Here is a 144,179-nt window from a genome sequence, read left to right on the forward strand (position 1 = left end):
AAGGCAGACCGTCGGACCTCAGGCAGGCAGGCAGGTAGCAAGTATACAGGCAGGAATCAGGCAGGTAACTAGCAGGAAACTGGCAGGAAACTGGCAGGTAACTGGCAGGTAACTGGCAACGGGACCTGAGGGCTGAAGCACAGGTGAGACACAGGTGCAAACAACATTGCTCGGGCACCTCCATTTTGGAGGAGGTGCCTTATATATGATGAAGTCCTCCGGCCATTGGCCGGGGACTCCTTAGGACGGCGCGCGCGGCCCCTTTAAGAGGGAGGGAGCGCGCGCGCGCCCTAAGCACAGGGGCCGGGAAGGAGCGCGCGCTGAGAGCAGAGCGGGAGGAGGACGCCGGGAAGGAGCGCGCGCTGACAGCAGAGCGGGGAGAGGACGCCGGGCACGGAGCAGAGCGGTGAGGGGAGCAGCGTCCCTGCCTAGCAGAGGGCAGGGACGCCAGCGCTACAACATTATTCCCATTATTGGGGAGTCGGTCTCCCAAAGTCTTTGCCTATGTCTTCCAAGCAAAAGCTGCCAAAAATTAGGATGGAGGAACTTGCAATGCTGGCAACACGGACCACGGTCACCCTGGTGGTATAGTGGTGGTGGAGGCTGAGGATAAGGAGAAGAGCAAAATACAGCCGAAATGAGGAAGCGTATACCCATGTGTGGGTGTGAACCGGTGCATGGGAATACACAGTGGATTTGACTTTATGTTACTCTGCTGTCATTTGGTGGTGATGAGAAGTCTGGCCCAATCCAGCCCTTGTTCATTTTGATAAGGGTCAGCTTGTCAGCATTGTCAGTTGACAGGCGAGTGCGCTTATCAGTTATAATTCCCGCAGTGGCACTAAAAACACGCTCCGATAACACGCTAGCGGCAGGGCAGGCCAGGACCTCCAAGGCGTACAGAGCGAGTTCATTCCAAGTGTGCAGCTTGGATACCCAATAATTAAAAGGCACAGAGGCATCATGGAGGACGCTGGTACAGTCGGCAAGGTACTCCCTCACCATCTTTTGAAACTTTCCACTCCTTGTGAGAGTACCCCGCGCCTCAGGGCCTGTAACCTGGACGGGTCTCAGAAAACTGTCCCAGAATGTTGACACTGTTCCCCTGCCTCTGCTGGATTGGAGTTGCCTCTCTCTCGCATGTACGCCTTGGTTGGTCAACGAACTGTGACCTCTGCCGCTAGCGTGTTCAGATGGGAATTTTTTTAACAGTTCTGCAGCAAGGGCCTTCTGGTACTGCCCCATTTTTGTAGACCTCTCCACCTCAGGAATAAGAGAGTGAAAGTTCTCCTTGTAGAGGGGGTCTAAAAGTGTCACCAACCAGTAGTGACTGTCACCCAACATTTTGACAACGCGAGGGTCACGGTTAAGGCAGCATAACATAAAGTCAGCCATGCGTGCCAGACTGGTAACGGGCAAGACTTCCGTGTCCTCACCAAGATGACGACTGACCATGCTCTCCTCCTCCTCTTCCCCCCTGTCCTCAAGCCACCCACGCTGAACCGACTGTATGACAGTTGTACAGGTACTACCGTCTACAGTGCATGATACCAGCTCCTGTTCTTCCTCCTCCTCCTCCTACTCCTCCTCTCCCTCATTGTCCCCCAATGCACGTTGGGATGAGATGAGGCTGGGCTGTGTGTAATCGCCCATTACAGGATCTTGATCCATCTCATCATACTCTGGCTGCAATGCCTCCTCTTTAATTCTCTGCAGAGAGCGTTGCAAAAGACAGACAAGTGGGATGCTGATGCTAATGATGGCGTCATCGCCACTCACCATCTTGGTGGACTCCTCAAAGTTTGTCAGGATGGTACATATGTCAGACATCCAGGTCCACTCCTGAGGTCTTATGTGTGGAGTATGACCTGAATATCGACGGCCTTGTTGTAGCTGGTACTCCACAACTGCTCTCTTCTGCTCACAAATCCTTTGCAACATGTGGAGGATAGAGTTTCAACGTGTGGGGACATCACACACCAGTCAGTGTGCCGGAAGCTGCAAACGCTGCTGCAACACAGCAAGGGCGGCAGAAGCTGTAGCCAACTCCCGTAAATGAGCTGACAGGCAGCGTACTTTGACGAGCAGATCTGGCAACTCGGGGTACGATTTAACAAACCGCTGAACCACGAGGTTAAGCACATGAGCCAGGCATGGTACGTGTGTGATCTCGCCTCGCCTCAGAGCCGCCACCAGGTTATGGCCATTGTCACACACGACCATGCCTGGATGTAGGTTCAACGGTCTCAGCCACAGATCTGCCTGCTCTTTCAAGCTGTCCACAACTCACAAGCAGTGTGAGGTTTATCACCTAAGCCTATGAGTTTCAGCACAGCCTGTTGCCGCTTGACTGAGGCAGTACTGCAGTGCTTCCAGCTTGTAACTGATGTGGTGATATCTGAGATGGAGGCTGAACATGAGGAGGAGGAGGAGGATGCGCAGGAGCTGTACACTGTGGGGGCAACTCTGACAGACATAGGGCCCGCAATCCTCGGTGTGGGGAGGATGTGTTCCGTCCCAAGGTCCGATTGGGTCCCTGCTTCCACTATGTTTTCCCAGTGTGCCGTCAGAGAGATGTACCGTCCCTGGCCACAAGCACTTGTCCACGTGTCCATTGTCAGGTGGACTCTCCCAGTAACTGCGTTGTTGAGGGCACGGAAGATGTTTTGGGACACGTGCTTGTGTAGTGCGGGGATGACACACCAGGCAAAATAGTGTCGGCTGGGGACCGATTACCGAGGGACGGCTACCGCCATAAGATTGCGGAAGGATTCTGTCTCCACCAGCCTAAAAGGCAACATTTCCAACGCAAGCAGTCGTCAAATGTGCGAATTTAGGACTGTGGCCTGTGGGGCGCTGGCTGCGAATTTGCGCTTTTGTTCAAAGCTCTGGGATATGGACAATTGAACGCTGCGGTGGGACGTGGACGGGGACATTGATGCTGTTTCTTGAGAAGATGCCATAACAAGTGAAGACTGAGAGGAGGGGGCATCTTTGCATGCAGTATGGACAGGGGATTGCCTTGCACACACAACAGGGAGTTCTATTGCACGCACAACAGCGGAAGAAGCAGTGGTGACACCCGCTGACACTGGTCGTGGACCCTGGGGTTCACCCCAAAAAATCGGGTGCTTTGCTGCCATGTGCCTGATCATGCTGGTGGTGGTCAGGCTGGTAGTTTTGTCACCCCTGCTGATGCTGGCATGGCAGGTGGTACAAATGGCCTTTTTGGGGTTATCAGCAGAGTCTTTAAAAAAATTCCAGACTCTGGAAGACCTACCAGTTGTACTGGCAACGTCCCTCGTGTTGTTGTTACGGGGAACTGTTGCCCGCCTTCTGTGTTCGGCCACCACACTGCTTCTTCCTGCCTGTTGGGGTACTCTGCCTCCCTCCCCCTGTGTGCTTTTGGCCTCGCTCTGCGTGCCCTCCTGCCACGTTGGGTCAGTTACTAGATCATCCACCACCTCCTCCTCTTCCACTTGCGCACCACGATCCTCCTCCTCACTTCGTGGCAATTGTGTCTCGTCATTGTTCACCTCTTGTGACAAATTGCCAGCGTCGACTTCCTGTGGCCTTGACTGTTCAAATACTTGGGCATCGGTACATGGCATCTCCTCTTCCACCACTTCAAGAGGGGCACAAATATGGAAATGGACCAGTGAACAGCTCTTCAGAGTGTCCAACTGTGGGATCAGTTGCTGTCTGACAACACTCGGCATGGTGGGAGGAAGGAGCATCAGGGTGAGGAGGAGTATGCCGTCAAGACTCACGGCTACTAAAACTTGACCGTGTGGAAGACAGACCGGAGGTGGTGGTGCCCAGGTAACTGGAAGTATTATCTGCTATCCAATTAATAACCTGTTCACACTAATCAGTTCGCAATACTGGTGTTGTAGTGTGGTTCCCTAGTAATTCAGTCAAGAAGTGGGAGTGAGAAGATGTGGCTGTTGGTTGTGGCACATTTTCACCTTGGCCACGGCCCCGTCTTCTGCACGCACCATCACCAGAACGTCCAGTTCCACGTCCCTTGCCATACGCCTTGCCCATTGTAAATGAAGTAAAATAGCTTACACTCGCACTATCAATGGAAAAAGGGTAATAAAAAGTAGATTAGAACCGTGGAAGAGGAAAACCACACTTCTAATTTTCTGGCCTACACCAGAGTCTTTTAACCCCTTAATAACATCTGACGTACTAATACGCGTCTGTGCCCTGGGACTTAAGAGCCAGACCCGTATTAGTACGTCATCGCGATCGCCACCGAGTGTCAGCTGATTGTGATAGCTGACACCCGGTACTATGTGCAGGGAGCGGTCCTGCGTAGAAATAAAGTCTATTTTATTATTACATCGATTTGGATTCCTCTGGCACATAATTCTGACAGGCGAGCAGCGCAGTTTGATGCCCCATTCTCTTCACCCAACAAAGGATCATTGTTTCGGGGTTTGCAGCAGCCGCCAATGCTAAGTACAGTGGTTGTGTCTTACACAACCCCCATAGGTGAGTGAATTTGATTAATCTTTCACATATATTTCCTTTATCTCGGATAAGACCCTATGTGCGCTCTATATTCCTTCTAGTTACCTTGTTACATGTCCAGGAGGTTCCTCGAGATCTCCTCTTATACGGGATTGAGCAGCAGCAGGGTATCATGGATTACTTCCCACACAGATTGTCATCCCGAGAGAGACTCATTGTACAAACCATCGGGTACAAGTCTCAGTCGCAAATTGACCTTAATGACACGACACCTTTCACGGAGGAGGATACTATGAGGATGAGGAAATTATTCCATCAACTAGAAGACTTATTAAGAGAGGAACTGCATTATTATATCGATGCACGGTTCCTCTCCATTTACCTGGATGAAAGAGGTCTGAGGATCAACCATCTATCTGCTTTCCCACAGGACCCGGTTTTTACAGAGGAGTGGGAGACTGTCCTAAATAACTGCACCCAAGGTATGTTGCACTGCCTGTTCAAAAGACGGACTACTGTTGCTGAAGCTGCAGCAGAAAAGATCAGTCTGGTGTCTATGGAATTGCTGCATTTTAGCACACACCCTGAATACAATAAATTGAATTCAGTTATCACCACAAAAATTCTACAACTAGAACAGGAAACTATTTTAAAAAAATCAAAAAAGCTTTATAGGGATAGGGAGGATTACAGCTCCAGTAGCAAGGGGGCCCCAAGGAACCCCTCAGCACCTAATCCCAATCTGATGACCCATCCTCCCAATGGCAACAGAGGGGTGGAATTCATTCACAAAAGGAGGCATTTTAAGAGAACTGGATCCCCTATAGGGACTGCCCCCCCCTAAGAAATCCCTTCCCTTTCATAAAGGTCATACACCTACTTCTAGTTTATTGACAAACATGCTCCTCAAACAACATAAAGGAACTGATAATACTGAGACAATGGTGGATCTGACCACCACTGAATCATCTGCAATCAATGAGAACACACCTAAGGGGGGTGAACTAATTATAAACAAACCAAAGGTCATTACAAGCTCCACTAGGTCTGAACAGGTCCCAGAGATCAATCCAACCAACACTGAGGAGTGCAATAATGACATGGATGGAACAAAAGGAAAAACCCTTTCTGACACCCAGGTCCATTTGAGGGCCATCATTGAACAGATAGAAAAAAATCAAAAAAAGATAAGAAATTGGCCACATCAACTAAAATTTTGTCTGACAATGAAAGAATTGATCAGACAAAAACTTCACCTGACAAAGGGAAAACCGATCAGGTGGAGATCAATCTCCTTGATTTCAGCATACATGAGACAGAAGAGGGAGCATCATGTCAAACAGCACCTTGTACCACAAATGAAATAGAAACAGATGGAAATAAGATTGTAATTGACAATACTGGTGGGGGAAGCTCTTTGGTGCCTTTTTCACCCAGGGCTTCCTTCCAGAACAATCTGATCATGAAGTACCTCTCAGTAAAATCAGCAAAACGAAAAAACGCCCCAGAGGGAAAAGAGGGGGTGGAAAACACAAACAAAAAAGGGAGGTCATCCCTGATGTAAAAGTAGTACCAACAAATGAAAGTGACATGGATACAGCTTCCATCGGTTCTGCCACTAAAAGTAACAATATTTTCAATTTATCCAGTTATAACCTTTCTTCTACAGAAATCTGTCTCCTACAGAAAGGACTTTCTTTTTGTCCCACCCATAACACTAGGGATATAGATCTGTTTATGGATTTCCAGTCATTCATAAGAAAACTAACACTTAAGGGACATTTCGCCAAGGAAAACCCCCTCCAGAGTAGTAAAAGAACAGAAGATCCCATTTATCACACAGGATTAAAAGGAACGTCTCATTTTTACCCCATCCAAAGTCAAGGCCACCATCTGAAAACTTTCTCTGATCTTGTTTCAAATGACCTGGACAAAATCAATTTGACACACAGCAAGGGGGAATCCAACCTTACCCCAAAAGAAAAAGAGGCATTAAAATCCCTAAAGAACAATCCAGACCTTGTCATCCGCATGGCAGACAAGGGGGGGGGATAGTGGTACAGCAACGGGGGGATTATTTGGCAGAAGCATTGAGATTATTGTCTGACCCCAATACTTACAAAAAGGTTAATAACACTCAATATAATAATGCAGTGATCACTTATAACGCTTTAATATCAAAAGCAGATAGGCAGAACATTCTGAACAAATCAGAGAAAAATTTTCTAAAAGTTGTTAATCCACCGATCGCTTTCTTCTATCACCTCCCCAAAATCCATAAGGATGCTGTAAGACCCCCTGGGAGACCCATAATTTCAGGGATAGGGTCCCTGACATCAAATCTTGCTAATTATGTGGATGTAGTAATGCACACACATGTAGACCAACTACACAGTTACTTGAGGGACTCCAGTCATTTAATCAGACTTACGAAGGGCATTCCATGGAAGAACACATTTGTTTTTATTTCCATGGATGTTTCTGCCCTTTATTCCAGTATCCCACATGATTTGGGACTGGTGTGTTTCAAAACGTTCATAGACATTGATCCACGGTTGACACCCATATAAAAAGATTTTCTGTATGAAAGCATGCAGTTTATACTTTATAACAATTTCTTTACTTTTCAAGATACCTTATACCATCAGATACTTGGGAACGCAATGGGCTCGAAGGTGGCACCAACTTATGCAAATTTGTTCATGGCCATCTTCGAGTCCATCTTCATATACAGTAGTATACATGCACCCAATATCATCATTTACAAACGTTACATAGATGATTTATTTTTTATTTATGATAATTCAAAGGATGATGTGGGGTCTTTCCTCAGGAGCATTGAAAATAATACCTGGGGTTTGGGTTTCACCCCTGTAGTAAACCCGGACAAAGTCGACTTCCTTGACCTCACTTTCTTTCATGACAATAAAGAAATTCACACAAGAACCTACTTTAAACCTGTAGATGCGAACAGTTATGTCCATTATCAAAGTGGACACTACACTAAATGGTTGAGGAATATCCCGCTCAACCAATACAAAAGAATTAAGAGGAACTGTAGTATGGACATAGATTTCATCAACCAATCAAAAGTTTTATCACATAGATTTCTTGAAAGAAGTTACCCGAAAAAATTGATCCAGAGAGCATTCTGTGAAAGCAAAAAAATAGAACAGATAGATTTAATCTCTAATAATACAAAAACAAAAAAATCAGCATCCAACACTACGTTTAATTTTAATTTTATCACCACTTTTTCAGCCCAGAACAAGAGAATTCGTTTAGTTCTGAAAAAACATTGGGGTATACTTCTCAATGATCCCATATTGGGGAGGCTTCTACCCAACAACCCCCTGATAACCTTCCGAAGGGCCCCGACATTAAAAAATATGTTGGCCCCAAGTCGGCTAAAGAAAAAAGAGGATTTTACTCCCTCTGTAGAAAAGCCCAGACAAGGCTCCTATAGATGTGGCATCCCGAGATGCCTATGCTGCTCCAGCATCATTCATAATGCGAAAAACTTTCCACCAGACAGTGAAAATCCCGGTGAGTTCCAAATCAAATATCATTGGACTTGCCAATCCAGTTTCGTCATCTATGTCATTATATGCGAATGTAAGAAATTATATGTGGGAAGGACAACACAACAGCTCCATAAAAGAATAAACTCACACAGGTATAATATAAAAGAAGGATCTTTACAACATGGCCTTTCTAGGCATTATGCGATATATCACAATAAAAGGATCTCATTTCGGGTGATCCCCATTGACCATGTCCCCCATGAGACCTCCAACCGAGTCCAGACTCTTAACAGGAAAGAGATCTTCTGGATTCACAAGCTGAACACGATAAATCCACATGGACTCAATGAAACAAATGATTTGTTCAATTAATTGAGATATATTTATGGACTCTGCTTTGTTCCTCTGTACAACCCACCTCCTTTTTTTCTTTGTATTTTGTAATAATGAATGTTACTGAAAAAAATCAGCTCTTTCTAGGAAGGGGTTCCATCCCTTTCAGTGTGGTTTGTCTTTGCTTCCTTTTATCTAACCCCTGTTTTTTCCATTATTTTTGACCCATCAATTGCTATGTGATTTTTATAAGGATCACCTAACTGCAATTTCTTATAAAATTGAATATCCTTTCTTTTAAACTAGTCTAAGAGCTTTGGAGCTCCTTTTATCCATTAGTATTATTATTATCATTAATATTATTATCATTTATTTTGATTCTTGTGAAATCATTACCAAATAAAGAGATCAAATCAAATTCACCCATGGCTCACTGGTTTAAAGCAGCAGTAGCAGCAGGGTGCTGACAAAGAACGAATGGGTCAACATCATAGGTTCAAGCACACCCCTAGCTTATAAAATTTATTTAATCATTTTTTTTTTAATATATTAAAAAAAAAAAAAAAAAAAACAGCAGTCATATTTTTAAATGTTTAAGCGATATATTCCATTCTGCTTTATGATTGTTTTGTGTGTGCTTTACGGTGTATACATTCATTTAGACTGATTCCCCGCCCACTGGGTGTGGTGATTTTTTGTAAGGGAGGCTTCTCCATGTGTATCCTTTTGCTATAAATAACAGACCCTGTATGTGTATGTGTATAGACTGTCCTGAGGAAGTGGTGTGATCACCACGAAACGCGTAGAAATAAAGTCTATTTTATTATTACATCGATTTGGATTCCTCTGGCACATAATTCTGACAGGCGAGCAGCGCAGTTTGATGCCCCATTCTCTTCACCCAACAAAGGATCATTGTTTCGGGGTTTGCAGCAGCCGCCAATGCTAAGTACAGTGGTTGTGTCTTACACAACCCCAATAGGTGAGTGAATTTGATTTATCTTTCACATATATTTCCTTTATCTCGGATAAGACCCTATGTGCGCTCTATATTCCTTCTAGTTACCTAGTTTCCAAAATGGGGTCACTTGTGGGGGAGCTCCAATGTTTGGGCACACAGGGGCTCTCCAAACACAACATGATGTCCGCTAACAATTTGAGCCGACAATTTGCTAGCGGATACCATGTTGCATTTGGAGAGTCCCAGTGTGCCCAAACATTGGAGCTCCCCCACAAGTGACCCCATTTTGGAAACTAGACCCCCCAAGGCACCTATCTAGATGCATAGTGAGCACTTGGAACCCCCAGGTGTTTCACAAATTGATTCATAAATATGAAAAAGTGTTTTTTTTTCACTTTTTCATTTTTACGAATCAATTTGTGAAGCACCTGGGGGTTCCAAGTGCTCACTATGCATCTAAATAGGTGCCTTGGGGTGTCTAGTTTCCAAAATGGGGTCACTTGTGGGGGAGCTCCAAAGTTTGGGCACACAGGGGCTCTCCAAACGCGACATGGTGTCCGCTAGCAAATTGAATGGAAAATCGGCTCAAATTGTTAGCGGACGTCATGTTGCGTTTGGAGAGCTACTGCGTGCACAAACATTGGAGCTCCCCCACAAGTGACCCCATTTTGGAAACTAGACCCCCCAAGGCACCTATCTAGATGCATAGTGAGCACTTGGAACCCCCAGATGCTTCACAAATTGATTCGTAAAAATGAAAAAGTGAAAAAAAAAACACTTTTTCATATTTATGAATCAATTTGTGAAGCACCTGGGGGTTCCAAGTGCTCACTATGCATCTAGATAGGTGCCTTGGGGGGTCTAGTTTCCAAAATGGGGTCACTTGTGGGGGAGCTCCAATGTTTGGGCACACAGGGACTCTCCAAATTCAACATGGTATCCGCTAACAAATTGTCGGCTCAAATTGTTAGCGGACACCAAGTTGCGTTTGGAGAGCCCCTGTGTGCCCAAACTTTGGAGCTCCCCCACAAGTGACCCCATTTTGGAAACTAGACCCCCCCAAGGCACCTATCTATTGTGGGGGAGCTCCAAAGTTTGGGCACACAGGGGCTCTACAAACGCAACTTGGTGTCCGCTAACAATTTGAGCCGATTTTCCATTCAATTTGTTAGCGGATACCATGTTGCATTTGGAGAGTCCCTGTGTGCCCAAACATTGGAGCTCTCCCACAAGTGACCCCATTTTGGAAACTAGACCCCCCAAGGCACCTATCTAGATGCATAGTGAGCACTTGGAACCCCCAGGTGCTTCACAAATTGATTCATAAAAATGAAAAAGTGTTTTTTTTTTCACTTTTTCATTTTTACGAATCAATTTGTGAAGCACCTGGGGGTTCCAAGTGCTTACTATGCATCTAGATAGGTGCCTTGGGGGTCTAGTTTCCAAAATCGGGTCAATTGTGGGGGAGCTCCAATGTTTGGGCACACAGGGGCTCTCCAAACACAACATGGCGTCTGCTAATTATTCAAGCAAATTTTACAATCAAAAAGTCAAATGGCGCTCCTTCCCTTCCGAGCCCTGCCGTGCACCCAAACAGTGTTTTTTCCCCACATATTGGGTATCTACGTGCCCAGGGGAAATTGCACAACAAATTTTGGGGTCCATTTTTTCTTGTTACCTCTGTGAAAATAAAAAAAATGGGTCTAAAGTAACATTTTTGTGAAAAAAGTTAAATGTTCATTTTTTTCTTCCACATTCAAAAAATTACTGTGAAGCACCTGAAGGGTTAATAAAGTTCTTGAATGTGGTTTTGAGCACCTTGAGGGGTGCAGTTTTTGGAATGGTGTCACTTTTGGGCATTTTCTGTCATAAAGACCTCTCAAAGTGACTTCAAATGTGATGTGGTCCCTAAAAAAATGGTTTTGTAAATTTTGTTGGAAAAATGAGAAATCGCTGGTCAACTTTTAACCCTTATAGCTCCCTAACAAAAAAAAATTTTGATTCCAAAATTGTGCTGATGTAAAGTAGACATGTGGAAAATGTTATTTATTAACTCTTTTGTGTGACATATCTCTCTGATTTAAGGGCATAAAAATTCAAATTTTGAAAATTGCCAAATTTTCAAAATTTTTGCCAAATTTTTGTTTTTTTCACAAATAAACGCAAGTGATATCGAATAAATTTTACCACAATCATGAAGTACAATATGTCACGAAAAAACAATCTCAGAATCAGGGGGATCCGTTGAAGCGTTCCAGAGTAATTACCTCATAAAGTGACAGTGGTCAGAATTGTAAAAATTGGCCTGGTCATTAACGTGCAAACCACCCTCGGGGCTTAAGGGGTTAAACAGATATATTGGTGTCTGACCAGTCAGGGATACACTATTACAGTTTTTTTATGGCAAAAAATGCCAAAAGCAGGATAGTACAGAGATTTGACTCGTGGAACTGCAAAACCACAGTTCTATTTCTCTGGCCTACACCAGACTCTTTTAAACAGATATATTGGTGTCTGACCAGTCAGGGAGACACTATTACAGTTTTATTTTACGGCAAAAAATGCCAAAAGCAGGATAATACAGAGATTTGACCCGTGGAACTGCAAAACCACAGTTATAGTTATGTGGCGTACACCAGACTCTTTTAAACAGATATATTGGTGTCTGACCAGTCAGGGAGACACTATTAGAGTTTTTTTTAATGGCAAAAAATGCCAAAAACAGGACAATACAGAGATTTGACCCGTGGAACTGCAAAACCACAGTTCTATTTTTCTGGCCCACACCAGACTCTTTTAAACAGATATATTGGTGTCTGAACAGTCAGGGAGACACTATTACAGTTTTTTTTATGGAAAAAAATGCAAAAAGCAGGATAATACAGAGATTTGACCCGTGGAACTGCAAAACCACAGTTATAGCTATGTGGCGTACACCAGACTCTTTTAAACAGATATATTCATGTCTGACCAGTCAGGGAGATACTATTACAGTTTTTTTAATGGCAAAAAATGCCAAAAACAGGATAATACAGAGATTTGACCCGTGGAACTGCAAAACCACAGTTCTATTTTTCTGGCCTACACCAGACTCTTTTAAACAGAAATATTGGTGTCTGACCAGTCAGGGAGACACTATTACAGTTTTTTTTTACGGCAAAAAATGCCAAAAACAAGATAATACAGAGATTTGACCCGTGGAACTGCAAAACCACAGTTCTATTTTTCTGGCCTACACCAGACTCTTTTAAACAGATATATTGGTGTCTGACCAGTCAGGGAGACACTATTACAGTTTTTTTAATGGCAAAAAATGCCAAAAGCAGGATAATCCAGAGATTTGACCCGTGGAACTGCAAAACCACAGTTCTATTTTTCTGGCCTACACCAGAATCTTTTAAACAGAAATATTGGTGTCTGACCAGTCTGGGAGACACTATTACAGTTTTTTTTACGGCAAAAAATGCCAAAAACAGGATAATACAGAGATTTGACAAGTGGAACTGCAAAACCACAGTTATAGTTATGTGGCGTACACCAGACTCTTTTAAACAGATATATTGGTGTCTGACCAGTCAGGGAGACACTATAACAGTTTTTTTAATGGCAAAAAATGCCAAAAACAGGATAATACAGAGATTTGACCCGTGGAACTGCAAAACCACAGTTCTATTTTTCTGGCCTACACCAGACTCTTTTAAACAGATATATTGGTGTCTGACCAGTCAGGGAGACACTATTACAGTTTTTTTTTACGGCAAAAAATGCCAAAAACAAGATAATACAGAGATTTGACCCGTGGAACTGCAAAACCACAGTTCTATTTTTCTGGCCTACACCAGACTCTTTTAAACAGATATATTGGTGTCTGACCAGTCAGGGAGACACTATTACAGTTTTTTTAATGGCAAAAAATGCCAAAAACAGGATAATACAGAGATTTGACTCGTGGAACTGCAAAACCACAGTTCTATTTCTCGGGCCTACACCAGACTCCTTTAAACAGATATATTGGTGTCTGACCAGTCAGTGAGACACTATTATAGTTTTATTTTATGGCAAAAAATGCCAAAAGCAGGATAATATAGAGATTTGACCCGTGGAACTGCAAAACCACAGTTCTATTTTTCTGGCCTACACCAGAATCTTTTAAACAGATATATTGGTGTCTGACCAGTCAGGGAGACACTATTACAGTTTTTTTTACGGCAAAAAATGCCAAAAACAGGATGATACAGAGATTTGACAAGTGGAACTTCAAAACCACAGTTATAGTTATGTGGCGTACACCAGACTCTTTTAAACAGATATATTGGTGTCTGACCAGTCAGGGAGACACTATTACAGTTTTTTTTTACGGCAAAAAATGCCAAAAACAAGATAATACAGAGATTTGACCCGTGGAACTGCAAAACCACAGTTCTATTTCTCGGGCCTACACCAGACTCCTTTAAACAGATATATTGGTGTCTGACCAGTCAGTGAGACACTATTACAGTTTTTTTTTACGGCAAAAAATGCCAAAAACAAGATAATACAGAGATTTGACCCGTGGAACTGCAAAACCACAGTTCTATTTTTCTGGCCTACACCAGACTCTTTTAAACAGATATATTGGTGTCTGAACAGTCACAGACACACTCAATTTTTTTTTTTTGGGGGGGGATACCAAAATGTTAATAAGACGGGTATTTGTACAGTCTGACTGAGGAAAAAAAAATACAGGATTTAGATGAAAAAAACATTTTTTTTCCTGGCCCCTGAGACCGGGGTGATAAGTCTAGCAATTTGTTTGTTTGATCTGGCAGCCTTTACAGACCCTACACTAACTATTTCGCAGTATAAATCTCTCCCTAGCTCAGCAGCACTGACCCTACACTGGCTGATCCGGAGCGACTGTGTCCAAGATGGCGGTGCCCGGTTTTAAATACTCGAGGTGACGCTGTGCGGCCAGCCAATCACTGTAATGCCCACAACCAACATGGCTGCAGCATTACAGTGACTGGCTGGCAATCCCTGCATGTTCATTGGCTCTGTAAAGAGCGCCAAACATGGAGGGAGGAGACCCGAGCTCCCGCCCGAGTAACCCGGAAATGCTCGGTGCTCGCCGAACATCCCGAGTAGTGAGATGCTCGGGTGAGTACCGAGCAGTGTCGAGCATGCTTGCTCCACACTAGTGTCCTGTATTTCATCTTTCTTCTCTGCTAAATTTGTAAAACTTAACATGGATAAAACCGAATGCATCGTCTTTCCACCATCTCATTCTCCCACCCCCCCAACTGACCTATTCATCAAAGTGAATGGCTGCCCACTCTCCCCAGTCCCGCAAGCTTGACTTTGATCTGTCCTTCAAACATCAGATCCAAGCCCTTTCCACTTGCTTCTGACTCCAACTCCAAAGTATCTCGAGGATCCGCACATTCCTCAACCATACATCTAGAAAAACACCAGTGCAGGCCCTCATCATCTCTTGCTTCTTTTACAACAACCTCCTGCTCTGTGGCCTCTCTTCTACCACTCTCGCACCCCTCCAATCTATCCTAAAGTGTGCTGGCCTATTAATCCATCTGTCACCCCACTATTCCCCAGCTTCTTCCCTCTGTCAATCAATGTGCTGGCTCCCTGTTGCCCGGACACTTGAGTTGAAAAGCCTAACTTTGGCATACCAAGCCATCGAAAACCTGTTTCCTCCATACATCTGTGACCTAGTCTCCCGGTACTTACCTGCACGCAGCCTCCCATCCTTCCAAGATCTCCTTTTCTACTTCCCTCTTATATCTTCTTGTCACAATCGCATACAAGATTTGTCCCGTGCATCTCCGCTACTGTGTAAATTTGTACCCCAACACATCAGACTGTCGCCTACCGTGGAAACCTTGAAAAGGAACCTGAAGACCCACTTCTTGTGACAAGCGTACAATCTGCGGTAAGCCTTGCTCCAGCATACTGCTACACGACTAGCTGTACCCTGACCTACTGTACCCTCACCCATCCCTTGTAGATTGCTTGTGCGTCCTCGCAGGCAGGGTCTTCTCTCCTGTTGTACCAGTCGGTGACCCCTTTTGACTTGTAAAGCGCCATGGAATAAATGTCGCTGTTACAGTAATAATAATTATAGTACTTGTACTCTGGGTCAATTGATGGCACTTCCCTGGTGTCTACACCTAATTTGATGTGTTTTGGCAGCTTTTGGGCCCATTTCTAGGTGTTGTATATGCATGTTTTTGGTCCCCTCATTGACTCCTATGGTGTTCGGGAATTTTCGTCGAATGTCTATTTCTTCAGCGAACTTTTTTGAACCGAACGTTGAAATGTTCTTTCATCTCTAGTGGTGACCAAATTCTATAGGGGACTGTGGTGGATATTATACTGTATATTGGAGGGCTGTGGTGGATATTATGCTGTGTGAGGTGCTTTTGTAGACATGATAGTGTATATTGGGGTGAGGACAGTGTGGTGGGCAGTATGAGGGCATAGTGTGAATAAGGGGCACAGAATGGCTATGGAGAGGGGGCAGCATCAAATAGGGGAATAGTATGTAGATAGTGTGGAGATATAGTGTGTAAGGAAAAACAGTGGAGAGGGGACAGCCATGTTATAGACCAGGGTTCATAAGGGCAGATGGTGCGGTGGTTATAGCTGATAATGGCAGACAGTGTGGAGGCCATGTACCATAGGAGACTTATTTAGGGCATGCTATGGACAGATATTTTTTTATGTAGAGACTAGTGATGGGCGAGCACTAAAATGCTCGGGTACTCGTTGCTCGGGTCGAGCACATTGGAATACTCGGGGGCTCGACCCGAGCAACGAGCCCAATGTAAGTCTATGGGAAACTCCAGCATTTTTCAGGCGGCTCCCACCGGCGGTCTGCAGAGGCCTAAAAATTACCCAAATCCATGGGAACAGTGCTCAAATGACATGGGGACAGCATGGGGAAGACCCCTGGAAGCATTTCTGATGCCCAGGTCACTGCTGTCAACAACTTTGTCAGAGTATTACGCCACTTTTACAGACTCACAATAAAACATACAAAGGAGCGTGGCTGAAGATCTTGGGCATGCAGGACATGTCTGCCTGAGCTCCTGCTCTACTACCTCAAAAGCAACGGAGATTTAGATCCTACCTGGACCAAAATCTCCATCTAAGGGTGGGAAACATCCTGGACCAACTTAGGAAACTCTGGACACCATCCAAGATTTCTATTTATCAATATTTTCAACTGGAATTTCTTCCATATTGAAGCTGAGCTAAACTGAGTGAAGCACAAAGCTGGGGATTCCCAGCATCAGGGACTCTCCTGCTATCAGTGCAGCTTCTAATCCAGTGCTGAAGTACAGAAGAGCCTTATTGAGGACCTCCGCACTTAGCATAAAGACCCTGAAACAAGTTTTGAAGATTACCAAACCCGGAATCTGTTATTGGACTTTACCCTGGCGGATTCCTATTATCTCCTCTGGAGACTCAACAACATTATCTACTGTGCTACTGTGGCGCCCCTGAGGGTTCGGTCGCCACAGAGGTACTGTATCTCACCCAGAGGTGTGGTATCTCACGCTCAGGTAAGGATGGAGTACTGCCCGGGACCCTAACACCTGCATCTAACACTACACTACTCTAGGCCTGCAGGAGGGGCAAGATACGCTGCTCTTCTGCTGAGCCCTGTCCCTGGCTGGAGTGGGGGGAACCAAAGTAGGGGGAACCATGTAGTGGGTGTGGGTGGAGGAGGAAGATCAGGGGAGCACTTACTTGAGAAGGAAGATATAAAAGGAGAAGCCATCTTGAAACGGGGGTTGAGTCTGACAGAGGAGTCAGAGAAGTCAATGAGTCAGAACAGACTGAGTGTTCAGTCAGAGAGGGCCCAGTGAGAGAGACCCAGGACAGACAGAGGAGAGGAGCAGGGAGAAAGGCTCCAGGAAGACAGAAAGGATCCTAGGGGCACGGGCAGTGCAGATGCCACCCGTGCGCCCGAGTCTGCAGAAACGTGGAAGGATCAGGTCGCAGAGAGGGGACCGGCCCCTAAACTAGCAGAGTTCTTCAAGTCTCAACTAGATAACCAGAGGGTGCAGCATTTCAGGTGCTGCAGCCAACAGCCACATCTATATTACCAAAAAGGAGGCCATAGAGGACCCAGGGGACAGAAAATACGTCGTCCGACAAGGTCCACGGTCACTGGCTTGGGACACTGGGTGTGAGGTGCAAGGAGACGGCCAGAAGGAACACACAGAAAGGGGTCCCGTTATGTACTTCAGAGGTACCTGGGAGTTCGCTGAACCCCTCCCTGAGTAAGCACAGGACGGCGTGGGAAACCTGGTCCTGGTAACTTGGAGTCTAAAAATCGTGAGTAAAACCCTGAAGACTGCACCCCACTGTCTCTGCGAATTATTACCGTGACTATCATCACTACGGCCAGCTTACTCTCGGCACCCTGTTTCCCCTGCCACCACCCTTAAAATTAGCTCTCTCAGTCCCTGGGGGCCCGCTTCGCCTGTGGGAAGTGTTTCATCTCAGCTGCTATACCATCTATCCCCCAGGGCCCACACAGCAGCGCTGGTCACCCCTGACCAGGCACCACAGGTGGCGTCACATAAAGACTACAAATCCCCTGTAAATATGTGGCACCCTGCTATTACAGGTACCACAGGACCCAAAAGGGGGAATGGACGGACTTCTCCACAAAAGGCCCTCATTACACAACAGACACCTCCACCCTTCCACCTCATACCACCAGAGGGAGCCCTGTTAGGGATATATATACTGGAGGGTGGAGTTAGGTAGTCAGAGTGTGCTGACGCTTTAGATCAGTGAAGGAGCAGCACGTCTGCTGCTGTGTTGAGGGCCCCGAGTGTGGCCGAGGCAAGGAGAGAGGAGAGAGGAGTTAAGGGGGCAGAAGAGCATCTGAAGGTCACCCCAGGACACAAGCCGGACACCGGGTCCGCGCCTACAGGGTCCTCTACACCCAGTAGGGACAACCGGCATACCAGGAGGATTCCAGATCCCTGGTCAACCGGAAGCTACCATCATTTTACAGAACTAGGAACCATGAAGGCCCCAGCGTCCAGGGATAGTGGTAGTCAAAGAAAAGTTCTACTACAAGCAGACAGGTGAGAGAGTGAAACATCATAGAAGCTAGGCCTAGTTCCAGGCTGGCCAGAAGCTTTAGAGAAAGGAAGAAACGGACCAGGAGGCCTACTACCCGCTCACTGGGGAGAGTGCAGAAGTGCACCCTCCTAATAGGTACCCTGAACCATACCTGCCGTTATACCAGTAAAGGTACTGAAGCGAATCCCCTGTGTGCGTGTCCGTCATTCCCCCCGACCCGACCGGGCCACCTCTCACTTGCATCCCTTTCATCAACCCTGCCCCGGGGGCCCACTCCGCCTGTGGGGAGCAGAAACATCCCAGCTGCCATCCCATCACTCCCGGAGGTCTGCAGCAGCGCCGGTACTCATTACCGGGAACCACAGATGGGGTCACGAGACAAAAACTGTTAACAAACCCCCTTTTAAAGAGTGACCGCAGGGTACGGGCCCGGGAGCCGACTGCCGTGACATCCCACAGAAGGTCAAGGCCCGGGTACCGAGTTTCCTCCATATCCCCCTGGGCGAGTCAAATACTCCCCTCATCTGCTCGGCCAGGGCCACAGTGCTGGGCCACTGCCACCGTGACCTCCCTGGAAGACTGCCGGCCCGGCTACCGAGTACCCCAGGCCCTCACGGCCGCTGCATTACCATGTGAAATCATATTTTCTAAAAGCAAGACTCCATGGACAGGATTTACATCTTTGGACTATAATCACCAACCTTGGATTCCTGTTATTTTTGGATATCTGCATAGGTGAGCAGAGAAGCAGGGCGATATTAAGAAGCATGGATCTCATAACCAAACACAGAGATTTGCAAGGTACGTCCTCTATTCTACAGCTTACTTACAGGAATCTGCCAAAACATATAACTCTGAGAAGATAGAAATATATTTATATAAATATTACAGCACATAATATTTGGAAACACCAGTATAACTGCCTGCAATCCTTTTTGCGCTGTCCTACCTACAACACCCTGCACAAAACAAGCAGATACATTGCAGATCAGAGTTGCTGTAACATTGTAAACCTGAAGGTGTATGTATAACTGCAGTGCCCTGATGGTGTATAAAAGACATTGTCTATAGTCTAATCTATCATTAAAAGCATAACTGTGCTGGGATGTGAAGTTCCTATTGGAGGATTCCCTGGTTGATCTGTGGCGCCCCTGAGGGTTCAGTCGCCACAGAGGTACTGCACTTCACCCAGATTTGTGGTGCCTCCTTCTCTCAGGTAAGGAGGGAGTGCTGCCCGGAACCCCAACACCTGCATCCAACACTACACTGCTCCAGGCCGGCTGGAAGGGCAAACTGCACTGTGTCTCCTGCTGAGCCCTGTCCCTGGCTGGAGTGGGGGGAACTAAAGGTAGGGGGAACCAGTAGTGGGTGTGGGTGGAGGATGTAGAGTAGGGGAGCACCATTGTAGGAGGTATATAAAGGGACGCCATCTTAGGGTGGCACGACAGTGAGGACAGAGGTCAGACCGTGAGAAGTGAGGAGAGGAGGGGAGCAGAGTCTCTTCAGTAGCTCTGCTCCATAAGTGGGTCCTAGCAAGAGAGGCCCAGGAGTGAGAGGGGAGTCAGGGAGGAAGGCTCCGGTAACAGAAGGGATCCCAGGGGGTATGGTGAGTGCAGGACGGCACCCGTACACCCCGAATCTGCCAGGTGTCAGAGGGATCAGGCCGCAAGAAGGGGACCGGCCCCTGGACGAGCCGTGTTACTCCAGGTCTCGGCTGGAAAAACTGGAGGCTTCTGCATTTCCATGGTGCAGTTGCCACAGTCTCACCTTAGTCACCGTGAAGGGCATCAAGTAGGACCGGGAACTCAAGGTTGCCCAGAGGGACTCCAGAGCACCCGATCGGGACTGAGTGTGTGGAAGCGCAGGGCAGGAGGGAGAAGACCCAGCGTGAGAAGTCGGTCTAGTATGGAACATAAAGAACGCGGGTTCCGTCAAGCACTCCTGATATATCTGAGAAAGTGCTGAACCCCTTATCTGGTAGACGCAGTGCGACGCGGAGGCAGACACCCGTACAGTGTACCTGAGAACCTTGAACAAGAACTGTGAGTAAACTCGGATGACTGCACTCCACTGCCTCCGTCAGTTATTTCAGCTGCGCCATCCCTACAAGCCCCAGCGTCACCACCCACCATCAAACTCTACACTGCCCTGAGGCCCGCTCCACCAGTGGGGAGCTGTTCCATCCTAGCTGCCCTATCAACCGCCTCAGAGGTCTGAAGCAGCGCTGGTACAAATTACCAGAAACCACAGGTGGCGTCACGATCAAACTACAAATCCCATATAAACTATCCCCTTTTTGTTGACCGCCCTGGGCCACTGACCGGGCCAGCCACTGTGACATATCCTCCCCCAGTATCTGTAGGCCCGGCACCAAGAACCCCACTTCCCTGGGGGCGCGCCAGATCCCTGAGTACGCTAATGCACTGTCAGTAGTGTTGGATGTAAGTGGGTGGGTCCCGGGTAGTGCTCCCTCCCTACCTGAGAATGGGGTACCACACCTCTGGCTGAGATGCAGTACCTCTGTGGCAACTGGACCCGCAGGGGCGCCACAGTAACTTACAGAAACATTGACCCGATAACAAGCAAACAGCAGTGTAAGTGAAACAGCTACTATCCTGGTGCAGAAACACAAAATAACTTTGCTCAGGACGCCCACAGCTAATACATCGATTTCCAAAGAAGATTTGACAACGGTCAAACCAGGAAATATTTCTTGGAGTTTTCCTTGGTAGATTCCTGGGGAGAACAAATCACCTTTGAATTACAAATACTGGGTTCGGATTCAACCACCTCTGACAAAAGGAGCGGTTTTCTGGATTACAGAGATGACAACTCAGAAAAATAAAGATAAACCCCAAATTAGCAAACTACCACAGCTAGAAAGAAAGTCAACCATACAGAGAGATCTTACTATCTCATCACAAACTAAACCCTGTGATTCGAGAACCCAACAAAAGGAGTTCCGCTGTTACAAGGCAAAAACGTAAAGGATTAACTGTCAAAAGGGACAAAGACTGTGACACTCCAGCTTTGTTATCGCAATCGGACACGGATACATCAACCCCAACTACTAGCCCAAATAAACAACGCCCCAGAAGGGATGGCGTAGATGAAACCCCCCAATGTCCCGACACTAATGCATCATTAGAAAAAGACGATCCACTCCTTAGTATTGGAGCCAGTGACCAACCCATCACGCAATCATATTTGAGAGAATTGATTATGGCATTAAAAAGCTCAGCCAAGATGGATATGAAAAAGGAATTCAATATGATACAACCTTCTATGGATGCGATAGCATACAGAATGGATTGTACAGAAGCAGAAGTCATGGACTTAGCAAAAGCAAATAAAACTATCTTGAAAGAACAAAATACCATGAAGGTAGAAATAAGAACACTCAAAGCAAAAATAGCAGATTTAGAGGATCGCAGCAGGCGAAATAATCTTAAAATCAGAGGAATAACCGAAGAAGTTCAAAATGAAGGATTACAACTTTACATCAAAAAGATATTGAAAAGATGTTGCCTGACTTAGCAGAACTTGACCTAATGATAGACCGTGCTCACCGTTTACCGAGACCAAAATTTATCTCCAATGATCTACCCAGGGACACAAGTCTCAGGTTTCATTTTTTTCATACAAAAGAACTGGTCACCAACTATCTAAGGAAAAATAAGACCTTACCATTAAGACCTTACCATCACCATATGAAAACATTAAAGCTTTCTCAGATCTATCAAGAGAAACAATACAACAAAGAAAATCACTCTTAAAAATTACACTCGCTCTTCGACAAAAAGGGTTGATTTACCGCTGGGGATTTCCTACAAAAATTCTTCTTAACTTTCAAGGCAAGACCATCCCAATTCTCAGCCTGGAGGAGGGACTGAAAATCTTGAAATACTTAGATATAGACATTCCTAAATGACTACACCTTTAATGGATACAATTCTAATGGTCCAAGAACAACCTTTGGATAAGATTGCATTTTGTTTATTTTGGATAACCCAACTTTAACCCTTGGATATAAAGTTCCCTGCATCTGACCTAAAAGAGGTTGTTTAGTAGGTATGCCATCAACTGTCACCGCAATGGAAGTGAAACAGAAGAACATCAAGAAAAGTTCCTTCCGAAGGAACGTAAGGCAGTGTGGTAGGACGGCTCGCTCGGCCACTTCCGGAAGCAGACTCAGGAACCCGGGTTTTCTTCGCAGGCTTTATTAACAGCATAAAGCCTTGCAGCTCCAGCAAAATAAATACAGCCTTACTTGGCTAAACAACAAAACAAAAGATAAACTATATCACAGTCCATATATGTGTGTCCGGGTCGCTCACCCAAGTTATGTCCAGCCTTCAGCTCCCTCCTGAGCTATAGCTGTCCAGTCTGGAGACCTTGCCTCTCCAAACACAACTCAGAGAAAAAAAACAGGACTGAACATTTAAACGTTGCTCAGCCACATCCGGGGGTGGAGGTATGGGGAATGACGTCCCTCCCATCTCTATATCATTCCCTTAAAACCACGCCCTTTAAGTGAGTTAACCCACCAGCATTTAACATGCTGGCAGAAAGTTATTGGTTTCAGTTCACACAGGCTAACAACCTGTGTGACACATACCTCCCCTCATAAATCATACCAGTGACTCTGTCACATATTCCCCTCCTCTGCCCAAAGCCGGGGGTTTGGGCACCTTCTGATACCAGACAGGGAATTCTAGAAAGGGCATCAGCATTCCCGCGTAACTTCCCGGGCCTATGCTTTATGTGAAAGTTGAAGTCCTGAAGAGCTAGGAACCATATAGTTACCCTGGCATTTTTACCCCTCTTTTCCCTCAACCATCTCAATGGGGCATAGTCTGACACCAACTTAAACTTCCAGCCTAGTAGGTAGTATCTTAGTGTATCTACGGCCCACTTTATGGCTAAACACTCTTTTTCTACTATTGCGGAGTTTTTCTCACAGGACGAAAGCTTCCAGCTCAGATAGAGAATGGGATGTTCTTCTCCATTTATCTCTTGAGAGAGCACGGCTCCTAGAACAACCTCTGAAGTGTCTGTCTGGACCACAAACTCTTTCTTGAAGTCTGGTGCGACCAGGACCGGCTGTTTATGTGTCACCCCAGGCCTCGATGCCACAAATATCAAAGGCTGTGTCTGAGAGCAGGAGGGAGGTTCCCTGGTTAGGGACCATTAGCATGCAGCACCTCCTGTCCCAGGCCAGTGGGGGGAGCAGGCTGCCCCTATAAAAGCTGGAACTGAGGGCAGGGTTAGAGAGACCAGGACCCACTTCTGAAGCATCCAGAAGGGTTCCCAGAGGAGAGGGACAGGTCAGCCGCAGCTGAGGAGTCCGGGAGGCATAGGAGGAACAGCAAGCCAGGGACAGAGGCGACGAGAGCCGGTCCTGGCTGAGAGAATCACACAACCGGACACTGGGGTCCGAGGCTGTCAGGGTTGCAAGCCCAGCAGCAGATAACCAACCTGCGAGGGATTTCAGGTCCCTTGGCCAGAGAAGCCTGGAGGCTCCGCCACACAGAGGGACCGGTACAGCACGGAGAAGCAACAGGTACCTAAGGCCCGAGTCGCAAGCCATACAGGCGTAGTACACGGCCAGCTAAGGGACGTGGGCTATCACACCACAAAAAGGGGGATAGTCAGCAAGGGCAGAGAGAGAACGGTAGGCCTACCCACTCACCCTGACTAGTGGGGCTCGCCCGAATGCCCTCAGACACCCAGGTCCATTCCTACCCTGTACTACTGGTGGGTCAGTGATAACATCTGCAGTAAAAGACCCTGTACTGCATTATTGGACTCTGTGTGGTTACTGCTGCGCCTGCACCATCATCCCCAGTATCCTATTACACTGCCCTGAGGCTACACTCTTCCCGTGGGGAGTTATCCTATCCTTGTGCTGCATACCAACATCAGCCTCAGCGGTCTGTCTAGCAGCGGCGGTCATCCCTGACCGAAATTCACGGGTGGCGTAGTCGGACATTCAAAACCCTACAAATAGACTGCCACAGCATTTGGTCTGACCACCCTGAGCCACGGGATCGGGTTGCCACTACTACCCCCATCATTGCGCAGAAGCCCGGTTCCGAGTGCCCCACGGTCCAGGGGGCGAGTCTCTTACACAGTGCTGACTTCAACAGTTGAAACGCGGTCTCTGTTTCCTCTGTCCACTTCACCATGGTTGATCTGGTGCCTTTTAGGAGATCCGTCAGTGGCGCGGTCATCATGGCAAAATTTGGGATAAACCGCCGGTAATATCCCACCATTCCCAGGAACGCTCTCACTTGCTTCTTGGAGAGCGGTTTCGGCCAGGTCTGGATTGCCTCCACTTTATTTACTTGCAGCGTTATTTCGCCTCTTCCAACGACTTAGCCCAAGTACTTGGCCTCCTCTTTTCCGACGGCAAATTTTTTTGGATTTACAGTAAATCCCTCTTTCCTTAGAGCATCCAGAACAGCCTGTAGCTTAGGTAGATTACTAGCCCAGCCTGGGCTAAAACTACAATGTCGTCAAGATAGGCTGTGGCATACTTCTTATGTTTGGCTAAAATCTGATCCATAGCCCTCTGGAAGGTGGCTGGGGCCCCCTGTAGTCCGAACGGCATCCGAGTATATTGAAAACACCCATCAGGTGTTGAGAAAGCCGTCTTCTCCTTGGCCGTCTGGGTCATGGGGATCTGCCAGTAGCCCTTCGTCAGGTCAAGAGTGGTGATGTACCTTGCCAGTCCAAGCCTCTCGATGAGTTTGTTGACGCGGGGCATCGGGTATGCGTCACATTTGGATGCCTCATTCAGCCGGCGGTAGTCATTACAAAACCTCCACTCTCCGTTGGGTTTTGGCACAAGGACGATTGTGTATGTACGTGTATATGTGTGTATGTGTATATGTGTGTGTATGTGTATATGTGTGAGTATATATATGTGTATATGTGTGTATATATATGTGTGTATATGTGTATATGTCTGTGTGTACGTGTATATGTGTGTGTACGTGTATATGTGTGTGTATGTGTGTGTATGTGTGTGTACGTGTATATGTGTGTGTACGTGTATATGTGTGTATATGTCTGTGTACGTGTATATGTGTGTGTACGTGTATATGTGTGTATATGTGTATATGTCTGTGTGTACGTGTATATGTGTATATGTCTGTGTGTACGTGTATATATGTGTGTACGTGTATATGTGTGTGTACGTGTATATGTGTGTGTATGTGTATATGTGTGTATGTGTATATGTGTGTGTACGTGTATATGTGTGTGTATGTGTATATGTGTGTACGTGTATATGTGTGTGTACGTGTATATGTGTGTGTATGTGTATATGTGTGTATGTGTATATGTGTGTGTACGTGTATATGTGTGTATGTGTATATGTGTGTGTACGTGTATATGTGTGTGTACGTGTATATGTGTGTGTACGTGTATATGTGTGTGTACATGTATATGTGTGTGTATGTGTATATGTGTGTGTATGTGTATATGTGTGTGTACGTGTATATGTGTGTGTACATGTATATGTGTGTGTATGTGTATATGTGTGTGTATGTGTATATGTGTGTATGTGTATATGTGTGTGTATGTGTATATGTGTGTACGTGTATATATGTGTGTACGTGTATATGTGTGTGTACGTGTATATGTGTGTATGTGTATGTGTGTGTGTATGTGTATATGTGTGTACGTGTATATGTGTGTACGTGTATATGTGTACGTGTATGTGCGTATGTGTATATGTGTTTGTACGTGTATATGTGTGTATATGTGTGTACGTGTATATGTCTGTGTGTACGTGTATATGTCTGTGTGTATGTGTATATGTGTGTATATGTGTGTATGTGTATATGTCTGTGTGTATGTGTATATGTGTGTATATGTGTGTATGTGTATATGTCTGTGTGTATGTGTATATGTGTGTATATGTGTGTATGTGTATATGTGTGTGTGTACGTGTATATGTGTGTACGTGTATATGTCTGTGTGTATGTGTATATGTCTGTGTGTACGTAAAATCAAACCCAAAAACATTATTGCTGGAGCCCTTTGGCCTCTTTCTCGGCCGAACTCCAGGGGATCCTTGTTGATGCCCTTGACCTAAATATTATAACTAGAGATGAGCGTTGTTCTACTCGAACTGTTCGCCAATCTCAAATTCGAGCTGTTTTGGGCGGTGTTCGAGCCGGTCGGCGAACACGAACAATTTGAGAAAAATTCGGCTGTTCGAGGTTATGTTCGATAACTGTTCGTGCACCAAAATCATAACTGGATTTTTTCTCAGTAATGATGAAAATTAATGTTAATCCGCAGTTTGAGTGTACAGCGGGGCGGGGGGAGGGGCAGGGGATGGTTCTCTGCAGGAACAATGAAGATCTCCATTTTTTTTTCTCTTTCCCGCATTTACAGTGGGGAGGTGCAATCTGTCAGCCTATCAGCAGCGCACACACGGAGCAAAGTGCTTTTTTTCACACAAGCAAGGGCATGTGTCATTGGCAGTGTATGTCACATGTCCTTGCCCTATAAGACCAAGCCATTTTCCCCGTCGCCACCATTTTCTCACTGCTGCAGCTGCGTGTTAGACGGCACCGCTGTTGCTGTGTGCGCTATACCTTGTTAATTTCAAGCCAATTTTTGCACAAATCTACAGATAGCTTGGGAGTAGGGAATAGTTGTGATTGCAGTCCTTTTAAGGACTAGGTTACAGCATTTCCTACGACTTTTATCAGGCAGGTCTGTGCTCTTAAATAGATAGATTGTGGGAGTAAAGACTAATTGTAATTGCAGTCCTTTTCAGGACTAGGTTACATCAGTTCCTATCAGTTTTTGCCAGGCAGGTCTGTGCCAGTGCTGTGCAAGTTTTTTTCACAGCATTTGGCTGAATCTAGCAAAGCTAATCCTTTTTGGCCTATTGCAGAGTGTGTTAGTCAGTGGAGTAGCCTATCTGTGTTGCAAGATATACCACCTGTGTATAGAATACCAATTTTTTTACTGCACCTAGTGAAGTAAAACCTTTTGGGCATAGCATCATTCTATTAGTCCATCTATACTGACCTCCATCAGGTTGCAAACTGAATATATTTTTTTCTGCATCTACCTCTGAAAAAATATTGGGCTTCTACCTGTGTGTGGGACTTGTTCTATTAGTCCATCTATACTGACCTCCATCAGGTTGCAAATTAAAAATAATTTTTTTCTGCATCTAACCCAGCCAATAGTTTTGGCCTAATACCACAGTTTGGCCACTCAGCTCTGCTCGGTTCCCATCCATTGTTTTTTTGTGCAAACAACTCCAGAGTTGTGAATTAGTTAACCACCAAAATGAGTGGAAAAAGGCCTGCTGCTGGTGGAAAGGGGAATAGGCGTGTTGGGAAGGGGAAAAAAGGTTGTGTCCGTGGGGTAGGTGCAGAAGAAAGACCATCTTCCAGCCAAACTAAAATGTCTACTTCTTTTAGCGGACAATGTGATAAGATCCCTTTCTTACGGCCACGCCAATCGCTACAAATTCCAGATGAGGCACAAAAACAGCAGGTGCTTCAACGGATATCAAGTGCTCCTTTAAGTGGGCTCTCCTCCACATCAACTTCAACATCACAAATACTCCAGTCCTCAAAGGTGTCACCCCAATCGCACTTGCTTCCTCACAGCTCCCAAATCTCCAGCTGCCCGTCTGAGTATGAGGTAGAACAGATGGTTGAGTCTGCAGAGCTGTTTACTCATACTATAGCCTGGGAATCAGAGGTCGACTCCAGCGCTTCTGTGAATCCAGACGAGGAAATGATCTGCACTGATGCCCAGAATCTTTATGAGTCGGATCCAGGACCAGACGCAGAAGGTTCTGACCATAATGTAGACCCTCATTCCCAAACTGTAACTCCTGTTGGTGGAGACAATGAGGAAGACGATGATAAGACTCAAATACCTGATTGGAGCGACAACTTTAGTTTTTTGTCAGGGCAGGAACAGGTTGGCTCTGAGGACGACGGGTGTGATAACGCACAGGGTGATGATGATGAGGTCGGAGATCCCACTTACTGTCAACCCACAGTCAGCCAAGAGATGAGGTCAGCAGAGGAGGTGGAGGAAGATGCTAGTGACGACGAGGTCAGGTTGCGCCTTCCTGGACAGAGACGTAGTACTGGAAGCACGTCAACAACTGCATCCTCAAACACAACTCTGCCTCTCACCACAAGTCGTGGTGGCTCTTCAGGTCGCATGGGTGCTAAGCCTTGCATAGCCTGGGCATTTTTTCAGATCGATAAAGATGACCCAACTCGTGTTATCTGTAACATTTGTCAGCAAAAGCTAAGTAGAGGCCAAAAAATACATAGTTTGAGTACTTCATGCATGAACCGGCACATGGACATGAAGCATAAGTTGCAGTGGGAAGCTCAGTGTGCTACAATGCGGTCTAGCCGGCCGGGCCAACCACCGTCTGCCATATCTTGTGCATCCGCGGCCTCTTCATCCTCTGTGACTGGGGGGACAGCAATCACACCTGTTTTGGGGCGCAGACCTGCCACCTCTTTACCCGCAACAGCCAGCGTGATTGGCAGGTCATCATTTTCTTTGGAGGTGGTAACACCAGCTGGTGTTGAGCGCTGTCCGACATCGATAGCACCACCTTTGGATCAAGGCAACCTAACATGTCCGCCTGCATCTTCCTCACAGACCGGCAGTTTGCCGGGGACACCCTTATCAACCCCGTCTAAGCACAATAGCCAGCCCTCGGTCCCTCAGATGTGGACAAGTAAAAGACCATTTCCTCCTAGCCATGAGAAAGCTAAGAGGTTGAATTTCACCATCTGCAAGCTCTTGGCTACAGAAATGCTGCCTTTCCGCCTGGTGGACACAGAGGATTTTCGAGACCTTATGTCCGTCGCAGTGCCCCAGTACCAGATGCCCAGTCGGCACTACTTCTCAAAGAAAGGTGTGCCTGCGCTCCACCAGCATGTCGCACATAACATCACCGCTTCTTTGAGAAACTCTGTGTGTGACAGGGTGCATTTCACCACAGACACTTGGACAAGTAGGCATGGACAGGGGCGTTACATGTCGCTGACTGGGCACTGGGTAACTATGGTGACAGCAGGACAAGGGGCTGCTGTCCAAGTCTTGCCGTCCCCACGAGTTGTGCGTCAATCCTCTTTATGTCAAAGTTCCTCCACTGCTTCTGCCTCCTCAACCTCCTCTCGGTCTTCCACCTGCACCCAAAGCCTGTCTGGTCATGCCACAAGCTTTCTAACTGCACAGAAGGGATCCTGCACACCTCCTTACTATGCTGGCAGTAGGGCTCAACGTCATCAGGCGGTTTTTACATTGAAATGTCTGGGAAATGTGAGTCACACAGCTGAGGAGTTGTGGTCAGCTCTGGAGAACCAATTTCATGAATGGTTGTCTCCACTGGACCTGAAACCAGGGAAGGCCGTGTGCGACAATGCTGCAAACCTGGGTGCGGCCCTTCGCCGGGGCAATGTCACACACGTGCCTTGTATGGCTCACGTGTTGAACCTGGTTGTCCAGCAATTTTTAGCCCACTATCCCAGACTAGATGGCCTTCTGCAGAGGGCACGGTCGCTGTGTGCTCACTTCCGCCGTTCGCATCCCGCAGCTCAGCGACTTACATCTCTACAGAAGTCGTTGGGCCTGCCACTTCACCGGCTAAAATGCGATGTGCCTACCCGGTGGAATTCAACTCTGCACATGTTGCAGCGACTGTGGCAGCACCGACAAGCCCTGGTGCAATACGTTCTGACGTATAGCCTGGGCCAACGAGATTCAGAGGTGGGGCAAATCACGCTGGAGGAGTGGTCTCAGATCAGGGACCTATGCACCCTTCTGCACAGTTTTGAAATGGCGACGAAGATGTTTAGTGCTGACGATGCCATTATCAGCATGACTATTCCGGTGATTTACATGCTGGAGCACATGTTAAACAGAATTCGGAGTCAGGTGGTGGCACAAGAGGAGGTGGAGGAAGTAGAGGAGGAGGAGTTGTATGCGGAAGGGCTAACATCTGCAAGGTCCAGACGGTCGGCAGCACCAGGGCGGCAGGCATGTGAGGGTGGGGGAGATGGTTTTACCAGGGCGCATGGTAGCAGCCAAACTAGTGAGGAAGGTGCAGGAGCCCAGGAAGAAGTGGAGGACGAACTGATGGAAGACTCATCAGATGAGGGAGACCTTGATCACATTTCTGTTGTGCGAGGTTGGGGGGAGAGGACAGAGGAAGGAAGCATGATTGTTACCTCGCCACCAACACAACAGGGACTTGGTGCTCCTGGATGCGCAACACACATGAGTGCCTTCTTGCTGCACTACCTGCAACATGACCCTCGAATTGTGAGAATTAGAAATAATCCTGACTACTGGGTTGCCACACTGTTAGATCCCCGGTACAAAAGTAAATTTGCCGAAATTATTCCTGCCATAGAAAGGGATGCACGCATGCAGGAGTATCAGCAGAGACTGTTGCAGAATCTTACATGTGCTTTTCCACAAAATACCAGTGGTGCACGTAGTGAATCTCACAGTTCCAACCTGCCAACCGTGGGACCGTCAAGTGTTCAGCACTCAAACCGTAACAGAACCACAGTATCTGCTGGTAACATCAATTTTGCGGAATCATTTCACCACTTTTTTAGCCCATCCTTTGCAAGGCCACAGGAGACAAGAAGTCTGACACATAGTCAACGCCTAGAGACGATGGTACAGGAGTATCTCCAAGTAAACATTGAAGCCACGACTGTGTCACTGGACCCTTGCTCTTTTTGGGCTTCCAATCTGGATAAATGGCCGGAGCTAGCCACTTACGCCTTGGAGATCTTGTCATGCCCCGCAGCCAGCGTTCTGTCTGAACGTGTGTTCAGCGCTGCTGGTGGTGTGCTGACAGATAAGCGCACGCGGCTCTCCACTGATAATGTAGACAGACTCACGTTCATAAAGATGAACAAATCATGGATCCGAAACGACTTTTCTACCCCTGTGTCATCCTGGGGAGAGTAAAAGCTTGATGATTGGTTAAAATCACCCTACCAACCGTTTTAAGCTTTCAAATTACTAATCATGTTTATCTGTATCTTGACTGGAAAATAATTTGGGCTTTGTAGCAGTGTGCAGCACTGATCCTATTAGGCCATCTATACTAAAGCTTCACCAGATTTAAAATTACTAATCATGTTTATCTGTATCTTGACTGGAAAATAATTTGGGCTTTGTAGCAGTGTGCAGCACTGATCCTATTAGGCCATCTATAATAAGCTCCACCAGATTTAAAATTAAAAATAATTTTTAGCTGCATCTAGCCCGGAAAATAATTTTGGGGCTCCGAGATGCGCAAGACACATAAGTGCCTTCTTGCTGCACTACCTGCAGCATGACCCTCATATTGTCAGAATTCGAAGTAATCATGACTACTGGGTTGCCACACTCTTAGATCCCCCAAACTTTTCGATCAACCTTTTCATTTTAATAAAGACCAAAAAAATGGTCATTTTTGAAATTATAAGCATTAGCAGGTTGTTAGAAACTGAAATCAAACAGTTTTCAACTCAAAACTTTATTCTAGGTGATGTTACATTTTCACATAGGACCCCTTGTTGGAAAGGAGCTTCTGAACTCTCTCGTCCATTGAATTTGTCAGGTTTTGGATGGTTTCTCCTTCAATTGTTTTGCATGAGGACAGAATACCCTCCCAGAGCTGTTGCTTAGATGTGAACTGCCTCCCGCCATCATAGACACTCCTTTTAATGATGCTCCAAAGGTTCTGAATGGGGTAGAGGTCAGGGGAGCATGGGGGTCACACCATAAGTTTGTCCCCTTTTATGCCCATATCAGCCAGAGATGCAGATGTTTTATGTGCAGCATGAGATGGTGCATTATCATGCAGAAAAATGATCTTGCTGTGAAATACACGGTTCTTCTTCTTGAACCATGGCAGGAAGTGCTGTTTGAGAAAATCCACATACATTATGGAGTTCATCTTTAGCGCCTTCAGGGATCCTAAAGGGGCCGACAATCTCTCTCCCCATGATTCCAGCCCAAAACATTACTCCACCTCCTCCTTGTTGGCGCTGTAGCCGTGTTTGCGTGGGGTGTCCATCAACCAGCCATCCTCCACTCCATTCATCTGGACCATCGAGCGCTGCACGGCACTCATCCGTGAACAAAACAGTTTTGAAATCAGTCTTCATGTAATGTTTGGCCCACTGGAGCCGTTTCTGCTTGTGTGAAGTGGATAGAGGAGGTCGACAGGATGGCGTATGCACAGCTGCAAACCTCTGAAGGACCCTGCATCTTGTTGTTCGGAGGACGTTGGAGGCACAAGCAGCTTCAAAAACTTGTCTGCTGCTATGACAAGGCTTTTTGCCGCTGCTCTTTCAACCTGACGTAATTGCCTGTAGGAAAGAGTCCTCAATTTGCCCTTATCAGCACGCACACGTGTGTGACGCGCCCCCTGGGACATATTCCTTTTTGAGGGGAATACCCGGCACCGGATCAGATGGGGGGTTGTAGTCTCCGAGCGGCTGTGACCCGGTCCCGTGCCCAGGGCGTCAAGCTCAGTGTGATGTGGCAGTGCTACAGATGTTACTAAAGTTCTTTTGTGTCGACTACGCCACCCGTTGTGATGCGGTCACTGTGGCCGCCGCTGCAGCAGGGTCCGCTGAGGCTGATGGTGGGTGCGCAGCTTGGTGAGATAACCCCCAACGGGAGGGGTATAGCCTCAGAGGGGACAGGCGCAGAGGATGGGGGTTGTGGTGGTGTAGTGCAGACGGCAGTGAAGACAGAGTCGGGTTGTGCAGTTAAGGGTGTTTACTTACTGCAGATGTTGTACTGGTCACTCCAGCTGCTAGTGACCACCCGAGCCGTGCTGCGTCCACCAGGTCCTGGATCCAGCCAACCCCCAAACAAGTCCGGAGCGTGGCCCTGAGCTCTCCCTCTGTCCTTTCTTCAGCCGTCCCCACCAGTGATCCACCTAGGTCCAGCTCCCTCGGGCCTTCTGTTGGGACACCCTTGGCCCTGGGTTCCCTGACCCTTCATGTGGTGTGCCTTCGGGGTGAATGTGGTGGGTGACCGTGACAGACACTGCCCACGGTCTCCGGTCTCTGGCTGGGGATTGTTTTTACCCCCACCAGCTTGGGTTCCGGTACCCTGATGCTGACTCCTCACCCGGTGCTCTGATTTGGGTTCTTGGGTCCCTTCTCTTCTGTGCTCTGGGTCTTTCTCTTTTCTCCTCTCTCACTCTGGGTCTTGGTCTTTCTTCTCTCCTCTGCTCCTGACTTGTTCTCTGCCACTGACTCTCTGCGTCTGACCCTGATTCTAGTTGGTGCCCACCTTATATACACCCTCTATGTGTGAGCTCAGGTGACCAGCACCCAATGAGCTCCTAACTTTACCCAGGCTGCTCCCCCTATCTGCCCCTACACTACATGGGATGTACCACCCCCCTCCCACTCCAGCCAGGAACAGACTCGGTCGTACCTGCACATTTCTAAGTGGGAGTACCGTCGGCCTGTTCCTCGGAAATGGGATGTATGTAGTGCATGCAGCCTACCGAGCTCAGATCCACGCTCCATCCTTACCCGGGAGTGGAATATCACACCTCTGGGTTGAGGTGCAATACCCCTGTAGCAGCCGAATCCTCAGGGTGCTACATTCCCCCCTGGTAAATCACAGCACGTCCTCGGGCTGTAAAGACATAAACACCAAAACATACAAAATTTTCATAAACATATAAAACATATAAAAAACATTATATAAATAACATATCTTGGCAGATAAAACTTTCTCGTCGTCTCCTGTTTCAGGTTCCTCCTCCGGACACTGTGCAACGTGTGTCCGGGAAAAGTGCGACAGTCTCTTAGAAAATCTGGTTTTCTATAAAACCGGTAGGGGGCGCTTTAGGACGCGCAACTATATACAGGGGAAGTTGGCCGCTCTCAGTCCTCGGCCAGGTAGAGGGAAGGGAATGGCTGCTCACAGTCCTCAGCCTGTAGGATGAAGGGGTTAACGGGTAAACAGTTCACTGGTCCCAACGGGGACTATTTTAGCAGCAAAGGTTCACTGTGCCCCGACGGGCAACTATATACAGTCTCTACCCCCGTCCTTAACGACGGCTCCCTCCTGCTTTTTCTTGGTGATATGGTGTTGCTTCAGACCCGTCCGGGTCCTCTTGCTCCTCCTCCTCGCACTGCAACTCCTCCTCCGTCAGGCGGTGTACGTGGAGGGCGTAAGGTCCTTTGGCACACTTGTGCCGGGTGAAAGTGACCTCGTCTCCTACGTAGAGGTCACGGCCTTTGTGACCTTCCGGCAGGTGGGACTCGACGTCTCTGCGGGTCACAAAAACGTCACCGCGGTTGTTACGGTCCCGAATAAAGCCCCACCCATGCTGCGGGTTGAACTTTATCACCGTCCCGATGGTGCGGGGACAGTGCGCTGCACGGGGGTTCCTCCTAGTCCGGCTCTTCTGCTCCGCGCTCCGGATTTGGGCCTGTTGTTCTCTGACCCGCCTCTCCTCCCGTTCTCTCGCAAACTCTGCTAGCTGCTGACGACAACACTCAGTACGCTCAGCGGCGACTGCCCGAGTTTCTCCGGTGAACCCCATCAAATCTTCTCCCGTGGGGTCCCACTCGAATTGGGCTTCTTCTAAAGGAGGCGAGACCCGAGTCACGGGCTTCGGAGCCGGGATCAGGGGCCCACACAAGGGCCCTAGTCTTTGTTGCCGCTCCAGCTCATGGTATCCTTCGGGCCAGATGAAGGGCCGCCCGTCCGGCCATGTGAGCTGGCTGAACAAGTCCTCCCCCAGGTGTGGCACCCTTGGTTTTACGGGTGCGGGCGCGGTGGTGGTGGCGCCCGGGTTGCCCAGGCCTTGCGGCCAGGCCTGGGGCACCTGGAAGGTGAAGGGCACCGTTAGGACGGCGGCGCCCTGGGCTACCTGGCCTTGCGGCCAGGCCGGAGGCTCCGCGGAGGTGGGGGGCGCTGTTGGTGGTGCGGCGCCCGGGAGTACTAGGCCTTGCGACCAGGCTGGTGGTACTTCCGGCTTTGTCACGCTCCGGGTCGAGGCGCGTGACGTCACAGGGGTCGCTGCGGCGGCTTCCGGTCGGGGCCTAGTCCATAGCGGTGACATGGCGGCTACGGGCACAGCAGGGGGACTTTCGGGCTCTGCGACGGGGAGCTGGGGCAGATGAGCGGTGTCACGGCTTGGGGTATAGGCGTCCCCTTTACCTGCCTCCTTGCGTCCGGCTCCCTTCTCGGCGCCGTCTCCGGCCTTTGGTCCTCCCGCGCCATCCTCAGAGGCGGTCTGCTTCCTCTTCCAGGGTAGCGTGCTCCGTTGACTGGTCTCAGCTTGCTGGGTCATCTCCCGGCTCCACTCCGCCAATATCTCGCGCTGTACCCGGGCCATCCTCCGTGCGAGGCCCTCCAGGGCAGTCTGTGCACACTCCCGGTCACGGGGGAGCTGTGCAAGGACCTCCACTAGGCCTTGTGGGGTCGTGGTGTCTAGCAGGCTCCTGACCAACGGGTCGGTGCTGCTCTGCTCTTCTTCCGGCAGGCTCCTGGCCAGCGGGCCGGTGCTGCTCTGCCCTCCTTCCTCGGTCTCTAGCAAACTCCTGGCCAGCGGGCCGGTGCTGTTCTGCTTTCTCTCCATCTCCGGGTAAGCTTCTCCGCTACTCCTCGTTAGACCTCTTGCCTCCGGGTGCGCTCGCTCCAGACTGCTCCAAGCGACACCCATCTTTTCTCTTCTCTTTCGTCTCCTCCCACCTCGAGGGCGGTCCCGGGGCAACTCGGTGACTGTCAGCTCCAGGGGGAGTTCTTTCACGCTGACAGACACCTCCAGCATCACAGTCTCTGTTGGTGGGGGCGGTTTCCACTTTTGGCGCCATTTTCTGTCCTGGCCCACGATGGGAGGTGGCCTCTTGCCCTCCTTTGGCACGCCCATAATGGCGTCCGCTGCTCTTCCAAGGCGGGAAATCTGCGGTTTTGGCGGGAAGCGTCGCCCAGTGGCGGGAAACTCTGCAGATGGCGGGAACAAGCTGGAAATGGCGGACAATCGGCGGGAAACGACTGGTGATGGAGTCCGATGGCGTGGACCCTCCGGAACCGGCGGGAGACTTCTTTCTGAGGTAAACTTGCACTTTTCTTCAGGCACGCAGTACCCGGGTGTTGCGGGCACGTAATCCTGCCGACTACGCCAAAGTTGACGCGCCCCCTGGGACATATTCCTTTTTGAGGGGAATACCCGGCACCGGATCAGATGGGGGGTTGTAGTCTCCAAGCGGCTGTGACCCGGTCCCGTGCCCAGGGCGTCAAGCTCAGTGTGATGTGGCAGTGCTACAGATGTTACTAAAGTTCTTTTGTGTCGACTACGCCACCCGTTGTGATGCGGTCACTGTGGCCGCCGCTGCAGCAGGGTCCGCTGAGGCTGATGGTGGGTGCGCAGCTTGGTGAGATAACCCCCAACGGGAGGGGTATAGCCTCAGAGGGGACAGGCGCAGAGGATGGGGGTTGTGGTGGTGTAGTGCAGACGGCAGTGAAGACAGAGTCGGGTTGTGCAGTTAAGGGTGTTTACTTACTGCAGATGTTGTACTGGTCACTCCAGCTGCTAGTGACCACCCGAGCCGTGCTGCGTCCACCAGGTCCTGGATCCAGCCAACCCCCAAACAAGTCCGGAGCGTGGCCCTGAGCTCTCCCTCTGTCCTTTCTTCAGCCGTCCCCACCAGTGATCCACCTAGGTCCAGCTCCCTCGGGCCTTCTGTTGGGACACCCTTGGCCCTGGGTTCCCTGACCCTTCATGTGGTGTGCCTTCGGGGTGAATGTGGTGGGTGACCGTGACAGACACTGCCCACGGTCTCCGGTCTCTGGCTGGGGATTGTTTTTACCCCCACCAGCTTGGGTTCCGGTACCCTGATGCTGACTCCTCACCCGGTGCTCTGATTTGGGTTCTTGGGTCCCTTCTCTTCTGTGCTCTGGGTCTTTCTCTTTTCTCCTCTCTCACTCTGGGTCTTGGTCTTTCTTCTCTCCTCTGCTCCTGACTTGTTCTCTGCCACTGACTCTCTGCGTCTGACCCTGATTCTAGTTGGTGCCCACCTTATATACACCCTCTATGTGTGAGCTCAGGTGACCAGCACCCAATGAGCTCCTAACTTTACCCAGGCTGCTCCCCCTATCTGCCCCTACACTACATGGGATGTACCACCCCCCTCCCACTCCAGCCAGGAACAGACTCGGTCGTACCTGCACATTTCTAAGTGGGAGTACCGTCGGCCTGTTCCTCGGAAATGGGATGTATGTAGTGCATGCAGCCTACCGAGCTCAGATCCACGCTCCATCCTTACCCGGGAGTGGAATATCACACCTCTGGGTTGAGGTGCAATACCCCTGTAGCAGCCGAATCCTCAGGGTGCTACATGTGTACTGTGAATCAGCTACATACTTCTTGATTGCCAAGACACTTCATCCTGATCATCGCACAATGTTGATTGTAGTCATGCCTTGACCTAAACACTCCACAATTTGTTGCTTCTCAGCAGCCGACACATCCTTTTTCTTTCCCATTTTGGCAGAAAATGTAGGCTGCTTAATAATGTGAGACAGCCTTCTTAAGTAGTCTTGCCTTTCATTGGACACACCTGCCAAACTAATTAGCACAGGTGTCTGCAATTGCTTACAGTGATATAAAGAGCCCTGACACACATCACCATCAATGAGTTTAACTGACAAACAAACAAATTCTTCCCTTATCACTCCTAAACACTTTTTGCATAATAATTTGGAACGCAGTGTACATGTGCTTTTCCACAAAACACCAGTGGTTCACGTAGTGAATCTTACAGTTCTAACTTGCCAACCGTGGTCTGTATGGAGTTGTTCAATAAAGGGCCCAAAATTAAGATAACATAGATGGGAGAGGTCTCTATGAATAGGAATTCCTAAGTATTTGATACCCTGTGAGGGCCAGGCAAAGGGAAAGTTGGGCTGGATGGAATCCTATATGGATTTGGGGAGGGAGACATCGAGGGCCTCAGACTTCGCTGCATTGATTTTAAAATTTTACCATGTAACAAAGTGATCTATTTCAGCCATAACAGCAGGGATGGATATATGTGATTGAGTGATATATACTAGGACATCATCAGCAAATAGAGAGCACTTGTACTCGGTGCCTCCCACCTCAATCCACCTAATATTGGGGTTATGGCGAATTGATGAGAGCAGGTGCTCCGTCACTAGGATGTATAAGAGAGGGGACAGAGGACATCCCTGCCTTGTCCCATTGGTGATTGTGAAAGGTGATGAAAATGTTCTGATGCACCCCCTGGGCCTTGGGACACCCGGAGCCGGACCCTTTTTGGTGGATGCTGGTGGTTGTAGTCTCCGTGGCGGCGACCCGGTTCCGTGGCTCAGGGCGGTCAAACCAGTGGTGGAACTATTTATGTGGTTTTGATGTTTAAATGTCCGACTACGCCACCCGTGGATTGCGGTCAGAGTGAACCGCCGCTACAGGGCAGACCACTGAGGCTGGTGTTGTGGGTGCAGCAGAGCGTAGCATAACTCCCCACGGGAGGAGTATAGCCTCAGGGCAGTGTATGCGGAGGATGGGGGTGATGGTGCAGGGCAGCAGCAGTAACGACACGGAGTCAGTGATGCAGTTCAGGGCCTTTACTCACAGTTCTTATTATCCAGACCACGTCTGCAGGTAACGGCTGCCCACGTCGTACTGTGCTCACCAGGTGAGGGGCTCAGACAACTCCCAGATAACTTTGGAGCGCTTCACAGGACCCCCTTTGTGTGTCCTTTGTCTGGCCTTTCTTACCAACACTTCTGTCCGGCTGCCTCGGGCCTCCTCTTGGTAAACTTGGCGCCAGTTTCCCTGACCCTATGTGGTGCCTTCCTAGCGGGTGGAGCAAGGGGCTGCGCCACATAAAATGTCAGAGCCTCCGGTTTCTAGCTGAGGGTCGTTTCCTGCCTCCACTAGTTCGGGGACCGGTCTCCCCCTTTGGCCTGACCCCTCTACGCAGGTGGATTCGGGCGTGCGGTGGCGACTCGCCCGTCCGCACCCCTGGGATCCCTTCATTCCTCGTTCCTGGAGCCTTCTCCGCTCCTCTTCCTTCCTTCTCCCTCTTGCAGGCCTGGGCCTCTGTTACTAGGCCCGCCTCCGGAGCAGAGCTCATGCAGAGCCCCTGCTCCCTGCCACTTCTGCTCAGACTTCTCTGCACTGAACTAAGATGGTGCCCACCTTTTATACTCCCTTCTCAATGCACCCAGGAACTGCTTCCTCCCTGCTCCTGCACTGCAGGGTTCCCCTTCCTCAGTGTTCCCTCCCCCCACTCCAGCCAGGGACAGGGACTGTCGTGCCCATCTCAGGGGCATATTGGTCGCCCTGCCCCACGGCAATGTGGTGTAATGCATGCAGGTGTCGGGTCCTGATCCACACTCCATCCTTATCTGAGAGTGAGATATCACACCTCTGGGTGAGGTGCAATACGTCTGTAGCAACCGAGCCCTCGGTGCTACAGTTCCATTTATCTTCAGCCTAGGTGACGTATTGTGATACAGGGCCGTGATTTTGGCTATAAAAGGGTCCCCTAGACCCCTACCCCAAGCTTTTTAAGAGAGTCATATATGGCGTGCCAGGAGACTCTATGGAATGCTTTCTCAGCATCCAACGAGAGTATCTACTTACAAATTTTTAACTGCATCTAGCCCAGGAAATACTTTGTGCCTAGTAGCAGTGTCTGCTAGTCAGCGGATTATCCCGGCTGTTAAGCAAGCTGCACCACCTGTAGTTTAGACACTTAATTTTTTCAAAGGAAATGCTTCGGGACCATGGGATACTTAGTGAAGAGCATCAGGAGGCACCCCAAGGCATAGGGGCTGGGACTGGCAGTAGGATGCCTTGCGGTGGACAGCCGAGCTCGATCCTTATAAAAGCTTTTTAACTGCAGCAGCTTTAGTGGACGCTACTGGAGCTGGAATTACCGCGGCTGCTGGCATGAGACTTGCCCTCCAATAGATCCTTGTAAATGGATTTAAAGTGTATTCATTCAAATTAGAGGGACAATTTAAATTAAAAAGCTTAGAGCTGCCTCCACCACAGGGGGGCTCGCTCGACCCACCAGCGGACAGGCACCAGTATTGGGAGAGGGGGGCTGGCCGTCAGGGTTCACCGCGGCTCTGGCACGGGCGACACGGAGGTGGCACGGGCAGGAGCGGACTGAACGTGTCGGCTTCTCACTTTTTGGATTTTAGAAGGGCATGACATGCCTATATCTGTGTCTCCCCCTCCTTTTACTCCTCCACCTCTTTTCTTTTCGCATGACTATATGTACTTGTCACTTTTCCATGTGTTAGTTGTGTCTTCTGAGCAGTTTGTCAGCTTTTGGACACCTTTGAAGGTGTTTTCTATGTGTTTCTATGTGTTTTTGTTTGCCTGCCATTGGTTTTAACGGTGTTCGAAGGTGTTCGACGAACAGTTCGACGAACAGTTCGGCGAACACACGGGTGTTCGACGAACCGAACTCGAACACTACGGGGGTGGCTCAACACTACTCTTAACCCCTTCACCACATCCGCCGTACATATACGGTGCAAGTTGGAAGCTCATCTGCTGAGCACTTCTCACAGGGATTACAAATGTCCCAATGCCGGCCGGGCGCAGAGTGACTGACGCATCGCTGGTGAGCGCTCAGCACTGGGCTTGTAGGGATTTCTCCGTGGACATAACTCTTACTCCAGTGCTGAGCGCTTACTCCGAACAACGAGTAGCTGTGCTAGAACGTAGGGATCTGCCAAGTCAGTTTTGTTTTGTTTTTTTATTTTCATTTTATATTGTTTCCTGCTACTGGCTTTTTTTTAATCCTGGACAAACTTTTTAATAAATGCCACAAATAGGACAGACATAGAAATAAAAGTACAGTGTATGTTCATTTATAGATAATGTGGTAAACTCTGCATTTCTATGTATAGATCCATACAAGTCTGTGTATATACTGTTCTGGAAGTGCATGGCTGATATCTAGTGCAGCGCAGCAGTGCTTTCACAGAAGAGGCGATTACTTCTGTAGTGCTCTGCTCCGCTCATTCATCCTTTATCTTGCTGGGATGGCAGTGTGACGCCTCGCAGCCCTCACCCTGGGAAGTGGGGTTACTCGGAGCCGGGCCTGTTGCTGGTGTTAAGGAGATCCAGTCGTGGCCTAGGCCCGTTCCGTGCCCAGGGTGGTCACATTAAAAAGATGTAATGGGCTTTCAGGGTTGAGTGGTATTTCGACTACGCCACCTGTGGTGTCTGGTGATGGCCACCAGCGCTGCTGCAGTCCTCTGAGGCGGGATGTAGTGGCAGCTGAGGATGGTACTACTCCCCACAGGCGGAGCAGGGCCTCAGGGCAGAGACGAGGATGAAGGGAGTCGTAGTGTAGGAGGTCTGGTGCTGCGTGGTGCGGTGCAGAATAAAGAGTCCGGAGGCCATAGGGGTTGACTTCCAGGGTTTTTACTCACGGTGTAGAGTACAGCTGCAAGGCTTCTCCCTGCTCCTCGCGGGGTTCTGCGGTCACCAGGGTCGGGGGTCCAACAACCTCCGTGTAAGTCCAGTGTTCAATCAGGACCCTGCACCAGAGTGTTGCTAGACTTCAGACCGGGTCCTTCCTAGACTTCAGACCGGGTCCTTTCCTGTCTGTGTAGATAGGCCGGGTCTCCCTCTGAGCTCCTCTCAGAAAAAGGGTACGGGTGGCAGCTCCGCTCCTTCCGTTACCCGGTGGGATCCTCAGGGCCTACCGGGCTTCCCTGACCAGGACGTAGAGTGGCAAGATCAGGTGTCGGGGGCCGGTACCCCTTTTGCAGCCGGAATCCCTCTGACTAGATCAGCTGTAATACTATTGTAGGAACTCGAGGATTCTGATAGCGTGGGGCAATGAACAAGCAGAGACGGGTTTCTTTAATGCAAATAATGTATTTGTGCAACAGCAATAACACCCAAAAACAATATACAGATAACCCGTAGTGACATACAATGAAATAAGTCCAGCGATATTAAGTCTTTGGAACCTATATAGCAAGTCTGCAATGTTCTTACGACGGAGTCCTCACACAAATGTGATCAAAAGGAAAGTCTAACAGACTGGTGACGTGGCCACAGGGAAGTCCAAGAACAAGTTCACAAGTTAATCCTAGATGAGGCGTAGATTCAGGGAAGTCCAGAAACAAGTTCACATTTAAGTAATATTCCAGTAAATAGTTCCAGCAGCCCTCACCGGGGGGAGTGAACGAAGGGTTAAACAACAACACAGTTCAGAAACACAGTTCTTACCGGGTGGAGTGAGGCAAGGGTTAAATTCCAAAGTCAACAGGTTAATGATAACACAGTGAGTGTAGCTTACATAGGCAGAGAATGTCCAGAGCCAGGGGCAGGAAGATTAACCTGGTAAACACACACCAGATCTGGGAGATAATAGTAGGACAAGGCAGCTGGACTGAAGGGAAACGGAAGCAGAATACTCCAGCAAGGAAGCCAGCACCTGAGCCGGGTTTTAAACAAACAAACAGGAAGTAGGGCATACAAAAACAGCAAACTCCATCTTAACAAAGGGCAAAATCATTCACAAGGTTACCTAGAAAACCCGGAATACTAACATCAGCATAGAGAGGACAGGTGGCGTACACCGCTCCGTCTGCATCCTCCCTGGGATCCATTTGCGATGGAGCTATACTCTTAAGCTCCGGGCCTTCTTGGTCCTGGTCCTTGACCGGGTTGAGACATTCATTATCTGCAACCTGCCCCTCGACCCAAGGCCAGGGTACGAGGGCTGTGTCCCATGCCGGTGCAGGCCCATACAGGATCCACGCTCAGTGATGAACAACGAACAAAGAGCCAAGATGGCTGTGTATTAAATATGAATTTTAAAGTGTAAACTAAATGTGAGTCCTCCACCCTCACCCACTACATTGGTTCCCCTAACTTTGGTTCCCCAGTCTCCCAATTCCCAGTAGGGACAGCACACTAGTGCCTATTAGCTCCCTCTGGTGGGAGAAGTGTGGTGTTGGATGAGAAGGAAGGGTCCTGACCATCGCACTGTTCTTACCTCAGAGGAGGAACACTACACCCCATTAAAGAGGTGCAGCATCCCTGTGGCGGTCGAACCCTCAGGGGCGCCACAGCAGCTCCCTCCTCCATTGAAGTCCTGCTCCTATATAACACACACTGCACTGTACAGCACATCTTCCTCCTGCACTTACACCATACCTGCTTTCAGGGAAATATTGAGGAATACTGAAAGTCTGTCATGGATATTGACCATTCTTCCCAAACCTCTCTTCACCCCCCTCCCTCATTCCCCTTTTGCTCATCACAAAGCCCCAATTAACACAGCCATGAGTAAGAGCTTACACAAACAAATGCCAGCCAAGAAGTGTTATAACTTCGTTAAGAAGCAAGCATCTTATCCCTGAAAGATGCAGGGGACAATTAGTGGCAGGATTACATTAATTTGTGTGTAACGGGGAAGGTTTGCTTTCCCGAGCTTAAAAAAAGAAACCTCCAGCCACGTCAACTCCAATATGAAATGTGAAATATTGTGAGTTCCATACATCCGGCAATAAGGGGACCTATATTTTTAGACGTAAAATCAGCGAGGGAATGATAGGGATATTTTTTCTGCCGCTGAAAAACGCTTGTGAGGAGCTGCCCACTTACTAAAGACTATGATTCTTTTCCAGCAATGGACCACCATTTTGTCAATATTATTATTGCGTTTTATTAGTGAATTACTTGTTATGTTTTATAGGCTGTGTGCCCACGTAGCGTTTTTCAAGCGTTTTTGATGCGGAATTTCCGCAGCGGAAACGCTTGTAAAACGCTTGGTAACCCGCACCCCATGGTCCCCAATGGGATTCCGCAAGTTCTATGCACATGCTGCGGATTTTTCCGCAGCGTTTATGCTGCGTTCAAAAATCCGCAGCATGTCAATTAATTTTGCGTTTCCGCAAGCAGAATTGCCATAGTCCAATGCATAAAAAACGCAAGGCAATTCCGCATGTGGAAAACGCGTGATAAACGCGCGAAAAACGCGCGATAAACGCGTGCGGAATTCCGCATGCGTTTTTCCGGGAGAGGACTTGCATTTATGCAGCAGAAATTTTCTGCTTCATAAATGCAACGTGGGCACATAGCCATATAGTTCTGCTAGCTTGTCAGTATGTGCACTAGATTCACTTGTAAAATGTCCAGCATTCCACTAATCTCATCGTTATCTCAGGAGTCCATTGTTTCAACAGCCAATAATCTCATTGTGTGTGTAGATTGAGACACAGTGGAGCCGTCACCACAGGGGGTCTTACAGGCAGTCTCAGATGAAGGCTTCTAGAATATTCTTCATTGTTTTAGCGAACAGTGACAGTTTAAGAGGAAGGGTGTGATCACTTCTGACCTGGGAGGGGACTGATCCCAGTGGAAGAAAGTGGAGACATGTTTTAGAGAGTGTGTGGAAGGATTGAAGAAGAGGATGGAGACCGGGGACTTGGAAGGATGAATGGATAAACATGTTACCATTATGGATTATGTCGTTTGGATTTACACTTTCTTAAAAGGACTGCAGCTACTGGATACCTGTGCTTTCATCGTTTTATCAGCCCTCTAGAGGACCATGGACTGTACTGGCTGGAGATACGAAATCTGTGGGCCAACCAAAAGTTGGGAGACAGTGAGTATGGCCTTATACAAAGCCAGTGGAACTACTGAACCCAGATTGGGAATTTGAGGACTGAGAACGGTATTTTGGCCATTTACCTGGAATTGCTTTATTACCATGGCTGTGATCAATAAAATATTGTTGCATCGTTAACCTGCCTAGGTGATTACTTACAACCCACAACCTCAGATCTTTACAACGCTACATAGCAATAGCAGACTGCAGCTATGCGATGTGTGGTCTCTAACTGAAGATAAAATCAAAAGGGAAAAAATGGTGTCGTTTGTAAGCTTCTGCGATCAACGAGCAAGGAGTTATTGCAGAACTTAGCGTGTTAATAAAAATGTACAGGCTGGAGAACAGCCCACATGATGTCACCACAAGGGGCGTGTGGGTAAATCTCCCCTTAGGTATAAGAGAACTCATGGACATTACAGACTCACTCATTGCCAGGAGGGTATAAGGATTATAAGCAACGAGTCACGTTCGATAACGCTGAAATCAACTGGAGAGCCCCTCCTCCACCTATGCTGATTCGTCACTGTGAACTGTATAGTGTAAGTTTCTTCTTTTATCCTGTTTATTTTATGTAACTGCTTACGTATTGTAATGTCTCCTTTGTAACATCTTTGTATATATTTATTATATTTCAAATCTGGACGGTGGTGGCAGAGAATAATATTAATAATTGGCTATCGTGAAGCTGACAGTGACTGTATGGGGCGTAAACATGGATTCCAGGAGCTGGAATCCCAAGGTGTGACACCATACTCTCACTGGTCGCTTGCCGATATCCACATAGTGACTAGTCTGGATCACAAGTTCGCGATTTTGGACGAAATACTGATGTGACGGCAACGGCGAGATATTGCGCTATCTCCCCCGTGTCATCCCTGTGGTGATCCCTGACACCTGCTGTTTCTGGCTCTCTGTAGACTGAGTTGAGTGGAGGAGGGGTGGAGGCAGCAGCGAGCACCCAGACACACTGCGTGGAGCAGACCTGTACAGGAGTCATCACCTCAGCTATGTCCGCACTTATCAGCTGGCTGCTGATTACTAGTGATGGGTGCTCATTGCTCGGGTCCAGCAAATTGGAATACTCGGGTGCTCGACCCGAGCAATGTGCCCAATGTGAGTCTACGGGAAACTCGAGCATTTTCAGGTGGCTCCCCCCGGCGGTCTGCAGAGGGCCTAAAAATTGTCCAATTCGACGGGTACAGTGCTCAAATGACATGGGAACAGTATAGGGAAGACCCCTGGAAGCATTTCTGACTCCCAGGTCACTGCTGTCAACAACGTTGTCAGAGTATTACACCACTTTTACGGACTCACAATAAAACATACAAAAACCAAACCAAAATGGATTTTCTTGGGAAATATGTTAAGGAACATCCTTTCCAGGGTAATGACTTGTATATAAGGCAAAATAAATAACCAAAAGCAAAAATACTCCTCCACACCTTGGGCTATGTTCACACGTAGCGTTTTTGATGCGTTTTTGCACTTTTGTATTGCTTTCAACCAAGACAAATGCATTCACCGGGAAATGTCATTTTAACATTTTACAACCTTATCTGGCCATGTGGTGTGTGACACATCATCAGATACATCCTATTTCATTTATGATGGAGGGACTCTGAAAGTCACAAAGCCTATTTTTAAAGGGCCATCAGGCGGCCTTTACTATTCTTAAAGGGCCAGCAGTCGGCCCTCGCTATTCTTAGAGAGCCATCAGTCGGCTATGCTTTGTTGCTCCCATTATTAACGAGTGGGTCTCCTATACTGTTATTGTGTATGCAGTGAGTGGCACATCTGCCCAAAATTTGGACGCACCCCAATACCCCTTTGAAAATTTGGACGCACCCCAATACCCCTTTGTTTTCAGGATACCCTCCTCTAAGTCTCTTCAATGTTCCCATGATTAGGAAGTGGGTCTCCCATACTGTTTACCTATGTAGTGAATGCAAGGGCGGCCAAAAATTGGGAGGCACTCCAATGCCCCTTGGAAAAGACGTAGAGGGCCTCATGAAAAAATGTTCCCATTATTAGGAAGTGGGTCTCCCATAGTATTGGCCTATGCAGTGAATGCAAGGGCTGGCAAAAATTGGAAAGCACTCCAATGCCCCTTGGAAAAGACATTGAGGAGGGCCTCATAAAAAAATGTTCCCATTAGAAAGGAGCGGGCCTCCTATACTTGTAATGCCCATGCACTAAGTATATGGGCTGACAAGCATTTACCCCTGGGGGGTATACATGAACATACTGTATAATTTTTTTTTTTTACGGGCATCATAAACACCCTTTAAAAAAATGATGTGGATGTTGCATCACGGACCACGGTCACTCTGGTGATATGGTGGTGGAGGATGAGGATGAAGGAGGAGGACAAGAGCAAATAGCCAAAAGCAGGAAACGTATACCCATGTCTGGGTGTGAAGAGGTGCATGGGAATACACCTCCCAAGAAAAGACACTGTATTTGAGTTTATGTTACGCTGCTATCATTCGGTGGTGTTGAGAAGTCTGGCCCAATCCAGCCCTTGTTCATTTTTATAAGAGTCAGCCTGTCAGCATTTTCAGTTGACAGGCGGATGCGCTTATCAGTTATAATTCCACCGGCGGCACTAAAAACCAGCTCTGATAAAACGCTGGCGGCAGGGCAGGCCAGGACCTCCAAGGCGTAGAGAGCCAGTTCATTCCACGTGTCCAGCTTGGATACCCAATAATTATAAGGCACAGAGGAATCACGGAGGACATTGGTACGGTCAGCAAGGTACTCCCTCACCATCTTCCCAAACTTTACACTCCTTGTGGTAGTACCCCGCGCCTCAGGGCCTGTGCGATGGAAGGGGCTGAGAAAACTCTCCCAGACCTTTGACAGTGTTCCCCTGTCTCTGCTAGATTGAAGTTGTGTCTCTCTCCTGTACTCCTTGGTTGTCCAACGAAGTGTGCCCTCTGCCGCCAGCGTTTTCAGATGGAAATTTTTTTAATAGTTGCACAACACGGGCCCTCTGGTACTGCACCATTTTTGTACACCTGTCCGCCTCAGGAATAAGAGATATAAAGTTCTCCTTGTAGCGTGGGTCTAGAAGTGTCACCAACCAGTAATGACTGTCACCCAAAATTTTGAGAACGCGAGGTTCATGGGAAAGGCAGCATAACATAGTCTGGCACGCATGGCTGAGTTTATTAACAGGCAAGACTTCTATGTCCTCACCAAGAGGACGACTGACCATGCTCTCCTCCTCCTCCCTGTCCTCAGGCCATCCACACTGAACCGACGGTATGACAGCTGTGCAGGTAGTACCCTCTATAGTGCATGAAACTAGCTCCTGTCCTTCCTCCTCCTCCTCTTCCTCTTCCTCATTGTCATCCAATCCATGTTGGGATGAGATGAGGCTTGGCTGTGTGTAATCATCCTGTATGGTTCCTTGCTCCATCTCATCGTGCTCCGCCTGCAATGCATCCTCTTTGATTGTGACAGAGAGAATTTCAAAAGACAGAGAAGCGGGATGGTGACGCTAATTATGGCGTCATCGCCGCTCACCATCTTCGTGGACTCCTCAAAGTTTTGGAGGATGGCACATATGTCTGACATCCATGTCCACTCCTGAGGTCTTATGTGTGTAGTCTGAATTGAATACTGACGGCCTTGTTGATGCTGGTACTCAACAACTGCTCTCTTCTGCTCACAAATCCTTCCCAACATCTGCAGTGTAGAGTTTCAAAGGGTGGGGACATCACACACCAGTCTGTCAGCCGGAAGCTGCAAATGACGCGCCCCCTGGGCCGTGGGGTACTCGGTAGCCGGGCCGGTCGTTGGGGCTGGGGATGTCACAGTGGCAGTGACCCGCTCTGTGACCCAGGGCAGTCAATGAAAAGGGGAATAATTTAATAAAGGGGATTTAAAGTTCTTTTAATGTTCGTGACGCCACCTGTGGTATGCGGCTATATGGAGCCGCCGTTGCGGAGCAAGTCCTCTGGAGCTGTTGTTAATGCAGCAGAGTTGGTTTGGCTCTCCACAGGTAGAGCTTAGCTCCAGGGCAGTGTAGATGTTGTATGAGGTAGATGCTGCTGTGCAGTATGGTGCAGGGGGATGATGGTGCAGCAATAATTCTCAGAGACAGTGGGGTGCAGTCTTCAGGGTTTACTCACAGTTGTGAAGTTCCTCAGGTTACACTTTCCGGATTATAATTTGGCGCCCTGCTGCGCATTAGTGCCACAGATCCTAGAGGGGTGCATGGACGGATTCCTCCACAAGAGGCCCTCACAGCAAACACACACCTCCACCTTCCACCTCAGACCACCAGAGGGAGCCCGTTAGGGATATAAAAAGGGAAGGTGGAGCTAGGCAGTCAGTTCTTCTGGAGAGTTCAGCAAGTACAGGTCTGAATACAGAGTCGAGCTCAGTCTTGAGAACAGAGTCCCTGCTCAGAGCAGAGAGCGACAGAGTTCTAAGTGCAAGTTCCTCTAGTGAGAAACCCTAGAGAAGAGCTCAGGTTAGTGAGCCCAAGGCGTGCCAATGCCATAAGAGCGGTAAAGAGTAGCGAGGCCTACTGCCAGTGTGAAGCCTAGTGAGGGCCCCGAGCGCGACCGAAGGCGAGTGGAGTAAGCGAGCTACATAGGGGGCAGAGGAGCTTAACCAGCTCACCCCATAACCATATACCGGACACCGGGTCCGTGTCTGCAAGGATCTCTAGGACCAGCAGAAACAACCGGAACCCCTGGCGAACTACATGGCCCAGGTTCACCAGAAGCTGATACGTACCAGAGCCAGGAGTCACAGAGGCCCTGCAAGCAGGGGGAGTGATCTCCAACAGAAGGCCCTACCACAAGGCAGCAGGTGCAAGACAGAGACCAAGTTGGGCCTAGCTCCAGGCAGGTCAGAAACTTATCAAGAAAAGGCAAGAAACAGGAGGCCCTACACCCGCTCACCGGGAAGAGTCCTGAAACGCACCCCTCACCCTACAGTGCTCCAGATTGTGCCTTGAATACCACCAGTAAAAGGTACTGAAGTGACTATCGTGTCTGTCCCTGTTCTTGCTCTGACCCGGCTGGGTCTCCTCTGTCCTGCATCCCTGCATTCCCTCTACCTAAGCTGCCCTGAGGCCCAGCTCCACCTGTGGGGAGCTACGCCATCTTAGCTGCCGGAACACCGGCCTCAGAGGACTGCTGCAGCGCTGGTGGTCCTCACCAGAAACCGCAGGTGGCGTCACGAACATTCCCCTTTCCCAAATAAACTTTCCCCCCTTTTCTTTCAAGAGTGACCCCAGGGTATGGGCCCGGGAGCCGGCCACCGCGGCATCCCCCAGCACTGTTAACTAGGCCCGGGCGCCGAGTCGCCCCCATCCCCTTGGCGAGTCAATAACCGCCCACGTTGTTCTGTGCTTACTCAGGGAGGGGTTCAGCAAACCCTCAGGTACCTCCGCAGTACGTAACGGGACTCCCTTGTGATCCTTCTGACCGTCTCCCTGCACCTCACACCCAGTGTCCCAAGCCAGTGACCGCGGACCTTGTCGGGCGACGTTTTCTCTGTCCCCTGGGTCCTCTATGGCCACCTTTTTGGTGAGTTAGATGTGGCTGTCGGCTGCAGCACCTGAAATGCTGCACCCTCCAGTTAGCTAGTTGAACGTTGCAATTCTCACTAGTTAGGGGTCCGGCCCTCTGCGGCCTGATCCCTCCACCGCCTGGTAGATTCTGGCATACGGGTGGCCTCCAGCACTTCCCGTACCTCTAGGATCCCCTCTTTCCTTCTGGAGCCTTCCTTCCTGCTCCTCTCCTCTCCTCAGTCAGTCTCACCTCCTGGGCCTCTCACTAGGCCCGCTCCGCCTGAGCAGAGCTCCTGCTCCCCTCACTGTCCTCCTCTGACTGGAACCCTTCTAGATGGTTCCATCCCTTTTTATACACTTGCCAAAGTGCTCCCCTAAACTCCTTCCTCCACCCACACCCACTACATGGTTCCCCCTCTCTTGGTTCCCCCCACTCCAGCCAGGGACAGGGCTCAGCAGAGGAGCAGCGCATCTTGCCCCTCCTGCTGGTCTGGAGTAGTGTAGTGTTGGATGCAGGTGTTAGGGTCCTGGGCAGTACTCCATCCTTACCTGAGAGTGAGATACCACACCTCTGGGTAAGATGCAGTATCTCTGTGGAGACTGAACCCGCAGGGGCGCCACACAAACGCTGCTGAAACACTGCAAGGGCGGCGGAAGCTGTAACTGACTTTCTAAAATGGGCACACAGGCGGAGTACTTTAACAAGCAGATCCGGCAGCTCCGGGTAGGATTTGAGAAACCGCTGAACCACGAGGTTAAGCACATGGGTCAGGCATGGTACGTGTGTGAGCTCGCCTCGCCTCCAGGTTCTGGTCATTGTCACACACGACCATGCCTGGCTGTAGGTTTAGCGGTGTAAGCCACAGATCTGCCTGCTCTTTCAGAGCTGTCCATAGCTCTTCAGCATTGTGTGGTTTGTCACCTAAGCATATTAGCTTCAGCACAGCCTGTTGCCGCTTGGCCGAGGCAGTGCTGTAGTGCTTCCAGCTTGTGACTGATGTGGTCATTTCGGAGATGGAGGCTGAAGAGGAGGAGGAGGCTGAGGTGCAGGAGGTGTAGACTGTGGGGGCAACCCTGATTGACCCAGGGCCCGCAATCCTCGGCGTCGGGAGGACGTGTTCCGTCCCAAGGTCCGACTGAGTCCCGGCTTCCACTATATTAACCCAGTCAGCGAGATGTACCGTCCCTGCCCACAAGCACTTGTCCACGTGTCCGTGGTTAGGTGGACTTTACCGGTAACTGCGTTGTTGAGGGCACGGCTAATGTTATGAGAAACGTCCTAGTGTAATGCGGGGATGGCACACCGGGAGAAATAGTGGTGGCTGGGGACCGAGTACCGAGGGACGGCCGCCGCCATCAGGTTGCGGAATGCTTCCATCTCCACCAGCCTAAAAGGCAGCATTTAGAGCACAAGCAGTCGTGAAATGTGGGAATTTAGTAGTGTGGCCTGTGGGGCGTTGGCTGCGTATCTGCGCTTGCGTTCCAAGGACTGGGGTAGGGACAACTGAACGCTGCGCTGGGACAAGGACATGGACGTGCTTGCTGATGGTGCTACTTGAGAGTGTGCAGCGACAGGTGCAGGGCGGGAGGCATCTTCGCATGCACCATGGACTGGGGATTGGCTTGCATGCACAGCAGCGGAAGAAGCAGTGGTGCCACCCACAGATACTGTTCCTGGACCCTGGGGTTCGGCCCACAAAGTCGGGTGCTTTGCTGCCATGTGCCTGATCATGCTGGTGGTGGTCAGGCTGGTCGTTTTGCCACCCCTGCTGATGCTGGCCTGGCAGGTGATGCAAATGGCCTTTTTGGGGTTATCGGCAGAGTCTTTAAAAAACAACCAGACCTAACAGTTGTACTGGCAACTTCCGTCGTGTTGGTGTTACGGGGAACGGTTGCCCACCTTCTGTCTGCGGCCACCACACTGCTTCTTCCTGCCTGTTGGGGTGCTCTGCCTCCCTCCCCCTGTGTGCTGCTGTCCCCGCTCTGCATGTCCTCCTGCCAGGTGGGTCAGTTACTATATCATAGTAACATAGTTTTTAAGGTTGAAGGAAGACTAAGTCCATCTAGTTCACCCCATAGCCGAACATGTTGATCCAGAGGAAGGCAAAAAAAACCATGTGGCAAACACTAAGCTCCACATTGGGGAAAAAATTCCTTCCCGACTCCATACGACAATCAGACTAGATCCCTGGATCAACGCCCTATCAAGGAATCTAGTATATATAACCTGCAATATTATACTTTTCAGGAAAGGCGTCCAGGCCCTTCTTAAATGTTAGTAGTGAATCCCTCATTACACATCATGCGGCAGAGAGCTCCATAGTCTCACTGCTCTTACAGTAAAGAATCCGCGTCTGTGATTATGATTAAACCTTCTTTCCTCCAGACGTAGAAGATGCCCCCTTGTCCCCGTCTCAGGCCTCAGAGTAAAAAGATCAGTAGAAAGGTCTTTGTACTGTCCCCTCATATACTTGTACATAGTAATAAGATCACCCCTAAACTAAATAACCCCAAGTGTAATAACCTGTCTTGGTATTGCAGACCCCCCAGTTCTCTAATAACCTTGGTCAACCTATATCAGCTCAGTGTAGAATTCCCCCGCCATATGCCGCTCAGTGTAGAATTCCCCCGCCGTATGCCGCTCGGTGTAGAATTCCCCCGCCGTATGCCGCTCGGTGTAGAATTCCCCCGCCGTATGCCGCTCAGTGTAGAATTCCCCCGCCGTATGCCGCTCGGTGTAGAATTCCCCCGCCGTATGCCGCTCGGTGTAGAATTCCCCCGCCGTATGTCGCTCAGTGTAGAATTCCCCCGCCGTATGCCGCTCGGTGTAGAATTCCCCCGCCATATGCCGCTCAGTGTAGAATTCCCCCGCCGTATGCCGCTCATTCACAATCATAATTACAGGGGAGGACCCATATTCTCGCGGTAATGACGGCTCTGGAGAACATGACACAACTTTTACTTATTTACGACTCATGAACTATAATTCCAGGGAGAATTGTTCACTGAATGGATCTTAACCCGTCTGTAACATGAAAAAAGCCGCCAGCAAAAAAGTGTAAAAAATGTCTATTTCTTCCGGTTACTATTATCTGTGATCCACATTCCATAGTGACACATTGAGGGGTGAGGTCCTTGTAACTTTTACACGTCTGATCATTAAAATAGTTCTATCTCATGTCACTTTCTGCTTTATTGGGGAACACATGGGAGTGACGCGCCCCCAGGGCTGTGGGGTACTCGGCAGCCGGGCCTCTGGATGCCAGTTGGGGGGATATCACGGTGGCTGGCCCGGTCCGTGGCCCAGGGCGGTCACCCAAAAAGGGGGGGAATTTATATATAGGGGATTTGTCGTGACGCCACCTGTGGCATGCGGCTATGTGGAGCCGACGCTGCGGAGCAGATCCTCTGGAGCTGATGTTACGGCAGCAGGGATGGTGTGGCTCTCCACAGGTAGAGCTAGCTCCAGGGCAGTGTAGGGGTAAATGGTGGATGCTGGTGAGAGACGGCAGGACGATCCCGGAGGAAAGACGGACACTCACACGGGGGTAAGCTTCAGTACCTTTACTGGTGATGATGCCGGCACGGTCCAGGGTACTCCGGACGAAGGGCGCACTTTTGGACTCTCCCCAGTGAGCGGTTATAGGGCCTCCTGATCCGTGGCTTTCCTCGCTAAGCTTCTGACCTGCCTGGAGCTAGTCCTAGCTTGGTCACTGTCTCTCTCTTGCACCTGCTGACCTGGTGGTAGGGCCTTTCCTTGGAGATCACTCTCCCTGGACGCTGGGGCCTCCGTGACTCCTAGCCCTGGTACTGTAGTCAGCGTTTGGTAAACCTGGGCCCTGTAGTCCTCCAGGTGTTCCGGTGGTCCCTACTGGGTATAAAGGGACCCCGTAGGCGCGGACCCGGTGTCCGGTATATATCTCGGGGTGAGCCTGCTATGCTCCTCTGCCCCCTCGCTACTTCTTCCTTCTCCTCTCGCCTTCGGCCACACTCAGGGCCCTCACTCCTCACTCGTGCTGCAGGCCTTGACTCGCCTAAGCACAGCAGCCAGCGTGCTGCCTCTTCGCTGCTTTCTGAGCGTCAGCACGCTCTCCCTCAGACTGAGAGACTAATTCCTCACTGACTGACTAACTGACTGGCTCCACCCTCCCTTATATATCCCTAACGGGCTCCCTCTGCTGGTCTGAGGTGGTAGGGTGGAGGTGTGTGAATGTGTGAGGGCCTCTTGTGGAAAAGTCCATCCATGCACCCTTCTGGATTCTGTGGCACCAGTGCACAGCAGGGCGCCACAGGAGACATAACTAATATTTGCTGGGATTCATCGCTGGCACAAAGTGTGACAAACAGTCCTGGGGCTTGTGACACACGAGGCCGCTGTCCTGAGTGCGGACCGGCATCTGCTGGAGCCATTCACACATGACAGAAAGCTGAAACAATGCAAGGAATGAACGATGAGAGCAAAGAAGTAGCTATAGAATGGCGGGCACAATATTACAATTCTAGCTAGGACACCATCTTAAAAGGAATGTGGTATCAAAAAATGTTGTTTTTCATGGTATAAAATGTAATAAATTACCAAACAAAGTTATTATATTTTCAGCTTTTAAACACTAGGGGGAGCAGTTGTTGACACTTTGCCATGAAAGCCTATTGTACCGCCAGCTCACATTACGACTGCAGTAAATGTGGGCGGGGTCTAATGTCTCCTCCCATTCTGGGTGTGTGCAAAAGGATAAGGAAAGATGAAGTGCAGGATCACAGTGAGGAGCCATTTTGTTACTGCAATTTCCAGCAATTTTGATTCCTTCTTTTTCGCCAAGTCCGGCCTTCTTGACAATAGCTTCTGCGTATAAACAGAAGAGAGATGGTGCCAGGACGCCTTCTTGTCTGACGCCGTGTCACCGTGTCGCGTTAGGACTGTTGCTTCTTGGTCGATGTAAAGGTTCCTAATGAGGCTGATCAGGTGGTTCGGCGACCCATAGCCTTCATGGTCTTCTAAAGTTTTTGGTGATCAACAGTTGAAGGCTTTGCTGTAGTCCAAGCAAAAAAATATATATATTGTATTCCTTTTGCCTTTTCCATTATCCATCTAATGTTTGCCATCACATCTCTTGTTCCTCGGCCTTTTCTGAATCCGGCTTGTTCCTCGGGCAGATCTTTATCAGTAAGGCTGTAGCCATCTTTGTAGGATCTCCAGTAGTATTTTGCTGGCACGAGCACAATATTCAGATCGTTTCCGCAGTCAGTAGCATCTAGGAATAACCACCGATCTTGTCCAGTCCTTGGCCATTTAGTGTTGTCCATACATTGTTGACCGAGGTGTGTGACGACATCAACTGCAGCTTCTGAAGACTTTATTAGCTCTATTGGATATTGTCACATCCAGGCGCTTTGTTGTGTGACAGAAGCTTTACGGCAGCAACGTCTTCATCTTCCAGGATGTTCGGCTCTCCATCATCTCCCGTCCCCGTTTCTTCCCGTATCACTGACTTCTTCTTGTAGAGGTGCTCTGTTTACTCTTTCTGTCTTTCCTTAATCTGTTCTTGCTCAGTTAGTTTCTTCCCGTTGGCACCTTTCAACATTCTCCAACTTGGTTGAAATTTTCATTTACCAAATAGGAGACCGAATGGGACAGGGTGGCAACAGGGTAAGTGGGAAGATGCCATTTTCCAGGAAGATTGGGGCCCAGGTTGTGGATCAGAAATAGATGCTGGGAAAGATAGTTATTCTGTGCTCTCTGGAGTCACGACAAACCAGTATCAACAATGAACCTACATTTTTATCCTTGTCGTGTTTCAGAGTCCACCGACTCCTTCCTTAGGACAACCATACATAACCTTGTCCCTTGGGATCTTGCACTTGCACTTTATCATGGGTAAGTTTTATTATCTGTGATCTATATGCACATGCATTTTGCTGATACATTGCTATTGCGACTAGCTTATGCACATATGGGACTCATGAGTGGTGAGTTAAGTTATATTATATGCACATGCACTTTGCTGATACATTGTTGTTGTTGCTAGTTAATGAAATTGTGGGACTCATATGATTGGTGAGTTAGGCTATATGCACATGCACTTTGCTGATACATTGTTTTTTTGCGACTAGCGTATGCACATATGGGACTCATGAGTGGTGAGTTAGGTTATCAGGCATACTGAATTACTTTCCCCCTCTCATAATTTGTCCTAAACCTTGGTCCATGCATTACAACTGATGATTTTTCTTCCCACGTGTTCTTTTTCCCAGGGTGATATTGTATCTTCATTTTCACCTCTTTTTTTATTGCGCGTTATTTTTGTATAAATTTATGCCGATTGCTTATACATATGAGGTCACCACTCCAATTTTTTTAGTTTCTGAGTATCATTGAGTAGGAGTTTATTCTAATTATATCCAGAATTGCAGTACGGAGAGGGTAACCTGTTACTTGCATAATGAATTTGCGTCCTACCTATCAAATTAACAGTTTTCCTGTGAATTTTTTTAAATATCTACAAAACAGCAATATATTGTCTAAACGATGACAAAACAGCCTCGCCTAATGGGAATGGAGTGGAAGATTGCAAAAGTGCATCCTAACGTATGAGAAAGTCTAATAGCAATGACCCGAGACGCGGCAGAGAGGCCAAATTGTGCATAAGTGGGTGACAGCTTGTGGAAAAGCCGACTGTGCGGACATTCTCCTTTTATCGGTTTTCATCATCCATGTTATTTAGGAAACATCGATGCCTAATATTTGGCCTTTGTATACCTGGTGTTTCGTGGGCTTCGCTATGTTTTGAGGAGGGCCGTCTACTATTATATTGGTATTTACTGTATCTGCTTCTTTGTATTGATCAGCAAACATTAGGGCGAGCGAGAGCTGAACCTGGGCTTTGTTGGCTATGATAATTGTGCTGAATTTTTATGTTTCACTGCAATTTTGATAATGTTCTGATTTATTTGATCTGTGTACAGTATGTATGTATGTACAGTGGGGAAAAAAAGTATTTAGTCAGCCACCAACTGTGCAAGTTCTCCCACTTACAAAGATGATGTCGGCCGGTAATTGACATCATAGGTCGACCTCGACTATCAGAGACAAAATGAGAAAACAAATCCTGAATATCACATTGTCTGATTTGGAAAGAATTTTTTTTCAAATTTTGGTGGAAAATAAATATTTGGTCAATTACAATCAAGCAAGATTCCTGTCTCTCACAGACCTGTAACTTCTTCTTTAAGAGGCTCCTCTGTCCTCCACTCATTACCTGTAGTGCTGGCTCCTCTGTCCTCCGCTCATTACCTGTAGTGCTGGCTCCTCTGTCCTCCGCTCATTACCTGTAGCGCTGGCTCCTCTGTCCTCCGCTCATTACCTGTAGCGCTGGCTCCTCTGTCCTCCGCTCATTACCTGTAGCGCTGGCTCCTCCGTCCTCCGCTCATTACCTGTAGCGCTGGCTCCTCCGTCCTCCGCTCATTACCTGTAGCGCTGGCTCCTCCGTCCTCCGCTCATTACCTGTAGCGCTGGCTCCTCCGTCCTCCGCTCATTACCTGTAGCGCTGGCTCCTCCGTCCTCCGCTCATTACCTGTAGCCCTGGCTCCTCCGTCCTCCGCTCATTACCTGTAGCCCTGGCTCCTCCGTCCTCCGCTCATTACCTGTAGCCCTGGCTCCTCCGTCCTCCGCTCATTACCTGTAGCGCTGGCTCCTCCGTCCTCCGCTCATTACCTGTAGCGCTGGCTCCTCCGTCCTCCGCTCATTACCTGTAGCGCTGGCTCCTCCGTCCTCCGCTCATTACCTGTAGCGCTGGCTCCTCCGTCCTCCGCTCATTACCGGTAGCGCTGGCTCCTCCGTCCTCCGCTCATTACCGGTAGCGCTGGCTCCTCCGTCCTCCGCTCATTACCGGTAGCGCTGGCTCCTCCGTCCTCCGCTCATTACCGGTAGCGCTGGCTCCTCCGTCCTCCGCTCATTACCGGTAGCGCTGGCTCCTCCGTCCTCCGCTCATTACCGGTAGCGCTGGCTCCTCCGTCCTCCGCTCATTACCGGTAGCGCTGGCTCCTCCGTCCTCCGCTCATTACCTGTAGCGCTGGCTCCTCCGTCCTCCGCTCATTACCTGTAGCGCTGGCTCCTCCGTCCTCCGCTCATTACCTGTAGCGCTGGCTCCTCCGTCCTCCGCTCATTACCTGTAGCGCTGGCTCCTCCGTCCTCCGCTCATTACCTGTAGCGCTGGCTCCTCCGTCCTCCGCTCATTACCTGTAGCGCTGGCTCCTCCGTCCTCCGCTCATTACCTGTAGCGCTGGCTCCTCCGTCCTCCGCTCATTACCTGTAGCGCTGGCTCCTCCGTCCTCCGCTCATTACCTGTAGCGCTGGCTCCTCCGTCCTCCGCTCATTACCTGTAGCGCTGGCTCCTCCGTCCTCCGCTCATTACCTGTAGCACTGGCTCCTCCGTCCTCCGCTCATTACCTGTAGCACTGGCTCCTCCGTCCTCCGCTCATTACCTGTAGCACTGGCTCCTCCGTCCTCCGCTCATTACCTGTAGCACTGGCTCCTCCGTCCTCCGCTCATTGTCTGTAGCACTGGCTCCTCCGTCCTCCGCTCATTGCTTGTAGCACTGGCTCCTCCGTCCTCCGCTCATTACCTGTAGTACTGGCTCCTCCGTCCTCCACTCATTACCTGTAGTACTGGCTCCTCCGTCCTCCACTCATTACCTGTAGTATTGGCTCCTCTGTCCTCCACTCATTACCTGTAGTACTGGCTCCTCTGTCCTCCACTCATTACCTGTAGTACTGGCTCCTCTGTCCTCCACTCATTACCTGTAGTACTGGCTCCTCTGTCCTCCACTCATTACCTGTAGTACTGGCTCCCCTGTCCTCCACTCATTACCTGTAGTATTGGCTCCTCTGTCCTCCACTCATTACCTGTAGTACTGGCACCTCTGTCCTCCACTCATTACCTGTAGTACTGGCTCCTCTGTCCTCCACTCATTACCTGTAGTGCTGGCTCCTCTGTCCTCCACTCATTACCTGTAGTGCTGGCTCCTCTGTCCTCCACTCATTACCTGTAGTGCTGGCTCCTCTGTCCTCCTCTCATTACCTGTAGTACTGGCTCCTCTGTCCTCCACTCATTACCTGTAGTGCTGGCTCCTCTGTCCTCCACTCATTACCTGTAGTACTGGCTCCTCTGTCCTCCACTCATTACCTGTAGTACTGGCTCCTCTGTCCTCCACTCATTACCTGTAGTACTGGCTCCTCTGTCCTCCACTCATTACCTGTAGTACTGGCTCCTCTGTCCTCCACTCATTACCTGTAGTACTGGCTCCTCTGTCCTCCACTCATTACCTGTAGTGCTGGCTCCTCTGTCCTCCACTCATTACCTGTAGTACTGGCTCCTGTTTGAACTCGTTATCAGTATAAAAGACACCTGTCCGCAACCTCAAACAGTCACACTCCAAACTCCACTATGGTGAAGACCAAAGAGCTGTCGAAGGACACCAGAAACAAAACTGTAGGCCTGCACCAGGCTGGGAAGACTGAATCTGCAATAGGCGAGCAGCTTGGTGTGAAGAAATCAACTGTGGGAGCAATAATTAGAAAATGGAAGACATACAAGACCACTGATAATCTCCCTCGATCTGGGGCTCCACACAAGATCTCACCCCGTGGGGTCAAAATGATCTCAAGAATGGTGAGCAGAATTCCCAGAACCACACGGGAGGACCTAGTGAATGACCGGCAGAGAGCTGGGACCAACATTACACAGGCTACCATCAGTAACACACTACGCTGCCAGGGACTCAGATCCTGCAGTGCCAGACGTGTCCCCCTGCTTAAGCCATTACATGTCCGGGCCCGTCTGAAGTTTGCTAGAGAGCATTTGGATGATCCAGAAGAGTATTGGGAGAATGTCATATGGTCAGATGAAACCAAAGTAGAACTGTTTGGTAGAAACACAACTCGTCGTGTTTGGAGGAGAAAGAATGCTGAGTTGCATCCAAAGAACACCATACCTACGGTGAAGCATGGGGGTGGCAACATCATGCTTTGGGGCTGTTTCTCTGCCAAGGGACCAGGACGACTGATCCGTGTACATGAAAGAATGAATGGGGCCATGTATCGTGAGATTTTGAGTGTAAACCTCCTTCCATCAGCAAGTAAGTACACCCTTACTGCTTTCATAGGAATAAAGGGGCTAAGTAGCAACCTGGGGCTTGTAAACAAATGCACCTGATTCATTTCTCAGGAGTCCATCTATAAGAGCAGAAGTTTGCTGGTTTGGAGCACTTGCAAACAGGAAAGACATCAGCCATGTTGTTAGAGGAGGCATTGTAGCCTCAATCAATTTTGGAAGAGTTTTAATTTCACTTTCAAGCACATTGTAGTCCTGGCATCGGATTGGCCGGCAGTGTGTATTGCAGCGCACGGACCCCTGCACCACAATACACTGCGCTGAGGACGCACATCCAGGTGAAGTTTGCGCTAGTGTCGGCGGGCCCCTCACCCACATGGGCCCGGTTGGGGGATGCCCCTGCCGTCCGCACTGTCAGTTGACTGCCTTGTAAGTGCCATTTCTTGGTGTGGAGCAGTTAGTGCCAGCAGAGCGGCTTATGCAGAGAGCAAAAAAGTGAGCTGAGGTTTTTATTACGTGCGGTGCTCTGCATAGGCAGCAACTGAAGTGACAGAGTTCAGTCTCATGAAGTAACTTTGGTCTTTGCGGTTGCTGCCTATGCAGAGCACAGCAACCAATGATAAACTCATGTTGTGTTCTCTGCTCTGCATAAGGAAAAACTAAAATGGAAGGTGGACAGCTAATGAACGACGACAGCATTAAACCAAGAGCTGATTTTATAGGATTACGTCTTATCTAGGCCTAACATAAGATAGGGCCAGTGTTAGGGGTAATGTAAGGGCTAGGCTTCAGGTGAAGGATATGGATAGGGTTAGGGGTAGTGTAAGGGCTAGGCTTCAGGTCAAGGATATGGATAGGGTTAGGGGTAATGTAAGGGCTAGGGCTTCAGGTCAAGGATATGGATAGGGGTAGTGTAAGGGCTAAGCTTCAGGTCAAGGATATGGATAGGGTTAGGGGTAATGTAAGGGCTAGGGCTTCAGGTCAAGGATATGGATAGGGTTAGGGGTAATGTAATGGCTAGGCTTCAGGTCAAGGATATGGATAGGGCTAATGTAAGGGCTAGGCTTCAGGTCAAGGATATGGATAGGGCTAATGTAAGGGCTAGGCTTCAGGTCAAGGATATGGATAGGGTTAGGGGTAATGTAAGGGCTAGGGCTTCAGGTCAAGGATATGGATAGGGGTAGTGTAAGGGCTAAGCTTCAGGTCAAGGATATGGATAGGGTTAGGGGTAATGTAAGGGCTAGGGCTTCAGGTCAAGGATATGGATAGGGTTAGGGGTAATGTAATGGCTAGGCTTCAGGTCAAGGATATGGATAGGGCTAATGTAAGGGCTAGGCTTCAGGTCAAGGATATGGATAGGGTTAGGGGTAGTGTAAGGGCTAGGCTTCAGGTCAAGGATATGGATAGGGTTAGCGGTAGTGTAAGAGCTAGGCTTCAGGTCAAGGATATGGATAGGGTTAGTGTAAGGGCTAGGCTTCATGTCAAGGATATGGATAGGGTTAGGGGTAATGTAAGGGCTAGGCTTCAGGTCAAGGATATGGATAGGGCTAGGGGTAATGTAAGGGCTAGCGTTCAGGTCAAGGATATGGATAGGGTTAGGGGTAGTGTAAGGGCTAGGTTTCAGGGCAAGGATATGGATAGGGCCAGTGTTAGGGGTAATGACCTGAAGCCTAGCCCTTACATTACCCCTAACCCTGGCCCTATCCATATCCTTGACCTGAAGCCTAGCCCTTACAAGGATATGGATAGGGCTAGGGTTAGTGTAAGGGCTAGGCTTCAGGTCAAGGATGTGGATAGGGCTAGGGTTAGTGTAAGGGCTAGGCTTCAGGTCAAGGACATGGATAGGGTTAGGGGTAGTGTAAGGGCTAGGCTTCAGGTCAAGGACATGGATAGGGTTAGGGGTAATGTAAGGGCTAGGCTTCAGGTCAAGGATGTGGATAGGGCTAGGGTTCGGCATAGCGTTAGACCTACTGCTCAGGTAATTCAATTGTTACATGAAAAAATGTAATTAAAAAAATAGAAAAAAAAAAATTTAACCACGAAAAACTTTTCATTTTTAAAATTTCTAATTTCAACAAAAAGCAGAAAAAAAAATAATCTAGGAACATTTTCCTCAAATTACAATATACATGCTTGGAAAATCAGGGGTTAAATACAGGGTTGCTGGAAGGGGCTCAGAGAGTAGGAACAGTTCATGGTTTAGGGGGCACAGAATACATTCATTGACCGGGGCGCTGGCACGCCGCCATGCCACATTACTGAATGTCTACAAAGAACCCAAACCGCAGCAGGCCGTTATCATCATGTCCGTCCATCAGGGCCTACACCTCGCCCATCAGCTGCTGACCGTGAGGTCGGGATGAGCACAGCGTGTGACCGGACACTTCACCTGCTGTCGTCCCCCCATCACTTGTATCACACGTGTACATTCAGTCCTTACCATTCCGGTAACGGTTCTCGTCTCCTCCTTCAGATCCCACTGTCCCGCTGCCCAGATCCCGGTGTCCCGCTGATCAGATCCCAGTGTCCCGCTGATCAGATCCCAGTGTCCCGCTGATCAGATCCCAGTGTCCCGCTGATCAGATCCCAGTGTCCCGCTGATCAGATCCCAGTGTCCCGCTGATCAGATCCCAGTGTCCCGCTGATCAGATCCCGGAGTCCCGCTGATCAGATCCCGGAGTCCCGCTGCCCAGATCCCGGAGTCCCGCTGCCCAGATCCCGGTGTCCCGCTGCCCAGATCCCGGTGTCCCGCTGCCCAGATCCCGGTGTCCCGCTGCCCAGATCCCGGTGTCCCGCTGCCCAGATCCCGGTGTCCCGCTGCCCAGATCAATGTTCACTTGGAAGCTGGAGTAAGGCGAGACGGACAATTCACAGCTGCCGCTACGACTGCGTCCTGTGTTCAGGAGAGACCTCCAATAGGACCGGCATATGTAGTATGAGGGGTGGTGGCGTCCCATCAGCGGGGATGGTGACAATGACCTTCTTAAGGGAGGACATATCTCCGATACAACTCGTTATCCCACCATGGAGGCATCAGAAGGATGAGGGAAGCTGAACGTCTCAAGAGGAGAAACATTAATAGGAAGTTCACTAGTACGGAGGTGAACGTGAACTTAGGGCAGAACGTCGATCGGTGCAGGAAAGAACAGAGGCAGAAGGTATCAAGTCACTGTTCAGACAGGTGTGAACACAAGGGACGGTTTTATGTCCAGTGCTCCTGTGTTTTGGTTGCTTCCGGCTCATAGCGGCATTCATTGCGCTGCACCTCTAGACCTTCTCTCTTTTTCTAGGGTTTCACATGGGCAGACGTCATTGAGCGGGTGCCAACCTCCGGTCCGGTGGTACCGCGCTCAGGGTCTGGCAGGAGTCCTGTAATGTCTCTGGGGTCCTGACGTCACCGGTTTTGTATCGGTGGGATATCTCGACACCATCGTGTGGTTTTATTGATATAATTCATGTTTTAGATTTGGTTTGTCAGCTGGATAAAGGAGTACGCGATATACATTGCTCAGCCTGGAGGCCCGGCGGAGCGCAGCGCTCACAACTTCACTGTAGCAGCATCGGCTACACTGTGAATACGGCAGAAAGAGGGGATACAGCGACGTCTGCTGAGGGGGGATATGGAGTGTGCAGCACGGAAACATCGCAGAACTGCCGCCTTAAAATGTGCTCCTGTCAAGCAATGCTGGGAGCTGTAGTTTCTCAATATCTATAATGGCAATGGTTGCTGACGCTGTTCTTTACCAGGGGGGAGAACTGCAAAGAAGTTCAGACTTTACTGGTTGGATCCAAAGCTGCAGACTAGAAACAGGCCCCCGCACACTACTACCCACATTGTGCCCCACACAGACTCCAGCCGCAGCCAGGCTCCACACACACAACCAGACTCTACACCAATAGATATGGTTGGGCCCAACCGACGCCACGGCTGGCAGTTTCCCCCCACACCACGGCACGCAGACTCCCCTTACCACAGTAAGGCTTCACATTGCACCGTGACCCCAGGACCACAGAAAACGTAAAAAAAAAAGAAAAACACACAAACACAAAGATATAAAAATATAGGATTTATAAGGTACACATAGAAAAAAGGTGAGCAGAAGGAAGGGACCTTTCCCGTCCACAGGGGTATGTCCATACTCGTGTACACCGGGGGGTGACGAGCCACCGTACTGCAGGTCAGGCTGGACGCCCACACACCCGGGGTCAGGTCTCCGCCCCTGACATGATGATGACCACAGATTGGCGGCTTCCATGGATCTAGGACTTGGCCAACTTCAGTGCCCACTCCAGCTCCTGCAGCTGCCGCTCCCCCTGAGAGATCATCATCCGTATAGTGATCTGCGGGAAGACAGGAGGTCACATGATCCCAGCGCCGCGACGGCCCCTTCACCGTGACCCGTCAACGCACTCACCCCACAATCAACGCACTCACCCCATCATTGGTCGTCTTGTTTCCACGAAACTCCCTCCGGGCCCACTCCCTCACATAGTTGCGGTCCGCGGGGTCCGGGATACGGCGAACAGTGCGGAGGATCCTCCTGTACAGGCCCAGCACCCGCTGCCGGACCAGGAACTGGGGGCACAAAGGAATGATGGCACACGGACCCCGAGATGTGACAGCGGGGTAATGGGGCAGCAGGAGGACCACCCCTGTGTATAATTCCCCTCCCCCCCACACACACACAGTACCATCCCTGTATACCCTTTATCCCACCAGTCTACCCTCTATCTCCCTCTGTATACCCTCTATCCCCCCCTGTCTACACTCTATCCTCCCCCTGTCTACACTCTATCCCCCCCCTGTCTACACTCTATCCTCCCCCTGTCTACACTCTATCCTCCCCCTGTCTACACTCTATGTCCCCCTGTATACCCTCTATGTCCCCCTGTATACCCTCTATCCTCCTCTGTATACCCTCTATGTCCCCCTGTATACCCTCTATCCTCCTCTGTATACCCTCTATGTCCCCCTGTCTACACTCTATCCCCCCCCTGTCTACACTCTATCCCCCCCTGTCTACACTCTATCCCCCCCCTGTCTACACTCTATCCCCCCCCTGTCTACACTCTATCCCCCCCCTGTCTACACTCTATCCCCCCCCTGTCTACACTCTATCCCCCCCCTGTCTACACTCTATCCCCCCCTGTCTACCCTCTATGTCCCCCTGTATACCCTCTATCCCCCCCTGTCTACACTCTATCCCCCCCTGTCTACACTCTATCCCCCCCTGTCTACACTCTATCCCCCCCTGTCTACACTCTATCCCCCCCTGTCTACACTCTATCCCCCCCTGTCTACACTCTATCCCCCCCCGTCTACACTCTATCCCCCCCCGTCTACACTCTATCCCCCCCTGTCTACACTCTATGCTCCCCTGTATACCCTCTATGTCCCCCTGTATACCCTCTATGTCCCCCTGTATACCCTCTATGTCCCCCTGTATACCCTCTATCCTCCTCTGTATACCCTCTATGCTCCCCTGTATACCCTCTATGTCCCCCTGTATACCCTCTATGTCCCCCTGTATACCCTCTATGTCCCCCTGTATACCCCCAGCCGGCTCCTCTCACCTGTCTCAGGGTCGGAGCCACCGGTATCCGCGAAGCCATAACAGATCTCTCGCCTCTCGGGTCACGTGACCTTCCTCAAGCCGCCGCCATTTTATTGGAGACCAACACATAAGATTTACTCAGAAATCTGTCACTCTGTCAGCAATGCGCAGGCGCGAACCCGGCTGAGATCTACAGCTCATGTACTTCCGCAATGTGACCACAGGAGGGAGATGACTCCGCACAGAGCAGTGTGATGCCGGAGCTGCGGTGTATCCAATCCTCTCCTGTGTGATACCGGAGCTGTGATGTATCTAATCCTCTCCTGTGTGATACCGGAGCTGCGGTGTATCCAATCCTCTCCTGTGTGATACCGGAGCTGTGATGTATCTAATCCTCTCCTGTGTGATACCGGAGCTGCGGTGTATCTAATCCTCTCCTGTGTGATACCGGAGCTGCGGTGTATCTAATCCTCTCCTGTGTGATACCGGAGCTGTGGTGTATCTAATCCTCTCCTGTGTGATCCCGGAGCTGTGATGTATCTAATCCTCTCCTGTGTGATACCGGAGCTGTGATGTATCTAATCCTCTCCTGTGTGATACCGGAGCTGCGGTGTATCTAATCCTCTCCTGTGCGATACCGGAGCTGCGGCGTATCTAATCCTCTCCTGTGCGATACCGGAGCTGTGATGTATCTAATCCTCTCCTGTGTGATACCGGAGCTGTGGTGTATCTAATCCTCTCCTGTGCGATACCGGAGCTGTGGTGTATCTAATCCTCTCCTGTGCGATACCGGAGCTGTGATGTATCTAATTCTCTCCTGTGTGATACCGGAGCTGTGATGTATCTAATCCTCTCCTGTGCGATACCGGAGCTGTGATGTATCTAATCCTCTCCTGTGCGATACCGGAGCTGTGGTGTATCTAATCCTCTCCTGTGCGATACCGGAGCTGTGATGTATCTAATCCTCTCCTGTGTGATACCGGAGCTGTGGTGTATCTAATTCTCTCCTGTGTGATACTGGAGCTGTGATGTATCTAATCCTCTCCTGTGTGATACCGGAGCTGCGGTGTATCTAATCCTCTCCTGTGTGATACCGGAGCTGTGATGTATCTAATCCTCTCCTGTGTGATACCGGAGCTGTGATGTATCTAATCCTCTCCTGTGTGATACCGGAGCTGCGGTGTATCTAATCCTCTCCTGTGTGATACCGGAGCTGCGGTGTATCTAATCCTCTCCTGTGTGATACCGGAGCTGCGGTGTATATAATCCTCTCCTGTGTGATACCGGAGCTGTGGTGTATCTAATCCTCTCCTGTGTGATACCGGAGCTGCGGTGTATCTAATCCTCTCCTGTGTGATACCGGAGCTGTGATGTATCTAATCCTCTCCTGTGTGATACCGGAGCTGTGATGTATCTAATCCTCTCCTGTGTGATACCGGAGCTGTGATGTATCTAATCCTCTCCTGTGCGATACCCGAGCTGCGGTGTATCTAATCCTCTCCTGTGTGATACCGGAGCTGCGGTGTATCTAATCCTCTCCTGTGTGATACCGGAGCTGCGGTGTATATAATCCTTTCCTGTGTGATACCGGAGCTGTGATGTATCTAATCATCTCCTGTGCGATACCGGAGCTGTCATGTATCTAATCCTCTCCTGTGTGATACCGGAGCTGTGGTGTATCTAATCCTCTCCTGTGCTATACTGGAGCTGTGATGTATCTAATCCTCTCCTGTGTGATACCGGAGCTGTCATGTATCTAATCCTCTCCTGTGCGATACCGGAGCTGTGATGTATCTAATCCTCTCCTGTGTGATACCGGAGCTGTGGTGTATCTAATCCTCTCCTGTGCGATACCGGAGCTGTGATGTATCTAATCCTCTCCTGTGCGATACCGGAGCTGTGGTGTATCTAATCCTCTCCTGTGTGATACCGGAGCTGTGATGTATCTAATCCTCTCCTGTGCGATACCGGAGCTGCGGTGTATCTAATCCTCTCCTGTGCGATACCGGAGCTGTGATGTATCTAATCCTCTCCTGTGTGATACTGGAGCTGTGATGTATCTAATTCTCTCCTGTGCGATACCGGAGCTGCGGTGTATCCAATCCTCTCCTGTTTGATACCGGAGCTGTGATGTATCTAATCCTCTCCTGTGCGATACCGGAGCTGTGATGTATCTAATCCTCTCCTGTGTGATACTGGAGCTGTGATGTATCTAATCCTCTCCTGTGTGATACTGGAGCTGTGATGTATCTAATCCTCTCCTGTGTGATACTGGAGCTGTGATGTATCTAATTCTCTCCTGTGCGATACCGGAGCTGCGGTGTATCCAATCCTCTCCTGTGCGATACCGGAGCTGCGGTGTATCCAATCCTCTCCTGTGTGATACCGGAGCTGCGGTGTATCCAATCCTCTCCTGTGCGATACCGGAGCTGCGGTGTATCCAATCCTCTCCTGTGTGATACCGGAGCTGTGGTGTATCTAATTCTCTCCTGTGCGATACCGGAGCTGCGGTGTATCCAATCCTCTCCTGTGCGATACCGGAGCTGCGGTGTATCCAATCCTCTCCTGTGTGATACCGGAGCTGCGGTGTATCCAATCCTCTCCTGTGCGATACCGGAGCTGCGGTGTATCCAATCCTCTCCTGTGTGATACCGGAGCTGCGGTGTATCTAATCCTCTCCTGTGTGATACCGGAGCTGTGGTGTATCTAATCCTCTTCTGTGTGATACCGGAGCTGTGATGTATCTAATCCTCTCCTGTGTGATACCGGAGCTGTGATGTATCTAATCCTCTCCTGTGTGATACTGGAGCTGTGATGTATCTAATTCTCTCCTGTGCGATACCGGAGCTGCGGTGTATCCAATCCTCTCCTGTGCGATACCGGAGCTGCGGTGTATCTAATCCTCTCCTGTGCGATACCGGAGCTGTGATGTATCTAATCCTCTCCTGTGCGATACCGGAGCTGCGGTGTATCTAATCCTCTCCTGTGCGATACCGGAGCTGTGGTGTATCTAATCCTCTCCTGTGTGATACCGGAGCTGTGATGTATTTAATCCTCTCCTGTGTGATACCGGAGCTGTGATGTATCTAATCCTCTCCTGTGTGATACCGGAGCTGTGGTGTATCTAATCCTCTCCTGTGCGATACCGGAGCTGTGATGTATCTAATCCTCTCCTGTGCGATACCGGAGCTGTGGTGTATCTAATCCTCTCCTGTGTGATACCGGAGCTGTGATGTATCTAATCCTCTCCTGTGCGATACCGGAGCTGCGGTGTATCTAATCCTCTCCTGTGTGATACCGGAGCTGTGGTGTATCTAATCCTCTCCTGTGCGATACCGGAGCTGCGGTGTATCTAATCCTCTCCTGTGCGATACCGGAGCTGTGGTGTATCTAATCCTCTCCTGTGTGATACCGGAGCTGTGATGTATCTAATCCTCTCCTGTGCGATACCGGAGCTGTGATGTATCTAATCCTCTCCTGTGCGATACCGGAGCTGTGATGTATCTAATCCTCTCCTGTGTGATACCGGAGCTGTGATGTATCTAATCCTCTCCTGTGTGATACCGGAGCTGTGGTGTATCTAATCCTCTCCTGTGTGATACCGGAGCTGTGATGTATCTAATCCTCTCCTGTGCGATACCGGAGCTGTGATGTATCTAATCCTCTCCTGTGTGATACCGGAGCTGTGATGTATCCAATCCTCTCCTGTGTGATACCGGAGCTGTGGTGTATCTAATCCTCTCCTGTGCGATACCGGAGCTGTGATGTATCTAATCCTCTCCTGTGTGATACCGGAGCTGTGATGTATCTAATCCTCTCCTGTGTGATACCGGAGCTGTGGTGTATCTAATCCTCTCCTGTGTGATACCGGAGCTGTGATGTATCTAATCCTCTCCTGTGTGATACAGGAGCTGCGGTGTATCCAATCCTCTCCTGTGTGATACCGGAGCTGTGATGTATCTAATCCTCTCCTGTGCGATACCGGAGCTGTGGTGTATCTAATTCTCTCCTGTGCGATACCGGAGCTGTGGTGTATCTAATCCTCTCCTGTGCGATACCGGAGCTGTGATGTATCTAATCCTCTCCTGTGTGATACCGGAGCTGTGATGTATCTAATCCTCTCCTGTGCGATACCGGAGCTGTGGTGTATCTAATCCTCTCCTGTGCGATACCGGAGCTGTGATGTATCTAATCCTTTCCTGTGTGATACCGGAGCTGCGGTGTATCTAATCCTCTCCTGTGTGATACCGGAGCTGTGGTGTATCTAATCCTCTCCTGTGTGATACCGGAGCTGTGGTGTATCTAATCCTCCCCTGTGTGATACCGGAGCTGTGGTGTATCTAATCCTCTCCTGTGTGATACCGGAGCTGTGGTGTATCTAATCCTCCCCTGTGTGATACCGGAGCTGTGATGTATCTAATCCTCTCCTGTGCGATACCGGAGCTGTGGTGTATCTAATCCTCTCCTGTGCGATACCGGAGCTGTGATGTATCTAATCCTATCCTGTGTGATACCGGAGCTGTGGTGTATCTAATCCTCTCCTGTGTGATACCGGAGCTGTGATGTATCTAATCCTCTCCTGTGCGATACCGGAGCTGCGGTGTATCTAATCCTCTCCTGTGTGATACCGGAGCTGCGGTGTATCTAATCCTCTCCTGTGTGATACCGGAGCTGCGGTGTATCTAATCCTCTCCTGTGCGATACCGGAGCTGTGGTGTATCTAATCCTCTCCTGTGTGATACCGGAGCTGTGATGTATCTAATCCTCTCCTGTGCGATACCGGAGCTGCGGTGTATCTAATCCTCTCCTGTGTGATACCGGAGCTGTGGTGTATCTAATCCTCTCCTGTGCGATACCGGAGCTGTGGTGTATCTAATCCTCTCCTGTGCGATACCGGAGCTGTGATGTATCTAATCCTTTCCTGTGTGATACCGGAGCTGCGGTGTATCTAATCCTCTCCTGTGCGATACCGGAGCTGTGATGTATCTAATCCTCTCCTGTGTGATACCGGAGCTGCGGTGTATCTAATCCTCTCCTGTGCGATACCGGAGCTGTGATGTATCTAATCCTATCCTGTGTGATACCGGAGCTGTGGTGTATCTAATCCTCTCCTGTGTGATACCGGAGCTGTGGTGTATCTAATCCTCCCCTGTGTGATACCGGAGCTGTGGTGTATCTAATACTCTCCTGTGTGATACCGGAGCTGCGGTGTATCTAATCCTATCCTGTGTGATACCGGAGCTGTGGTGTATCTAATCCTCTCCTGTGTGATACCGGAGCTGTGATGTATCTAATCCTCTCCTGTGTGATACCGGAGCTGCGGTGTATCTAATCCTCTCCTGTGTGATACCGGAGCTGTGGTGTATCTAATCCTCTCCTGTGTGATACCGGAGCTGCGGTGTATCTAATCCTTTCCTGTGTGATACCGGAGCTGCGGTGTATCTAATCCTCTCCTGTGCGATACCGGAGCTGTGATGTATCTAATCCTCTCCTGTGTGATACCGGAGCTGTGGTGTATCTAATCCTCCCCTGTGTGATACCGGAGCTGTGGTGTATCTAATCCTCTCCTGTGTGATACCGGAGCTGTGGTGTATCTAATCCTCTCCTGTGTGATACCGGAGCTGTGATGTATCTAATCCTCTCCTGTGTGATACCGGAGCTGCGGTGTATCTAATCCTCTCCTGTGCGATACCGGAGCTGTGATGTATCTAATCCTCCCCTGTGTGATACCGGAGCTGTGGTGTATCTAATCCTCTCCTGTGTGATACCGGAGCTGCGGTGTATCTAATCCTCCCCTGTGTGATACCGGAGCTGCGGTGTATCTAATCCTCCCCTGTGTGATACCGGAGCTGCGGTGTATCTAATCCTCCCCTGTGTGATACCGGAGCTGCGGTGTATCTAATCCTCTCCGGTGTGATACCGGAGCTGCGGTGTATCTAATCCTCTCCGGTGTGATACCGGAGCTGCGGTGTATCTAATCCTCTCCTGTGTGATACCGGAGCTGCGATGTATCTAATCCTCTCCTGTGTGATACCGGAGCTGCGGTGTATCTAATCCTCTCCTGTGTGATACCGGAGCTGCGGTGTATCTAATCCTCTCCTGTGTGATACCGGAGCTGCGGTGTATCTAATCCTCTCCTGTGTGATACCGGAGCTGCGGTGTATCTAATCCTCTCCTGTGTGATACCGGAGCTGCGGTGTATCTAATCCTCCTGTGTGATACCGGAGCTGCGGTGTATCTAATCCTCTCCTGTGTGATACCGGAGCTGCGGTGTATCTAATCCTCTCCTGTGTGATACCGGAGCTGCGGTGTATCTAATCCTCTCCTGTGTGATACCGGAGCTGCGGTGTATCTAATCCTCTCCTGTGTGATACCGGAGCTGTGGTGTATCTAATCCTCTCCTGTGTGATACTGGAGCTGTGGTGTATCTAATCCTCTCCTGTGTGATACCAGAGCTGTGATGTATCTAATCCTTTCCTGTGTGATACCGGAGCTGCGGTGTATCTAATCCTCTCCTGTGTGATACCGGAGCTGCGGTGTATCTAATCCTTTCCTGTGCGATACCCGAGCTGCGGTGTATCTAATCCTCTCCTGTGTGATACCCGAGCTGCGGTGTATCCAATCCTCTCCTGTGCTATACTGGAGCTGCGGTGTATCTAATCCTCTCCTGTGCTATACTGGAGCTGTGGTGTATCTAATCCTTTCCTGTGCGATACCCGAGCTGCGGTGTATCCAATCCTCTCCTATGTGATACCGGAGCTGTGGTGTATCTAATCCTCTCCTGTGCTATACTGGAGCTGCGGTGTATCTAATCCTCTCCTGTGTGATACCGGAGCTGTGGTGTATCTAATCCTTTCCTGTGCGATACCGGAGCTGCGGTGTATCTAATCCTCTCCTGTGTGATACCGGAGCTGTGGTGTATCTAATCCTCTCCTGTGCGATACCCGAGCTGCGGTGTATCTAATCCTCTCCTGTGTGATACCGGAGCTGTGGTGTATCTAATCCTCTCCTGTGTGATACCGGAGCTGCGGTGTATCTAATCCTCTCCTGTGTGATACCGGAGCTGCGGTGTATCTAATCCTCTCCTGTGTGATACCGGAGCTGCGGTGTATCTAATCCTCTCCTGTGCGATACCGGAGCTGCGGTGTATCTAATCCTCTCCTGTGTGATACCGGAGCTGCGGTGTATCTAATCCTATCCTGTGTGATACCGGAGCTGCGGTGTATCTAATCCTCTCCTGTGTGATACCGGAGCTGCGGTGTATCTAATCCTCTCCTGTGTGATACCGGAGCTGTGGTGTATCTAATCCTCTCCTGTGCGATACCGGAGCTGTGATGTATCTAATCCTTTCCTGTGTGATACCGGAGCTGTGGTGTATCTAATCCTCTCCTGTGCGATACCCGAGCTGCGGTGTATCTAATCCTCTCCTGTGTGATAACGGAGCTGTGGTGTATCTAATCCTCTCCTGTGCGATACCCGATCTGCGGTGTATCTAATCCTCTCCTGTGTGATACCGGAGCTGTGGTGTATCTAATCCTCTCCTGTGCGATACCCGAGCTGCGGTGTATCTAATCCTCTCCTGTGTGATACCGGAGCTGCGGTGTATCTAATCCTCTCCTGTGTGATACCGGAGCTGCGGTGTATCTAATCCTCTCCTGTGTGATACCGGAGCTGCGGTGTATCTAATCCTCTCCTGTGCTATACCCGAGCTGCGGTGTATCTAATCCTCTCCTGTGTGATACCGGAGCTGTGATGTATCTAATCCTCTCCTGTGCTATACTGGAGCTGTGGTGTATCCAATCCTCTCCTGTGTGATACCGGAGCTGTGATGTATCTAATCCTCTCCTGTGTGATACCGGAGCTGCGGTGTATCTAATCCTCTCCTGTGTGATACCGGAGCTGCGGTGTATCTAATCCTCTCCTGTGCTATACCCGAGCTGCGGTGTATCTAATCCTCTCCTGTGTGATACCGGAGCTGTGATGTATCTAATCCTCTCCTGTGCTATACTGGAGCTGTGGTGTATCCAATCCTCTCCTGTGTGATACCGGAGCTGCGGTGTATCTAATCCTCTCCTGTGTGATACCGGAGCTGCGGTGTATCTAATCCTCTCCTGTGTGATACCGGAGCTGTGGTGTATCTAATCCTCTCCTGTGTGATACCGGAGCTGTGGTGTATCTAATCCTCTCCTGTGTGATACCGGAGCTGCGGTGTATCCAATCCTCTCCTGTGTGATACCGGAGCTGTGGTGTATCTAATCCTCTCCTGTGTGATACCGGAGCTGCGGTGTATCTAATCATCTCCTGTGTGATACCGGAGCTGCGGTGTATCTAATCCTCTCCTGTGTGATACCGGAGCTGCGGTGTATCTAATCCTCTCCTGTGCTATACTGGAGCTGTGGTGTATCTAATCCTGTCCTGTGTGATACCGGAGCTGCGGTGTATCCAATCCTCTCCTGTGTGATACCGGAGCTGTGATGTATCTAATCCTCTCCTGTGCGATACCGGAGCTGTGATGTATCTAATCCTCTCCTGTGCGATACCGGAGCTGTGATGTATCTAATCCTCTCCTGTGCGATACCCGAGCTGCGGTGTATCTAATCCTCTCCTGTGTGATACCGGAGCTGTGGTGTATCTAATCCTCTCCTGTGCGATACCCGATCTGCGGTGTATCTAATCCTCTCCTGTGTGATACCGGAGCTGTGATGTATCTAATCCTCTCCTGTGCGATACCGGAGCTGTGATGTATCTAATCCTCTCCTGTGCGATACCCGAGCTGCGGTGTATCTAATCCTCTCCTGTGCGATACCCGAGCTGCGGTGTATCTAATCCTCTCCTGTGTGATACCGGAGCTGCGGTGTATCTAATCCTCTCCTGTGTGATACCGGAGCTGCGGTGTATCTAATCCTCTCCTGTGTGATACCGGAGCTGCGGTGTATCTAATCCTCTCCTGTGCTATACTGGAGCTGTGGTGTATCTAATCCTCTCCTGTGTGATACCGGAGCTGCGGTGTATCCAATCCTCTCCTGTGTGATACCGGAGCTGTGATGTATCTAATCCTCTCCTGTGCGATACCGGAGCTGTGATGTATCTAATCCTCTCCTGTGCGATACCGGAGCTGTGATGTATCTAATCCTCTCCTGTGCGATACCGGAGCTGCGGCGTATCTAATCCTCCCCTGTGTGATACCGGAGCTGTGGTGTATCTAATCCTCTCCTGTGTGATACCGGACCTGCGGTGTATCTAATCCTCTCCTGTGCGATACCGGAGCTGTGATGTATCTAATCCTCTTTTGTGCGATACCCGATCTGCGGTGTATCTAATCCTCTCCTGTGTGATACCGAGCTGCGGTGTATCTAATCCTCTCCTGTGTGATACCGGAGCTGTTGTGTATCTAATCCTCTCCTGTGTGATACCGGAGCTGCGGTGTATCTAATCCTTTCCTGTGTGATACCGGAGCTGTGATGTATCTAATCCTCTCCTGTGCGATACCAGAGCTGTGATGTATCTAATCCTCTCCTGTGTGATACCGGAGCTGCGGTGTATCTAATCCTCTCCTGTGCGATACCGGAGCTGTGATGTATCTAATCCTCTCCTGTGTGATACCGGAGCTGCGGTGTATCTAATCCTCTCCTGTGTGATACTGTCTGCTGAGCCGTGTATCTAATCCTCTCCTGTGTGATACTGTCTGCTGAGCCGTGTATCTAATCCTCTCCTGTGTGATACCGGAGCTGTGATGTATCTAATCCTCTCTTGTGTGATACCGGAGCTGTGATGTATCTAATCCTCTCCTGTGTGATACCGAAGCTGCGGTGTATCCAATCCTCTCCTGTGTGATACCGGAGCTGTGATGTATCTAATCCTCTCCTGTGCGATACCAGAGCTGTGATGTATCTAATCCTCTCCTGTGCGATACCAGAGCTGTGATGTATCTAATCCTCTCCTGTGTGATACCGAAGCTGCGGTGTATCCAATCCTCTCCTGTGTGATACCGGAGCTGCGGTGTATCTAATCCTCTCCTGTGCGATACCGGAGCTGTGATGTATCTAATCCTCTCCTGTGTGATACCGGAGCTGCGGTGTATCTAATCCTCTCCTGTGTGATACTGTCTGCTGAGCCGTGTATCTAATCCTCTCCTGTGTGATACTGTCTGCTGAGCCGTGTATCTAATCCTCTCCTGTGTGATACCGGAGCTGTGATGTATCTAATCCTCTCCTGTGTGATACCGGAGCTGTGATGTATCTAATCCTCTCCTGTGCGATACCGGAGCTGTGGTGTATCTAATCCTCTCCTGTGCGATACCCGAGCTGCGGTGTATCTAATCCTCTCCTATGTGATACCGGAGCTGTGGTGTATCTAATCCTCTCCTGTGTGATACCGGAGCTGCGGTGTATCTAATCATCTCCTGTGCGATACCCGTGCTGCGGTGTATCTAATCCTCTCCTGTGTGATACCCGAGCTGCGGTGTATCTAATCCTCTCCTGTGTGATACCGGAGCTGTGATGTATCTAATCCTCTCCTGTGTGATACCGGAGCTGCGGTGTATCCAATCCTCTCCTGTGTGATACCGGAGCTGCGGTGTATCTAATCCTTTCCTGTGCGATACCCGAGCTGCGGTGTATCTAATCCTCTCCTGTGTGATACCCGAGCTGCGGTGTATCCAATCCTCTCCTGTGCTATACTGGAGCTGCGGTGTATCCAATCCTCTCCTATGTGATAACGGAGCTGTGGTGTATCTAATCCTCTCCTGTGCTATACTGGAGCTGCGGTGTATCTAATCCTCTCCTGTGTGATACCGGAGATGTGGTGTATCTAATCCTTTCCTGTGCGATACCGGAGCTGCGGTGTATCTAATCCTCTCCTGTGTGATACCGGAGCTGTGGTGTATCTAATCCTCTCCTGTGCGATACCCGAGCTGCGGTGTATCTAATCCTCTCCTGTGTGATACCGGAGCTGTGGTGTATCTAATCCTCTCCTGTGTGATACCGGAGCTGCGGTGTATCTAATCCTCTCCTGTGTGATACCAGAGCTGCGGTGTATCTAATCCTCTCCTGTGTGATACCGGAGCTGCGGTGTATCTAATCCTCTCCTGTGCGATACCGGAGCTGCGGTGTATCTAATCCTCTCCTGTGTGATACCGGAGCTGCGGTGTATCTAATCCTATCCTGTGTGATACCGGAGCTGTGGTGTATCTAATCCTCTCCTGTGTGATACCGGAGCTGCGGTGTATCTAATCCTATCCTGTGTGATACCGGAGCTGTGGTGTATCTAATCCTCTCCTGTGCGATACCGGAGCTGTGGTGTATCTAATCCTCTCCTGTGCGATACCGGAGCTGTGATATATCTAATCCTCTCCTGTGTGATACCAGAGCTGTGATGTATCTAATCCTCTCCTGTGCGATACCCGAGCTGCGGTGTATCTAATCCTCTCCTGTGTGATACCGGAGCTGCGGTGTATCTAATCCTCTCCTGTGTGATACCGGAGCTGTGGTGTATCTAATCCTCTCCTGTGCGATACCGGAGCTGTGATATATCTAATCCTCTCCTGTGTGATACCAGAGCTGTGATGTATCTAATCCTCTCCTGTGCGATACCCGAGCTGCGGTGTATCTAATCCTCTCCTGTGTGATACCGGAGCTGTGGTGTATCTAATCCTCTCCTGTGCGATACCCGATCTGCGGTGTATCTAATCCTCTCCTGTGTGATACCGGAGCTGTGATGCATCTAATCCTCTCCTGTGTGATACCGGAGCTGTGATGTATCTAATCCTCTCCTGTGTGATACCGGAGCTGTGATGTATCTAATCCTCTCCTGTGCTATACTGGAGCTGTGGTGTATCTAATCCTCTCCTGTGTGATACCGGAGATGCGGTGTATCCAATCCTCTCCTGTGTGATACCGGAGCTGTGATGTATCTAATCCTCTCCTGTGTGATACCGGAGCTGTGATGTATCTAATCCTCTCCTGTGCGATACCCGAGCTGCGGTGTATCTAATCCTCTCCTGTGTGATACCGGAGCTGCGGTGTATCTAATCCTCTCCTGTGCGATACCCGAGCTGCGGTGTATCTAATCCTCTCCTGTGCGATACCCGAGCTGCGGTGTATCTAATCCTCTCCTGTGTGATACCGGAGCTGCGGTGTATCTAATCCTCTCCTGTGTGATACCGGAGCTGCGGTGTATCTAATCCTCTCCTGTGTGATACCGGAGCTGCGGTGTATCTAATCCTCTCCTGTGCTATACTGGAGCTGTGGTGTATCTAATCCTCTCCTGTGTGATACCGGAGCTGCGGTGTATCCAATCCTCTCCTGTGTGATACCGGAGCTGTGATGTATCTAATCCTCTCCTGTGCGATACCGGAGCTGTGATGTATCTAATCCTCTCCTGTGCGATACCGGAGCTGTGATGTATCTAATCCTCTCCTGTGCGATACCGGAGCTGCGGCGTATCTAATCCTCCCCTGTGTGATACCGGAGCTGTGGTGTATCTAATCCTCTCCTGTGCGATACCGGAGCTGTGATGTATCTAATCCTCTCCTGTGCGATACCCGATCTGCGGTGTATCTAATCCTCTCCTGTGCGATACCGGAGCTGTGATGTATCTAATCCTCTCCTGTGCGATACCCGAGCTGCGGTGTATCTAATCCTCTCCTGTGTGATAACGGAGCTGTGGTGTATCTAATCCTCTCCTGTGCGATACCCGATCTGCGGTGTATCTAATCCTCTCCTGTGTGATACCGGAGCTGTGGTGTATCTAATCCTCTCCTGTGCGATACCGGAGCTGTGATGTATCTAATCCTCTCCTGTGCGATACCCGATCTGCGGTGTATCTAATCCTCTCCTGTGCGATACCGGAGCTGTGATGTATCTAATCCTCTCCTGTGCGATACCCGAGCTGCGGTGTATCTAATCCTCTCCTGTGTGATAACGGAGCTGTGGTGTATCTAATCCTCTCCTGTGCGATACCCGATCTGCGGTGTATCTAATCCTCTCCTGTGTGATACCGGAGCTGTGGTGTATCTAATCCTCTCCTGTGCGATACCCGAGGTGCGGTGTATCTAATCCTCTCCTGTGCGATACCCGAGCTGCGGTGTATCTAATCCTCTCCTGTGTGATACCGGAGCTGCGGTGTATCTAATCCTCTCCTGTGTGATACCGGAGCTGCGGTGTATCTAATCCTCTCCTGTGTGATACCGGAGCTGCGGTGTATCTAATCCTCTCCTGTGCTATACCCGAGCTGCGGTGTATCTAATCCTCTCCTGTGTGATACCGGAGCTGTGATGTATCTAATCCTCTCCTGTGCTATACTGGAGCTGTGGTGTATCCAATCCTCTCCTGTGTGATACCGGAGCTGTGATGTATCTAATCCTCTCCTGTGTGATACCGGAGCTGCGGTGTATCTAATCCTCTCCTGTGTGATACCGGAGCTGCGGTGTATCTAATCCTCTCCTGTGCTATACCCGAGCTGCGGTGTATCTAATCCTCTCCTGTGTGATACCGGAGCTGTGATGTATCTAATCCTCTCCTGTGCTATACTGGAGCTGTGGTGTATCCAATCCTCTCCTGTGTGATACCGGAGCTGTGGTGTATCTAATCCTCCCCTGTGTGATACCGGAGCTGCGGTGTATCTAATCCTCTCCTGTGTGATACCGGAGCTGTGGTGTATCTAATCCTCTCCTGTGTGATACCGGAGCTGTGGTGTATCTAATCCTCTCCTGTGTGATACCGGAGCTGCGGTGTATCCAATCCTCTCCTGTGTGATACCGGAGCTGCGGTGTATCCAATCCTCTCCTGTGTGATACCGGAGCTGCGGTGTATCCAATCCTCTTCTGTGTGATACCGGAGCTGCGGTGTATCTAATCCTCTCCTGTGTGATACCGGAGCTGCGGTGTATCTAATCCTCTCCTGTGTGATACCGGAGCTGTGATGTATCTAATCCTCTTCTGTGCGATACCGGAGCTGTGATGTATCTAATCCTCTCCTGTGCGATACCGGAGCTGTGATGTATCTAATCCTCTCCTGTGTGATACCGGAGCTGTGATGTATCTAATCCTCTCCTGTGTCATACCGGAGCTGCGGTGTATCTAATCCTCTCCTGTGTGATACCGGAGCTGTGATGTATCTAATCCTCTCCTGTGCGATACCGGAGCTGCGGCGTATCTAATCCTCCCCTGTGTGATACCGGAGCTGTGGTGTATCTAATCCTCTCCTGTGCGATACCGGAGCTGTGATGTATCTAATCCTCTCCTGTGCGATACCGGAGCTGTGATGTATCTAATCCTCTCCTGTGCGATACCGGAGCTGTGGTGTATCTAATCCTCTCCTGTGTGATACCGGAGCTGCGGTGTATCTAATCCTCTCCTGTGCGATACCGGAGCTGTGATGTATCTAATCCTCTCCTGTGCGATACCGGAGCTGTGGTGTATCTAATCCTCTCCTGTGTTATACCGGAGCTGCGGTGTATCTAATCCTCTCCTGTGTGATACCGGAGCTGCGGTGTATCTAATCCTCTCCTGTGCTATACTGGAGCTGTGGTGTATCTAATCCTGTCCTGTGTGATACCGGAGCTGCGGTGTATCCAATCCTCTCCTGTGTGATACCGGAGCTGTGATGTATCTAATCCTCTCCTGTGCGATACCGGAGCTGTGATGTATCTAATCCTCTCCTGTGCGATACCGGAGCTGTGATGTATCTAATCCTCTCCTGTGCGATACCCGAGCTGCGGTGTATCTAATCCTCTCCTGTGTGATACCGGAGCTGTGGTGTATCTAATCCTCTCCTGTGCGATACCCGATCTGCGGTGTATCTAATCCTCTCCTGTGTGATACCGGAGCTGTGATGTATCTAATCCTCTCCTGTGCGATACCGGAGCTGTGATGTATCTAATCCTCTCCTGTGCGATACCCGAGCTGCGGTGTATCTAATCCTCTCCTGTGTGATACCGGAGCTGCGGTGTATCTAATCCTCTCCTGTGCGATACCCGAGCTGCGGTGTATCTAATCCTCTCCTGTGCGATACCCGAGCTGCGGTGTATCTAATCCTCTCCTGTGTGATACCGGAGCTGCGGTGTATCTAATCCTCTCCTGTGTGATACCGGAGCTGCGGTGTATCTAATCCTCTCCTGTGTGATACCGGAGCTGCTGTGTATCCAATCCTCTCCTGTGTGATACCGGAGCTGTGATGTATCTAATCCTCTCCTGTGCGATACCGGAGCTGTGATGTATCTAATCCTCTCCTGTGCGATACCGGAGCTGTGATGTATCTAATCCTCTCCTGTGCGATACCGGAGCTGCGGCGTATCTAATCCTCCCCTGTGTGATACCGGAGCTGTGGTGTATCTAATCCTCTCCTGTGTGATACCGGACCTGCGGTGTATCTAATCCTCTCCTGTGCGATACCGGAGCTGTGATGTATCTAATCCTCTTTTGTGCGATACCCGATCTGCGGTGTATCTAATCCTCTCCTGTGTGATACCGGAGCTGCGGTGTATCTAATCCTCTCCTGTGTGATACCGGAGCTGCGGTGTATCTAATCCTCTCCTGTGTGATACCGGAGCTGTGGTGTATCTAATCCTCTCCTGTGCGATACCGGAGCTGTGATGTATCTAATCCTCTCCTGTGTGATACCGGAGCTGTGATGTATCTAATCCTCTCCTGTGTGATACCGGAGCTGTGATGTATCTAATCCTCTCCTGTGTGATACCGGAGCTGCGGTGTATCTAATCCTCTCCTGTGTGATACCGGAGCTGCGGTGTATCTAATCCTCTCCTGTGTGATACCGGAGCTGCGGTGTATATAATCCTCTCCTGTGTGATACCGGAGCTGTGGTGTATCTAATCCTCTCCTGTGTGATACCGGAGCTGCGGTGTATCTAATCCTCTCCTGTGTGATACCGGAGCTGTGATGTATCTAATCCTCTCCTGTGTGATACCGGAGCTGTGATGTATCTAATCCTCTCCTGTGTGATACCGGAGCTGTGATGTATCTAATCCTCTCCTGTGCGATACCCGAGCTGCGGTGTATCTAATCCTCTCCTGTGTGATACCGGAGCTGCGGTGTATCTAATCCTCTCCTGTGTGATACCGGAGCTGCGGTGTATATAATCCTTTCCTGTGTGATACCGGAGCTGTGATGTATCTAATCATCTCCTGTGCGATACCGGAGCTGTCATGTATCTAATCCTCTCCTGTGCGATACCGGAGCTGTGATGTATCTAATCCTCTCCTGTGTGATACCGGAGCTGTGGTGTATCTAATCCTCTCCTGTGCTATACTGGAGCTGTGATGTATCTAATCCTCTCCTGTGTGATACCGGAGCTGTCATGTATCTAATCCTCTCCTGTGCGATACCGGAGCTGTGATGTATCTAATCCTCTCCTGTGTGATACCGGAGCTGTGGTGTATCTAATCCTCTCCTGTGCGATACCGGAGCTGTGATGTATCTAATCCTCTCCTGTGCGATACCGGAGCTGTGGTGTATCTAATCCTCTCCTGTGTGATACCGGAGCTGTGATGTATCTAATCCTCTCCTGTGCGATACCGGAGCTGCGGTGTATCTAATCCTCTCCTGTGCGATACCGGAGCTGCGGTGTATCCAATCCTCTCCTGTTTGATACCGGAGCTGTGATGTATCTAATCCTCTCCTGTGCGATACCGGAGCTGTGATGTATCTAATCCTCTCCTGTGTGATACTGGAGCTGTGATGTATCTAATTCTCTCCTGTGCGATACCGGAGCTGCGGTGTATCCAATCCTCTCCTGTGCGATACCGGAGCTGCGGTGTATCCAATCCTCTCCTGTGTGATACCGGAGCTGCGGTGTATCCAATCCTCTCCTGTGCGATACCGGAGCTGCGGTGTATCCAATCCTCTCCTGTGCGATACCAGAGCTGCGGTGTATCCAATCCTCTCCTGTGTGATACCGGAGCTGTGATGTATCTAATCCTCTCCTGTGTGATACTGGAGCTGTGGTGTATCTAATTCTCTCCTGTGCGATACCGGAGCTGTGGTGTATCTAATCCTCTCCTGTGCGATACCGGAGCTGTGATGTATCTAATCCTCTCCTGTGTGATACCGGAGCTGTGATGTATCTAATCCTCTCCTGTGCGATACCGGAGCTGTGGTGTATCTAATCCTCTCCTGTGCGATACCGGAGCTGTGATGTATCTAATCCTTTCCTGTGTGATACCGGAGCTGCGGTGTATCTAATCCTCTCCTGTGTGATACCGGAGCTGTGGTGTATCTAATCCTCTCCTGTGTGATACCGGAGCTGTGGTGTATCTAATCCTCCCCTGTGTGATACCGGAGCTGTGGTGTATCTAATCCTCTCCTGTGTGATACCGGAGCTGTGGTGTATCTAATCCTCCCCTGTGTGATACCGGAGCTGCGGTGTATCTAATCCTCTCCTGTGTGATACCGGAGCTGCTGTGTATCCAATCCTCTCCTGTGTGATACCGGAGCTGTGATGTATCTAATCCTCTCCTGTGCGATACCGGAGCTGTGATGTATCTAATCCTCTCCTGTGCGATACCGGAGCTGTGATGTATCTAATCCTCTCCTGTGCGATACCGGAGCTGCGGCGTATCTAATCCTCCCCTGTGTGATACCGGAGCTGTGGTGTATCTAATCCTCTCCTGTGTGATACCGGACCTGCGGTGTATCTAATCCTCTCCTGTGCGATACCGGAGCTGTGATGTATCTAATCCTCTTTTGTGCGATACCCGATCTGCGGTGTATCTAATCCTCTCCTGTGTGATACCGGAGCTGCGGTGTATCTAATCCTCTCCTGTGTGATACCGGAGCTGCGGTGTATCTAATCCTCTCCTGTGTGATACCGGAGCTGTGGTGTATCTAATCCTCTCCTGTGCGATACCGGAGCTGTGATGTATCTAATCCTCTCCTGTGTGATACCGGAGCTGTGATGTATCTAATCCTCTCCTGTGTGATACCGGAGCTGTGATGTATCTAATCCTCTCCTGTGTGATACCGGAGCTGCGGTGTATCTAATCCTCTCCTGTGTGATACCGGAGCTGCGGTGTATCTAATCCTCTCCTGTGTGATACCGGAGCTGCGGTGTATATAATCCTCTCCTGTGTGATACCGGAGCTGTGGTGTATCTAATCCTCTCCTGTGTGATACCGGAGCTGCGGTGTATCTAATCCTCTCCTGTGTGATACCGGAGCTGTGATGTATCTAATCCTCTCCTGTGTGATACCGGAGCTGTGATGTATCTAATCCTCTCCTGTGTGATACCGGAGCTGTGATGTATCTAATCCTCTCCTGTGCGATACCCGAGCTGCGGTGTATCTAATCCTCTCCTGTGTGATACCGGAGCTGCGGTGTATCTAATCCTCTCCTGTGTGATACCGGAGCTGCGGTGTATATAATCCTTTCCTGTGTGATACCGGAGCTGTGATGTATCTAATCATCTCCTGTGCGATACCGGAGCTGTCATGTATCTAATCCTCTCCTGTGCGATACCGGAGCTGTGATGTATCTAATCCTCTCCTGTGTGATACCGGAGCTGTGGTGTATCTAATCCTCTCCTGTGCTATACTGGAGCTGTGATGTATCTAATCCTCTCCTGTGTGATACCGGAGCTGTCATGTATCTAATCCTCTCCTGTGCGATACCGGAGCTGTGATGTATCTAATCCTCTCCTGTGTGATACCGGAGCTGTGGTGTATCTAATCCTCTCCTGTGCGATACCGGAGCTGTGATGTATCTAATCCTCTCCTGTGCGATACCGGAGCTGTGGTGTATCTAATCCTCTCCTGTGTGATACCGGAGCTGTGATGTATCTAATCCTCTCCTGTGCGATACCGGAGCTGCGGTGTATCTAATCCTCTCCTGTGCGATACCGGAGCTGCGGTGTATCCAATCCTCTCCTGTTTGATACCGGAGCTGTGATGTATCTAATCCTCTCCTGTGCGATACCGGAGCTGTGATGTATCTAATCCTCTCCTGTGTGATACTGGAGCTGTGATGTATCTAATTCTCTCCTGTGCGATACCGGAGCTGCGGTGTATCCAATCCTCTCCTGTGTGATACCGGAGCTGCGGTGTATCCAATCCTCTCCTGTGCGATACCGGAGCTGCGGTGTATCCAATCCTCTCCTGTGCGATACCAGAGCTGCGGTGTATCCAATCCTCTCCTGTGTGATACCGGAGCTGTGATGTATCTAATCCTCTCCTGTGTGATACTGGAGCTGTGATGTATCTAATTCTCTCCTGTGCGATACCGGAGCTGCGGTGTATCCAATCCTCTCCTGTGCGATACCGGAGCTGTGATGTATCTAATCCTCTCCTGTGTGATACTGGAGCTGTGATGTATCTAATTCTCTCCTGTGCGATACCGGAGCTGCGGTGTATCCAATCCTCTCCTGTGCGATACCGGAGCTGCGGTGTATCCAATCCTCTCCTGTGTGATACCGGAGCTGCGGTGTATCCAATCCTCTCCTGTGCGATACCGGAGCTGCGGTGTATCCAATCCTCTCCTGTGCGATACCGGAGCTGCGGTGTATCCAATCCTCTCCTGTGTGATACCGGAGCTGCGGTGTTTCCAATCCTCTCCTGTGCGATACCGGAGCTGCGGTGTATCCAATCCTCTCCTGTGCGATACCGGAGCTGCGGTGTATCCAATCCTCTCCTGTGTGATACCGGAGCTGCGGTGTATCTAATCCTCTCCTGTGCGATACCGGAGCTGCGGTGTATCTAATCCTCTCCTGTGTGATACCGGAGCTGTGGTGTATCTAATCCTCTTCTGTGTGATACCGGAGCTGTGATGTATCTAATCCTCTCCTGTGTGATACCGGAGCTGTGATGTATCTAATCCTCTCCTGTGTGATACTGGAGCTGTGATGTATCTAATTCTCTCCTGTGCGATACCGGAGCTGCGGTGTATCCAATCCTCTCCTGTGCGATACCGGAGCTGCGGTGTATCTAATCCTCTCCTGTGCGATACCGGAGCTGTGATGTATCTAATCCTCTCCTGTGCGATACCGGAGCTGCGGTGTATCTAATCCTCTCCTGTGCGATACCGGAGCTGTGATGTATCTAATCCTCTCCTGTGCGATACCGGAGCTGCGGTGTATCTAATCCTCTCCTGTGCGATACCGGAGCTGTGGTGTATCTAATCCTCTCCTGTGTGATACCGGAGCTGTGATGTATCTAATCCTCTCCTGTGTGATACCGGAGCTGTGGTGTATCTAATCCTCTCCTGTGCGATACCGGAGCTGTGATGTATCTAATCCTCTCCTGTGCGATACCGGAGCTGTGGTGTATCTAATCCTCTCCTGTGTGATACCGGAGCTGTGATGTATCTAATCCTCTCCTGTGCGATACCGGAGCTGCGGTGTATCTAATCCTCTCCTGTGTGATACCGGAGCTGTGGTGTATCTAATCCTCTCCTGTGCGATACCGGAGCTGCGGTGTATCTAATCCTCTCCTGTGCGATACCGGAGCTGTGGTGTATCTAATCCTCTCCTGTGTGATACCGGAGCTGTGATGTATCTAATCCTCTCCTGTGCGATACCGGAGCTGTGATGTATCTAATCCTCTCCTGTGCGATACCGGAGCTGTGATGTATCTAATCCTCTCCTGTGTGATACCGGAGCTGTGATGTATCTAATCCTCTCCTGTGTGATACCGGAGCTGTGGTGTATCTAATCCTCTCCTGTGTGATACCGGAGCTGTGATGTATCTAATCCTCTCCTGTGCGATACCGGAGCTGTGATGTATCTAATCCTCTCCTGTGTGATACCGGAGCTGTGATGTATCCAATCCTCTCCTGTGTGATACCGGAGCTGTGGTGTATCTAATCCTCTCCTGTGCGATACCGGAGCTGTGATGTATCTAATCCTCTCCTGTGTGATACCGGAGCTGTGATGTATCTAATCCTCTCCTGTGTGATACCGGAGCTGTGGTGTATCTAATCCTCTCCTGTGTGATACCGGAGCTGTGATGTATCTAATCCTCTCCTGTGTGATACAGGAGCTGCGGTGTATCCAATCCTCTCCTGTGTGATACCGGAGCTGTGATGTATCTAATCCTCTCCTGTGCGATACCGGAGCTGTGGTGTATCTAATTCTCTCCTGTGCGATACCGGAGCTGTGGTGTATCTAATCCTCTCCTGTGCGATACCGGAGCTGTGATGTATCTAATCCTCTCCTGTGTGATACCGGAGCTGTGATGTATCTAATCCTCTCCTGTGCGATACCGGAGCTGTGGTGTATCTAATCCTCTCCTGTGCGATACCGGAGCTGTGATGTATCTAATCCTTTCCTGTGTGATACCGGAGCTGCGGTGTATCTAATCCTCTCCTGTGTGATACCGGAGCTGTGGTGTATCTAATCCTCTCCTGTGTGATACCGGAGCTGTGGTGTATCTAATCCTCCCCTGTGTGATACCGGAGCTGTGGTGTATCTAATCCTCTCCTGTGTGATACCGGAGCTGTGGTGTATCTAATCCTCCCCTGTGTGATACCGGAGCTGTGATGTATCTAATCCTCTCCTGTGCGATACCGGAGCTGTGGTGTATCTAATCCTCTCCTGTGCGATACCGGAGCTGTGATGTATCTAATCCTCTCCTGTGTGATACCGGAGCTGTGGTGTATCTAATCCTCCCCTGTGTGATACCGGAGCTGTGATGTATCTAATCCTCTCCTGTGCGATACCGGAGCTGTGGTGTATCTAATCCTCTCCTGTGCGATACCGGAGCTGTGATGTATCTAATCCTATCCTGTGTGATACCGGAGCTGTGGTGTATCTAATCCTCTCCTGTGTGATACCGGAGCTGTGATGTATCTAATCCTCTCCTGTGCGATACCGGAGCTGCGGTGTATCTAATCCTCTCCTGTGTGATACCGGAGCTGCGGTGTATCTAATCCTCTCCTGTGTGATACCGGAGCTGCGGTGTATCTAATCCTCTCCTGTGCGATACCGGAGCTGTGGTGTATCTAATCCTCTCCTGTGTGATACCGGAGCTGTGATGTATCTAATCCTCTCCTGTGCGATACCGGAGCTGCGGTGTATCTAATCCTCTCCTGTGTGATACCGGAGCTGTGGTGTATCTAATCCTCTCCTGTGCGATACCGGAGCTGTGGTGTATCTAATCCTCTCCTGTGCGATACCGGAGCTGTGATGTATCTAATCCTTTCCTGTGTGATACCGGAGCTGCGGTGTATCTAATCCTCTCCTGTGCGATACCGGAGCTGTGATGTATCTAATCCTCTCCTGTGTGATACCGGAGCTGCGGTGTATCTAATCCTCTCCTGTGCGATACCGGAGCTGTGATGTATCTAATCCTATCCTGTGTGATACCGGAGCTGTGGTGTATCTAATCCTCTCCTGTGTGATACCGGAGCTGTGGTGTATCTAATCCTCCCCTGTGTGATACCGGAGCTGTGGTGTATCTAATACTCTCCTGTGTGATACCGGAGCTGCGGTGTATCTAATCCTATCCTGTGTGATACCGGAGCTGTGGTGTATCTAATCCTCTACTGTGTGATACCGGAGCTGTGATGTATCTAATCCTCTCCTGTGTGATACCGGAGCTGCGGTGTATCTAATCCTCTCCTGTGTGATACCGGAGCTGTGGTGTATCTAATCCTCTCCTGTGTGATACCGGAGCTGCGGTGTATCTAATCCTTTCCTGTGTGATACCGGAGCTGCGGTGTATCTAATCCTCTCCTGTGCGATACCGGAGCTGCGATGTATCTAATCCTCTCCTGTGTGATACCGGAGCTGTGGTGTATCTAATCCTCCCCTGTGTGATACCGGAGCTGTGGTGTATCTAATCCTCTCCTGTGTGATACCGGAGCTGTGGTGTATCTAATCCTCTCCTGTGTGATACCGGAGCTGTGATGTATCTAATCCTCTCCTGTGTGATACCGGAGCTGCGGTGTATCTAATCCTCTCCTGTGCGATACCGGAGCTGTGATGTATCTAATCCTCCCCTGTGTGATACCGGAGCTGCGGTGTATCTAATCCTCTCCGGTGTGATACCGGAGCTGCGGTGTATCTAATCCTCTCCGGTGTGATACCGGAGCTGCGGTGTATCTAATCCTCTCCTGTGTGATACCGGAGCTGCGATGTATCTAATCCTCTCCTGTGTGATACCGGAGCTGCGGTGTATCTAATCCTCTCCTGTGTGATACCGGAGCTGCGGTGTATCTAATCCTCTCCTGTGTGATACCGGAGCTGCGGTGTATCTAATCCTCTCCTGTGTGATACCGGAGCTGCGGTGTATCTAATCCTCTCCTGTGTGATACCGGAGCTGCGGTGTATCTAATCCTCCTGTGTGATACCGGAGCTGCGGTGTATCTAATCCTCTCCTGTGTGATACCGGAGCTGCGGTGTATCTAATCCTCTCCTGTGTGATACCGGAGCTGCGGTGTATCTAATCCTCTCCTGTGTGATACCGGAGCTGCGGTGTATCTAATCCTCTCCTGTGTGATACCGGAGCTGCGGTGTATCTAATCCTCTCCTGTGCGATACCGGAGCTGTGATGTATCTAATCCTCTCCTGTGTGATACTGGAGCTGTGATGTATCTAATTCTCTCCTGTGCGATACCGGAGCTGCGGTGTATCCAATCCTCTCCTGTTTGATACCGGAGCTGTGATGTATCTAATCCTCTCCTGTGCGATACCGGAGCTGTGATGTATCTAATCCTCTCCTGTGTGATACTGGAGCTGTGATGTATCTAATCCTCTCCTGTGCGATACCGGAGCTGCGGCGTATCTAATCCTCCCCTGTGTGATACCGGAGCTGTGGTGTATCTAATCCTCTCCTGTGTGATACCGGACCTGCGGTGTATCTAATCCTCTCCTGTGCGATACCGGAGCTGTGATGTATCTAATCCTCTTTTGTGCGATACCCGATCTGCGGTGTATCTAATCCTCTCCTGTGTGATACCGGAGCTGCGGTGTATCTAATCCTCTCCTGTGTGATACCGGAGCTGCGGTGTATCTAATCCTCTCCTGTGTGATACCGGAGCTGTGGTGTATCTAATCCTCTCCTGTGCGATACCGGAGCTGTGATGTATCTAATCCTCTCCTGTGTGATACCGGAGCTGTGATGTATCTAATCCTCTCCTGTGTGATACCGGAGCTGTGATGTATCTAATCCTCTCCTGTGTGATACCGGAGCTGCGGTGTATCTAATCCTCTCCTGTGTGATACCGGAGCTGCGGTGTATCTAATCCTCTCCTGTGTGATACCGGAGCTGCGGTGTATATAATCCTCTCCTGTGTGATACCGGAGCTGTGGTGTATCTAATCCTCTCCTGTGTGATACCGGAGCTGCGGTGTATCTAATCCTCTCCTGTGTGATACCGGAGCTGTGATGTATCTAATCCTCTCCTGTGTGATACCGGAGCTGTGATGTATCTAATCCTCTCCTGTGTGATACCGGAGCTGTGATGTATCTAATCCTCTCCTGTGCGATACCCGAGCTGCGGTGTATCTAATCCTCTCCTGTGTGATACCGGAGCTGCGGTGTATCTAATCCTCTCCTGTGTGATACCGGAGCTGCGGTGTATATAATCCTTTCCTGTGTGATACCGGAGCTGTGATGTATCTAATCATCTCCTGTGCGATACCGGAGCTGTCATGTATCTAATCCTCTCCTGTGCGATACCGGAGCTGTGATGTATCTAATCCTCTCCTGTGTGATACCGGAGCTGTGGTGTATCTAATCCTCTCCTGTGCTATACTGGAGCTGTGATGTATCTAATCCTCTCCTGTGTGATACCGGAGCTGTCATGTATCTAATCCTCTCCTGTGCGATACCGGAGCTGTGATGTATCTAATCCTCTCCTGTGTGATACCGGAGCTGTGGTGTATCTAATCCTCTCCTGTGCGATACCGGAGCTGTGATGTATCTAATCCTCTCCTGTGCGATACCGGAGCTGTGGTGTATCTAATCCTCTCCTGTGTGATACCGGAGCTGTGATGTATCTAATCCTCTCCTGTGCGATACCGGAGCTGCGGTGTATCTAATCCTCTCCTGTGCGATACCGGAGCTGTGATGTATCTAATCCTCTCCTGTGTGATACTGGAGCTGTGATGTATCTAATTCTCTCCTGTGCGATACCGGAGCTGCGGTGTATCCAATCCTCTCCTGTTTGATACCGGAGCTGTGATGTATCTAATCCTCTCCTGTGCGATACCGGAGCTGTGATGTATCTAATCCTCTCCTGTGTGATACTGGAGCTGTGATGTATCTAATTCTCTCCTGTGCGATACCGGAGCTGCGGTGTATCCAATCCTCTCCTGTGCGATACCGGAGCTGCGGTGTATCCAATCCTCTCCTGTGTGATACCGGAGCTGCGGTGTATCCAATCCTCTCCTGTGCGATACCGGAGCTGCGGTGTATCCAATCCTCTCCTGTGTGATACCGGAGCTGCGGTGTATCTAATCCTCTCCTGTGTGATACCGGAGCTGTGGTGTATCTAATCCTCTTCTGTGTGATACCGGAGCTGTGATGTATCTAATCCTCTCCTGTGTGATACCGGAGCTGTGATGTATCTAATCCTCTCCTGTGTGATACTGGAGCTGTGATGTATCTAATTCTCTCCTGTGCGATACCGGAGCTGCGGTGTATCCAATCCTCTCCTGTGCGATACCGGAGCTGCGGTGTATCTAATCCTCTCCTGTGCGATACCGGAGCTGTGATGTATCTAATCCTCTCCTGTGCGATACCGGAGCTGCGGTGTATCTAATCCTCTCCTGTGCGATACCGGAGCTGTGGTGTATCTAATCCTCTCCTGTGTGATACCGGAGCTGTGATGTATTTAATCCTCTCCTGTGTGATACCGGAGCTGTGATGTATCTAATCCTCTCCTGTGTGATACCGGAGCTGTGGTGTATCTAATCCTCTCCTGTGCGATACCGGAGCTGTGATGTATCTAATCCTCTCCTGTGCGATACCGGAGCTGTGGTGTATCTAATCCTCTCCTGTGTGATACCGGAGCTGTGATGTATCTAATCCTCTCCTGTGCGATACCGGAGCTGCGGTGTATCTAATCCTCTCCTGTGTGATACCGGAGCTGTGGTGTATCTAATCCTCTCCTGTGCGATACCGGAGCTGCGGTGTATCTAATCCTCTCCTGTGCGATACCGGAGCTGTGGTGTATCTAATCCTCTCCTGTGTGATACCGGAGCTGTGATGTATCTAATCCTCTCCTGTGCGATACCGGAGCTGTGATGTATCTAATCCTCTCCTGTGCGATACCGGAGCTGTGATGTATCTAATCCTCTCCTGTGTGATACCGGAGCTGTGATGTATCTAATCCTCTCCTGTGTGATACCGGAGCTGTGGTGTATCTAATCCTCTCCTGTGTGATACCGGAGCTGTGATGTATCTAATCCTCTCCTGTGCGATACCGGAGCTGTGATGTATCTAATCCTCTCCTGTGTGATACCGGAGCTGTGATGTATCCAATCCTCTCCTGTGTGATACCGGAGCTGTGGTGTATCTAATCCTCTCCTGTGCGATACCGGAGCTGTGATGTATCTAATCCTCTCCTGTGTGATACCGGAGCTGTGATGTATCTAATCCTCTCCTGTGTGATACCGGAGCTGTGGTGTATCTAATCCTCTCCTGTGTGATACCGGAGCTGTGATGTATCTAATCCTCTCCTGTGTGATACAGGAGCTGCGGTGTATCCAATCCTCTCCTGTGTGATACCGGAGCTGTGATGTATCTAATCCTCTCCTGTGCGATACCGGAGCTGTGGTGTATCTAATTCTCTCCTGTGCGATACCGGAGCTGTGGTGTATCTAATCCTCTCCTGTGTGATACCGGAGCTGTGATGTATCTAATCCTCTCCTGTGCGATACCGGAGCTGTGGTGTATCTAATCCTCTCCTGTGCGATACCGGAGCTGTGATGTATCTAATCCTTTCCTGTGTGATACCGGAGCTGCGGTGTATCTAATCCTCTCCTGTGTGATACCGGAGCTGTGGTGTATCTAATCCTCTCCTGTGTGATACCGGAGCTGTGGTGTATCTAATCCTCCCCTGTGTGATACCGGAGCTGTGGTGTATCTAATCCTCTCCTGTGTAATACCGGAGCTGTGGTGTATCTAATCCTCCCCTGTGTGATACCGGAGCTGTGATGTATCTAATCCTCTCCTGTGCGATACCGGAGCTGTGGTGTATCTAATCCTCTCCTGTGCGATACCGGAGCTGTGATGTATCTAATCCTCTCCTGTGCGATACCGGAGCTGTGATGTATCTAATCCTTTCCTGTGTGATACCGGAGCTGCGGTGTATCTAATCCTCTCCTGTGCGATACCGGAGCTGTGATGTATCTAATCCTCTCCTGTGTGATACCGGAGCTGCGGTGTATCTAATCCTCTCCTGTGCGATACCGGAGCTGTGATGTATCTAATCCTATCCTGTGTGATACCGGAGCTGTGGTGTATCTAATCCTCTCCTGTGTGATACCGGAGCTGTGGTGTATCTAATCCTCCCCTGTGTGATACCGGAGCTGTGGTGTATCTAATACTCTCCTGTGTGATACCGGAGCTGCGGTGTATCTAATCCTATCCTGTGTGATACCGGAGCTGTGGTGTATCTAATCCTCTCCTGTGTGATACCGGAGCTGTGATGTATCTAATCCTCTCCTGTGTGATACCGGAGCTGCGGTGTATCTAATCCTCTCCTGTGTGATACCGGAGCTGTGGTGTATCTAATCCTCTCCTGTGTGATACCGGAGCTGCGGTGTATCTAATCCTTTCCTGTGTGATACCGGAGCTGCGGTGTATCTAATCCTCTCCTGTGCGATACCGGAGCTGTGATGTATCTAATCCTCTCCTGTGTGATACCGGAGCTGTGGTGTATCTAATCCTCCCCTGTGTGATACCGGAGCTGTGGTGTATCTAATCCTCTCCTGTGTGATACCGGAGCTGTGGTGTATCTAATCCTCTCCTGTGTGATACCGGAGCTGTGATGTATCTAATCCTCTCCTGTGTGATACCGGAGCTGCGGTGTATCTAATCCTCTCCTGTGCGATACCGGAGCTGTGATGTATCTAATCCTCCCCTGTGTGATACCGGAGCTGTGGTGTATCTAATCCTCTCCTGTGTGATACCGGAGCTGCGGTGTATCTAATCCTCCCCTGTGTGATACCGGAGCTGCGGTGTATCTAATCCTCCCCTGTGTGATACCGGAGCTGCGGTGTATCTAATCCTCCCCTGTGTGATACCGGAGCTGCGGTGTATCTAATCCTCTCCGGTGTGATACCGGAGCTGCGGTGTATCTAATCCTCTCCGGTGTGATACCGGAGCTGCGGTGTATCTAATCCTCTCCTGTGTGATACCGGAGCTGCGATGTATCTAATCCTCTCCTGTGTGATACCGGAGCTGCGGTGTATCTAATCCTCTCCTGTGTGATACCGGAGCTGCGGTGTATCTAATCCTCTCCTGTGTGATACCGGAGCTGCGGTGTATCTAATCCTCTCCTGTGTGATACCGGAGCTGCGGTGTATCTAATCCTCCTGTGTGATACCGGAGCTGCGGTGTATCTAATCCTCTCCTGTGTGATACCGGAGCTGCGGTGTATCTAATCCTCTCCTGTGTGATACCGGAGCTGCGGTGTATCTAATCCTCTCCTGTGTGATACCGGAGCTGCGGTGTATCTAATCCTCTCCTGTGTGATACCGGAGCTGTGGTGTATCTAATCCTCTCCTGTGTGATACTGGAGCTGTGGTGTATCTAATCCTCTCCTGTGTGATACCAGAGCTGTGATGTATCTAATCCTTTCCTGTGTGATACCGGAGCTGCGGTGTATCTAATCCTCTCCTGTGTGATACCGGAGCTGTGGTGTATCTAATCCTCTCCTGTGCGATACCGGAGCTGTGATGTATCTAATCCTTTCCTGTGTGATACCGGAGCTGTGGTGTATCTAATCCTCTCCTGTGCTATACTGGAGCTGCGGTGTATCTAATCCTCTCCTGTGCTATACTGGAGCTGTGGTGTATCTAATCCTTTCCTGTGCGATACCCGAGCTGCGGTGTATCCAATCCTCTCCTATGTGATACCGGAGCTGTGGTGTATCTAATCCTCTCCTGTGCTATACTGGAGCTGCGGTGTATCTAATCCTCTCCTGTGTGATACCGGAGCTGTGGTGTATCTAATCCTTTCCTGTGCGATACCGGAGCTGCGGTGTATCTAATCCTCTCCTGTGTGATACCGGAGCTGTGGTGTATCTAATCCTCTCCTGTGCGATACCCGAGCTGCGGTGTATCTAATCCTCTCCTGTGTGATACCGGAGCTGTGGTGTATCTAATCCTCTCCTGTGTGATACCGGAGCTGCGGTGTATCTAATCCTCTCCTGTGTGATACCGGAGCTGCGGTGTATCTAATCCTCTCCTGTGTGATACCGGAGCTGCGGTGTATCTAATCCTCTCCTGTGCGATACCGGAGCTGCGGTGTATCTAATCCTATCCTGTGTGATACCGGAGCTGCGGTGTATCTAATCCTCTCCTGTGTGATACCGGAGCTGCGGTGTATCTAATCCTCTCCTGTGTGATACCGGAGCTGTGGTGTATCTAATCCTCTCCTGTGCGATACCGGAGCTGTGATATATCTAATCCTTTCCTGTGTGATACCGGAGCTGTGGTGTATCTAATCCTCTCCTGTGCGATACCCGAGCTGCGGTGTATCTAATCCTCTCCTGTGTGATAACGGAGCTGTGGTGTATCTAATCCTCTCCTGTGCGATACCCGATCTGCGGTGTATCTAATCCTCTCCTGTGTGATACCGGAGCTGTGGTGTATCTAATCCTCTCCTGTGCGATACCCGAGCTGCGGTGTATCTAATCCTCTCCTGTGTGATACCGGAGCTGCGGTGTATCTAATCCTCTCCTGTGTGATACCGGAGCTGCGGTGTATCTAATCCTCTCCTGTGTGATACCGGAGCTGCGGTGTATCTAATCCTCTCCTGTGCTATACCCGAGCTGCGGTGTATCTAATCCTCTCCTGTGTGATACCGGAGCTGTGATGTATCTAATCCTCTCCTGTGCTATACTGGAGCTGTGGTGTATCCAATCCTCTCCTGTGTGATACCGGAGCTGTGATGTATCTAATCCTCTCCTGTGTGATACCGGAGCTGCGGTGTATCTAATCCTCTCCTGTGTGATACCGGAGCTGCGGTGTATCTAATCCTCTCCTGTGCTATACCCGAGCTGCGGTGTATCTAATCCTCTCCTGTGTGATACCGGAGCTGTGATGTATCTAATCCTCTCCTGTGCTATACTGGAGCTGTGGTGTATCCAATCCTCTCCTGTGTGATACCGGAGCTGCGGTGTATCTAATCCTCTCCTGTGTGATACCGGAGCTGCGGTGTATCTAATCCTCTCCTGTGTGATACCGGAGCTGTGGTGTATCTAATCCTCTCCTGTGTGATACCGGAGCTGTGGTGTATCTAATCCTCCCCTGTGTGATACCGGAGCTGTGGTGTATCTAATACTCTCCTGTGTGATACCGGAGCTGCGGTGTATCTAATCCTATCCTGTGTGATACCGGAGCTGTGGTGTATCTAATCCTCTCCTGTGTGATACCGGAGCTGTGATGTATCTAATCCTCTCCTGTGTGATACCGGAGCTGCGGTGTATCTAATCCTCTCCTGTGTGATACCGGAGCTGTGGTGTATCTAATCCTCTCCTGTGTGATACCGGAGCTGCGGTGTATCTAATCCTTTCCTGTGTGATACCGGAGCTGCGGTGTATCTAATCCTCTCCTGTGTGATACCGGAGCTGCGGTGTATCTAATCCTCTCCTGTGTGATACCGGAGCTGCGGTGTATCTAATCCTCTCCTGTGCTATACCCGAGCTGCGGTGTATCTAATCCTCTCCTGTGTGATACCGGAGCTGTGATGTATCTAATCCTCTCCTGTGCTATACTGGAGCTGTGGTGTATCCAATCCTCTCCTGTGTGATACCGGAGCTGTGATGTATCTAATCCTCTCCTGTGTGATACCGGAGCTGCGGTGTATCTAATCCTCTCCTGTGTGATACCGGAGCTGCGGTGTATCTAATCCTCTCCTGTGCTATACCCGAGCTGCGGTGTATCTAATCCTCTCCTGTGTGATACCGGAGCTGTGATGTATCTAATCCTCTCCTGTGCTATACTGGAGCTGTGGTGTATCCAATCCTCTCCTGTGTGATACCGGAGCTGCGGTGTATCTAATCCTCTCCTGTGTGATACCGGAGCTGCGGTGTATCTAATCCTCTCCTGTGTGATACCGGAGCTGTGGTGTATCTAATCCTCTCCTGTGTGATACCGGAGCTGTGGTGTATCTAATCCTCCCCTGTGTGATACCGGAGCTGTGGTGTATCTAATACTCTCCTGTGTGATACCGGAGCTGCGGTGTATCTAATCCTATCCTGTGTGATACCGGAGCTGTGGTGTATCTAATCCTCTCCTGTGTGATACCGGAGCTGTGATGTATCTAATCCTCTCCTGTGTGATACCGGAGCTGCGGTGTATCTAATCCTCTCCTGTGTGATACCGGAGCTGTGGTGTATCTAATCCTCTCCTGTGTGATACCGGAGCTGCGGTGTATCTAATCCTTTCCTGTGTGATACCGGAGCTGCGGTGTATCTAATCCTCTCCTGTGCGATACCGGAGCTGTGATGTATCTAATCCTCTCCTGTGTGATACCGGAGCTGTGGTGTATCTAATCCTCCCCTGTGTGATACCGGAGCTGTGGTGTATCTAATCCTCTCCTGTGTGATACCGGAGCTGTGGTGTATCTAATCCTCTCCTGTGTGATACCGGAGCTGTGATGTATCTAATCCTCTCCTGTGTGATACCGGAGCTGCGGTGTATCTAATCCTCTCCTGTGCGATACCGGAGCTGTGATGTATCTAATCCTCCCCTGTGTGATACCGGAGCTGTGGTGTATCTAATCCTCTCCTGTGTGATACCGGAGCTGCGGTGTATCTAATCCTCCCCTGTGTGATACCGGAGCTGCGGTGTATCTAATCCTCCCCTGTGTGATACCGGAGCTGCGGTGTATCTAATCCTCCCCTGTGTGATACCGGAGCTGCGGTGTATCTAATCCTCTCCGGTGTGATACCGGAGCTGCGGTGTATCTAATCCTCTCCGGTGTGATACCGGAGCTGCGGTGTATCTAATCCTCTCCTGTGTGATACCGGAGCTGCGATGTATCTAATCCTCTCCTGTGTGATACCGGAGCTGCGGTGTATCTAATCCTCTCCTGTGTGATACCGGAGCTGCGGTGTATCTAATCCTCTCCTGTGTGATACCGGAGCTGCGGTGTATCTAATCCTCTCCTGTGTGATACCGGAGCTGCGGTGTATCTAATCCTCCTGTGTGATACCGGAGCTGCGGTGTATCTAATCCTCTCCTGTGTGATACCGGAGCTGCGGTGTATCTAATCCTCTCCTGTGTGATACCGGAGCTGCGGTGTATCTAATCCTCTCCTGTGTGATACCGGAGCTGCGGTGTATCTAATCCTCTCCTGTGTGATACCGGAGCTGTGGTGTATCTAATCCTCTCCTGTGTGATACTGGAGCTGTGGTGTATCTAATCCTCTCCTGTGTGATACCAGAGCTGTGATGTATCTAATCCTTTCCTGTGTGATACCGGAGCTGCGGTGTATCTAATCCTCTCCTGTGTGATACCGGAGCTGTGGTGTATCTAATCCTCTCCTGTGCGATACCGGAGCTGTGATGTATCTAATCCTTTCCTGTGTGATACCGGAGCTGTGGTGTATCTAATCCTCTCCTGTGCTATACTGGAGCTGCGGTGTATCTAATCCTCTCCTGTGCTATACTGGAGCTGTGGTGTATCTAATCCTTTCCTGTGCGATACCCGAGCTGCGGTGTATCCAATCCTCTCCTATGTGATACCGGAGCTGTGGTGTATCTAATCCTCTCCTGTGCTATACTGGAGCTGCGGTGTATCTAATCCTCTCCTGTGTGATACCGGAGCTGTGGTGTATCTAATCCTTTCCTGTGCGATACCGGAGCTGCGGTGTATCTAATCCTCTCCTGTGTGATACCGGAGCTGTGGTGTATCTAATCCTCTCCTGTGCGATACCCGAGCTGCGGTGTATCTAATCCTCTCCTGTGTGATACCGGAGCTGTGGTGTATCTAATCCTCTCCTGTGTGATACCGGAGCTGCGGTGTATCTAATCCTCTCCTGTGTGATACCGGAGCTGCGGTGTATCTAATCCTCTCCTGTGTGATACCGGAGCTGCGGTGTATCTAATCCTCTCCTGTGCGATACCGGAGCTGCGGTGTATCTAATCCTATCCTGTGTGATACCGGAGCTGCGGTGTATCTAATCCTCTCCTGTGTGATACCGGAGCTGCGGTGTATCTAATCCTCTCCTGTGTGATACCGGAGCTGTGGTGTATCTAATCCTCTCCTGTGCGATACCGGAGCTGTGATATATCTAATCCTTTCCTGTGTGATACCGGAGCTGTGGTGTATCTAATCCTCTCCTGTGCGATACCCGAGCTGCGGTGTATCTAATCCTCTCCTGTGTGATAACGGAGCTGTGGTGTATCTAATCCTCTCCTGTGCGATACCCGATCTGCGGTGTATCTAATCCTCTCCTGTGTGATACCGGAGCTGTGGTGTATCTAATCCTCTCCTGTGCGATACCCGAGCTGCGGTGTATCTAATCCTCTCCTGTGTGATACCGGAGCTGCGGTGTATCTAATCCTCTCCTGTGTGATACCGGAGCTGCGGTGTATCTAATCCTCTCCTGTGTGATACCGGAGCTGCGGTGTATCTAATCCTCTCCTGTGCTATACCCGAGCTGCGGTGTATCTAATCCTCTCCTGTGTGATACCGGAGCTGTGATGTATCTAATCCTCTCCTGTGCTATACTGGAGCTGTGGTGTATCCAATCCTCTCCTGTGTGATACCGGAGCTGTGATGTATCTAATCCTCTCCTGTGTGATACCGGAGCTGCGGTGTATCTAATCCTCTCCTGTGTGATACCGGAGCTGCGGTGTATCTAATCCTCTCCTGTGCTATACCCGAGCTGCGGTGTATCTAATCCTCTCCTGTGTGATACCGGAGCTGTGATGTATCTAATCCTCTCCTGTGCTATACTGGAGCTGTGGTGTATCCAATCCTCTCCTGTGTGATACCGGAGCTGCGGTGTATCTAATCCTCTCCTGTGTGATACCGGAGCTGCGGTGTATCTAATCCTCTCCTGTGTGATACCGGAGCTGTGGTGTATCTAATCCTCTCCTGTGTGATACCGGAGCTGTGGTGTATCTAATCCTCTCCTGTGTGATACCGGAGCTGCGGTGTATCCAATCCTCTCCTGTGTGATACCGGAGCTGTGGTGTATCTAATCCTCTCCTGTGTGATACCGGAGCTGCGGTGTATCTAATCATCTCCTGTGTGATACCGGAGCTGCGGTGTATCTAATCCTCTCCTGTGTGATACCGGAGCTGCGGTGTATCTAATCCTCTCCTGTGCTATACTGGAGCTGTGGTGTATCTAATCCTGTCCTGTGTGATACCGGAGCTGCGGTGTATCCAATCCTCTCCTGTGTGATACCGGAGCTGTGATGTATCTAATCCTCTCCTGTGCGATACCGGAGCTGTGATGTATCTAATCCTCTCCTGTGCGATACCGGAGCTGTGATGTATCTAATCCTCTCCTGTGCGATACCCGAGCTGCGGTGTATCTAATCCTCTCCTGTGTGATACCGGAGCTGTGGTGTATCTAATCCTCTCCTGTGCGATACCCGATCTGCGGTGTATCTAATCCTCTCCTGTGTGATACCGGAGCTGTGATGTATCTAATCCTCTCCTGTGCGATACCGGAGCTGTGATGTATCTAATCCTCTCCTGTGCGATACCCGAGCTGCGGTGTATCTAATCCTCTCCTGTGCGATACCCGAGCTGCGGTGTATCTAATCCTCTCCTGTGTGATACCGGAGCTGCGGTGTATCTAATCCTCTCCTGTGTGATACCGGAGCTGCGGTGTATCTAATCCTCTCCTGTGTGATACCGGAGCTGCGGTGTATCTAATCCTCTCCTGTGCTATACTGGAGCTGTGGTGTATCTAATCCTCTCCTGTGTGATACCGGAGCTGCGGTGTATCCAATCCTCTCCTGTGTGATACCGGAGCTGTGATGTATCTAATCCTCTCCTGTGCGATACCGGAGCTGTGATGTATCTAATCCTCTCCTGTGCGATACCGGAGCTGTGATGTATCTAATCCTCTCCTGTGCGATACCGGAGCTGCGGCGTATCTAATCCTCCCCTGTGTGATACCGGAGCTGTGGTGTATCTAATCCTCTCCTGTGTGATACCGGACCTGCGGTGTATCTAATCCTCTCCTGTGCGATACCGGAGCTGTGATGTATCTAATCCTCTTTTGTGCGATACCCGATCTGCGGTGTATCTAATCCTCTCCTGTGTGATACCGAGCTGCGGTGTATCTAATCCTCTCCTGTGTGATACCGGAGCTGTTGTGTATCTAATCCTCTCCTGTGTGATACCGGAGCTGCGGTGTATCTAATCCTTTCCTGTGTGATACCGGAGCTGTGATGTATCTAATCCTCTCCTGTGCGATACCAGAGCTGTGATGTATCTAATCCTCTCCTGTGTGATACCGGAGCTGCGGTGTATCTAATCCTCTCCTGTGCGATACCGGAGCTGTGATGTATCTAATCCTCTCCTGTGTGATACCGGAGCTGCGGTGTATCTAATCCTCTCCTGTGTGATACTGTCTGCTGAGCCGTGTATCTAATCCTCTCCTGTGTGATACTGTCTGCTGAGCCGTGTATCTAATCCTCTCCTGTGTGATACCGGAGCTGTGATGTATCTAATCCTCTCTTGTGTGATACCGGAGCTGTGATGTATCTAATCCTCTCCTGTGTGATACCGAAGCTGCGGTGTATCCAATCCTCTCCTGTGTGATACCGGAGCTGTGATGTATCTAATCCTCTCCTGTGCGATACCAGAGCTGTGATGTATCTAATCCTCTCCTGTGCGATACCAGAGCTGTGATGTATCTAATCCTCTCCTGTGTGATACCGAAGCTGCGGTGTATCCAATCCTCTCCTGTGTGATACCGGAGCTGCGGTGTATCTAATCCTCTCCTGTGCGATACCGGAGCTGTGATGTATCTAATCCTCTCCTGTGTGATACCGGAGCTGCGGTGTATCTAATCCTCTCCTGTGTGATACTGTCTGCTGAGCCGTGTATCTAATCCTCTCCTGTGTGATACTGTCTGCTGAGCCGTGTATCTAATCCTCTCCTGTGTGATACCGGAGCTGTGATGTATCTAATCCTCTCCTGTGTGATACCGGAGCTGTGATGTATCTAATCCTCTCCTGTGCGATACCGGAGCTGTGGTGTATCTAATCCTCTCCTGTGCGATACCCGAGCTGCGGTGTATCTAATCCTCTCCTATGTGATACCGGAGCTGTGGTGTATCTAATCCTCTCCTGTGTGATACCGGAGCTGCGGTGTATCTAATCATCTCCTGTGCGATACCCGTGCTGCGGTGTATCTAATCCTCTCCTGTGTGATACCCGAGCTGCGGTGTATCTAATCCTCTCCTGTGTGATACCGGAGCTGTGATGTATCTAATCCTCTCCTGTGTGATACCGGAGCTGCGGTGTATCCAATCCTCTCCTGTGTGATACCGGAGCTGCGGTGTATCTAATCCTTTCCTGTGCGATACCCGAGCTGCGGTGTATCTAATCCTCTCCTGTGTGATACCCGAGCTGCGGTGTATCCAATCCTCTCCTGTGCTATACTGGAGCTGCGGTGTATCCAATCCTCTCCTATGTGATAACGGAGCTGTGGTGTATCTAATCCTCTCCTGTGCTATACTGGAGCTGCGGTGTATCTAATCCTCTCCTGTGTGATACCGGAGATGTGGTGTATCTAATCCTTTCCTGTGCGATACCGGAGCTGCGGTGTATCTAATCCTCTCCTGTGTGATACCGGAGCTGTGGTGTATCTAATCCTCTCCTGTGCGATACCCGAGCTGCGGTGTATCTAATCCTCTCCTGTGTGATACCGGAGCTGTGGTGTATCTAATCCTCTCCTGTGTGATACCGGAGCTGCGGTGTATCTAATCCTCTCCTGTGTGATACCAGAGCTGCGGTGTATCTAATCCTCTCCTGTGTGATACCGGAGCTGCGGTGTATCTAATCCTCTCCTGTGCGATACCGGAGCTGCGGTGTATCTAATCCTCTCCTGTGTGATACCGGAGCTGCGGTGTATCTAATCCTATCCTGTGTGATACCGGAGCTGTGGTGTATCTAATCCTCTCCTGTGTGATACCGGAGCTGCGGTGTATCTAATCCTATCCTGTGTGATACCGGAGCTGTGGTGTATCTAATCCTCTCCTGTGCGATACCGGAGCTGTGGTGTATCTAATCCTCTCCTGTGCGATACCGGAGCTGTGATATATCTAATCCTCTCCTGTGTGATACCAGAGCTGTGATGTATCTAATCCTCTCCTGTGCGATACCCGAGCTGCGGTGTATCTAATCCTCTCCTGTGTGATACCGGAGCTGCGGTGTATCTAATCCTCTCCTGTGTGATACCGGAGCTGTGGTGTATCTAATCCTCTCCTGTGCGATACCGGAGCTGTGATATATCTAATCCTCTCCTGTGTGATACCAGAGCTGTGATGTATCTAATCCTCTCCTGTGCGATACCCGAGCTGCGGTGTATCTAATCCTCTCCTGTGTGATACCGGAGCTGTGGTGTATCTAATCCTCTCCTGTGCGATACCCGATCTGCGGTGTATCTAATCCTCTCCTGTGCTATACTGGAGCTGTGGTGTATCTAATCCTCTCCTGTGTGATACCGGAGATGCGGTGTATCCAATCCTCTCCTGTGTGATACCGGAGCTGTGATGTATCTAATCCTCTCCTGTGTGATACCGGAGCTGTGATGTATCTAATCCTCTCCTGTGCGATACCCGAGCTGCGGTGTATCTAATCCTCTCCTGTGTGATACCGGAGCTGCGGTGTATCTAATCCTCTCCTGTGCGATACCCGAGCTGCGGTGTATCTAATCCTCTCCTGTGCGATACCCGAGCTGCGGTGTATCTAATCCTCTCCTGTGTGATACCGGAGCTGCGGTGTATCTAATCCTCTCCTGTGTGATACCGGAGCTGCGGTGTATCTAATCCTCTCCTGTGTGATACCGGAGCTGCGGTGTATCTAATCCTCTCCTGTGCTATACTGGAGCTGTGGTGTATCTAATCCTCTCCTGTGTGATACCGGAGCTGCGGTGTATCCAATCCTCTCCTGTGTGATACCGGAGCTGTGATGTATCTAATCCTCTCCTGTGCGATACCGGAGCTGTGATGTATCTAATCCTCTCCTGTGCGATACCGGAGCTGTGATGTATCTAATCCTCTCCTGTGCGATACCGGAGCTGCGGCGTATCTAATCCTCCCCTGTGTGATACCGGAGCTGTGGTGTATCTAATCCTCTCCTGTGCGATACCGGAGCTGTGATGTATCTAATCCTCTCCTGTGCGATACCCGATCTGCGGTGTATCTAATCCTCTCCTGTGCGATACCGGAGCTGTGATGTATCTAATCCTCTCCTGTGCGATACCCGAGCTGCGGTGTATCTAATCCTCTCCTGTGTGATAACGGAGCTGTGGTGTATCTAATCCTCTCCTGTGCGATACCCGATCTGCGGTGTATCTAATCCTCTCCTGTGTGATACCGGAGCTGTGGTGTATCTAATCCTCTCCTGTGCGATACCGGAGCTGTGATGTATCTAATCCTCTCCTGTGCGATACCCGATCTGCGGTGTATCTAATCCTCTCCTGTGCGATACCGGAGCTGTGATGTATCTAATCCTCTCCTGTGCGATACCCGAGCTGCGGTGTATCTAATCCTCTCCTGTGTGATAACGGAGCTGTGGTGTATCTAATCCTCTCCTGTGCGATACCCGATCTGCGGTGTATCTAATCCTCTCCTGTGTGATACCGGAGCTGTGGTGTATCTAATCCTCTCCTGTGCGATACCCGAGGTGCGGTGTATCTAATCCTCTCCTGTGCGATACCCGAGCTGCGGTGTATCTAATCCTCTCCTGTGTGATACCGGAGCTGCGGTGTATCTAATCCTCTCCTGTGTGATACCGGAGCTGCGGTGTATCTAATCCTCTCCTGTGTGATACCGGAGCTGCGGTGTATCTAATCCTCTCCTGTGCTATACCCGAGCTGTGGTGTATCTAATCCTCTCCTGTGTGATACCGGAGCTGTGATGTATCTAATCCTCTCCTGTGCTATACTGGAGCTGTGGTGTATCCAATCCTCTCCTGTGTGATACCGGAGCTGTGATGTATCTAATCCTCTCCTGTGTGATACCGGAGCTGCGGTGTATCTAATCCTCTCCTGTGTGATACCGGAGCTGCGGTGTATCTAATCCTCTCCTGTGCTATACCCGAGCTGCGGTGTATCTAATCCTCTCCTGTGTGATACCGGAGCTGTGATGTATCTAATCCTCTCCTGTGCTATACTGGAGCTGTGGTGTATCCAATCCTCTCCTGTGTGATACCGGAGCTGTGGTGTATCTAATCCTCCCCTGTGTGATACCGGAGCTGCGGTGTATCTAATCCTCTCCTGTGTGATACCGGAGCTGTGGTGTATCTAATCCTCTCCTGTGTGATACCGGAGCTGTGGTGTATCTAATCCTCTCCTGTGTGATACCGGAGCTGCGGTGTATCCAATCCTCTCCTGTGTGATACCGGAGCTGCGGTGTATCCAATCCTCTCCTGTGTGATACCGGAGCTGCGGTGTATCCAATCCTCTTCTGTGTGATACCGGAGCTGCGGTGTATCTAATCCTCTCCTGTGTGATACCGGAGCTGCGGTGTATCTAATCCTCTCCTGTGTGATACCGGAGCTGTGATGTATCTAATCCTCTTCTGTGCGATACCGGAGCTGTGATGTATCTAATCCTCTCCTGAGCGATACCGGAGCTGTGATGTATCTAATCCTCTCCTGTGTGATACCGGAGCTGTGATGTATCTAATCCTCTCCTGTGTCATACCGGAGCTGCGGTGTATCTAATCCTCTCCTGTGTGATACCGGAGCTGTGATGTATCTAATCCTCTCCTGTGCGATACCGGAGCTGCGGCGTATCTAATCCTCCCCTGTGTGATACCGGAGCTGTGGTGTATCTAATCCTCTCCTGTGCGATACCGGAGCTGTGATGTATCTAATCCTCTCCTGTGCGATACCGGAGCTGTGATGTATCTAATCCTCTCCTGTGCGATACCGGAGCTGTGGTGTATCTAATCCTCTCCTGTGTGATACCGGAGCTGCGGTGTATCTAATCATCTCCTGTGTGATACCGGAGCTGCGGTGTATCTAATCCTCTCCTGTGTGATACCGGAGCTGCGGTGTATCTAATCCTCTCCTGTGCTATACTGGAGCTGTGGTGTATCTAATCCTGTCCTGTGTGATACCGGAGCTGCGGTGTATCCAATCCTCTCCTGTGTGATACCGGAGCTGTGATGTATCTAATCCTCTCCTGTGCGATACCGGAGCTGTGATGTATCTAATCCTCTCCTGTGCGATACCGGAGCTGTGATGTATCTAATCCTCTCCTGTGCGATACCCGAGCTGCGGTGTATCTAATCCTCTCCTGTGTGATACCGGAGCTGTGGTGTATCTAATCCTCTCCTGTGCGATACCCGATCTGCGGTGTATCTAATCCTCTCCTGTGTGATACCGGAGCTGTGATGTATCTAATCCTCTCCTGTGCGATACCGGAGCTGTGATGTATCTAATCCTCTCCTGTGCGATACCCGAGCTGCGGTGTATCTAATCCTCTCCTGTGTGATACCGGAGCTGCGGTGTATCTAATCCTCTCCTGTGCGATACCCGAGCTGCGGTGTATCTAATCCTCTCCTGTGCGATACCCGAGCTGCGGTGTATCTAATCCTCTCCTGTGTGATACCGGAGCTGCGGTGTATCTAATCCTCTCCTGTGTGATACCGGAGCTGCGGTGTATCTAATCCTCTCCTGTGTGATACCGGAGCTGCTGTGTATCCAATCCTCTCCTGTGTGATACCGGAGCTGTGATGTATCTAATCCTCTCCTGTGCGATACCGGAGCTGTGATGTATCTAATCCTCTCCTGTGCGATACCGGAGCTGTGATGTATCTAATCCTCTCCTGTGCGATACCGGAGCTGCGGCGTATCTAATCCTCCCCTGTGTGATACCGGAGCTGTGGTGTATCTAATCCTCTCCTGTGTGATACCGGACCTGCGGTGTATCTAATCCTCTCCTGTGCGATACCGGAGCTGTGATGTATCTAATCCTCTTTTGTGCGATACCCGATCTGCGGTGTATCTAATCCTCTCCTGTGTGATACCGGAGCTGCGGTGTATCTAATCCTCTCCTGTGTGATACCGGAGCTGCGGTGTATCTAATCCTCTCCTGTGTGATACCGGAGCTGTGGTGTATCTAATCCTCTCCTGTGCGATACCGGAGCTGTGATGTATCTAATCCTCTCATGTGCGATACCGGAGCTGTGGTGTATCTAATCCTCTCCTGTGTGATACCGGAGCTGCGGTGTATCTAATCCTCTCCTGTGTGATAGCGGAGCTGCGGTGTATCTAATCCTCTCCTGTGTGATACCGGAGCTGCGGTGTATCTAATCCTCTCCTGTGCTATACTGGAGCTGTGATGTATCTAATCCTCTCCTGTGTGATACCGGAGCTGTGGTGTATCTAATCCTCTCCTGTGTGATACCGGAGCTGCGGTGTATCTAATCCTCTCCTGTGTGATACCGGAGCTGTGGTGTATCTAATCCTCTCCTGTGCTATACTGGAGCTGTGATGTATCTAATCCTCTCCTGTGTGATACCGGAGCTGTGGTGTATCTAATCCTCTCCTGTGTGATACCGGAGCTGTGGTGTATCTAATCCTCTCCTGTGTGATACCGGAGCTGCGGTGTATCTAATCCTCTCCTGTGCTATACTGGAGCTGTGATGTATCTAATCCTCTCCTGTGTGATACCGGAGCTGCGGTGTATCTAATCCTCTCCTGTGTGATACCGGAGCTGCGGTGTATCTAATCCTCTCCTGTGTGATACCGGAGCTGCGGTGTATCCAATCCTCTCCTGTGTGATACCGGAGCTGTGATGTATCTAATCCTCTCCTGTGCGATACCGGAGCTGTGATGTATCTAATCCTCTCCTGTGCGATACCGGAGCTGTGATGTATCTAATCCTCTCCTGTGCGATACCGGAGCTGCGGCGTATCTAATCCTCTCCTGTGTGATACCGGAGCTGCGGTGTATCTAATCCTCTCCTGTGTGATACCGGAGCTGTGATGTATCTAATCCTCTCCTGTGCGATACCGGAGCTGCGGCGTATCTAATCCTCCCCTGTGTGATACCGGAGCTGTGATGTATCTAATCCTCTCCTGTGTGATACCGGAGCTGCGGTGTATCTAATCCTCTCCTGTGTGATACCGGAGCTGTTGTGTATCTAATCCTCTCCTGTGTGATACCGGAGCTGCGGTGTATCTAATCCTTTCCTGTGTGATACCGGAGCTGTGATGTATCTAATCCTCTCCTGTGCGATACCAGAGCTGTGATGTATCTAATCCTCTCCTGTGTGATACCGGAGCTGCGGTGTATCTAATCCTCTCCTGTGCGATACCGGAGCTGTGATGTATCTAATCCTCTCCTGTGTGATACCGGAGCTGCGGTGTATCTAATCCTCTCCTGTGTGATACTGTCTGCTGAGCCGTGTATCTAATCCTCTCCTGTGTGATACTGTCTGCTGAGCCGTGTATCTAATCCTCTCCTGTGTGATACCGGAGCTGTGATGTATCTAATCCTCTCTTGTGTGATACCGGAGCTGTGATGTATCTAATCCTCTCCTGTGTGATACCGAAGCTGCGGTGTATCCAATCCTCTCCTGTGTGATACCGGAGCTGTGATGTATCTAATCCTCTCCTGTGCGATACCAGAGCTGTGATGTATCTAATCCTCTCCTGTGCGATACCAGAGCTGTGATGTATCTAATCCTCTCCTGTGTGATACCGAAGCTGCGGTGTATCCAATCCTCTCCTGTGTGATACCGGAGCTGCGGTGTATCTAATCCTCTCCTGTGCGATACCGGAGCTGTGATGTATCTAATCCTCTCCTGTGTGATACCGGAGCTGCGGTGTATCTAATCCTCTCCTGTGTGATACTGTCTGCTGAGCCGTGTATCTAATCCTCTCCTGTGTGATACTGTCTGCTGAGCCGTGTATCTAATCCTCTCCTGTGTGATACCGGAGCTGTGATGTATCTAATCCTCTCCTGTGTGATACCGGAGCTGTGATGTATCTAATCCTCTCCTGTGCGATACCGGAGCTGTGGTGTATCTAATCCTCTCCTGTGCGATACCCGAGCTGCGGTGTATCTAATCCTCTCCTATGTGATACCGGAGCTGTGGTGTATCTAATCCTCTCCTGTGTGATACCGGAGCTGCGGTGTATCTAATCATCTCCTGTGCGATACCCGTGCTGCGGTGTATCTAATCCTCTCCTGTGTGATACCCGAGCTGCGGTGTATCTAATCCTCTCCTGTGTGATACCGGAGCTGTGATGTATCTAATCCTCTCCTGTGTGATACCGGAGCTGCGGTGTATCCAATCCTCTCCTGTGTGATACCGGAGCTGCGGTGTATCTAATCCTTTCCTGTGCGATACCCGAGCTGCGGTGTATCTAATCCTCTCCTGTGTGATACCCGAGCTGCGGTGTATCCAATCCTCTCCTGTGCTATACTGGAGCTGCGGTGTATCCAATCCTCTCCTATGTGATAACGGAGCTGTGGTGTATCTAATCCTCTCCTGTGCTATACTGGAGCTGCGGTGTATCTAATCCTCTCCTGTGTGATACCGGAGATGTGGTGTATCTAATCCTTTCCTGTGCGATACCGGAGCTGCGGTGTATCTAATCCTCTCCTGTGTGATACCGGAGCTGTGGTGTATCTAATCCTCTCCTGTGCGATACCCGAGCTGCGGTGTATCTAATCCTCTCCTGTGTGATACCGGAGCTGTGGTGTATCTAATCCTCTCCTGTGTGATACCGGAGCTGCGGTGTATCTAATCCTCTCCTGTGTGATACCAGAGCTGCGGTGTATCTAATCCTCTCCTGTGTGATACCGGAGCTGCGGTGTATCTAATCCTCTCCTGTGCGATACCGGAGCTGCGGTGTATCTAATCCTCTCCTGTGTGATACCGGAGCTGCGGTGTATCTAATCCTATCCTGTGTGATACCGGAGCTGTGGTGTATCTAATCCTCTCCTGTGTGATACCGGAGCTGCGGTGTATCTAATCCTATCCTGTGTGATACCGGAGCTGTGGTGTATCTAATCCTCTCCTGTGCGATACCGGAGCTGTGGTGTATCTAATCCTCTCCTGTGCGATACCGGAGCTGTGATATATCTAATCCTCTCCTGTGTGATACCAGAGCTGTGATGTATCTAATCCTCTCCTGTGCGATACCCGAGCTGCGGTGTATCTAATCCTCTCCTGTGTGATACCGGAGCTGCGGTGTATCTAATCCTCTCCTGTGTGATACCGGAGCTGTGGTGTATCTAATCCTCTCCTGTGCGATACCGGAGCTGTGATATATCTAATCCTCTCCTGTGTGATACCAGAGCTGTGATGTATCTAATCCTCTCCTGTGCGATACCCGAGCTGCGGTGTATCTAATCCTCTCCTGTGTGATACCGGAGCTGTGGTGTATCTAATCCTCTCCTGTGCGATACCCGATCTGCGGTGTATCTAATCCTCTCCTGTGTGATACCGGAGCTGTGATGCATCTAATCCTCTCCTGTGTGATACCGGAGCTGTGATGTATCTAATCCTCTCCTGTGTGATACCGGAGCTGTGATGTATCTAATCCTCTCCTGTGCTATACTGGAGCTGTGGTGTATCTAATCCTCTCCTGTGTGATACCGGAGATGCGGTGTATCCAATCCTCTCCTGTGTGATACCGGAGCTGTGATGTATCTAATCCTCTCCTGTGTGATACCGGAGCTGTGATGTATCTAATCCTCTCCTGTGCGATACCCGAGCTGCGGTGTATCTAATCCTCTCCTGTGTGATACCGGAGCTGCGGTGTATCTAATCCTCTCCTGTGCGATACCCGAGCTGCGGTGTATCTAATCCTCTCCTGTGCGATACCCGAGCTGCGGTGTATCTAATCCTCTCCTGTGTGATACCGGAGCTGCGGTGTATCTAATCCTCTCCTGTGTGATACCGGAGCTGCGGTGTATCTAATCCTCTCCTGTGTGATACCGGAGCTGCGGTGTATCTAATCCTCTCCTGTGCTATACTGGAGCTGTGGTGTATCTAATCCTCTCCTGTGTGATACCGGAGCTGCGGTGTATCCAATCCTCTCCTGTGTGATACCGGAGCTGTGATGTATCTAATCCTCTCCTGTGCGATACCGGAGCTGTGATGTATCTAATCCTCTCCTGTGCGATACCGGAGCTGTGATGTATCTAATCCTCTCCTGTGCGATACCGGAGCTGCGGCGTATCTAATCCTCCCCTGTGTGATACCGGAGCTGTGGTGTATCTAATCCTCTCCTGTGCGATACCGGAGCTGTGATGTATCTAATCCTCTCCTGTGCGATACCCGATCTGCGGTGTATCTAATCCTCTCCTGTGCGATACCGGAGCTGTGATGTATCTAATCCTCTCCTGTGCGATACCCGAGCTGCGGTGTATCTAATCCTCTCCTGTGTGATAACGGAGCTGTGGTGTATCTAATCCTCTCCTGTGCGATACCCGATCTGCGGTGTATCTAATCCTCTCCTGTGTGATACCGGAGCTGTGGTGTATCTAATCCTCTCCTGTGCGATACCGGAGCTGTGATGTATCTAATCCTCTCCTGTGCGATACCCGATCTGCGGTGTATCTAATCCTCTCCTGTGCGATACCGGAGCTGTGATGTATCTAATCCTCTCCTGTGCGATACCCGAGCTGCGGTGTATCTAATCCTCTCCTGTGTGATAACGGAGCTGTGGTGTATCTAATCCTCTCCTGTGCGATACCCGATCTGCGGTGTATCTAATCCTCTCCTGTGTGATACCGGAGCTGTGGTGTATCTAATCCTCTCCTGTGCGATACCCGAGGTGCGGTGTATCTAATCCTCTCCTGTGCGATACCCGAGCTGCGGTGTATCTAATCCTCTCCTGTGTGATACCGGAGCTGCGGTGTATCTAATCCTCTCCTGTGTGATACCGGAGCTGCGGTGTATCTAATCCTCTCCTGTGTGATACCGGAGCTGCGGTGTATCTAATCCTCTCCTGTGCTATACCCGAGCTGCGGTGTATCTAATCCTCTCCTGTGTGATACCGGAGCTGTGATGTATCTAATCCTCTCCTGTGCTATACTGGAGCTGTGGTGTATCCAATCCTCTCCTGTGTGATACCGGAGCTGTGATGTATCTAATCCTCTCCTGTGTGATACCGGAGCTGCGGTGTATCTAATCCTCTCCTGTGTGATACCGGAGCTGCGGTGTATCTAATCCTCTCCTGTGCTATACCCGAGCTGCGGTGTATCTAATCCTCTCCTGTGCGATACCGGAGCTGTGGTGTATCTAATCCTCTCCTGTGCGATACCGGAGCTGTGATGTATCTAATCCTTTCCTGTGTGATACCGGAGCTGCGGTGTATCTAATCCTCTCCTGTGTGATACCGGAGCTGTGGTGTATCTAATCCTCTCCTGTGTGATACCGGAGCTGTGGTGTATCTAATCCTCCCCTGTGTGATACCGGAGCTGTGGTGTATCTAATCCTCTCCTGTGTGATACCGGAGCTGTGGTGTATCTAATCCTCCCCTGTGTGATACCGGAGCTGTGATGTATCTAATCCTCTCCTGTGCGATACCGGAGCTGTGGTGTATCTAATCCTCTCCTGTGCGATACCGGAGCTGTGATGTATCTAATCCTCTCCTGTGCGATACCGGAGCTGTGATGTATCTAATCCTTTCCTGTGTGATACCGGAGCTGCGGTGTATCTAATCCTCTCCTGTGCGATACCGGAGCTGTGATGTATCTAATCCTCTCCTGTGTGATACCGGAGCTGCGGTGTATCTAATCCTCTCCTGTGCGATACCGGAGCTGTGATGTATCTAATCCTATCCTGTGTGATACCGGAGCTGTGGTGTATCTAATCCTCTCCTGTGTGATACCGGAGCTGTGGTGTATCTAATCCTCCCCTGTGTGATACCGGAGCTGTGGTGTATCTAATACTCTCCTGTGTGATACCGGAGCTGCGGTGTATCTAATCCTATCCTGTGTGATACCGGAGCTGTGGTGTATCTAATCCTCTCCTGTGTGATACCGGAGCTGTGATGTATCTAATCCTCTCCTGTGTGATACCGGAGCTGCGGTGTATCTAATCCTCTCCTGTGTGATACCGGAGCTGTGGTGTATCTAATCCTCTCCTGTGTGATACCGGAGCTGCGGTGTATCTAATCCTTTCCTGTGTGATACCGGAGCTGCGGTGTATCTAATCCTCTCCTGTGCGATACCGGAGCTGTGATGTATCTAATCCTCTCCTGTGTGATACCGGAGCTGTGGTGTATCTAATCCTCCCCTGTGTGATACCGGAGCTGTGGTGTATCTAATCCTCTCCTGTGTGATACCGGAGCTGTGGTGTATCTAATCCTCTCCTGTGTGATACCGGAGCTGTGATGTATCTAATCCTCTCCTGTGTGATACCGGAGCTGCGGTGTATCTAATCCTCTCCTGTGCGATACCGGAGCTGTGATGTATCTAATCCTCCCCTGTGTGATACCGGAGCTGTGGTGTATCTAATCCTCTCCTGTGTGATACCGGAGCTGCGGTGTATCTAATCCTCCCCTGTGTGATACCGGAGCTGCGGTGTATCTAATCCTCCCCTGTGTGATACCGGAGCTGCGGTGTATCTAATCCTCCCCTGTGTGATACCGGAGCTGCGGTGTATCTAATCCTCTCCGGTGTGATACCGGAGCTGCGGTGTATCTAATCCTCTCCGGTGTGATACCGGAGCTGCGGTGTATCTAATCCTCTCCTGTGTGATACCGGAGCTGCGATGTATCTAATCCTCTCCTGTGTGATACCGGAGCTGCGGTGTATCTAATCCTCTCCTGTGTGATACCGGAGCTGCGGTGTATCTAATCCTCTCCTGTGTGATACCGGAGCTGCGGTGTATCTAATCCTCTCCTGTGTGATACCGGAGCTGCGGTGTATCTAATCCTCCTGTGTGATACCGGAGCTGCGGTGTATCTAATCCTCTCCTGTGTGATACCGGAGCTGCGGTGTATCTAATCCTCTCCTGTGTGATACCGGAGCTGCGGTGTATCTAATCCTCTCCTGTGTGATACCGGAGCTGCGGTGTATCTAATCCTCTCCTGTGTGATACCGGAGCTGTGGTGTATCTAATCCTCTCCTGTGTGATACTGGAGCTGTGGTGTATCTAATCCTCTCCTGTGTGATACCAGAGCTGTGATGTATCTAATCCTTTCCTGTGTGATACCGGAGCTGCGGTGTATCTAATCCTCTCCTGTGTGATACCGGAGCTGTGGTGTATCTAATCCTCTCCTGTGCGATACCGGAGCTGTGATGTATCTAATCCTTTCCTGTGTGATACCGGAGCTGTGGTGTATCTAATCCTCTCCTGTGCTATACTGGAGCTGCGGTGTATCTAATCCTCTCCTGTGCTATACTGGAGCTGTGGTGTATCTAATCCTTTCCTGTGCGATACCCGAGCTGCGGTGTATCCAATCCTCTCCTATGTGATACCGGAGCTGTGGTGTATCTAATCCTCTCCTGTGCTATACTGGAGCTGCGGTGTATCTAATCCTCTCCTGTGTGATACCGGAGCTGTGGTGTATCTAATCCTTTCCTGTGCGATACCGGAGCTGCGGTGTATCTAATCCTCTCCTGTGTGATACCGGAGCTGTGGTGTATCTAATCCTCTCCTGTGCGATACCCGAGCTGCGGTGTATCTAATCCTCTCCTGTGTGATACCGGAGCTGTGGTGTATCTAATCCTCTCCTGTGTGATACCGGAGCTGCGGTGTATCTAATCCTCTCCTGTGTGATACCGGAGCTGCGGTGTATCTAATCCTCTCCTGTGTGATACCGGAGCTGCGGTGTATCTAATCCTCTCCTGTGCGATACCGGAGCTGCGGTGTATCTAATCCTCTCCTGTGTGATACCGGAGCTGCGGTGTATCTAATCCTATCCTGTGTGATACCGGAGCTGCGGTGTATCTAATCCTCTCCTGTGTGATACCGGAGCTGCGGTGTATCTAATCCTCTCCTGTGTGATACCGGAGCTGTGGTGTATCTAATCCTCTCCTGTGCGATACCGGAGCTGTGATGTATCTAATCCTTTCCTGTGTGATACCGGAGCTGTGGTGTATCTAATCCTCTCCTGTGCGATACCCGATCTGCGGTGTATCTAATCCTCTCCTGTGTGATACCGGAGCTGTGGTGTATCTAATCCTCTCCTGTGCGATACCCGAGCTGCGGTGTATCTAATCCTCTCCTGTGTGATACCGGAGCTGCGGTGTATCTAATCCTCTCCTGTGTGATACCGGAGCTGCGGTGTATCTAATCCTCTCCTGTGTGATACCGGAGCTGCGGTGTATCTAATCCTCTCCTGTGCTATACCCGAGCTGCGGTGTATCTAATCCTCTCCTGTGTGATACCGGAGCTGTGATGTATCTAATCCTCTCCTGTGCTATACTGGAGCTGTGGTGTATCCAATCCTCTCCTGTGTGATACCGGAGCTGTGATGTATCTAATCCTCTCCTGTGTGATACCGGAGCTGCGGTGTATCTAATCCTCTCCTGTGTGATACCGGAGCTGCGGTGTATCTAATCCTCTCCTGTGCTATACCCGAGCTGCGGTGTATCTAATCCTCTCCTGTGTGATACCGGAGCTGTGATGTATCTAATCCTCTCCTGTGCTATACTGGAGCTGTGGTGTATCCAATCCTCTCCTGTGTGATACCGGAGCTGCGGTGTATCTAATCCTCTCCTGTGTGATACCGGAGCTGCGGTGTATCTAATCCTCTCCTGTGTGATACCGGAGCTGTGGTGTATCTAATCCTCTCCTGTGTGATACCGGAGCTGTGGTGTATCTAATCCTCTCCTGTGTGATACCGGAGCTGCGGTGTATCCAATCCTCTCCTGTGTGATACCGGAGCTGTGGTGTATCTAATCCTCTCCTTTGTGATACCGGAGCTGCGGTGTATCTAATCATCTCCTGTGTGATACCGGAGCTGCGGTGTATCTAATCCTCTCCTGTGTGATACCGGAGCTGCGGTGTATCTAATCCTCTCCTGTGCTATACTGGAGCTGTGGTGTATCTAATCCTGTCCTGTGTGATACCGGAGCTGCGGTGTATCCAATCCTCTCCTGTGTGATACCGGAGCTGTGATGTATCTAATCCTCTCCTGTGCGATACCGGAGCTGTGATGTATCTAATCCTCTCCTGTGCGATACCGGAGCTGTGATGTATCTAATCCTCTCCTGTGCGATACCCGAGCTGCGGTGTATCTAATCCTCTCCTGTGTGATACCGGAGCTGTGGTGTATCTAATCCTCTCCTGTGCGATACCCGATCTGCGGTGTATCTAATCCTCTCCTGTGTGATACCGGAGCTGTGATGTATCTAATCCTCTCCTGTGCGATACCGGAGCTGTGATGTATCTAATCCTCTCCTGTGCGATACCCGAGCTGCGGTGTATCTAATCCTCTCCTGTGCGATACCCGAGCTGCGGTGTATCTAATCCTCTCCTGTGTGATACCGGAGCTGCGGTGTATCTAATCCTCTCCTGTGTGATACCGGAGCTGCGGTGTATCTAATCCTCTCCTGTGTGATACCGGAGCTGCGGTGTATCTAATCCTCTCCTGTGCTATACTGGAGCTGTGGTGTATCTAATCCTCTCCTGTGTGATACCGGAGCTGCGGTGTATCCAATCCTCTCCTGTGTGATACCGGAGCTGTGATGTATCTAATCCTCTCCTGTGCGATACCGGAGCTGTGATGTATCTAATCCTCTCCTGTGCGATACCGGAGCTGTGATGTATCTAATCCTCTCCTGTGCGATACCGGAGCTGCGGCGTATCTAATCCTCCCCTGTGTGATACCGGAGCTGTGGTGTATCTAATCCTCTCCTGTGTGATACCGGACCTGCGGTGTATCTAATCCTCTCCTGTGCGATACCGGAGCTGTGATGTATCTAATCCTCTTTTGTGCGATACCCGATCTGCGGTGTATCTAATCCTCTCCTGTGTGATACCGAGCTGCGGTGTATCTAATCCTCTCCTGTGTGATACCGGAGCTGTTGTGTATCTAATCCTCTCCTGTGTGATACCGGAGCTGCGGTGTATCTAATCCTTTCCTGTGTGATACCGGAGCTGTGATGTATCTAATCCTCTCCTGTGCGATACCAGAGCTGTGATGTATCTAATCCTCTCCTGTGTGATACCGGAGCTGCGGTGTATCTAATCCTCTCCTGTGCGATACCGGAGCTGTGATGTATCTAATCCTCTCCTGTGTGATACCGGAGCTGCGGTGTATCTAATCCTCTCCTGTGTGATACTGTCTGCTGAGCCGTGTATCTAATCCTCTCCTGTGTGATACTGTCTGCTGAGCCGTGTATCTAATCCTCTCCTGTGTGATACCGGAGCTGTGATGTATCTAATCCTCTCTTGTGTGATACCGGAGCTGTGATGTATCTAATCCTCTCCTGTGTGATACCGAAGCTGCGGTGTATCCAATCCTCTCCTGTGTGATACCGGAGCTGTGATGTATCTAATCCTCTCCTGTGCGATACCAGAGCTGTGATGTATCTAATCCTCTCCTGTGCGATACCAGAGCTGTGATGTATCTAATCCTCTCCTGTGTGATACCGAAGCTGCGGTGTATCCAATCCTCTCCTGTGTGATACCGGAGCTGCGGTGTATCTAATCCTCTCCTGTGCGATACCGGAGCTGTGATGTATCTAATCCTCTCCTGTGTGATACCGGAGCTGCGGTGTATCTAATCCTCTCCTGTGTGATACTGTCTGCTGAGCCGTGTATCTAATCCTCTCCTGTGTGATACTGTCTGCTGAGCCGTGTATCTAATCCTCTCCTGTGTGATACCGGAGCTGTGATGTATCTAATCCTCTCCTGTGCGATACCGGAGCTGTGGTGTATCTAATCCTCTCCTGTGCGATACCCGAGCTGCGGTGTATCTAATCCTCTCCTATGTGATACCGGAGCTGTGGTGTATCTAATCCTCTCCTGTGTGATACCGGAGCTGCGGTGTATCTAATCATCTCCTGTGCGATACCCGTGCTGCGGTGTATCTAATCCTCTCCTGTGTGATACCCGAGCTGCGGTGTATCTAATCCTCTCCTGTGTGATACCGGAGCTGTGATGTATCTAATCCTCTCCTGTGTGATACCGGAGCTGCGGTGTATCCAATCCTCTCCTGTGTGATACCGGAGCTGCGGTGTATCTAATCCTTTCCTGTGCGATACCCGAGCTGCGGTGTATCTAATCCTCTCCTGTGTGATACCCGAGCTGCGGTGTATCCAATCCTCTCCTGTGCTATACTGGAGCTGCGGTGTATCCAATCCTCTCCTATGTGATAACGGAGCTGTGGTGTATCTAATCCTCTCCTGTGCTATACTGGAGCTGCGGTGTATCTAATCCTCTCCTGTGTGATACCGGAGATGTGGTGTATCTAATCCTTTCCTGTGCGATACCGGAGCTGCGGTGTATCTAATCCTCTCCTGTGTGATACCGGAGCTGTGGTGTATCTAATCCTCTCCTGTGCGATACCCGAGCTGCGGTGTATCTAATCCTCTCCTGTGTGATACCGGAGCTGTGGTGTATCTAATCCTCTCCTGTGTGATACCGGAGCTGCGGTGTATCTAATCCTCTCCTGTGTGATACCAGAGCTGCGGTGTATCTAATCCTCTCCTGTGTGATACCAGAGCTGCGGTGTATCTAATCCTCTCCTGTGCGATACCGGAGCTGCGGTGTATCTAATCCTCTCCTGTGTGATACCGGAGCTGCGGTGTATCTAATCCTATCCTGTGTGATACCGGAGCTGTGGTGTATCTAATCCTCTCCTGTGTGATACCGGAGCTGCGGTGTATCTAATCCTATCCTGTGTGATACCGGAGCTGTGGTGTATCTAATCCTCTCCTGTGCGATACCGGAGCTGTGGTGTATCTAATCCTCTCCTGTGCGATACCGGAGCTGTGATATATCTAATCCTCTCCTGTGTGATACCAGAGCTGTGATGTATCTAATCCTCTCCTGTGCGATACCCGAGCTGCGGTGTATCTAATCCTCTCCTGTGTGATACCGGAGCTGCGGTGTATCTAATCCTCTCCTGTGTGATACCGGAGCTGTGGTGTATCTAATCCTCTCCTGTGCGATACCGGAGCTGTGATATATCTAATCCTCTCCTGTGTGATACCAGAGCTGTGATGTATCTAATCCTCTCCTGTGCGATACCCGAGCTGCGGTGTATCTAATCCTCTCCTGTGTGATACCGGAGCTGTGGTGTATCTAATCCTCTCCTGTGCGATACCCGATCTGCGGTGTATCTAATCCTCTCCTGTGCTATACTGGAGCTGTGGTGTATCTAATCCTCTCCTGTGTGATACCGGAGATGCGGTGTATCCAATCCTCTCCTGTGTGATACCGGAGCTGTGATGTATCTAATCCTCTCCTGTGTGATACCGGAGCTGTGATGTATCTAATCCTCTCCTGTGCGATACCCGAGCTGCGGTGTATCTAATCCTCTCCTGTGTGATACCGGAGCTGCGGTGTATCTAATCCTCTCCTGTGCGATACCCGAGCTGCGGTGTATCTAATCCTCTCCTGTGCGATACCCGAGCTGCGGTGTATCTAATCCTCTCCTGTGTGATACCGGAGCTGCGGTGTATCTAATCCTCTCCTGTGTGATACCGGAGCTGCGGTGTATCTAATCCTCTCCTGTGCTATACTGGAGCTGTGGTGTATCTAATCCTCTCCTGTGTGATACCGGAGCTGCGGTGTATCCAATCCTCTCCTGTGTGATACCGGAGCTGTGATGTATCTAATCCTCTCCTGTGCGATACCGGAGCTGTGATGTATCTAATCCTCTCCTGTGCGATACCGGAGCTGTGATGTATCTAATCCTCTCCTGTGCGATACCGGAGCTGCGGCGTATCTAATCCTACCCTGTGTGATACCGGAGCTGTGGTGTATCTAATCCTCTCCTGTGCGATACCGGAGCTGTGATGTATCTAATCCTCTCCTGTGCGATACCCGATCTGCGGTGTATCTAATCCTCTCCTGTGCGATACCGGAGCTGTGATGTATCTAATCCTCTCCTGTGCGATACCCGAGCTGCGGTGTATCTAATCCTCTCCTGTGTGATAACGGAGCTGTGGTGTATCTAATCCTCTCCTGTGCGATACCCGATCTGCGGTGTATCTAATCCTCTCCTGTGTGATACCGGAGCTGTGGTGTATCTAATCCTCTCCTGTGCGATACCGGAGCTGTGATGTATCTAATCCTCTCCTGTGCGATACCCGATCTGCGGTGTATCTAATCCTCTCCTGTGCGATACCGGAGCTGTGATGTATCTAATCCTCTCCTGTGCGATACCCGAGCTGCGGTGTATCTAATCCTCTCCTGTGTGATAACGGAGCTGTGGTGTATCTAATCCTCTCCTGTGCGATACCCGATCTGCGGTGTATCTAATCCTCTCCTGTGTGATACCGGAGCTGTGGTGTATCTAATCCTCTCCTGTGCGATACCCGAGGTGCGGTGTATCTAATCCTCTCCTGTGCGATACCCGAGCTGCGGTGTATCTAATCCTCTCCTGTGTGATACCGGAGCTGCGGTGTATCTAATCCTCTCCTGTGTGGTACCGGAGCTGCGGTGTATCTAATCCTCTCCTGTGTGATACCGGAGCTGCGGTGTATCTAATCCTCTCCTGTGCTATACCCGAGCTGTGGTGTATCTAATCCTCTCCTGTGTGATACCGGAGCTGTGATGTATCTAATCCTCTCCTGTGCTATACTGGAGCTGTGGTGTATCCAATCCTCTCCTGTGTGATACCGGAGCTGTGATGTATCTAATCCTCTCCTGTGTGATACCGGAGCTGCGGTGTATCTAATCCTCTCCTGTGTGATACCGGAGCTGCGGTGTATCTAATCCTCTCCTGTGCTATACCCGAGCTGCGGTGTATCTAATCCTCTCCTGTGTGATACCGGAGCTGTGATGTATCTAATCCTCTCCTGTGCTATACTGGAGCTGTGGTGTATCCAATCCTCTCCTGTGTGATACCGGAGCTGTGGTGTATCTAATCCTCCCCTGTGTGATACCGGAGCTGCGGTGTATCTAATCCTCTCCTGTGTGATACCGGAGCTGTGGTGTATCTAATCCTCTCCTGTGTGATACCGGAGCTGTGGTGTATCTAATCCTCTCCTGTGTGATACCGGAGCTGCGGTGTATCCAATCCTCTCCTGTGTGATACCGGAGCTGCGGTGTATCCAATCCTCTCCTGTGTGATACCGGAGCTGCGGTGTATCCAATCCTCTTCTGTGTGATACCGGAGCTGCGGTGTATCTAATCCTCTCCTGTGTGATACCGGAGCTGCGGTGTATCTAATCCTCTCCTGTGTGATACCGGAGCTGTGATGTATCTAATCCTCTTCTGTGCGATACCGGAGCTGTGATGTATCTAATCCTCTCCTGAGCGATACCGGAGCTGTGATGTATCTAATCCTCTCCTGTGTGATACCGGAGCTGTGATGTATCTAATCCTCTCCTGTGTCATACCGGAGCTGCGGTGTATCTAATCCTCTCCTGTGTGATACCGGAGCTGTGATGTATCTAATCCTCTCCTGTGCGATACCGGAGCTGCGGCGTATCTAATCCTCCCCTGTGTGATACCGGAGCTGTGGTGTATCTAATCCTCTCCTGTGCGATACCGGAGCTGTGATGTATCTAATCCTCTCCTGTGCGATACCGGAGCTGTGATGTATCTAATCCTCTCCTGTGCGATACCGGAGCTGTGGTGTATCTAATCCTCTCCTGTGTGATACCGGAGCTGCGGTGTATCTAATCATCTCCTGTGTGATACCGGAGCTGCGGTGTATCTAATCCTCTCCTGTGTGATACCGGAGCTGCGGTGTATCTAATCCTCTCCTGTGCTATACTGGAGCTGTGGTGTATCTAATCCTGTCCTGTGTGATACCGGAGCTGCGGTGTATCCAATCCTCTCCTGTGTGATACCGGAGCTGTGATGTATCTAATCCTCTCCTGTGCGATACCGGAGCTGTGATGTATCTAATCCTCTCCTGTGCGATACCGGAGCTGTGATGTATCTAATCCTCTCCTGTGCGATACCCGAGCTGCGGTGTATCTAATCCTCTCCTGTGTGATACCGGAGCTGTGGTGTATCTAATCCTCTCCTGTGCGATACCCGATCTGCGGTGTATCTAATCCTCTCCTGTGTGATACCGGAGCTGTGATGTATCTAATCCTCTCCTGTGCGATACCGGAGCTGTGATGTATCTAATCCTCTCCTGTGCGATACCCGAGCTGCGGTGTATCTAATCCTCTCCTGTGTGATACCGGAGCTGCGGTGTATCTAATCCTCTCCTGTGCGATACCCGAGCTGCGGTGTATCTAATCCTCTCCTGTGCGATACCCGAGCTGCGGTGTATCTAATCCTCTCCTGTGTGATACCGGAGCTGCGGTGTATCTAATCCTCTCCTGTGTGATACCGGAGCTGCGGTGTATCTAATCCTCTCCTGTGTGATACCGGAGCTGCTGTGTATCCAATCCTCTCCTGTGTGATACCGGAGCTGTGATGTATCTAATCCTCTCCTGTGCGATACCGGAGCTGTGATGTATCTAATCCTCTCCTGTGCGATACCGGAGCTGTGATGTATCTAATCCTCTCCTGTGCGATACCGGAGCTGCGGCGTATCTAATCCTCCCCTGTGTGATACCGGAGCTGTGGTGTATCTAATCCTCTCCTGTGTGATACCGGACCTGCGGTGTATCTAATCCTCTCCTGTGCGATACCGGAGCTGTGATGTATCTAATCCTCTTTTGTGCGATACCCGATCTGCGGTGTATCTAATCCTCTCCTGTGTGATACCGGAGCTGCGGTGTATCTAATCCTCTCCTGTGTGATACCGGAGCTGCGGTGTATCTAATCCTCTCCTGTGTGATACCGGAGCTGTGGTGTATCTAATCCTCTCCTGTGCGATACCGGAGCTGTGATGTATCTAATCCTCTCATGTGCGATACCGGAGCTGTGGTGTATCTAATCCTCTCCTGTGTGATACCGGAGCTGCGGTGTATCTAATCCTCTCCTGTGTGATAGCGGAGCTGCGGTGTATCTAATCCTCTCCTGTGTGATACCGGAGCTGCGGTGTATCTAATCCTCTCCTGTGCTATACTGGAGCTGTGATGTATCTAATCCTCTCCTGTGTGATACCGGAGCTGTGGTGTATCTAATCCTCTCCTGTGTGATACCGGAGCTGCGGTGTATCTAATCCTCTCCTGTGTGATACCGGAGCTGTGGTGTATCTAATCCTCTCCTGTGCTATACTGGAGCTGTGATGTATCTAATCCTCTCCTGTGTGATACCGGAGCTGTGGTGTATCTAATCCTCTCCTGTGTGATACCGGAGCTGTGGTGTATCTAATCCTCTCCTGTGTGATACCGGAGCTGCGGTGTATCTAATCCTCTCCTGTGCTATACTGGAGCTGTGATGTATCTAATCCTCTCCTGTGTGATACCGGAGCTGCGGTGTATCTAATCCTCTCCTGTGTGATACCGGAGCTGCGGTGTATCTAATCCTCTCCTGTGTGATACCGGAGCTGCGGTGTATCCAATCCTCTCCTGTGTGATACCGGAGCTGTGATGTATCTAATCCTCTCCTGTGCGATACCGGAGCTGTGATGTATCTAATCCTCTCCTGTGCGATACCGGAGCTGTGATGTATCTAATCCTCTCCTGTGCGATACCGGAGCTGCGGCGTATCTAATCCTCTCCTGTGTGATACCGGAGCTGCGGTGTATCTAATCCTCTCCTGTGTGATACCGGAGCTGTGATGTATCTAATCCTCTCCTGTGCGATACCGGAGCTGCGGCGTATCTAATCCTCCCCTGTGTGATACCGGAGCTGTGATGTATCTAATCCTCTCCTGTGTGATACCGGAGCTGCGGTGTATCTAATCCTCTCCTGTGTGATACCGGAGCTGTTGTGTATCTAATCCTCTCCTGTGTGATACCGGAGCTGCGGTGTATCTAATCCTTTCCTGTGTGATACCGGAGCTGTGATGTATCTAATCCTCTCCTGTGCGATACCAGAGCTGTGATGTATCTAATCCTCTCCTGTGTGATACCGGAGCTGCGGTGTATCTAATCCTCTCCTGTGCGATACCGGAGCTGTGATGTATCTAATCCTCTCCTGTGTGATACCGGAGCTGCGGTGTATCTAATCCTCTCCTGTGTGATACTGTCTGCTGAGCCGTGTATCTAATCCTCTCCTGTGTGATACTGTCTGCTGAGCCGTGTATCTAATCCTCTCCTGTGTGATACCGGAGCTGTGATGTATCTAATCCTCTCTTGTGTGATACCGGAGCTGTGATGTATCTAATCCTCTCCTGTGTGATACCGAAGCTGCGGTGTATCCAATCCTCTCCTGTGTGATACCGGAGCTGTGATGTATCTAATCCTCTCCTGTGCGATACCAGAGCTGTGATGTATCTAATCCTCTCCTGTGCGATACCAGAGCTGTGATGTATCTAATCCTCTCCTGTGTGATACCGAAGCTGCGGTGTATCCAATCCTCTCCTGTGTGATACCGGAGCTGCGGTGTATCTAATCCTCTCCTGTGCGATACCGGAGCTGTGATGTATCTAATCCTCTCCTGTGTGATACCGGAGCTGCGGTGTATCTAATCCTCTCCTGTGTGATACTGTCTGCTGAGCCGTGTATCTAATCCTCTCCTGTGTGATACTGTCTGCTGAGCCGTGTATCTAATCCTCTCCTGTGTGATACCGGAGCTGTGATGTATCTAATCCTCTCCTGTGTGATACCGGAGCTGTGATGTATCTAATCCTCTCCTGTGCGATACCGGAGCTGTGGTGTATCTAATCCTCTCCTGTGCGATACCCGAGCTGCGGTGTATCTAATCCTCTCCTATGTGATACCGGAGCTGTGGTGTATCTAATCCTCTCCTGTGTGATACCGGAGCTGCGGTGTATCTAATCATCTCCTGTGCGATACCCGTGCTGCGGTGTATCTAATCCTCTCCTGTGTGATACCCGAGCTGCGGTGTATCTAATCCTCTCCTGTGTGATACCGGAGCTGTGATGTATCTAATCCTCTCCTGTGTGATACCGGAGCTGCGGTGTATCCAATCCTCTCCTGTGTGATACCGGAGCTGCGGTGTATCTAATCCTTTCCTGTGCGATACCCGAGCTGCGGTGTATCTAATCCTCTCCTGTGTGATACCCGAGCTGCGGTGTATCCAATCCTCTCCTGTGCTATACTGGAGCTGCGGTGTATCCAATCCTCTCCTATGTGATAACGGAGCTGTGGTGTATCTAATCCTCTCCTGTGCTATACTGGAGCTGCGGTGTATCTAATCCTCTCCTGTGTGATACCGGAGATGTGGTGTATCTAATCCTTTCCTGTGCGATACCGGAGCTGCGGTGTATCTAATCCTCTCCTGTGTGATACCGGAGCTGTGGTGTATCTAATCCTCTCCTGTGCGATACCCGAGCTGCGGTGTATCTAATCCTCTCCTGTGTGATACCGGAGCTGTGGTGTATCTAATCCTCTCCTGTGTGATACCGGAGCTGCGGTGTATCTAATCCTCTCCTGTGTGATACCAGAGCTGCGGTGTATCTAATCCTCTCCTGTGTGATACCGGAGCTGCGGTGTATCTAATCCTCTCCTGTGCGATACCGGAGCTGCGGTGTATCTAATCCTCTCCTGTGTGATACCGGAGCTGCGGTGTATCTAATCCTATCCTGTGTGATACCGGAGCTGTGGTGTATCTAATCCTCTCCTGTGTGATACCGGAGCTGCGGTGTATCTAATCCTATCCTGTGTGATACCGGAGCTGTGGTGTATCTAATCCTCTCCTGTGCGATACCGGAGCTGTGGTGTATCTAATCCTCTCCTGTGCGATACCGGAGCTGTGATATATCTAATCCTCTCCTGTGTGATACCAGAGCTGTGATGTATCTAATCCTCTCCTGTGCGATACCCGAGCTGCGGTGTATCTAATCCTCTCCTGTGTGATACCGGAGCTGCGGTGTATCTAATCCTCTCCTGTGTGATACCGGAGCTGTGGTGTATCTAATCCTCTCCTGTGCGATACCGGAGCTGTGATATATCTAATCCTCTCCTGTGTGATACCAGAGCTGTGATGTATCTAATCCTCTCCTGTGCGATACCCGAGCTGCGGTGTATCTAATCCTCTCCTGTGTGATACCGGAGCTGTGGTGTATCTAATCCTCTCCTGTGCGATACCCGATCTGCGGTGTATCTAATCCTCTCCTGTGTGATACCGGAGCTGTGATGCATCTAATCCTCTCCTGTGTGATACCGGAGCTGTGATGTATCTAATCCTCTCCTGTGTGATACCGGAGCTGTGATGTATCTAATCCTCTCCTGTGCTATACTGGAGCTGTGGTGTATCTAATCCTCTCCTGTGTGATACCGGAGATGCGGTGTATCCAATCCTCTCCTGTGTGATACCGGAGCTGTGATGTATCTAATCCTCTCCTGTGTGATACCGGAGCTGTGATGTATCTAATCCTCTCCTGTGCGATACCCGAGCTGCGGTGTATCTAATCCTCTCCTGTGTGATACCGGAGCTGCGGTGTATCTAATCCTCTCCTGTGCGATACCCGAGCTGCGGTGTATCTAATCCTCTCCTGTGCGATACCCGAGCTGCGGTGTATCTAATCCTCTCCTGTGTGATACCGGAGCTGCGGTGTATCTAATCCTCTCCTGTGTGATACCGGAGCTGCGGTGTATCTAATCCTCTCCTGTGTGATACCGGAGCTGCGGTGTATCTAATCCTCTCCTGTGCTATACTGGAGCTGTGGTGTATCTAATCCTCTCCTGTGTGATACCGGAGCTGCGGTGTATCCAATCCTCTCCTGTGTGATACCGGAGCTGTGATGTATCTAATCCTCTCCTGTGCGATACCGGAGCTGTGATGTATCTAATCCTCTCCTGTGCGATACCGGAGCTGTGATGTATCTAATCCTCTCCTGTGCGATACCGGAGCTGCGGCGTATCTAATCCTCCCCTGTGTGATACCGGAGCTGTGGTGTATCTAATCCTCTCCTGTGCGATACCGGAGCTGTGATGTATCTAATCCTCTCCTGTGCGATACCCGATCTGCGGTGTATCTAATCCTCTCCTGTGCGATACCGGAGCTGTGATGTATCTAATCCTCTCCTGTGCGATACCCGAGCTGCGGTGTATCTAATCCTCTCCTGTGTGATAACGGAGCTGTGGTGTATCTAATCCTCTCCTGTGCGATACCCGATCTGCGGTGTATCTAATCCTCTCCTGTGTGATACCGGAGCTGTGGTGTATCTAATCCTCTCCTGTGCGATACCGGAGCTGTGATGTATCTAATCCTCTCCTGTGCGATACCCGATCTGCGGTGTATCTAATCCTCTCCTGTGCGATACCGGAGCTGTGATGTATCTAATCCTCTCCTGTGCGATACCCGAGCTGCGGTGTATCTAATCCTCTCCTGTGTGATAACGGAGCTGTGGTGTATCTAATCCTCTCCTGTGCGATACCCGATCTGCGGTGTATCTAATCCTCTCCTGTGTGATACCGGAGCTGTGGTGTATCTAATCCTCTCCTGTGCGATACCCGAGGTGCGGTGTATCTAATCCTCTCCTGTGCGATACCCGAGCTGCGGTGTATCTAATCCTCTCCTGTGTGATACCGGAGCTGCGGTGTATCTAATCCTCTCCTGTGTGATACCGGAGCTGCGGTGTATCTAATCCTCTCCTGTGTGATACCGGAGCTGCGGTGTATCTAATCCTCTCCTGTGCTATACCCGAGCTGCGGTGTATCTAATCCTCTCCTGTGTGATACCGGAGCTGTGATGTATCTAATCCTCTCCTGTGCTATACTGGAGCTGTGGTGTATCCAATCCTCTCCTGTGTGATACCGGAGCTGTGATGTATCTAATCCTCTCCTGTGTGATACCGGAGCTGCGGTGTATCTAATCCTCTCCTGTGTGATACCGGAGCTGCGGTGTATCTAATCCTCTCCTGTGCTATACCCGAGCTGCGGTGTATCTAATCCTCTCCTGTGTGATACCGGAGCTGTGATGTATCTAATCCTCTCCTGTGCTATACTGGAGCTGTGGTGTATCCAATCCTCTCCTGTGTGATACCGGAGCTGTGGTGTATCTAATCCTCCCCTGTGTGATACCGGAGCTGCGGTGTATCTAATCCTCTCCTGTGTGATACCGGAGCTGTGGTGTATCTAATCCTCTCCTGTGTGATACCGGAGCTGTGGTGTATCTAATCCTCTCCTGTGTGATACCGGAGCTGCGGTGTATCCAATCCTCTCCTGTGTGATACCGGAGCTGCGGTGTATCCAATCCTCTCCTGTGTGATACCGGAGCTGCGGTGTATCCAATCCTCTTCTGTGTGATACCGGAGCTGCGGTGTATCTAATCCTCTCCTGTGTGATACCGGAGCTGCGGTGTATCTAATCCTCTCCTGTGTGATACCGGAGCTGTGATGTATCTAATCCTCTTCTGTGCGATACCGGAGCTGTGATGTATCTAATCCTCTCCTGTGCGATACCGGAGCTGTGATGTATCTAATCCTCTCCTGTGTGATACCGGAGCTGTGATGTATCTAATCCTCTCCTGTGTCATACCGGAGCTGCGGTGTATCTAATCCTCTCCTGTGTGATACCGGAGCTGTGATGTATCTAATCCTCTCCTGTGCGATACCGGAGCTGCGGCGTATCTAATCCTCCCCTGTGTGATACCGGAGCTGTGGTGTATCTAATCCTCTCCTGTGCGATACCGGAGCTGTGATGTATCTAATCCTCTCCTGTGCGATACCGGAGCTGTGATGTATCTAATCCTCTCCTGTGCGATACCGGAGCTGTGGTGTATCTAATCCTCTCCTGTGTGATACCGGAGCTGCGGTGTATCTAATCCTCTCCTGTGCGATACCGGAGCTGTGATGTATCTAATCCTCTCCTGTGCGATACCGGAGCTGTGGTGTATCTAATCCTCTCCTGTGTTATACCGGAGCTGCGGTGTATCTAATCCTCTCCTGTGTGATACCGGAGCTGCGGTGTATCTAATCCTCTCCTGTGCTATACTGGAGCTGTGGTGTATCTAATCCTGTCCTGTGTGATACCGGAGCTGCGGTGTATCCAATCCTCTCCTGTGTGATACCGGAGCTGTGATGTATCTAATCCTCTCCTGTGCGATACCGGAGCTGTGATGTATCTAATCCTCTCCTGTGCGATACCGGAGCTGTGATGTATCTAATCCTCTCCTGTGCGATACCCGAGCTGCGGTGTATCTAATCCTCTCCTGTGTGATACCGGAGCTGTGGTGTATCTAATCCTCTCCTGTGCGATACCCGATCTGCGGTGTATCTAATCCTCTCCTGTGTGATACCGGAGCTGTGATGTATCTAATCCTCTCCTGTGCGATACCGGAGCTGTGATGTATCTAATCCTCTCCTGTGCGATACCCGAGCTGCGGTGTATCTAATCCTCTCCTGTGTGATACCGGAGCTGCGGTGTATCTAATCCTCTCCTGTGCGATACCCGAGCTGCGGTGTATCTAATCCTCTCCTGTGCGATACCCGAGCTGCGGTGTATCTAATCCTCTCCTGTGTGATACCGGAGCTGCGGTGTATCTAATCCTCTCCTGTGTGATACCGGAGCTGCGGTGTATCTAATCCTCTCCTGTGTGATACCGGAGCTGCTGTGTATCCAATCCTCTCCTGTGTGATACCGGAGCTGTGATGTATCTAATCCTCTCCTGTGCGATACCGGAGCTGTGATGTATCTAATCCTCTCCTGTGCGATACCGGAGCTGTGATGTATCTAATCCTCTCCTGTGCGATACCGGAGCTGCGGCGTATCTAATCCTCCCCTGTGTGATACCGGAGCTGTGGTGTATCTAATCCTCTCCTGTGTGATACCGGACCTGCGGTGTATCTAATCCTCTCCTGTGCGATACCGGAGCTGTGATGTATCTAATCCTCTTTTGTGCGATACCCGATCTGCGGTGTATCTAATCCTCTCCTGTGTGATACCGGAGCTGCGGTGTATCTAATCCTCTCCTGTGTGATACCGGAGCTGCGGTGTATCTAATCCTCTCCTGTGTGATACCGGAGCTGTGGTGTATCTAATCCTCTCCTGTGCGATACCGGAGCTGTGATGTATCTAATCCTCTCCTGTGTGATACCGGAGCTGTGATGTATCTAATCCTCTCCTGTGTGATACCGGAGCTGTGATGTATCTAATCCTCTCCTGTGTGATACCGGAGCTGCGGTGTATCTAATCCTCTCCTGTGTGATACCGGAGCTGCGGTGTATCTAATCCTCTCCTGTGTGATACCGGAGCTGCGGTGTATATAATCCTCTCCTGTGTGATACCGGAGCTGTGGTGTATCTAATCCTCTCCTGTGTGATACCGGAGCTGCAGTGTATCTAATCCTCTCCTGTGTGATACCGGAGCTGTGATGTATCTAATCCTCTCCTGTGTGATACCGGAGCTGTGATGTATCTAATCCTCTCCTGTGCGATACCCGAGCTGCGGTGTATCTAATCCTCTCCTGTGTGATACCGGAGCTGCGGTGTATCTAATCCTCTCCTGTGTGATACCGGAGCTGCGGTGTATATAATCCTTTCCTGTGTGATACCGGAGCTGTGATGTATCTAATCATCTCCTGTGCGATACCGGAGCTGTCATGTATCTAATCCTCTCCTGTGCGATACCGGAGCTGTGATGTATCTAATCCTCTCCTGTGTGATACCGGAGCTGTGGTGTATCTAATCCTCTCCTGTGCTATACTGGAGCTGTGATGTATCTAATCCTCTCCTGTGTGATACCGGAGCTGTCATGTATCTAATCCTCTCCTGTGCGATACCGGAGCTGTGATGTATCTAATCCTCTCCTGTGTGATACCGGAGCTGTGGTGTATCTAATCCTCTCCTGTGCGATACCGGAGCTGTGATGTATCTAATCCTCTCCTGTGCGATACCGGAGCTGTGGTGTATCTAATCCTCTCCTGTGTGATACCGGAGCTGTGATGTATCTAATCCTCTCCTGTGCGATACCGGAGCTGCGGTGTATCTAATCCTCTCCTGTGCGATACCGGAGCTGTGATGTATCTAATCCTCTCCTGTGTGATACTGGAGCTGTGATGTATCTAATTCTCTCCTGTGCGATACCGGAGCTGCGGTGTATCCAATCCTCTCCTGTTTGATACCGGAGCTGTGATGTATCTAATCCTCTCCTGTGCGATACCGGAGCTGTGATGTATCTAATCCTCTCCTGTGTGATACTGGAGCTGTGATGTATCTAATTCTCTCCTGTGCGATACCGGAGCTGCGGTGTATCCAATCCTCTCCTGTGCGATACCGGAGCTGCGGTGTATCCAATCCTCTCCTGTGTGATACCGGAGCTGCGGTGTATCCAATCCTCTCCTGTGCGATACCGGAGCTGCGGTGTATCCAATCCTCTCCTGTGTGATACCGGAGCTGCGGTGTATCTAATCCTCTCCTGTGTGATACCGGAGCTGTGGTGTATCTAATCCTCTTCTGTGTGATACCGGAGCTGTGATGTATCTAATCCTCTCCTGTGTGATACCGGAGCTGTGATGTATCTAATCCTCTCCTGTGTGATACTGGAGCTGTGATGTATCTAATTCTCTCCTGTGCGATACCGGAGCTGCGGTGTATCCAATCCTCTCCTGTGCGATACCGGAGCTGCGGTGTATCTAATCCTCTCCTGTGCGATACCGGAGCTGTGATGTATCTAATCCTCTCCTGTGCGATACCGGAGCTGCGGTGTATCTAATCCTCTCCTGTGCGATACCGGAGCTGTGGTGTATCTAATCCTCTCCTGTGTGATACCGGAGCTGTGATGTATTTAATCCTCTCCTGTGTGATACCGGAGCTGTGATGTATCTAATCCTCTCCTGTGTGATACCGGAGCTGTGGTGTATCTAATCCTCTCCTGTGCGATACCGGAGCTGTGATGTATCTAATCCTCTCCTGTGCGATACCGGAGCTGTGGTGTATCTAATCCTCTCCTGTGTGATACCGGAGCTGTGATGTATCTAATCCTCTCCTGTGCGATACCGGAGCTGCGGTGTATCTAATCCTCTCCTGTGTGATACCGGAGCTGTGGTGTATCTAATCCTCTCCTGTGCGATACCGGAGCTGCGGTGTATCTAATCCTCTCCTGTGCGATACCGGAGCTGTGGTGTATCTAATCCTCTCCTGTGTGATACCGGAGCTGTGATGTATCTAATCCTCTCCTGTGCGATACCGGAGCTGTGATGTATCTAATCCTCTCCTGTGCGATACCGGAGCTGTGATGTATCTAATCCTCTCCTGTGTGATACCGGAGCTGTGATGTATCTAATCCTCTCCTGTGTGATACCGGAGCTGTGGTGTATCTAATCCTCTCCTGTGTGATACCGGAGCTGTGATGTATCTAATCCTCTCCTGTGCGATACCGGAGCTGTGATGTATCTAATCCTCTCCTGTGTGATACCGGAGCTGTGATGTATCCAATCCTCTCCTGTGTGATACCGGAGCTGTGGTGTATCTAATCCTCTCCTGTGCGATACCGGAGCTGTGATGTATCTAATCCTCTCCTGTGTGATACCGGAGCTGTGATGTATCTAATCCTCTCCTGTGTGATACCGGAGCTGTGGTGTATCTAATCCTCTCCTGTGTGATACCGGAGCTGTGATGTATCTAATCCTCTCCTGTGTGATACAGGAGCTGCGGTGTATCCAATCCTCTCCTGTGTGATACCGGAGCTGTGATGTATCTAATCCTCTCCTGTGCGATACCGGAGCTGTGGTGTATCTAATTCTCTCCTGTGCGATACCGGAGCTGTGGTGTATCTAATCCTCTCCTGTGCGATACCGGAGCTGTGATGTATCTAATCCTCTCCTGTGTGATACCGGAGCTGTGATGTATCTAATCCTCTCCTGTGCGATACCGGAGCTGTGGTGTATCTAATCCTCTCCTGTGCGATACCGGAGCTGTGATGTATCTAATCCTTTCCTGTGTGATACCGGAGCTGCGGTGTATCTAATCCTCTCCTGTGTGATACCGGAGCTGTGGTGTATCTAATCCTCTCCTGTGTGATACCGGAGCTGTGGTGTATCTAATCCTCCCCTGTGTGATACCGGAGCTGTGGTGTATCTAATCCTCTCCTGTGTGATACCGGAGCTGTGGTGTATCTAATCCTCCCCTGTGTGATACCGGAGCTGTGATGTATCTAATCCTCTCCTGTGCGATACCGGAGCTGTGGTGTATCTAATCCTCTCCTGTGCGATACCGGAGCTGTGATGTATCTAATCCTATCCTGTGTGATACCGGAGCTGTGGTGTATCTAATCCTCTCCTGTGTGATACCGGAGCTGTGATGTATCTAATCCTCTCCTGTGCGATACCGGAGCTGCGGTGTATCTAATCCTCTCCTGTGTGATACCGGAGCTGCGGTGTATCTAATCCTCTCCTGTGTGATACCGGAGCTGCGGTGTATCTAATCCTCTCCTGTGCGATACCGGAGCTGTGGTGTATCTAATCCTCTCCTGTGTGATACCGGAGCTGTGATGTATCTAATCCTCTCCTGTGCGATACCGGAGCTGCGGTGTATCTAATCCTCTCCTGTGTGATACCGGAGCTGTGGTGTATCTAATCCTCTCCTGTGCGATACCGGAGCTGTGGTGTATCTAATCCTCTCCTGTGCGATACCGGAGCTGTGATGTATCTAATCCTTTCCTGTGTGATACCGGAGCTGCGGTGTATCTAATCCTCTCCTGTGCGATACCGGAGCTGTGATGTATCTAATCCTCTCCTGTGTGATACCGGAGCTGCGGTGTATCTAATCCTCTCCTGTGCGATACCGGAGCTGTGATGTATCTAATCCTATCCTGTGTGATACCGGAGCTGTGGTGTATCTAATCCTCTCCTGTGTGATACCGGAGCTGTGGTGTATCTAATCCTCCCCTGTGTGATACCGGAGCTGTGGTGTATCTAATACTCTCCTGTGTGATACCGGAGCTGCGGTGTATCTAATCCTATCCTGTGTGATACCGGAGCTGTGGTGTATCTAATCCTCTACTGTGTGATACCGGAGCTGTGATGTATCTAATCCTCTCCTGTGTGATACCGGAGCTGCGGTGTATCTAATCCTCTCCTGTGTGATACCGGAGCTGTGGTGTATCTAATCCTCTCCTGTGTGATACCGGAGCTGCGGTGTATCTAATCCTTTCCTGTGTGATACCGGAGCTGCGGTGTATCTAATCCTCTCCTGTGCGATACCGGAGCTGTGATGTATCTAATCCTCTCCTGTGTGATACCGGAGCTGTGGTGTATCTAATCCTCCCCTGTGTGATACCGGAGCTGTGGTGTATCTAATCCTCTCCTGTGTGATACCGGAGCTGTGGTGTATCTAATCCTCTCCTGTGTGATACCGAAGCTGTGATGTATCTAATCCTCTCCTGTGTGATACCGGAGCTGCGGTGTATCTAATCCTCTCCTGTGCGATACCGGAGCTGTGATGTATCTAATCCTCCCCTGTGTGATACCGGAGCTGCGGTGTATCTAATCCTCTCCGGTGTGATACCGGAGCTGCGGTGTATCTAATCCTCTCCGGTGTGATACCGGAGCTGCGGTGTATCTAATCCTCTCCTGTGTGATACCGGAGCTGCGATGTATCTAATCCTCTCCTGTGTGATACCGGAGCTGCGGTGTATCTAATCCTCTCCTGTGTGATACCGGAGCTGCGGTGTATCTAATCCTCTCCTGTGTGATACCGGAGCTGCGGTGTATCTAATCCTCTCCTGTGTGATACCGGAGCTGCGGTGTATCTAATCCTCTCCTGTGTGATACCGGAGCTGCGGTGTATCTAATCCTCCTGTGTGATACCGGAGCTGCGGTGTATCTAATCCTCTCCTGTGTGATACCGGAGCTGCGGTGTATCTAATCCTCTCCTGTGTGATACCGGAGCTGCGGTGTATCTAATCCTCTCCTGTGTGATACCGGAGCTGCGGTGTATCTAATCCTCTCCTGTGTGATACCGGAGCTGCGGTGTATCTAATCCTCTCCTGTGCGATACCGGAGCTGTGATGTATCTAATCCTCTCCTGTGTGATACTGGAGCTGTGATGTATCTAATTCTCTCCTGTGCGATACCGGAGCTGCGGTGTATCCAATCCTCTCCTGTTTGATACCGGAGCTGTGATGTATCTAATCCTCTCCTGTGCGATACCGGAGCTGTGATGTATCTAATCCTCTCCTGTGTGATACTGGAGCTGTGATGTATCTAATCCTCTCCTGTGCGATACCGGAGCTGCGGCGTATCTAATCCTCCCCTGTGTGATACCGGAGCTGTGGTGTATCTAATCCTCTCCTGTGTGATACCGGACCTGCGGTGTATCTAATCCTCTCCTGTGCGATACCGGAGCTGTGATGTATCTAATCCTCTTCTGTGTGATACCGGAGCTGTGATGTATCTAATCCTCTCCTGTGTGATACCGGAGCTGTGATGTATCTAATCCTCTTTTGTGCGATACCCGATCTGCGGTGTATCTAATCCTCTCCTGTGTGATACCGGAGCTGCGGTGTATCTAATCCTCTTCTGTGTGATACCGGAGCTGCGGTGTATCTAATCCTCTCCTGTGTGATACCGGAGCTGTGGTGTATCTAATCCTCTCCTGTGCGATACCGGAGCTGTGATGTATCTAATCCTCTCCTGTGTGATACCGGAGCTGTGATGTATCTAATCCTCTCCTGTGTGATACCGGAGCTGTGATGTATCTAATCCTCTCCTGTGTGATACCGGAGCTGCGGTGTATCTAATCCTCTCCTGTGTGATACCGGAGCTGCGGTGTATCTAATCCTCTCCTGTGTGATACCGGAGCTGCGGTGTATATAATCCTCTCCTGTGTGATACCGGAGCTGTGGTGTATCTAATCCTCTCCTGTGTGATACCGGAGCTGCGGTGTATCTAATCCTCTCCTGTGTGATACCGGAGCTGTGATGTATCTAATCCTCTCCTGTGTGATACCGGAGCTGTGATGTATCTAATCCTCTCCTGTGTGATACCGGAGCTGTGATGTATCTAATCCTCTCCTGTGCGATACCCGAGCTGCGGTGTATCTAATCCTCTCCTGTGTGATACCGGAGCTGCGGTGTATCTAATCCTCTCCTGTGTGATACCGGAGCTGCGGTGTATATAATCCTTTCCTGTGTGATACCGGAGCTGTGATGTATCTAATCATCTCCTGTGCGATACCGGAGCTGTCATGTATCTAATCCTCTCCTGTGCGATACCGGAGCTGTGATGTATCTAATCCTCTCCTGTGTGATACCGGAGCTGTGGTGTATCTAATCCTCTCCTGTGCTATACTGGAGCTGTGATGTATCTAATCCTCTCCTGTGTGATACCGGAGCTGTCATGTATCTAATCCTCTCCTGTGCGATACCGGAGCTGTGATGTATCTAATCCTCTCCTGTGTGATACCGGAGCTGTGGTGTATCTAATCCTCTCCTGTGCGATACCGGAGCTGTGATGTATCTAATCCTCTCCTGTGCGATACCGGAGCTGTGGTGTATCTAATCCTCTCCTGTGTGATACCGGAGCTGTGATGTATCTAATCCTCTCCTGTGCGATACCGGAGCTGCGGTGTATCTAATCCTCTCCTGTGCGATACCGGAGCTGTGATGTATCTAATCCTCTCCTGTGTGATACTGGAGCTGTGATGTATCTAATTCTCTCCTGTGCGATACCGGAGCTGCGGTGTATCCAATCCTCTCCTGTTTGATACCGGAGCTGTGATGTATCTAATCCTCTCCTGTGCGATACCGGAGCTGTGATGTATCTAATCCTCTCCTGTGTGATACTGGAGCTGTGATGTATCTAATTCTCTCCTGTGCGATACCGGAGCTGCGGTGTATCCAATCCTCTCCTGTGCGATACCGGAGCTGCGGTGTATCCAATCCTCTCCTGTGTGATACCGGAGCTGCGGTGTATCCAATCCTCTCCTGTGCGATACCGGAGCTGCGGTGTATCCAATCCTCTCCTGTGTGATACCGGAGCTGCGGTGTATCTAATCCTCTCCTGTGTGATACCGGAGCTGTGGTGTATCTAATCCTCTTCTGTGTGATACCGGAGCTGTGATGTATCTAATCCTCTCCTGTGTGATACCGGAGCTGTGATGTATCTAATCCTCTCCTGTGTGATACTGGAGCTGTGATGTATCTAATTCTCTCCTGTGCGATACCGGAGCTGCGGTGTATCCAATCCTCTCCTGTGCGATACCGGAGCTGCGGTGTATCTAATCCTCTCCTGTGCGATACCGGAGCTGTGATGTATCTAATCCTCTCCTGTGCGATACCGGAGCTGCGGTGTATCTAATCCTCTCCTGTGCGATACCGGAGCTGTGGTGTATCTAATCCTCTCCTGTGTGATACCGGAGCTGTGATGTATTTAATCCTCTCCTGTGTGATACCGGAGCTGTGATGTATCTAATCCTCTCCTGTGTGATACCGGAGCTGTGGTGTATCTAATCCTCTCCTGTGCGATACCGGAGCTGTGATGTATCTAATCCTCTCCTGTGCGATACCGGAGCTGTGGTGTATCTAATCCTCTCCTGTGTGATACCGGAGCTGTGATGTATCTAATCCTCTCCTGTGCGATACCGGAGCTGCGGTGTATCTAATCCTCTCCTGTGTGATACCGGAGCTGTGGTGTATCTAATCCTCTCCTGTGCGATACCGGAGCTGCGGTGTATCTAATCCTCTCCTGTGCGATACCGGAGCTGTGGTGTATCTAATCCTCTCCTGTGTGATACCGGAGCTGTGATGTATCTAATCCTCTCCTGTGCGATACCGGAGCTGTGATGTATCTAATCCTCTCCTGTGCGATACCGGAGCTGTGATGTATCTAATCCTCTCCTGTGTGATACCGGAGCTGTGATGTATCTAATCCTCTCCTGTGTGATACCGGAGCTGTGGTGTATCTAATCCTCTCCTGTGTGATACCGGAGCTGTGATGTATCTAATCCTCTCCTGTGCGATACCGGAGCTGTGATGTATCTAATCCTCTCCTGTGTGATACCGGAGCTGTGATGTATCCAATCCTCTCCTGTGTGATACCGGAGCTGTGGTGTATCTAATCCTCTCCTGTGCGATACCGGAGCTGTGATGTATCTAATCCTCTCCTGTGTGATACCGGAGCTGTGATGTATCTAATCCTCTCCTGTGTGATACCGGAGCTGTGGTGTATCTAATCCTCTCCTGTGTGATACCGGAGCTGTGATGTATCTAATCCTCTCCTGTGTGATACAGGAGCTGCGGTGTATCCAATCCTCTCCTGTGTGATACCGGAGCTGTGATGTATCTAATCCTCTCCTGTGCGATACCGGAGCTGTGGTGTATCTAATTCTCTCCTGTGCGATACCGGAGCTGTGGTGTATCTAATCCTCTCCTGTGTGATACCGGAGCTGTGATGTATCTAATCCTCTCCTGTGCGATACCGGAGCTGTGGTGTATCTAATCCTCTCCTGTGCGATACCGGAGCTGTGATGTATCTAATCCTTTCCTGTGTGATACCGGAGCTGCGGTGTATCTAATCCTCTCCTGTGTGATACCGGAGCTGTGGTGTATCTAATCCTCTCCTGTGTGATACCGGAGCTGTGGTGTATCTAATCCTCCCCTGTGTGATACCGGAGCTGTGGTGTATCTAATCCTCTCCTGTGTGATACCGGAGCTGTGGTGTATCTAATCCTCCCCTGTGTGATACCGGAGCTGTGATGTATCTAATCCTCTCCTGTGCGATACCGGAGCTGTGGTGTATCTAATCCTCTCCTGTGCGATACCGGAGCTGTGATGTATCTAATCCTCTCCTGTGCGATACCGGAGCTGTGATGTATCTAATCCTTTCCTGTGTGATACCGGAGCTGCGGTGTATCTAATCCTCTCCTGTGCGATACCGGAGCTGTGATGTATCTAATCCTCTCCTGTGTGATACCGGAGCTGCGGTGTATCTAATCCTCTCCTGTGCGATACCGGAGCTGTGATGTATCTAATCCTATCCTGTGTGATACCGGAGCTGTGGTGTATCTAATCCTCTCCTGTGTGATACCGGAGCTGTGGTGTATCTAATCCTCCCCTGTGTGATACCGGAGCTGTGGTGTATCTAATACTCTCCTGTGTGATACCGGAGCTGCGGTGTATCTAATCCTATCCTGTGTGATACCGGAGCTGTGGTGTATCTAATCCTCTCCTGTGTGATACCGGAGCTGTGATGTATCTAATCCTCTCCTGTGTGATACCGGAGCTGCGGTGTATCTAATCCTCTCCTGTGTGATACCGGAGCTGTGGTGTATCTAATCCTCTCCTGTGTGATACCGGAGCTGCGGTGTATCTAATCCTTTCCTGTGTGATACCGGAGCTGCGGTGTATCTAATCCTCTCCTGTGCGATACCGGAGCTGTGATGTATCTAATCCTCTCCTGTGTGATACCGGAGCTGTGGTGTATCTAATCCTCCCCTGTGTGATACCGGAGCTGTGGTGTATCTAATCCTCTCCTGTGTGATACCGGAGCTGTGGTGTATCTAATCCTCTCCTGTGTGATACCGGAGCTGTGATGTATCTAATCCTCTCCTGTGTGATACCGGAGCTGCGGTGTATCTAATCCTCTCCTGTGCGATACCGGAGCTGTGATGTATCTAATCCTCCCCTGTGTGATACCGGAGCTGTGGTGTATCTAATCCTCTCCTGTGTGATACCGGAGCTGCGGTGTATCTAATCCTCCCCTGTGTGATACCGGAGCTGCGGTGTATCTAATCCTCCCCTGTGTGATACCGGAGCTGCGGTGTATCTAATCCTCCCCTGTGTGATACCGGAGCTGCGGTGTATCTAATCCTCTCCGGTGTGATACCGGAGCTGCGGTGTATCTAATCCTCTCCGGTGTGATACCGGAGCTGCGGTGTATCTAATCCTCTCCTGTGTGATACCGGAGCTGCGATGTATCTAATCCTCTCCTGTGTGATACCGGAGCTGCGGTGTATCTAATCCTCTCCTGTGTGATACCGGAGCTGCGGTGTATCTAATCCTCTCCTGTGTGATACCGGAGCTGCGGTGTATCTAATCCTCTCCTGTGTGATACCGGAGCTGCGGTGTATCTAATCCTCCTGTGTGATACCGGAGCTGCGGTGTATCTAATCCTCTCCTGTGTGATACCGGAGCTGCGGTGTATCTAATCCTCTCCTGTGTGATACCGGAGCTGCGGTGTATCTAATCCTCTCCTGTGTGATACCGGAGCTGCGGTGTATCTAATCCTCTCCTGTGTGATACCGGAGCTGTGGTGTATCTAATCCTCTCCTGTGTGATACTGGAGCTGTGGTGTATCTAATCCTCTCCTGTGTGATACCAGAGCTGTGATGTATCTAATCCTTTCCTGTGTGATACCGGAGCTGCGGTGTATCTAATCCTCTCCTGTGTGATACCGGAGCTGTGGTGTATCTAATCCTCTCCTGTGCGATACCGGAGCTGTGATGTATCTAATCCTTTCCTGTGTGATACCGGAGCTGTGGTGTATCTAATCCTCTCCTGTGCTATACTGGAGCTGCGGTGTATCTAATCCTCTCCTGTGCTATACTGGAGCTGTGGTGTATCTAATCCTTTCCTGTGCGATACCCGAGCTGCGGTGTATCCAATCCTCTCCTATGTGATACCGGAGCTGTGGTGTATCTAATCCTCTCCTGTGCTATACTGGAGCTGCGGTGTATCTAATCCTCTCCTGTGTGATACCGGAGCTGTGGTGTATCTAATCCTTTCCTGTGCGATACCGGAGCTGCGGTGTATCTAATCCTCTCCTGTGTGATACCGGAGCTGTGGTGTATCTAATCCTCTCCTGTGCGATACCCGAGCTGCGGTGTATCTAATCCTCTCCTGTGTGATACCGGAGCTGTGGTGTATCTAATCCTCTCCTGTGTGATACCGGAGCTGCGGTGTATCTAATCCTCTCCTGTGTGATACCGGAGCTGCGGTGTATCTAATCCTCTCCTGTGTGATACCGGAGCTGCGGTGTATCTAATCCTCTCCTGTGCGATACCGGAGCTGCGGTGTATCTAATCCTCTCCTGTGTGATACCGGAGCTGCGGTGTATCTAATCCTATCCTGTGTGATACCGGAGCTGCGGTGTATCTAATCCTCTCCTGTGTGATACCGGAGCTGCGGTGTATCTAATCCTCTCCTGTGTGATACCGGAGCTGTGGTGTATCTAATCCTCTCCTGTGCGATACCGGAGCTGTGATGTATCTAATCCTTTCCTGTGTGATACCGGAGCTGTGGTGTATCTAATCCTCTCCTGTGCGATACCCGAGCTGCGGTGTATCTAATCCTCTCCTGTGTGATAACGGAGCTGTGGTGTATCTAATCCTCTCCTGTGCGATACCCGATCTGCGGTGTATCTAATCCTCTCCTGTGTGATACCGGAGCTGTGGTGTATCTAATCCTCTCCTGTGCGATACCCGAGCTGCGGTGTATCTAATCCTCTCCTGTGTGATACCGGAGCTGCGGTGTATCTAATCCTCTCCTGTGTGATACCGGAGCTGCGGTGTATCTAATCCTCTCCTGTGTGATACCGGAGCTGCGGTGTATCTAATCCTCTCCTGTGCTATACCCGAGCTGCGGTGTATCTAATCCTCTCCTGTGTGATACCGGAGCTGTGATGTATCTAATCCTCTCCTGTGCTATACTGGAGCTGTGGTGTATCCAATCCTCTCCTGTGTGATACCGGAGCTGTGATGTATCTAATCCTCTCCTGTGTGATACCGGAGCTGCGGTGTATCTAATCCTCTCCTGTGTGATACCGGAGCTGCGGTGTATCTAATCCTCTCCTGTGCTATACCCGAGCTGCGGTGTATCTAATCCTCTCCTGTGTGATACCGGAGCTGTGATGTATCTAATCCTCTCCTGTGCTATACTGGAGCTGTGGTGTATCCAATCCTCTCCTGTGTGATACCGGAGCTGCGGTGTATCTAATCCTCTCCTGTGTGATACCGGAGCTGCGGTGTATCTAATCCTCTCCTGTGTGATACCGGAGCTGTGGTGTATCTAATCCTCTCCTGTGTGATACCGGAGCTGTGGTGTATCTAATCCTCTCCTGTGTGATACCGGAGCTGCGGTGTATCCAATCCTCTCCTGTGTGATACCGGAGCTGTGGTGTATCTAATCCTCTCCTGTGTGATACCGGAGCTGCGGTGTATCTAATCATCTCCTGTGTGATACCGGAGCTGCGGTGTATCTAATCCTCTCCTGTGTGATACCGGAGCTGCGGTGTATCTAATCCTCTCCTGTGCTATACTGGAGCTGTGGTGTATCTAATCCTGTCCTGTGTGATACCGGAGCTGCGGTGTATCCAATCCTCTCCTGTGTGATACCGGAGCTGTGATGTATCTAATCCTCTCCTGTGCGATACCGGAGCTGTGATGTATCTAATCCTCTCCTGTGCGATACCGGAGCTGTGATGTATCTAATCCTCTCCTGTGCGATACCCGAGCTGCGGTGTATCTAATCCTCTCCTGTGTGATACCGGAGCTGCGGTGTATCTAATCCTCTCCTGTGCGATACCCGATCTGCGGTGTATCTAATCCTCTCCTGTGTGATACCGGAGCTGTGATGTATCTAATCCTCTCCTGTGCGATACCGGAGCTGTGATGTATCTAATCCTCTCCTGTGCGATACCCGAGCTGCGGTGTATCTAATCCTCTCCTGTGCGATACCCGAGCTGCGGTGTATCTAATCCTCTCCTGTGTGATACCGGAGCTGCGGTGTATCTAATCCTCTCCTGTGTGATACCGGAGCTGCGGTGTATCTAATCCTCTCCTGTGTGATACCGGAGCTGCGGTGTATCTAATCCTCTCCTGTGCTATACTGGAGCTGTGGTGTATCTAATCCTCTCCTGTGTGATACCGGAGCTGCGGTGTATCCAATCCTCTCCTGTGTGATACCGGAGCTGTGATGTATCTAATCCTCTCCTGTGCGATACCGGAGCTGTGATGTATCTAATCCTCTCCTGTGCGATACCGGAGCTGTGATGTATCTAATCCTCTCCTGTGCGATACCGGAGCTGCGGCGTATCTAATCCTCCCCTGTGTGATACCGGAGCTGTGGTGTATCTAATCCTCTCCTGTGTGATACCGGACCTGCGGTGTATCTAATCCTCTCCTGTGCGATACCGGAGCTGTGATGTATCTAATCCTCTTTTGTGCGATACCCGATCTGCGGTGTATCTAATCCTCTCCTGTGTGATACCGAGCTGCGGTGTATCTAATCCTCTCCTGTGTGATACCGGAGCTGTTGTGTATCTAATCCTCTCCTGTGTGATACCGGAGCTGCGGTGTATCTATTCCTTTCCTGTGTGATACCGGAGCTGTGATGTATCTAATCCTCTCCTGTGCGATACCAGAGCTGTGATGTATCTAATCCTCTCCTGTGTGATACCGGAGCTGCGGTGTATCTAATCCTCTCCTGTGCGATACCGGAGCTGTGATGTATCTAATCCTCTCCTGTGTGATACCGGAGCTGCGGTGTATCTAATCCTCTCCTGTGTGATACT

At 50.1% G+C, this 144,179-nt stretch overlaps 1 protein-coding gene across 1 annotated transcript; it reads right to left on the minus strand.

Moving 5' to 3' along the window:
- Positions 1 to 64,779: 64,779 nt before the first annotated feature.
- LYRM2 (LYR motif containing 2) lies at positions 64,780 to 66,457 on the minus strand. Its single transcript, XM_073657935.1, has 3 exons — positions 66,302 to 66,457; positions 65,163 to 65,303; positions 64,780 to 65,068 (listed from the first exon to the last, which is right to left on the minus strand). The coding sequence occupies exons 1-3, from the start codon at positions 66,338 to 66,340 to the stop codon at positions 64,988 to 64,990; spliced, it is 261 nt and encodes an 86-aa protein (XP_073514036.1). The 5' UTR covers positions 66,341 to 66,457; the 3' UTR covers positions 64,780 to 64,987.
- Positions 66,458 to 144,179: the final 77,722 nt, after the last annotated feature.

The sequence above is a fragment of the Phyllobates terribilis genome, unplaced genomic scaffold (genome assembly GCF_046119375.1).
Source record: "Phyllobates terribilis strain yellow unplaced genomic scaffold, ASM4611937v1 Scaffold_1__5_contigs__length_1240528914, whole genome shotgun sequence".
NCBI lineage: Eukaryota > Metazoa > Chordata > Amphibia > Anura > Dendrobatidae > Phyllobates > Phyllobates terribilis.

Coding starts and splice junctions, on each gene's coding strand:
- LYRM2 (XM_073657935.1), bottom strand. CDS start 66,340: ATGGCTTCGCGGATACCGGTGGCTCCGACCCTGAGACAG. Junction 65,304..66,301: donor TGGCTCCGACCCTGAGACAG/GTGAGAGGAGCC, acceptor TTGTGCCCCCAG/TTCCTGGTCCGGCAGCGGGT. Junction 65,069..65,162: donor ACAAGACGACCAATGATGGG/GTGAGTGCGTTG, acceptor GTCTTCCCGCAG/ATCACTATACGGATGATGAT.